This window comes from Argopecten irradians, chromosome 14 (genome assembly GCF_041381155.1).
Source record: "Argopecten irradians isolate NY chromosome 14, Ai_NY, whole genome shotgun sequence".
Taxonomy (NCBI): Eukaryota; Metazoa; Mollusca; class Bivalvia; order Pectinida; family Pectinidae; genus Argopecten; species Argopecten irradians.
This window is the reverse complement of record NC_091147.1, coordinates 21,956,782-22,100,960: the sequence shown is the minus strand read 5'-3', so window position 1 is coordinate 22,100,960 and position 144,179 is coordinate 21,956,782. Positions and strand designations below refer to the sequence as shown.

At 34.7% G+C, this 144,179-nt stretch overlaps 2 protein-coding genes across 5 annotated transcripts; one reads left to right on the top strand and one right to left on the bottom strand.

Moving 5' to 3' along the window:
* Positions 1-29,947: 29,947 nt before the first annotated feature.
* On the top strand, positions 29,948-106,285 carry LOC138307511 (protocadherin-15-like). 4 transcript variants are annotated; one of them, XM_069248299.1, is made up of 18 exons: positions 29,948-30,737; positions 49,721-49,790; positions 76,059-76,163; positions 91,261-91,329; positions 92,101-92,297; positions 94,861-94,950; positions 95,253-95,465; positions 96,126-96,257; positions 96,537-96,618; positions 97,243-97,334; positions 97,557-97,739; positions 98,106-98,164; positions 98,568-98,655; positions 99,057-99,179; positions 99,786-99,841; positions 101,468-101,755; positions 102,705-103,203; positions 103,546-106,285. In XM_069248299.1, exons 3-18 carry the CDS (start codon positions 76,097-76,099, stop codon positions 103,606-103,608), a joined length of 2,301 nt encoding a protein of 766 aa, XP_069104400.1. In that variant the 5' UTR covers positions 29,948-30,737; positions 49,721-49,790; positions 76,059-76,096; the 3' UTR covers positions 103,609-106,285. The 4 variants fall into 4 exon arrangements, with proteins under 4 accessions (XP_069104400.1, XP_069104402.1, XP_069104399.1 ...); XM_069248301.1 differs by lacking the exons at positions 29,948-30,737; positions 49,721-49,790 and adding an exon at positions 64,607-64,697; XM_069248298.1 differs by lacking the exons at positions 29,948-30,737; positions 49,721-49,790 and adding an exon at positions 75,459-75,679.
* Positions 106,286-111,701: 5,416 nt separating this feature from the next.
* LOC138307513 (cadherin-89D-like) lies at positions 111,702-142,329 on the bottom strand. Its single transcript, XM_069248302.1, is given in 19 exon segments — positions 111,702-112,384; positions 112,947-113,064; positions 113,385-113,880; positions 114,234-114,509; positions 114,991-115,046; positions 115,628-115,723; positions 115,725-115,757; positions 117,097-117,184; positions 117,389-117,447; positions 117,746-117,928; positions 118,049-118,140; positions 118,463-118,544; positions 119,203-119,334; positions 119,869-120,081; positions 120,376-120,465; positions 121,024-121,220; positions 121,768-121,836; positions 134,504-134,605; positions 142,236-142,329. Coding segments are annotated over 17 exon segments (2,289 nt in total). The 5' UTR covers positions 134,568-134,605; positions 142,236-142,329; the 3' UTR covers positions 111,702-112,384; positions 112,947-113,001.
* Between the last annotated feature and the right edge of the window lie 1,850 nt (positions 142,330-144,179).

Here is a 144,179-nt window from a genome sequence, read left to right as displayed (position 1 = left end):
GAAATTGTCGAAAAAAACCCTGAAAATATTGACTCGGTATGCAGTTAGTCTACGCTAAGCGCTTCCTCCACTTTATATATGCACCGAGAAGATAGGCGACTAAATTTGCATCCTATACCAATGGGCACTATACATGTATATCAATTTCGCCACACATTTGACGTCACACGTCGCACGCTTTCCAGTCATCGCTCATTTTTTGCTTTCTGCCGAACAGCATGGATACATTTTTGTAGATCCGGCCTTCGGCTGCCACTTGCCGAAAGGTAAATTGCGCTCAATTGTGCTGTATGTTTTAATATTTGTCTACTTTGTCCCGCATTACTGTTCGTATCCTATTATGTAATCGTGTTCGTTTTGTATGTCTTGATAAAAGGGCAAATCGCCTCGAAAATTTGACAGTTTTGTTTTGTCCACACGGTTGGAATCACTTCCTTGTCCCATATTTACCATTTGAAGTAATTCGCATCCAACAGACTTACGTTTGATTGGATCCCGTGTTATCTGGAAAATCCTGTTGATATTACTTCTTTGACCCCTGTATATATATATAAATATGATTAAATCGTGGTAAAGTAAGATTTGTTTTAGATCAAAGTAGAAATAAAAGAACTGTATGAACCTGTCATTTATTCCATGAAATAAATATTCAATATTAGGATGAAAAGCGATTAAGATGATGATGAAGATGATGGCGATGCTGATTATGATGTGAAACAAAATATAATATCATAAATCCGTAAGGGTCTTAAATTTATAATGACAAAACTCGTGGGGTTAATATCCTACAAAAATGGGTAGTTTTTATTTCCCATATCTGAGTCGATCATTAGCTTTGGTAGAACACCAATATGTTTTCCGGAAGCTTTGGATTCGTGGTGGCGGTATAAATGATGTAAGGGAGTAGCTAGATTAGACTGGTTTGGTTATCAGTAATGTGATAAGTTACAGTTAAACCTGCTAAAAATATCCGTGTCTCTTAATAAAAGGCACCTGTTTATAATGAACAGACTCATCAACCCTGGTACAACGTACTTCATAGTTAACCTATGTATAAAGGGCACCTGTCTATAAAGGATATTGTGCTATGTGCCTTTGTTGTCCTTAATAGACAGGCTTGGCAGTTTAATTTTTTTTTCGTTCCCCCTTCCATTTTTTTTTATTCAATAAACATATAAATAACATTATTTTCCTTTCACTGAAGGACTTGCACACAAATTTACATATTTAAATACATTATTCTAATCTTGAACGCAAACTGTCACCGCTTTCACATTAGTTACAGATATATTCATCGTTTACTCATCATTACCTCTCAATCATTCATATCCATTCAAAATAAATTGATATTTGTGATTGCAAATGTTTGGCAGTATTTTTATAATTCAAGTTATCTTACATTTTAACATTTCATGGAATCGTTGGGAATAGGTTGAATTCTCAGTCCTCATGTGACTTTAAAAAAACAAAATGTCTGTGGACATTTACAGAAGGATGAAGGTAAGGTTATTTGATCACATTGTTGTCGGTAACATTAAAACAACATTTACGTATTGAGAACCCCCTGAGGAATTAAAACATGCTGACATTTATGGCAGGCAAGTAACGTCTTGGCAAGGATGAAATGTGTGTACAATGACACCCCCGTGTACAATCGAAAAGAATAAATACGCTAATGAAAATACCACTCTCTGAATTTCATGAAAGTGTTTTTTGATGCATATTTATCTGTTTATATTAGCGTTACTGGTTTAGCTGTTTTGTTAATGTTGTGCAACGTCCTAGCAACAGCTAAGGACATAATTGGCTTTTAATGCATGCCTCGCGTTGTTTTCATTTGAGATTATTATGCATGCCTCGCGTTGTTTTCATTTGAGATTATTATAATTACCTATTAAAACATGTAAGGAAATAATTAACTTACATTATATATAATTATAATAATCAAAATACTGTAAGAGGTATCTTCATAATTCCAATTGTTCTGAAATCAGAACAATTTTTTTAAGTGTTCAAGCAAAATTAATGTAGTTTAATTTGCTCACTTTTGGAGAAAAATCGACTTTTTGTATCCCTATATCCCTGATGCAAATATTCACTGTTGCCATAAAGAAAGGTCTTTATCACTATGGTATTTATTCCCGTTGAAAACAAGCGTCATGACGCCCTTCGCGGATTAAGTTCATTTTACGAATTTAAAGTCAACAAAAGAAGGGGAACAATATCAAGAAACTATGCATTTTCAGCACTAATATCGACATTAGTCGGGCACAGAACTCGATACCGGATAATAAGAATTTCCTGTAATAGTTGCAGCAGGAAAATATTACGATGCCAGTAAATAAATGTTTAATTTCTTTCGTTTAATTCGATTTCTAAATTTGATGACTTGATCCCGAACATTCCAGTGACGTCACTTTTAGTAGGAGTGAATGGAACGGCAGTCAGTCCCGCCAAACAGTGACGTCGCAATCATCGGAATGATGGCGCTTACATATTTCCCACGGTAGTAAATGGAGTACACACTCATTCGGTTTAGTGAATGCATCTTTTCTTGATCATCAAAGAAGCATTTCGCTTTGAGCGAAATCGTGTAAATAACAGGCAATTTGCTTTCGTTTTGAATACCATCTTCTGTATGTATAATGAAAAAGTTTCAGGATAAACAGAATACTCGGTCACTATCTTGCAATACAAGTTTTATTTGGTGTCGACAGTGAAAACCGATATGACTCGGCAAAACCTCTTTATCTCATCGCACAAACGATAGCAGCATCGATATTAATCATAGCAAAATAAAAATGTTACATAAACCAGTAATTGGAATAATCATTTATTTCATCTAGACTAAATAATTTGCAAATCCCATACACCGCCTACAAGGAGACGTCCTTGGCCTATCGCTACCCAGGATGCTCTCGATCGTGGTCTTATATTATGTAACTTTTCAAGGGATATTAAATCTAGATATATCTGTTTTCGACAGTTAAATTTCTATGAACATGTGTAAAACAAGCAGTTTCAACTGCTATTCCGAGACCGTAAAATGCAATCTTGATCACCTCAGCCAAAACATAGAGTCACGAAAATTATGACAGAAAAGTTTACTAGTAAATTGATACGTACGTCATTTAAAATTATTAGAGACATTTTGATATGCACGTGTATAGCATGACGTTTCAAGTGGCTGCCCGTATTATCTTTTTTTTGTGAAAAATGAATTATATATTAACATATATGTTATAAAATTCGGTTAGCTTTTTATTACATATATGTTATGCACAATGTATGTGATATTTAAACGAAAACACAGATTTGAATATATATAACGTAAGTATCGGTTAGCTTGTAATAATAATAATAAAAAAAAATAAAAATAAAAAACAAGGTCACACGAGCAGTTTGTTGAATTTTGTTTAATCTCCCTGATACCAAAATCAACAGGAAAATAGGATCAAGGACATGGACAAGATGGTGACATTTCGTAGATTGCTGTAGTCGATATTATTGTCAGAGATAGATTTTCTTGTTTTCCCGCGGGAACCGCTCTTATCCAATTAAAGTATAATTCATCATACTCAGAAAGATGTCGATCGCCTCCATGACCCTTGTCAACAATTCTCGATACGTTAGACGTCAGTATTGATTTCACGACAATAGAATGGGTGACTTATTCATTTATGAACGTTCACCTCTAAAAGCTCTTCTTGATCGTGGTAAAAATTTATATATTATCTCATATAAGCCGTAGGACGAAGACTTATTCGTCTATCACCTGATGTTGTTGGATATGAACTCGGTAACTGTGGTATTCACATGTTTTGTAATATTTCAACTTCATTGAAACTACACACGTCGATATCAATTAAGATATGCAAATGTTTTTTGATACATTTTATCGCTGATAATCGTACAACACATGCTCAGTTTTCAAGGATTTCGCGAAATTAGGAAGGACAGTTTTAATTGGTTTGAATTATGATGTTGATTAACAGCTGAGATAATTTTAGTGCGGTCTCTCCTATATGTAATGTGTTGCGTGCGTGAATGTTTTCGTGTTTAGGAGGCTGGATCAATTTTAAAATTAAGAACGCCATTCGAAAGAGCTCATCAAAGTTTGGTTTATATTAAAAATATAAACAAGAAATCTTAGGTAAAACGGTTAAAAATGCAAATTAAAGAAATGAAAGGTAATGAAATCCGACAAATCAATCGAAATAGGAGAAAAAATACGTCAACTTTGCCGTGATATGACGTCATCTCATTGTTTTTCAATTGTGGCGTCACGGCTATGTAAGATAGATTTATCTTACCTAGCTGTTTTTCATGGGACAACTCTATCTTTAATTGCCAGCTATGTGAGAATATGGCGTGTCTCGGCCAGTGGACGGAACCAAGAGCATTCGTCGTGCTGTCAAATATAGACCAAAACATGAAGTAATGGAAGACAAAACGAAGAAGAAAGTCGATATGGAAAAGTATCCCAAATGTATTCTCGCTTACGATCATGCAATGGGGAAGTTGAAACAATTCGTATGAAATACCTGCATGTTTCACATCAGGATGAAATGTTTGATACCATATCGATAACTATCTTCATACGATATAATATGTATGTGTTTGTTTGGGAAAACAAGTTTACATTTGGTGGATAAAAACCGAAAATATACGACGTGACAATTGTCTACCAATCATCTCATATATTCGTAAAACTAACAGCTTTAAGTTCCATAGATAACGATAAATGCATTTTCTTAATTGTTCGGATAACGATTATTCTAAAATTAATTTATGTCAAGAAGCTAAAAGTCAACTTAATGTCTGAAATATCGATGTTTATTTCCAAGTGCAGAGAAGTGTGAACTCTTAACGCGCTCGCGTTAGAGAAAATACCGCAAATAAGCATGTCTTTTTAACAAGAACATTCACTTTTAAGTTTTAATGACATTGCACCGACCAGAGGGCTTGCCATTCCGTCCCAGAAACCCTTACCGTACAAATCTCGCATGTCCCGAGACCGTTTCACGTTGTTTTGCGCCGAATTTTTATTTCGTAACAGTCCACCGGGCGTGTTCACGCAAGACAAGTTTCGAAATAGAATCACCATAACTCATTTCTGCAGTGAATAAAACCGCACTGCATCGTTGGCGAAAACAAGGATGAGCTAATAACATCAAAATAAAGAAACAACAAGGAACGGCTGACAGGAGGAAACTATTGTTCTGTTTGAGTTCACCCCAAGGGAAAGTGCAGGGAAATTCATAGGATTTAATCGCAACGATTTAGACATGATAACAATTTTAGTGATACCAATAGGGTTATATCTTCAATATCAGCGGATTCCAAAACAGAAAGGGGAACATAACACAAGCGATAAAAAGACACAGTCAAAACAATTTACTTTAGAACACTTCGAAAATACCACGGAGAAGAGCATCCAGTGGTCTTTAAGAATAGCTGTGTCTATTCAAACGAAGACGCCAACCTTCAAATTTATATCAGGAATAGGAATGTCAGATTAGTAATTTAAAATGAATATGAGAAGGCAAGAATAGAACTGTTAGGCCTGATTATTTATGATAGTTATGAAATTTTTTTAGAGCCTTTAAACTTTACCATAATCTTTGTCTGAGGTCATTCTTCTGTTACACAGTGTACGGAGTAGCTTGGGCTTCGAATGAGACACTTTAATTAGCCGAGGTTAGGAAGTGGTCTCATACATATAGACTTCATACATATTGATTTCACTTCTATGCAACCATTTGATCAAATTACATATTTATCAATAGCAATCTCAAAAATATACATTGTAACACCTATCGCCAATTCTATCAGAGGGTTAATATTATATTGAATTGTGTATCCTCTACGAAATACACACTATTCCAGGGGTTTCTATAACTCATTATAGCCACCCTTTGAATATGTCACTAACGCTAAAGGAAAATCCGGTGAAAAAATTTGGTCAGAAACGCCCGCTGAGAATAACTCAGAATGACGGCCAACGTCAAAGTGCTATAATGTACAGTTATTCAATCGCTTTAATCTGCATCTGTCTTATTTGTTGTCGCACACAACGCACACAGAATCGCTAGTTTTGTTATGATAAATTCCAGGGATGGATAAAACGTCAGTGATAGTAACCCCTACAATACTGACTGAATACGACTAGTATTAGATTAGCCCCCTCCGAAAACAGCAGCTATCACATGCCATGCATTAGGTAAAATAGTCCAGTCATTAGTTACATTGGTATCCTAAGATTAATTGCGAGAAACCATGTAAAATGTGACCTTGAACATTTGTCTGATACAAATCCATAATGTGAGAATAAATACCGTGATTAAAGATTTCCCATATTTTTCCTCATCAAATAAATTTAGATTATGTTGAGTTAATCTGCAAATAATTTTACGCTCAACAACGCGTTCTAAGACCTTTGTTACAAAAATATCGCCTTCATGTCGCCAGCTCCGTAGGATTTACGGAGGCTGTAGGCTAGTAGTGTTCCTGCCTTAAACACAGCATGGTACAATGTAACGACCCTATCGCCAGACGAGTGTTCCAGCTTCCTTTTTAGACTCAAAACCAAACTTTGTTCAAAGTTCATGATATATTTCACAAAATTAAGTGTCATCGTGTCCTCACAATGGATAAGATTCGTTCAACACACAACCATATATACTTTTATACTAAATCATTTACCATCTTTAACATTAGTTTTTGTATATAATGATTGCCGTATATGTTTTGTACAAATATATTGTGATACCTATACATTTCAAGAGGATTCCGGCCAAAGTATAATGGCTGATGAGATTGTTTAGCTCCACCTAACCTATTACTATCTGTAGTGAGAGATATTTAGAATTACTCTGTGACAAAAGAGGAAAAATCAGATAAATTCATTGCAGTGTACGGCTCCATTTTCTTACTATTATTTATTTTCTGTTCGCTGCCTGGCCAATGCTACCCACTATTGATCATGGTATATATTGATATCTAAGTGCATCGTGTATTAATTTCAAAACCTCTTCGAATACTGTTAAGCAATTGTCTTTCGATGCTACTAAATTTCGCGATTGAAACTTTCAAACCTAATCGCTGTGACAGTATCTTCTAGGTATGCCGTGAAGCATGTTCCAATTAAAACGGATCTAACACAAAGGCCAAGGTAAAATCAGCAAATCGTTTATATTCAGGCGAACAGTACGACCTTTTGATACCATCTGATGACATCACATATCTTCATTAGGCATTATTGTATCACAGTTGTACATTTCACTTATTTTTTATATGTACAATGTGTGTACATGACGCAATAGAACCGGTCAATGGTATTTCACACGCAATTTTCTGTTTTTGGCTAAACTGCCAAAATACATCTACCAATGAGATGTCATTTGCAAAGTCCGAGACATAATACATAACATTCATTTATCATCAGAAACAACAAGAGTAGTATTTCTTACAACAATGTGTAGAGATACAATGTATAGTGATATATATCAATGCCGTAAAATCTCCGGAAACCACTTGATAGCTGATTTAGTGACAAGTCTACTCGCGAAGTCTTTTTTTCAAACAAGAACAGTGGAGCCATTATAAGCTATCTCAATCACAATATGAATAGCATCCTTCCAAATCCCCTCTAACTTCAGCTTTGTGTACGACATTAGCAGGCAGTTTTTTCCATTTCTACCAAACAGAGTAAAGCACAATGACATTAAAGGAAAGAAAAAGTAAACTTGTTTAGTATTTTTATTGAGAGGATATGTTCTAGCACTGCTGACTGTGTTTTCTATGAGACTGGGAACGATAAAATGGACTGTCGCGGATCGTGAGCGATCACTATTTTTGTTGACAAACCTGTAATATTAGGGAAAGTCTCCGGTTGAAGGCTGATCCCAAACATCTTGCTCTCTTGTGACTCTGACACTCCCCTTCCCGGAGTAAGACAGATGAGTCTGAAGAGGTCACATCGCCTACCCCGTCGACTGAACAGTTTGTGTGTTGTCCTCTGAACCCTCGTCCATCATAATGTCGCTAACTATGTGTTTTATACACATGAACTGATGACGACATCACTTTAAACTGACAGAAGTGCTAATTATGTCATACATGTGTGTGCACTCTCCTCTGTATGATAAGTTACTAGAGATTGTAAAATCGAGATGTAAAAAATGAGTGATCTTGAAGTCAGTATAACTTAAACGACATATATGTTTCTGTTGGTAAATAAATTTAGTTTTTATAACAACAATCATATCGTATTAGGAAAAACAGATAATTAATAAAAGATGATTTTAAAAAATCATGATTGATTTCATAAAAAGCAACAGCTTAATCATGAGGCCTAAAGTAGTGTGCTCCAGTTTGAATCGGTTTGACCTATGATAGATGTTTTGGTTGATATTATAATATACTTTCGAAAAAGACTAACATACTTGATGCCATTCCCGGATATCTTAACTGCACCACAGAAAAGATTTGTAAATGAGGTCCTGGTTTACGATGTTAAAGTCGTGAAAAGGAGAAGTCGACACCGCATTACTCTACACGTCTCTTATAGGTTTAAAAAAACTGTTTCATAAGACAATGTCGATGTAACATGAAATATGTATATAAACTGTCGTTATTTTCTTGGTTTGTGTGAAATCACGAATACAACAACAACACATTTTGTTTTTATATCATTGAAACTAATCCTCCATCTGCTAACCACGACAATTTCTATCCATGAATCCATATTAAACTCTAAACCATGAAAGAGTTCATTGATATTTAATGTCTTACAGTATATTAGTTTTTAGTCTTTGAGGGAGGTATTTAAACGTTGAAGTACTAATTTTCTGCATTTTAAGCTCTTTCAGTAGTAACGAGGAGAGATAAAATTCTTGTAGGAAAACGATACGTTGTAACTCTAAAGCAAGAAAGCGCAATGATTTCTAAAAGGAATGAAGAATTGGTCATTTTACCACGAATGTTTATCGAAAAGTCACCATTACAATAGTGCGCACCTCGAATGCTCAACCTAACAATAGTGCGCACCTCGAATGCTCAACCTAACAATAGTGCGCACCTCGAATGCTCAACCTAACAATAGTGCGCACCTCCATTGATAACCATTTCAATAGTGCGCCCCTGGAATGTTCACTATTACAATAGTGCGCCCCTCAAATGTTCTTTATTACAATAGTGCGCCCCTCCAATGATCCCCATTTCAATAGTGCGCCCCTCCAATGATCACCATTTCAATAGTGCGCCCCTCGAATATTCACCATTACAATGGTGCGCCAATCGAATGCTCAACCTAACAATAGTGCGCACCTCCATTGATAACCATTTCAATAGTGCGCCCCTGGAATGTTCACTATTACAATAGTGCGCCCCTCAAATGTTCATTATTACAATAGTGCGCCCCTCCAATGATCACCATTTCAATAGTGCGCCCCTCCAATGATCATCATTTCAATAGTGCACCCCTCGAATATTCACCATTACAATAGTGCGCCCATCGAATGTTCACTATTACAATAGTGCGCCCCTCAAATGTTCACCAGTACAATAGTGCGCCCCTCGAATGTTCACCAGTACAATAGTGCGCCCCTCGAAAGTTCACCATAACAATAGTGCGCCCATCGAATGCTCACTATTACAATAGTGCGCCCTCGAATGTTCACCATAACAATAGTGCGACCCTCGAATGTTCACCATTACAATAGTGCACCCCTCAAATGTTCACCAGTACAATAGTGCGCCCCTCGAATGTTCATAATACAATAGTGCGCCCCTCGAATATTCAACATAACAATAGTGTGCCAATCGAATGCTCACTATTACAATAGTTCGCACCTCGAATGCTCACTATTACAATAGTGCGCCCCTCGAAAGTTCAAACTTACAATAGTGCGCCCCTCGAATGTTCACCATAACAATAGTGCGCCCCTCGAATATTCACCATTACAATAGTGCGCCCCTCGAATGTTCACCATACAATAGTGCGCCCCTTGAATGTTCTCTATTACAATAGTACGCCCCTCGAATGCTCAACATTACAATAGTGCGCCCCTCGAATATTCAACATAACAATAGTGTGCCAATCGAATGCTCACTATTACAATAGTTCGCACCACGAATGCTCACTATTACAATAGTGCGCCTCTCGAAAGTTCAAACTTACAATAGTGCGCCCCTCGAATGTTCACAATAACAATAGTGCGCCCCTCGAATGTTCACCATAACAATAGTGCGCCCCTCGAATATTCACCATTACAATAGTGCGCCCCTCGAATGTTCACCATACAATAGTACGCCCCTTGAATGATTAACATAACAATAGTGCGCCCATTGAATGTTCACAATTACAATAGTACGCCCCTCGAATGCTCAACATTACAATAGTGCGCCCCTCGAATATTCAACATAACAATAGTGTGCCAATCGAATGCTCACTATTACAATAGTTCGCACCACGAATGCTCACTATTACAATAGTGCGCCTATCGAAAGTTCAAACTTACAATAGTGCGCCCCTCGAATGTTCACCATTACAATAGTGCGCCCCTCGAATATTCACCATTACAATAGTGCGCCCCTCGAATATTCACCATTACAATAGTGCGCCCCTCGAATATTCACCATTACAATAGTGCGCCCCTCGAATATTCACCATTACAATAGTGCGCCCCTCGAATGTTCACCATACAATAGTACGCCCCTTGAATGATTAACATAACAATAGTGCGCCCATTGAATGTTCACAATTACAATAGTACGCCCCTCGAATGCTCACTATTACAATAGTACGCCCCTCGAATGCTCAACATTACAATAGTGCGCCCCTCGAATATTCACCATTACAATAGTGCGCCCCTCGAATATTCACCATTACAATAGTGCGCCCCTCGAATATTCACCATTACAATAGTGCGCCCCTCGAATATTCACCATTACAATAGTGCGCCCCTCGAATATTCACCATTACAATAGTGCGCCCCTCGAATATTCACCATTACAGTAGTGCGCCCCTCGAATATTCACCATTACAATAGTGCGCCCCTCGAATATTCACCATACAATAGTGCGCCCCTTGAATGATTAACATAACAATAGTGCGCCCATTGAATGTTCACAATTACAATAGTACGCCCCTCGAATGCTCAACATTACAATAGTGCGCCCCTCGAATATTCAGCATTACAATAGTGCGCCCCTCGAATATTCACCATTACAATAGTGCGCCCCTCGAATGTTCACCATTACAATAGTGCGCCCCTCGAATATTCACCATTACAATAGTTACAATTTTTTTGCTTGGATATTTGTATGATACAGTGGTTGAGAACTGACAGTAGAATTTCACACACCAATCAGTCATTACAGTCGGGGAAAGATTTATCTTACGATTGTTTTGAATTAAAACACATAACGAAGAATCGGTTAAGGTTAAAGTCATAAATACATCGTAAATGTACTTAAGGGGTTATGCTGGTATGGAAACATATACCTTTATATATATATTATATAACATACCTAAAGAGTTCCGATCTCAGTCATACACAACTGTTGATGCCTTGTTGTATGAGGTATGAACACCACATAACGAAACAGTCAATCAGTCAGAACGTTTAGACATTAAACCCGTATACCATCATAATCTGTTTTATAGCCCAGCCCTGAGTGTAATAAAGAAAAAAGACATCAAATCCAAATGCCTCATATTCCTCTTTACAAAGAAAGTCAGAGCATTAACAAAAGCAGCTCTTTACTCAAAGTAGTAATAAAACGAAAAATCCATAAAAAACATTTCACAGTTATTATAAACTTATAATTGCCAGTAACACGATCTTGTGGAATCACAACGCAGACGTTTTTTTCATTAACCAAACAAACAATGGCTGGGAAATAATTTTATAAGACGGAAAGTTCCGAAACAATTGCTGAAATGAGAAAACCAGAAGATCACAACAAGCTGAAAGCAGGAAACTCGTGCTTGGAATGTGCCGAGGAAGCAAACTACATATACCATGGAAATATTCCAGACATAACAGTCCCAGGTTTTTTGGTCTTTGTGCACCATGTGCATTTTTATATTACGATACATTATCGATTTGCATATACTGTGTTATAGTTTTCCATCAGCATACGACACAAAACTTCAAAATCCATAGTGGAAATGACCATGCCAGAGCATATAATTCCCTATACGAAAACTCACATATTACACATGCTATAGCCATCCTCAGAATGGAATTTTTTTGGGACATTTCGATATTAAGTTTAAAATTAATAACATATTAAATTCTAACCACTAAATCATCGTCCATGAATGATCCTTTGACGTTGTCTAGATATAGATACCGATATAGCATAAAGATGATCTTACATGAGCGACTATGTATATGATATTTATTATACGAGGTCAATAATTTAATATGTTACCAGCCTTAAGGCAATTAGGTAAATTTTATATTACGAAGCCACGATGTAAGATTATATTTGTCACATAACTATTACTTTGATAAATATAGATACAGTTGCATGTGCGGTTGGTTGGTTCGGTTCTTATATTCAAGAGTTAGGTTACAACCTCTGCTTGATGTTTAACCTCTACTCCTTTCTAAACGCAGGCATGGAACCAGCTAATGCGGAGTTAGTTGCATATATAAAAAACTCTCTCGGTTGTCAAGCAAAATTCCTAAACTCCTTCACGAATCACAAGGAAAGCGTATATAATATCTATATCTATATTTGATACCAGTCAAACATGAGATGTAATTAACATATCCAAGCCTTGTAATGTTCCTGGAATCTCATCATAAAGGTAAGAATCCTACTTTCATTATAACAATACGATACAAACAAATGAATATCTACATGCTGTAACTTACTTTCGCTATTTATTGAGAATAACTTCCGTGGGTTTAAAAAAATCAATGTAAATTATCAGCTAAAGTAGTATTTATATTAATCAGTGGAGAAAAAACATACGCTAATTCATTAAGCTGGCGAAATTCCGAACAGAAAATCCCATGCGAAAGGAAGCTGGGTTATAGTTTGTACTATAGTATGATATATATCTGGTGTGGTGAATCTGCTTAAGAGTTTGTAAGAAGGAGTAGTTATACAATAATCACTGTATATATGGCACGCTTTCACGGTATTTACATATTGGCTGTTCGGTGGATTAGTGTTCCTGTAGGAACTTTGCAGGAGTACATCTACGACATGACACGAAACGACGCTCAGACAATGTTAAAACCTGTAAAGGAATTTTAATGTATCGCATGATATGTAGGTAATCTTTGCTGCACTATAACGTTAATCATTCATAAGGCGATGACTTAAAGAACAAAGGAAGAAATCCCGCGGGCATTACTGGTTACGCTTAGCATTATGCTTCTAAGATTTCTATATATGTGCATACCTGTATATGTATTGATTTCACGCAAAAGCACAATTTCTACATTGAATTACCAAAATACACAAAGCTTCCTATGTGCCTCTGGGTAAAGTAGTCCCGTAATGAGTTTCGCGCAATTTTCATCCAAAATCCTCTTGTGATCTTCTGAAGGGCATTTAACGATATACAGGATATATATGGATGTTATATTGATGATATTTATATTCACGAAGCTTTGAAATACTTAAAACACTGGAGTGTGAATGACAGATGATCAAAGGAAATACTATTATATATGTGTGTGGAGATTATATTATCTTTAAAAAGGATTTCGAAACACTCAAAATATGTGATTTAGAAAGAGTAATTTGCCAAATAGTATATCCATATTAGACCAAGCGATGTTGAATCAAGCAAAATATGCAAATGTAGCAAATATGATTATAAATCTGGAAAGAGAATGTTTGGGAGGAAACTGTAAACTGACCTTCATGTACGTGTTTGAAAAATCAAAATGAAAATTGTGTTTTTAAAAGGTCCACTACCTTTCCGAAACAGCTTTCATTTTTAATGAAATTTTTGAATGTTCGCCCACTTGGTAGATACATGTATAATTTTAAAATAGATCAGATATTAATATTCATCCTAATCACGGTACGTTAGTTGACTAGCACAGCGTCAGACGGCGAAACAGTGAAATGTATCTTCACTGTTATACCATAAATACGCAGTCTCGGATTTGTTTGGTGTTGTAACCTCATCTTAGGCCATTGATATATATGTTCTTATCCTACAATTATTTTTCTAAGAATTATATTCTGTTGGTTTCGGAAGAAAGTGGGTCTCAAACTGCGATATAATTATGATAAAATCCGATATATGATTATATCACATAGGAGCCTCAAAATTAATGACTGACGAAAACGTATTAATTTCATTGGTTTCAGCTTGTTTCATGGTTGTTGATAATTGATTGCAAAGCAATATACAAATAATAACTTTATCAAGATTGAACTCTAAAAGAAGCCTATTATCCCTCTATCCTGTTTTATAGGGATTCCCAATATGATAATTCTGGTGATGATAAATATTAGTGAGCGATTCTGGCGAAACCTACTTAACTATACATTCTCGTTGATTTGATGATATAATACAAATATGCCAGGGAAGGGAGCCACACAGCATTGCAAATACATATTGTTATACGTTTATTCAGCTTTTTCTGAGTATTGTTCACGTAACAAGTAAAATCCAAACGGAACCTTTTACCAAATAACCATACATTGCATTGTGGAAATGATGATGTTAGCCAATCGCAAATACTTACAATGTAGATTAGTACTCTTCTGGACTCGGTTGTTCAAAAGGTGATTTCCTTGATCACATGATTAGTCAAATACTCATTTCTGGTTGATGCAAATTCTGTGATAGACTCTTCTTTAAAATTTACAATTAGGTACAGAATGGAGTATTTAAGACATTTGAGAGAATTTGTCCAGTTAGCGGTAAAATGGATTTCATTTTTTCTTAATTTCAAAACTACTATTGAACTGTGATGAACCTTTGTCTTTCGATAAAGGTCAAGAATAATGCGTTACCATTAACGAGCTGAAAACATGCGAGTAATCTGCAAAATGAAAAGATATTCACAGTAAGTTGATTTTTAAAAAAATAGCTAGTGTTTTTATTTTTTTATAATACAATGCATGTCTGCCGTACTGCTTGTGATATGAAGACTCGAAATATTTCAAAGGATGTGGAAAGCCTGATTACAAGGACGATTGTACTACATGATCATGAACTCGCAACAGTACAAGAGGTAAGTTGGCGGACGCTATTTGTACTATAATAATACGGATACTTGCACAATTCAATGAAATATAAGTATTTCTGTTTTGAGTTTTGATGTTACGAAAAAAATCTATTAAAGATTTTCTACTGCCGACAGAGCAAAAATGATACTCATCAATTTAATAATAATCGTGTATATATATGTCTTATGGACACAAAAATATTATGAATTGATATTTTTGTCTTGAAGTAAAATTAGAAGCTCAAACTTTTCAATGGTGGTAATGGTGTAAAGTAAGTAACTTTTGGAACTGAAGAAAAATACTAATTCGTCAGCTCCTGTTTTTGATAGCGAAAAATTGCCATTTGTCAGCGGTGGAGCATCTTTAACTGAAGAAAAATACTAATTCGTCAGCTCCTGTTTTTGATAGCGAAAAACACCATTTGTCAGCGGTGGAGCATCTTTAATGTCTATCAATGTAGTCTACGTCATTGTCTCATGTGTTTGTCTCATGGTATGTAACACAAAATATACATTGTAGGAAAGGCTTTTATGTGAAAGCTGTAAGAAACCGTGTCCTATCCTTTTTATTTTTGTCAATAAAATCCTTTATCCACCACCCTTTGTTTGTTATGTGTTACTAATGGGTATCACTTGGTAGAACCTCATTAATGAATAGAATATGAAACATTTTATGGAGTACAATATAAACTCCCTAACTGTTACGACTTTATCTACTAAAACGAACCTAATTAATATATTAGAAGAAGGAGTATACGTCCGTTGGAATCTATATTTTTAACGTTTGAAGGAAAACGAAGCTTTGGATATGTATGAAACGTGATACTATGATACTTTGATTTATCGCGTACATTAGGATATTCTGTACAAAACTATGATGACTTTAAGTTTAAATCACATTTCGTGTTGTGGTGTGTGAATGTCAGTATGGTTTAAAAGGTGGGGGTATATCCGTAATGTGCCTCCTTGATATAGCGGAACTCTTGTATTTTTATAGTGCAATCTTACTGAAGGCACACTCCACCCTGTCACATTATACTGACAACAGGCAAACCAGTCGTTCCATTCTCTTTAGGCCGAGGCTAAGCAGGAGCAGAAACTACACTTTTATAGACTATGGTGTATGAATCCATTGCCTTATCGGCGTTCGTATTCCTTATAGAGACAGTGTTCTCGTCGTCTTTCACCGAGGTATGTCTTGGATAATGATAAGACATGTGACAGACTTAAAGGTTGCATGCAAGAAGGACATAAGCCTAAGATTCACTATGAAGATTGCAGAGATGCCTGGAAAAGTTTTGTCGGTAGAAAATGTCGATCAGAAAAATGGTATGTCGAAATCTCGTTATGGCTGTTGTGGAGTTGTTGGCAGCTGTGTTTTGACGCAAATCACTTTTTTACACGGAAAGAATACCTGACACAAAGCCAAAAGATAAGGATCGACTTCCAGTGAGATGTAACTGAAATATCAAGATGTACCTACATTTAAACTTTATTCGTGATAATCTTATTTACATTTGTTGTAAAAATGGTTTTCTTTTCATTGAGTCACGAAAAATTCGCAGAATGTAAGAAATGGGATAACATATGCTTATTGACCACCATGGCACCCATTGAGGTATCAAATTTAGGATAGAGTCCGGAGCAATCAATGAAAAAAACGTCTACGTATGACTTTGTATCAGAGACTGTGCCACAAAGAGTTTTTGAGTGTACTCGGGGCTATGTATCTAGTATCTTATTTTCTTTTTTAAAAATGATTCGTCGGCTGAAATTAGAAAGCAAGTGTTTGATTAGATGGTAAAGTAAGGCAAAAACACGGACGCGAATATTTTTCAAAATGACACAAAGTGGCAAAAATGTCTATATATCTAAAATGATAATACATTATTTTGTTGTTTGGTATTCGTCATTTTATTTCTAATCAACATTATTAAGAAACATGACAGAACTTAATTATAAGAAAAGGTTCTTTTTTTTTTTTTTTTTTTTTTTTTTTTTGCAGTAAGCTTGTCACTACGATTATGTTGGTGTATTGGCTATGTATAGGAGCAATGACATAACACGGCGTTAAGTCTTATTTTCTCGTTGAGTTTACAGTGACAGACAGATACATCTTACATATTATCATTCTATTGTTGACGACAATGCATACTGGTTTCGGGAATGGTGATTCAAAACACTGACAAATATCTGCTTTTTTCGAGGATTAATGATGTTCGTATTATGTTTAGATGCAAACGAGTATTAAAGCCATCCTTATTGTCTGTTTCACACGTTTTGGACACCAGTGGCAGTCTACTTCTAAAGACCGTAAATAGACTTTGTCTCCGGTGTCAATTTTGTTTACCTTTCAAATTAATATTGGCTTTATTCCGATGGGTTTCAAGCAGTTGTATAATCAACTGTAGATATCTAAATTTAAAACGGAAACAGGGTGCTATTAGTTCTATTGATATTTGAGGGTAGTTATAAGCGCGCAGCCCAATGTGCACGAAGAGCACGGAGTGCAAAGCACTTCTTAGGTTACACTAACACATACATGAGAATGTAAGATTTTTTTTTTCAAAATCCAATCCTATGTAGTGACAGCTTCAGTTTGCGGCGGCCGATTTTTAATGCATATGGGGAGGGGAGTCATGAGTAATTTCATGGATTTGATGCTTTGAACTAAGCTTATTATATAATCGAGCGAATCAAACTCTTATGATCTAACAAACGTAATCTTCATCTGGCAGAGCTCAGTGTTATCGCTCTTTATTTGCAAGCGTTCAGGTGATTTAGACCACCTTCCAATATAATCAGCTGACCAAAACGAAATATCATATCTGTTACGGAAATAAAATTTCTTCCTTCTCTGATGAGTATTTCCGTCTCAAAAGGGGACTTTTGGACAAGGATAGAGTGTGAATACATGAATAAAAAATTAACAGAAAATTCGGCTCCGTTATTTCCATAAATTGCACTTTAACATAACATAATTAATGGTTACTGAAATATTTGGCTGCGCCCTTTACAGCTTTGCTTTCAGTCATATTGATGACACAATCAATACATACCCACAAGGGCAAATAACTCTGTTAAATGCAAATAAGGAATATATTGTTTTCCATTTTACTCTGAAATATAAGATGTTTTATCCATTAAATATTGCATAAGATATTTTCTCTTCAAGTGCTTTGTTGAGGGATTACTTTAATAACGAATCAAGATCAATTATACAATTTAAGCACTTGTGTTTTATTTTTGTCTTTATCCACCGTAATCGTACAAGGGTACATACAAAAGTTCTTACACAATGCAATGAAGTATCAAGTCTAGTGTAAATGAATATTAGAAAAGGCCTTAATCCCCAAGCAATAGAGCAGGTTCGGAGCCTGACTATTTACAGACTTTTGTTAGGAGTCAAATTAGTCTTATATGTAATTTGACATAGGCTCAAATTACAGCCTTATGTAAAATTTTGTAACAGTAATTGCTACTCCTTCCGTCTTCAATGTCTTCCTCACGAAAACAATCCCATGCAAAGACCGCATTATCGTCAACTCGATAATAATAAGATATAAGGAAAATACACTTAACACTTAAACTTCGCTATTCGGGATTCGATTTTTGTCTATTTTTGTATAATTTACCAATATAGTTGCTTAAATAATATATACTACAACGGTACGCGTTGGGAAGGTTGGGTCAATATCATTGTGTGTGCCTTGCGAACGCACCTTCCAGCACACCCAATGAAAGTGACTGTTTTGCCTTCGGGAATTCTCGTACATTATCCATGTTTCCTAATGTTTTCCGTTCGATAATTCCTGATAAAAACAGAGACTAGTATATCATCTACACAATCCGGCGAATTCTTATCTTAGTAATTAACTGGATTTTTGTGCCGTCTCAGAAATTTGTCACCTCTGCCGATCTATCGCTGAATCTCGTGTGGACTAATGCCGAGAATTAGACATACACCGATGGTCCGATTTGGCGGGAAAGTGTACTTAACGATAGCTCGTATAGATTTTAATAGGATTTACAAAAAACAAAATATGGTCATTTCTGTACGGAAACATTGTCACTTATAATATGCAGATGGAATAGAACTTTTATGTTTTCCAGAAATATGTCTAAATATCCCCGAAAGCTAGAATTTCCTATGACAAAAATTAATAGGACTCGTGGGAGAGATATCCATTCATTGTAACTAAATGTTAAAATATCGTGGCATTTAAAATTTCCAAAGATAAGATTCATTTCGTAATGTTCACACCACACCATACATGTTTTGGGCCTACAGCATTGTGGCACGGCGTATCTTTTCTTCTTGACAGTCGGAAATCATTTACAAATGAATAATAATATTCGAAAGCCTAAAAAGGAGACTCATTAAAACACTAGATAAACCATATAAAACCGTATTTTAAGATTGAAATCCTATCTTTTTAGAAGTTGCTTCGTCGCATGGTGTACAATAAATCATCCATACTAAAGCTAATAACGCAAAGAACATCTCCAAAGCATTTAGTTTCACGAATAGTTTAAACTGTTTGTAATTGCAATCATACTGTACCTCAATGCTTGCCACTACAAACGTAGTGTTTTAATGTGCAAGGCTATTTATTTCTTTTCCTGGCGGTCGAAAATCATTAACAAATGAATGAAAATCTTATCAAATCTTTATAAATTACTATTGACTTGCATAATACGTAAATTAACCCTAGTCAAGAATCGTTCCTAGCCTTATCGGAATTCCAAATATATTCAATGTTCTGCATTTTTGATAATGTATTGCTGTCCGCTTGGAAAGAAGATATCCCAGTGTATGTCAGTAAAGCTTGCGTCGTCCATTCGCCCATAGTGCTTTATCAGAAAAAAACCTGAACGTTTAGAGGGTGACATTTGTATTCTTTTGTTTGTTTGTTTGATTAATTAACGTCCTATTAACAGCTATGGTCATGTAAGGACGGCCTCCCATGTATGCGTTGTGTAGCGTGTATGCTGTGTGAGGTGCGTGTTTTGGGAGCCTGCGGTATATTCATGTTGTGTCTTCTTGTATAGTGGAACTGTTGTCCTTTTTATAGTGCTATATCACTGAAGCATGCCGACGAAGACACCAAGAAACATACCCCACCCGGTCACATTATGCTGACAACGGCGAACCAGTCTGCTGAGCGTAAAGCAGGAGCAGAAACTACCACTTTTGTAGACTTTGGTGAGTCTCGGCCAGGGGACAGAACCCAGAGCCTTCCTCACAGGGGCGAAATATAAACTCCCTAACTGTTACGACTTTATCTACTAAAACGAACCTAATTAATATATTAGAAGAAGGAGTATACGTCCGTTGGAATCTATATTTTTAACGTTTGAAGGAAAACGAAGCTTTGGATATGTATGAAACGTGATACTATGATACTTTGATTTATCGCGTACATTAGGATATTCTGTACAAAACTATGATGACTTTAAGTTTAAATCACATTTCGTGTTGTGGTGTGTGAATGTCAGTATGGTTTAAAAGGTGGGGGTATATCCGTAATGTGCCTCCTTGATATAGCGGAACTCTTGTATTTTTATAGTGCAATCTTACTGAAGGCACACTCCACCCTGTCACATTATACTGACAACGGGCAAACCAGTCGTTCCATTCTCTTTATGATAAGCGCTAAGAATGAGCAGAAACTACCACTTTTATAAACTATTGTGTATGAATCCATTGCCTTATCGGCGTTCGTATTCCTTATAGAGACAGTGTTCTCGTCGTCTTTCACCGAGGTATGTCTTGGATAATGATAAGACATGTGACAGACTTAAAGGTTGCATGCAAGAAGGACATAAGCCTAAGATTCACTATGAAGATTGCAGAAATGCCTGGAAAAGTTTTGTCGGTAGAAAATGTCGATCAGAAAAATGGTATGTCGAAATCTCGTTATGGCTGTTGTGGAGTTGTTAGCAGATGTGTTTTTGACGCAAATCACTTTTTTACACGGAAAGAATACCTGACACAAAGCCAAAAGATAAGGATCGACTTCCAGTGAGATGTAACTGAAATATCAAGATGTACCTACATTTAAACTTTATTCGTGATAATCTTATTTACATTTGTTGTAAAAATGGTTTTCTTTTCATTGAGTCACGAAAAATTCGCAGAATGTAAGAAATGGGATAACATATGCTTATTGACCACCATGGCACCCATTGAGGTATCAAATTTAGGATAGAGTCCGGAGCAATCAATGAAAAAAACGTCTACGTATGACTTTGTATCAGAGACTGTGCCACAAAGAGTTTTGGAGTGTACTCTGGGCTATGTATCTAGTATCTTATTTTCTTTTTTTAAAAATGATTCGTCGGCTGAAATTAGAAAGCAAGTGTTTGATTAGATGATAAAGTAAGGCAAAAACACGGACGCGAATATTTTTCAAAAATGACACAAAGTGGCAAAAATGTCTATATATTTAAAATGATAATACATTATTTTGTTGTTTGGTATTCGTCATTTTATTTCTAATCAACATTATTAAGAAATATGACAGAACTTAATTATAAGAAAAGGTTCTTTTTTTTTTTTTTTTTTTTGCAGTAAGCTTGTCACTACAATTATGTTGGTGTATTGGCTATGTATAGGAGCAATGACATAACACGGCGTTAAGTCTTATTTTCTCGTTGAGTTTACAGTGACAGACAGATACATCTTACATATTATCATTCTATTGTTGACGACAATGCATACTGGTTTCGGGAATGGTGATTCAAAACACTGACGAAATATCTGCTTTTTTTCGAGGATTAATGATGTTCGTATTATGTTTAGATGCAAACGAGTATTAAAGCCATCCTTATTGTCTGTTTCACACGTTTTGGACACCAGTGGCAGTCTACTTCTAAAGACCGTAAATAGACTTTGTCTCCGGTGTCAATTTTGTTTACCTTTATAATTAATATTGGCTTTATTCCGATGGGTTTCAAGTGGTTGTATAATAAACTGTAGATATCTAAATTTAAAACGGAAACAGGGTGCTATTAGTTCTATTGATATTTGAGGGTAGTTATAAGCGCGCAGCCCAATGTGCACGAAGAGCACGGAGTGCAAAGCACTTCTTAAGTTACACTAACACATACATGAGAATGTAAGAATTTTTTTTTTTTCAAAATCCAATCCTATATAGTGACAGCTTCAGTTTGCGGCGGCCGATTTTTAATGCATATGGGGAGGGGAGTCATGAGTAATTTCATGGATTTGATGCTTTGAACTAAGCTTATTATATAATCGAGCGAATCAAACTCTTATGATCTAACAAACGTAATCTTCATCTGGCAGAGCTCAGTGTTATCGCTCTTTATTTGCAAGCGTTCAGGTGATTTAGACCACCTTCCAATATAATCAGCTGACCAAAACGAAATATCATATCTGTTACGGAAATAAAATTTCTTCATTCTCTGATGAGCATTTCCGTCTCAAAAGGGGGATTTTGGACAAGGATAGAGTGTGAATACATGAATAAAAAATTAACAGAAAATTCGGCTCCGTTATTTCCATAAATTGCACTTTAACATAACATAATTAATGGTTACTGAAATATTTGGCTGCGCCCTTTACAGCTTTGCTTTCAGTCATATTGATGTCACAATCAATACATACCCGCAAGGGCAAATAACTCTGTTAAATGCAAATAAGGAATATATTGTTTTCCATTTTACTCTGAAATATAAGATATTTTATTCATTAAATATTGCATAAGATATTTTCTCTTCAAGTGCTTTGTTGAGAGATTACTTCAATAACGAATCAAGATCAATTATACAATTTAAGCACTTGTGTTTTATTTTTGTCTTTATCCACCGTAATCGTACAAGGGTACATACAAAAGTTCTTACACAATGCAATGAAGTATCAAGTCTAGTGTAAATGAATATTAGAAAAGGCGTTAATCCCCAAGCAATAGAGCATGTTCGGAGCCTGACTATTTACAGACTTTTGTTAGGAGTCAAATTAGTCTTATATGTAATTTGACATATGCTCAAATTACAGCCTTATGTAAAATTTTGTAACAGTAATTGCTACTCCTTCCGTCTTCAATGTCTTCCTCACGAAAACAATCCCATGCAAAGACCGCATTATCGTCAACTCGATAATAATAAGATATAAGGAAAATACACTTAACACTTAAACTTCGCTATTCGGGATTCGATTTTTGTCTATTTTTGTATAATTTACCAATATAGTTGCTTAAATAATATATACTACAACGGTACGCGTTGGGAAGGTTGGGTCAATATCGTTGTGTGTGCCTTGCGAACGCACCTTCCAGCACACCCAATGGAAGTGACTGTTTTGCCTTCGGGAATTCTCGTACATTATCCATGTTTCCTAATGTTTTCCGTTCGATAATTCCTGATAAAAAACAGAGACGAGTATATTATCTACACAATCCGGCGAATTCTTATCTTAGTAATTAACTGGATTTTTGTGCCGTCTCAGAAATTTGTCACCTCTGCCGATCTATCGCTGAATCTCGTGTGGACTAATGCCGAGAATTAGACATACACCGATAGTCCGATTTGGCGGGAAAGTGTACTTAACGATAGCTCGTATAGATTTTAATAGGATTTACAAAAAACAAAATATGGTCATTTCTGTACGGAAACATTGTCACTTATAATATGCAGATGGAATAGAACTTTTATGTTTTCCAGAAATATGTCTAAATATCCCCGAAAGCTAGAATTTCCTATGACAAAAATTAATAGGACTCGTGGGAGAGATATCCATTCATTGTAACTAAATGTTAAAATATCGTGGCATTTAAAATTTCCAAAGATAAGATTCATTTCGTAATGTTCACACCACACCATACATGTTTTGGGCCTACAGCATTGTGGCACGGCGTATCTTTTCTTCTTGACAGTCGGAAATCATTTACAAATGAATAATAATATTCGAAAGCCTAAAAAGGAGACTCATTAAAACACTAGAGAAACCATATAAAAACCGTATTTTAAGATTGAAATCCTATCTTTTTAGAAGTTGCTTCGTCGCATGGTGTACAATAAATCATCCATACTAAAGCTAATAACGCAAAGAACATCTCCAAAGCATTTAGTTTCACGAATAGTTTAAACTGTTTGTAATTGTAATCATACTGTACCTCAATGCTTGCCACTACAAACGTAGTGTTTTAATGTGCAAGGCTATTTATTTCTTTTCCTGGCGGTCGAAAATCATTAACAAATGAATGAAAATCTTATCAAATCTTTATAAATTACTATTGACTTGCATAATACGTAAATTAACCCTAGTCAAGAATCGTTCCTAGCCTTATCGGAATTCCAAATATATTCAATGTTCTGCATTTTTGATAATGTATTGCTGTCCGCTTGGAAAGAAGATATCCCAGTGTATGTCAGTAAAGCTTGCGTCGTCCATTCGCCCATAGTGCTTTATCAGAAAAAAACCTGAACGTTTAGAGGGTGACATTTGTATTCTTTTGTTTGTTTGTTTGATTAATTAACGTCCTATTAACAGCTATGGTCATGTAAGGACGGCCTCCCATGTATGCGTTGTGTAGCGTGTATGCTGTGTGAGGTGCGTGTTTTGGGAGCCTGCGGTATATTCATGTTGTGTCTTCTTGTATAGTGGAACTGTTGTCCTTTTTATAGTGCTATATCACTGAAGCATGCCGACGAAGACACCAAGAAACATACCCCACCCGGTCACATTATGCTGACAACGGCGAACCAGTCTGCTGAGCGTAAAGCAGGAGCAGAAACTACCACTTTTGTAGACTTTGGTGAGTCTCGGCCAGGGGACAGAACCCAGAGCCTTCCTCACAGGGGCGAAAGCTCAACTCAATTTGTGTTCCATCTGCAATATCACCATTCCAATCCACTACTAGAAGATTTTTTACTTGCTACCTTTAAGGGGATCTGGTGGGTGAGTAAATATCACAACTAGTTCTTCACCACTGGGTTGCATTTTTTCAAACCCACATGGGCTGATTACCAAGTACTTGACGTGGAAAAAATGGCTCGATTACATCACCAAGACAACTCCTCGCCAAAACACAACTTAACGTTCAACGAGGCCTGATGTATATTTTCAATTAAAACTATTCTATGGACTAAAATATCATAATTGCTATTTGAAATGTAATATAACTAAAATCGTGATAAGGAACACCAGACAATTGAGATTGTGGGAAAGAGAATGTTTCTATTTAGATAAAATGCATGTGGCATTTTCAATAGTAATTGCATCGTATATAAAGACCTGGAGCTATTTTTGTGCGCTTAAAGAAATTTAAAAGGTGTAAATATCTACTGGGTGTACTTTAAGAAAGAAACTTAATTGATCTCCTAAATTCTATTCAAGACATAATTCTGCTGCTACAAGAGGATCTAATGTACATGTAATTAAATGTCTTTAGGAACCTCTATTAGAATGTTTGTTTTCAGGAATGCAATTTCAGTGATCATTTATATTCAGTAATACTCTTTTTTTAATTAATGGTGACGATAATTGTGCAAATGGTTTGCAGCAATAGTAGACACATACTACGGAGTAGACCATTCTTATCACACACGGCGACAACAATTGATTAAATGCGTTTCATGTTTTTGCAGAAAATGCTGTAGCATTCCTGTTATTTCTGCATGCATTTCTGGTTATGTATACTGTGAGAGGTAACCCAATTTGGTATATGGAGGGTTAGGGTATCACAAAAAGACATTAAAATAAGATAAGGAAGATAATTTCAATTACAAAAATATAAAAAACCCAGATGAAAATCGGCCCACTAGGGTATGGCTTGTCAATCAACACTGTTTGCATCTCTATTAACAAATGGTACATGTAGTACATTTATGTACTGTATGTAGTCACCAAGAAAAAGCAATTTCGGTGATTTGATTTTTATAATAGTTCATCAATTTGGCAAACGCTCATATTACCTATAGTACACAAAGGTTTACGAATGTCTACGAAATATATTCTTATGTCATAGATTTATGTGATGGTAATCACTATGTTTTATATCTGCATATAAATTATACAATATAAACGGCCACTCTTTGACGTCAATAGCTTTGATATTGTATATAGAAAGTTTCAATTAACATCTTAATTAATTTACAATACAAATCATCAGAACATTGGTTAATTACTTGATTGCATTGTGCGCTAGAGACATCAGCATCTACAATAGATATGTTTTATTTTTAATAAATATTCAAAACATTTTCATAAACAAAAAAAGACGCACTGATGTACGGTTGGCAGACGGATTCCTTTTTTGCACTCTATCTTATTTAATTTATATGACGTTTTGTTGACTGTGTACTGTCGACATCTAGACAGATTGGGACTATTTATAAACAAATATTTGATAAAGTGACAGCTGAACTGTTAACTAGCATTGACATGTGATCAAGACATCAAACTTCAACGGTTGGTATGTACTATCGATAAATCTATAGGAATTCCGACATTATCCCCGCAGGGTTGACACACAGTGATGTCTAGTTGTCGGGTAACGGGAGACCAAAGAAAACTCATTTTAGCCCAATCCATGCCATGTACAGTAACGTAAGGATACACATATATATCGTTAATATGTGATTGTTAACGTTTTGTTACATTTAAGATTTCAGCATTATCGAAATAAATTAACATAGTCAGAGATTACATGCATGCATTATACTTTTATATAATATGCTTTGACATTTTATATAAATATTATTAAATCTCACTCGTTAATTAACAACCATTTTGTAATTACATTTGACTATACTGTGATCGACAAATGACTTCTGCTAATCCTTTGATATTTAAGACATTCTATTTGATAAAAATGAAATTTGATTTTGTCTGTGATGTACGCGGAAAGGAAACAAATCGCTCATTGTAGCCAGTTCTACGTGTAAAGGTACTATACAACGAAAGGTATGTTCAACTTTCAATAAAAGACAAGTACATACATCACACATCTTTATGAAATATTCTTGACCATGGTAATGATATAACACCCACCTATTGAATGATCATAGAACGCGTTAAAAAGTTCTTTTCCTTCTTTTTAATGTTTATCATTTGGATATCATTTGTATTATGAGAAACACAAAGAGGCGACACCGGATACATGTTACATGTTGTGGCTATCATGATTTTATATGGATATAACGTGGAAATAAAGATAGCGTTCTGCGTTGTCTCTTGAAATAGTTCTACTCTGATGTAAGTAAATAAAAGGATGAGTGTCATAGAAATGTGAGTGTTATGCCCTGTAATATAAAAATATTATGACCCAGCTGAGAGGTCAACATTCCTTGTAGTACTATCGAGGCAAATAATTCTACTCAACAAATCCTAACAAATACCGCATGTACATGTATAAGGCAATGGGAACATCTACACTTAGTCATGATTAATGATATTACAATTATGTGGTGTACTATTTCCATCAAACACATGATCAACTAAATATTTTAAACATTCTCTAATATCAAAACCATCACTGAAAGAACTTAGTGCAGGAATCATAGGACTCACGAGCAAGAGTACCTGTTTGTTGTTGGGTCTTACTTGTTTATTATAGATATCAAAAATATAATTGAAATGAAAGGAAAACTACAAAACTCAATGCTAAAAAATCACTATTCAAGCAGATTTCGGTTAAATAAAGTCCGTGTCATTGTGACAGAATAACTAGACAAAATCACACTTTTTGTTTCCAAAATTATTTGTGACGAATCCTAACGCTAATTTGGATTTTTCTTTGTTAATAACCGATACTTCTGATCACTGTAAATATGTGCAAGGGTCCTATTAATCAGGAAATCGACGCATGATTGAATGCTAACTTTTACCAATGGGTTATTTCAATCCGTCATCAACAAAAATATGTGGTTTTCTCAGAATCTTACCATTTCATGCAATAAGGTTTTTTTTCAATAAAAACACCTTTTTATCAGCTTTTTTCACATTATACAAAGACAAATACAAAAGAAACATCGCTTTCATACTCATTTTCTCACTGATAGTATTCAGTTTATTCCAAATGCCTTGGTTTCAGTGACCAGTAGTAGTGTATCTACAATGCATTTGTATAAAATTTCTCTATGCAAATAGTATTTATAATTACATATTATTAATCTTTAGCCAGATTTGATAATCAACCCCAACTTAAGATTGAACACATTTAGTTTGCCATTGCACAGGAATGAAAACATATCAGAATCAAAACAATTCTTAATATCTTTCTTAACACTTTTAATATATAACATATTGCCTTTTACATGATGTATATATATATATATATAGTACTTACCGATCAACATTACAGTGTTTTGTGCTTGGTATTGTTTACCGCGCTTGCGAAATAGAATTTCACGTTGTGAAAAGTTGATGTACATTAATTTTTTAAATAGAAAATATTATACATGGCTCTACAACCTTTTTGTTGGTATATATTAGTTCAAATGCAATTGTTATAAAAGCCTGGAAACATTGTTGTAGGAAAAACTTGGAAATAGAAAGTAAACAAAATCATCATAGAGGTTCTCAGACCATAGTATAGCGTGTATGGAGGTTGAAAATCATAAACTCAGAAAAAAATCTTCATACATGTACAAACATTAGTTATCTTTGTCAACCATACCCTATAGAAATCTAATACCATTTTCAAACCAGTTCTGGTAGTACACAGTAGATTTTCATGCAATTAGTAAATAAAAGCATTTAGATACAGCTACAATTGGGTTTTTTCCAATGGATATATTTCACTAACAGCTACATTTATCATTCGGACATTTAATCATCAACAACTAAGGCATTATTTCCTGAAACGTCTTAATAAATGACTAGGGACATTTATAGTAATGGAAGGTGTTTGATCTTTGAATATCGTTTGTCAATGGCCATTCGTCCGTCGTGATGGAGCGCCCTAATACACGGCTGACAGTTGTGTGGCCTTTAACATGGATACACTAGTCATGTTTACAGAAAGTTTACATTTAACTGAGAAAATAAAAGTGTTGCGGGCAATAGTTTGTCAGTTTCGCATGACTGATTCTCGAGATTTTTAAAGCTCCGGGTTGATTGGTTGATTGGCTGCCGTTATTGTCGTCTGCTCTGTTCGGATGGTGGACATATGTAGAGCCAGTTCACACCCGGTCAACTGGTGTCACGCCCCCTGTGATGATCCCTGAATAGTCAACATACATAGAAGACTAATATAGTTAGCTCTATTGTCAACTCGACCTTCATTGGAGCACACATCCCAGAGTTTTAATGTGTAGTGCGTATAGCTACAGATCACGGAGGGATATTTGTTGTGATTTTAGATGAAAACCCATCAAACGGAATCATTTCAATTAGAATCTAACTGCAAGCAGCCCTGGAGTGTCACCGACGATACACTGTCTACGTTCGCCTATGATAACGTCTGCTGTTTCCTGAGTGCTGTGAGGGGCGCGCGGTCCGATACAGCATCCCAAGGCCGTCTTCATCTCTAACGCAGTATCACAGCGTATCATATCGGATACATTTAGCATTCACTGGACTTCCTAGGCTTATACTTGGATGTATAGATCCAGAACTGGTACAGGCTAATGCACACGTGTTTGACTGCCGACCCGCGATGGCCCTGTTAAACTGTCTTCATTAAACAAAGCAGCCCCAGGACTCATTAAAACCTACTCAGCGATAAGCTTATTAAGACTGTCGCGCGGCGCAAAAACGCGAGCCGCATTTTTACTAATCAAGGTGTTTAAAGAAGTATTCTTCGAATACGGCCAGGTTGAGGCCTATCGGCTGTAGAATTGGCAACACTCAGACTAAGTGATAAGCAGTGAATTAGGTCTAGTGCAAAGCGAGTTTCCCTGACGCCGAGAAGGGTCGATCGGACCAGCAATTCTGGTCGGACAAGTTTGTGTTTTGTGGTTCCAATCTCCAATCAGTTCATCACGATGTCCGCCAGTCAACCATCGTGTAGGTGAGAATTAAAAAAGCCTTCCGGGGGTAGAGTCTATCTACTACTGTCTCTGCTAGTGTTAACAGATCTTTACGCACAGAGCTGTCACTGCCCTGGCACAATTCTCTACTGTGACTGATCGTTAGAACATTGGGAACTATTAATTCCTGAACACGCTACACCCTCCTAACGTTACCATTCTATCTATGTATTAAATACAGCCAGTGTCACGTGGAACTATATAGGGACCAACATTTACGGACAAGGCCATTAATTCGCTGCTGTAGCTTATGACGGGTCTGTTAATAACATAATACAAACAATTTGATAGAGTTCAGCGTTTGATGGATTCTAATCTTTCCATTTGATGCCTGGTGTTCTGTGTGTAGTTAAAGGGTTGGAGGGCTGTGTCTTATCTTCGATAAAACATTTGGGATTTATTGCAATATTGAGTGTTTGACAGATTAACACAGCGCGCGGATACAGTGGCCTCTTTAATACGTGCTAAACAAGACAGTCCTATTTTCACCTGTATCAAAATCACGGCGCCAGAATTCAGGTAAGAATTTTTATTAACTCTGTTAAAGAGATATGTATTGCATTTTAGCCCCTTTCCCACGATGGTTGTGTTCGCTGTCTATATTCGGCCATGGCTGGATACCCATGGATGTAGTTTGTAACAACCTGTTTTCGTCTTGTGATCCAATTATCGCTATTCCATTGTGTTCAGTACCTGTTATAAAGACGGACACCCCAGGCTCCTGACCTGCCGTTAAGACCCCATGTACCTTCGTTTATACCTATAACAATACCTACCTGTATCACTAAGTCAGGGGATAGGCAAATCAATTGTTTTCTCCGTGTAACAATAAGAAAGGAATTCATACATTAAAGATATAGAAAAACGATAATTTTGCGTTGTATCGCATTGTATACTTCGGTTTGTAAACACTCCTTACCGAAATAAAAACCACGTGGTAAGCTGTCAATACTGATGTTCATACCCAAGTTCCATGGTTGAATGGTTTCGGGGTCGACAAGCTCCAGTATATGTGGGAGGATAGCATTAACGTGTACCTGTAATTAAATCGGCTACCCAACAGGTGAAACGGACCCAATTTAGTGAGAGGGCGTTTAGTTCGAGAAAATTACCACGTTTACCGAATATTTGAGGGCTTGCCATGGATACGCGAATACGCATCTGTCAGTTTTTATATTAAATTGTAGGTTTACAAGTCCAATTTTATATGTCAAGCACATTCTCGGATGGTGAATGTGAAACACTGTAAATTTCAACTTGGCTGTGTACGTGTTTCGACGATGTTTATGTAGTTTTATATGGCGCTGTATGAGTTCCTCAGGCCCCAGTGTGTCTGTGACAGGGATGCTATCAATGTTTGTATTGTAGTTAAATGTATTGTCATGTTTCGATAAACAATGGTAACGTAGATACTTCATTATACAATACATGTCTACGTATACGTACTCTCTATGTTTCGGTTATACCACTCGAGTATAAATATTTCTATGACGATTTATCAGTTTCTGTGTATCTGCGATACCAAATATATATTTAATTATTTTTCTATGACATTTTAACCGTTTTGATGGTTAAGACGTGTCTATGAGACTGTAGAACATTCCTGATATTGTAAGCGTTTTGATGATGGATGGAATGTTTCTATGATAATTTGAGCGTTGCTGTGATAGTTTAGACGTTTCTATGATACTGTAAACGTTTTGATGATGGTTTAGACGTTTCTGTGATATTGTAAGAGTTTCTATGATATTGTAAGCGTTTTGATGATGGTTTAGTCCTTTCTATGGTATTGTAAGAGTTTATATGATGGTGTAATGTTTCTATGATACTGTAAGGGTTTCTATATATATGATGGTTTAGTCGTTTCTATGGTATTGTAAGAGTTTCTATGATGGTTTAATGTTTCTATGATACTGTAAGCGTTAGATGATGGTTTATACGTTTCTATGATACTGTAAGCGTTTAGATGATGGTTTAGACGTTTCTATGATACTGTAAGCGTTTAGATGATGGTTTAGACGTTTCTATGATACTGTAAGCGTTTAGATGATGGTTCATACGTTTCTGTGATACTATAAGCGTTTAGATGATAGATTAGACGTTTCTATGATACTGTAAACGTTTAGATGATGGTTTAGACATTTCTATGATACTGTAAGCGTTTAGATGATGGTTTAGACGTTTCTATGATACTGTAAGCGTTTAGATGATGGTTTAGACGTTTCTATGATACTGTAAGCGTTTAGATGATGGTTTAGACGTTTCTATGATACTCTATGATACTGTAAGCGTTTAGATGATGGTTTAGACGTTTCTATGATACTGTAAGCGTTTAGATGATGGTTTAGACGTTTCTATGATACTGTAAGCGTTTAGATGATGGTTTAGACGTTTCTATGATACTGTAAGCGTTTAGATGATGGTTTAGACGTTTCTATGATACTGTAAGCGTTTAGATGATGGTTTAGACGTTTCTATGATACTGTAAGCGTTTAGATGATGGTTTAGACGATTCTATGATACTATAAACGTTTCTGTGATCCATGATGCCCAATATACACTATGATTATGTTTTATGATGATGTATAAATGTACGATGTTATAATAATATTGCGATGTAAAAACTTAAACATTTCTACACTCCCTATGCTATTTATGGTTGTCATGGTAATGGATGCTTCCTTAGGATTATATGCTGTACGTTTCTCTGATTATTTACACGATCCTACTGCTATATGATTCTGTTAAACTTCTCTGTTTGTACAGTAAACGTTTCTACTGCATACGTTTCAATTGTGCTATTAAAACATTTTCTATACTTACTAGACACGCGTTCATATAATATGCACATTTTTATAGCAATTTAAGTTCTTTGATGCCAAAAAGTAAATGCTTTTTAGCTGCTTTGTCTACGATTATACGTTACGGAATGCGTGTATACACTATACTGCTCATATTTGTAAGGTGTTGCCTACTTTTCAGACATCCAGATCTTGTTATGTCTCTGGTCTTGTTGTCCTTAAGGATGGTTGGTTAGCTTTACCTTTACATGTTACTGTTTACGATTCGTTTGTACAGCACGCATGCTTATTACACATGTTAAGATCTTTATTGCCCTGCTTACAACGTTATGATATCTATGATACTGTTGCATATATTTTGGTTAATTTCATGATAATGGTAATTGTCATTGATGGTATAAAAACTTCTTTATACCAGCACACTGAACGTTTCTGTTTATATGTTAATAGACTATTTAGGTAGATGCACAAAGTACTATGTATGCACATAAAAATGCACTTTCGCAATTTCTAACAATTTCGCGTGTGATTCAGAGCATGTGATATAACGACTTTTTAAAATACTTTCTTTCCAATATTTAAGCTATAAAAGCTTCGATAAGACTAAATAACCATTATTCCAAATGTTTAATGAGAATCAAGATATATAGATGAACTACCAACAAAGCAAAATGCAAATTACATGTATAAGACTGACGTACAGAGAAATCCAACTAAGGTTACTTGGCAACGTAAATAGCTTCCGTTTTTGGAAACCATCGGAATCCTTAAAATGCTTAATAGTACGCAATACCTGCTTGAGTGGCTCTAGTGAGAAAGCGGACTTAAAATTTATTTGTAAACATGTCCCAGTTTCCTCGAGAGAGTTTTGGGGGTTTCAGCTTTTTGGATGGACATATCATTAGCAGCAGTAAATCGATAGAGCGTTCAGTTGATCCTGTCTCGTGTCTGAACTTTTCTATGAAGTCTGCTCTGATACTGATGGGTAAGGGTTAACGTATGCCTGTGCAGACCGGATTGTGGCTGTCGTTTATAACAGGACTAAGTGGTAATATCACTGCAGCCTGACTGTGTCTCGGCCAGAGGAAGTATAAATCCTGCTGCGACAAAAGATTACGACATGATCACCCCATCATGTAATTTATGTTACATCCGAGAACCCGATACTGTCCTCCATCACATAATACATCATTGAGATGACGCTGGCTCTGTTCCTCCCGAAACTGGACCGAGTAAACGATGATACGTAATTATAGGAAACATTTTCATCTAGGATATATTAGATAGCGGTATCAAATATTTTGTCATTTGTTGTAGATGCTGGTATCAGAAACGTTACAATGACATTACCATTTGAGTAATAAATCTGTGTCTTCAAATTGAGTTTCAAAACGACATAACAAGGAAGTATGCGTTTGTATATTTGTTTATTTTTACGTCCTATTAACAGCCAGGGTCATGTAAGGACGTGCCAGGTTTGTTGGTGGAGGAAAGCCGGAGTACCCGGAGAAAAACCACCGACCAGCGGTCAGTACCTGGCAACTGCCCCACATGGGATTCGAACCCGTTCGTAGTATGCATGTTTATGTTGAGGTTTTGAAAGTATAAATCTTTCATTCATCCAAATATATATCCGATATTTTTTCCCGAACATGGTGTCTAGAGATTGAAATTGATTTTATCAATTAAAATCAGATAGCGGTAAATATTTTGGAACATCTTATCTCATTGTCTTTGTACGTTTCAGGCCATAAATACTTCGTCAAACAATCGTCCCAAGAATTTGAAAATACCTGTTAAATACGTTGTTACAGATGTAACGTTATTTGGACCTGTTAAATACGTTGTTACAGATGTAACGTTATTTGGCCATGCACTGTCTACTCCAAATATGTATTCTACCCAATTCATTTACAATTTCGTACAGTTCACTAATTTGTTAATCATAGATATGCAGTTGAAAAATGCACTTTGATATAACCAGCCAAAGTAGATTATTCCTGAAAAAGAATTGACAAACGATCTTTCCATTACAGCTACCATGAAGTTCGCTCGCTCCATTAGGCCAAATAAACTGATTACATAAGATTGCGCGTTAAAACGGTGAAATTGGGGCGAGTTGACATGGAGTCATTTTGAACCCATCAAAATTATCGTACTTGTTCGTCGCTAGGCTGCAAATGATATCTATTCCTAAGAACGTGTTTCATGTGAATACGTGTTGAGGATAGACAAATATACCTTGAGTTCGATATTTTGCTGAGTTGCAAGGTATCGTCCAAATAATTCTTCATTCAAGACAAGTCGGCCCTTTAGGATGTTTTGTGTCCACTGAATGCGTTTAGAAACTGTGATGTGCCAGAGTTCGGTGCACGACATTTGTTGTACGCAGTCACTCCAACAACACCATCAATTTCCTCAATTCTCACTACTTTTGAAAAAAGACTTAAACATGATTAATATAGAGGTTGTTTTGTCGGCACTCTAAATAACCGTGCTGCTCTCCCTACGGGATAAGCTGCCCAAGACGTACATTTGTATATATTTAACTTTTTTAAAGTACTATTTGTCATGATGTGCTTCTCCAGGGGTGCTAAGGTCAGTCGCACTTAGGCATGGTCTTATCAGAGGACAAATATTGTATATTTATATACAAATAGAAATTCCATTTATAGACATATAAATGGATTTTATTTAAAAAAAACAAGAATTCGGTGAAGCAACACACTGGCTTATGCTTATAAATGCCAGGTCGTTAGGTGTATTTCAGCACGTGCGCAGGTTCAGCTACACTCTACGCCAAACACTTCAAAGCCCGCTATTACGTATTAATTAGATGTCTGAATATTTAATGTGAACTTAAAGGATATCCCTGATTATCCAGAGTCAGCTTGTGGACGCAAGCCGAAGTTTCGTTTCGGTTGTATACAAAGTGGGATAATAAACACCAAATCAACCAAAAGAGAATTCAGTGTTTGCAAGTGCAATGTTACACCAATATATCCGTTGATCCAATAACAAGGCAATGACTAGTGTTATACATCTTATACAATGTATATCTATTGACAGACACAATCGAAATGTACTACCACATCGGTGTATTGTATACCGATGAACTATCAGCTTGTACATACACAAACATATATGGCATTTTCAATATTATGGCAAAAATGACTCGTATGTTTATAAGAGCGCATCTCTCTGCGCGGCCGAAGGCCGCGTAGAGCGAAGCTCTACTAACCATAACACGTGTGTGAGCATATAGATTCCAATACATTCCAGTACCCCTTGGACTTTGAAATCGTGTCCCGCGGGAAAAGTCTCGCGCCTCCATGTAGGCAGCCATGTTTTAATTCTCGTTATCAGCACGGCGAGATTTGAGATTTTCTGTACTAGACGAAACGTGTCATCGGGATACGCTTTAAAATTACTTTAACTTACATATATACAAGAACAACGCAACAAATGTATTGGCCAAATATAATAATAGGGTACTCTGTATGTTCTCAAGCGCACGGCACCGTCAGCAGTGACGTCACAAAACCTGACGCCAAAGATGACGGCACTGTTTCCCGCGTATTTTTGATAACATGTGTGGCATATTTCCAAGTTTTCTCCGCATCTGATGAAAAGTAAATTGAACTATTGCATTTGTATTATATCGAATTCTTTCCAACTATTGATATCCTGTGCATGTCAGTGAAATATATTTTATTGTTAATCTCGTAGAAAAATGTAAACAATATAAAGTTATGATGTTATATAATCCTGTATTTACATGACATGGAGCTGCGCTCTTCTGAGGCTTTGCCTTAAATTCATATTAAGAGCGCAGCTCTCTGCGCGGCCGAAGGCCGCGTAGAGCGAAGCTCTACTAACCATAACACGTGTGTGTGCATATAGATTCCAATACATTCCAGTACCCCTTGGACTTTGAAATTGTGTCCCGCGGGAAAAGTCTCGCGCCTCCATGTAGGCAGCCATCTTTTAATTCTCGTTATCAGCACGACGAGATTTGAAATTTATGTACTAGACTAAATGTTTTATCAGTATACGCTTTAAAATTACTGTAAGTAGTCTAAATTTACACATATACAAGAACAACGCAATAAATGTACTGGTCCAATATATACTGTGTATGTTTTCAAGCGCACAGCACCGTCAGCAGTGACGTCACAAAACCTGACGCCAAAGATGACGGCACAGATTCGCGCGTATTTTTGATAGCATGGCATGTTGCCAAGTTTTCTCTGCATCTGATAAAACAAGATTGAAGTATATTGAACTATTTCATTTGGATTATTTTTAATTCTTTCTAACTATTGATAGTATGTGCATGTCAGTGCAATATTTTATTGTTAATCTCGTAGAAAAATATAGACAATATAAAGTTATGTTATTATAATCTTTTACATGTAGCTGCGCTCTTCTGAGGCTTTGCCTTAAATTCATATTATGGTTAATAGAAAATTGCGACAAAACCTATCAATTTCTTGTAAACTCTGAAATGGATTACCATATAATTGGAAGAAGGGATATCGTTAGCAAACATTTCTCTCAACATTGTGACGACTTCATATGTTTGGCTTCATTTTTGAAAATAATGATATCATAACAAGCGTTGTTATAAAAGTATTATTAGATTAAAGTTTTGAAACATAGACAATACATTGATAGGCCAATGGAAGACGTCATTACGGGTAAAGGCGCATATTGTCTACTCAATCAGTTTATGTTATCAGAGTTACTTCCCTTCGTTTCACTCAGTCAGTGCTAATTATCAGAGTTACTTCCCTTTGTAACTGAAATAGATCAGAATGACGTACCTTAACGTAAGCCCACATTGTGTTTTAAGGTTGCCTACCGTTAAAACATTGTGAATATATAAATTCACTGCATGTTGAAGACAAATTTGCGAGATATTGAGAGAACTCGACAGTTTATTAAACATGACCGGCGTTGATCTCGTGTTTCGAGCTTCGTATGTTTAACTGTTACATTTTTATGTTATCGTTGTTTGACGGTCTTTTATCAAATAAAGCCTAGTGACTATGCTAATTAAAAAGGAATCGCAATGCCCGGAATGTCTAGTACTGGAAAGTGCTATGTCATGCCGTTACCAAGGCGATTGGTATAGGAGAATTTATTTGGCAGAGTTGATGAGGAGTTTAAAGAGAAATGCTGGAAGAGTTTTAATGCTGGTTTCATTAACTTACCACTCTCATCGTATCGTGGGCGCTCTGCCGCATCTTTGACCCATTAAACAAGCAGGAAATGACAATCTTGATACAGCTTAAAACATGGAGCTCATTTGCCTCAAAAACGTCGCCTTGACATGGAGCCGGAAATGGAACTCTTCTGCGCCCTCGATAAGTATTACTTTGGACTGTTGGCGAACATTTGAGGCAGAAATCAAAGGACAGTCGTAACACAGAGGAATTAATTAAAGCGGATAGAAAGATATTGCCTTTGAAGAAAGGTGGTCGTAAAATGTCTAGCTGTTATCAGGATTTTTACGTTTGAAACGGAATACATTGCTAACATCTCAAAGTAGGTTTGGCTTTCCTGGAGAAGAACGTAACACAGGATCACATTGTATCAATTTCTGTAGTGCCACTTGGTTAGTTGATGATTTAGTCACTTGTCTTTGTTCGGTGGGGGTTAATGTTCTGTGTATAGCTACTGTTTTAATAGGACATTCCTTTCTCTTAAGCGATTCATTGTTTTGTTCACCGACATTTCAAAGTGTAACTATTGCATTATACCGAATGTTCTTTAAAGATGTTCCACCACAGACGATTAAGTATTTTTCTACAGTTGCAAAAAGTTACTTACTTTACACCATTACCACCAATGAAAAGTTTGAGCCTCTAATTTTACTGATAAAAGATAAAAAATATAAAAAATTATTAATTGCATCCCGAAAAAAATCCCTAGCACTGTGTCCTTTATGGAATGAAGCACTGATTGAGCATGCACCTAAAGCAAAATATATTATTTTAGTTTTTTTTTGTGTTAATAAGACATATATACACACAATGAAACACCAATTATTGTTAAAATGATGAGTACCATTTATGCGCTGTCTGTGGTGGAGCATCTTTAAGGAATTATGCACTCAGAACTCTTACATTTAGTTGAGGCAAAACAAACTACTGGAAAAACACCATAAATATATGTATATATATATTGGGCTTCCTTAATGCACAAACGCAAAAAATAATTAGAGTAACTTAGAGTGTAAGATTCTGGCTTGGATTAATTTGACGTCCTATAAACAGTCAGAATCATTTACTACACGCACGTGCCATGTTTAGGATGTGGAGAAAGGTCGGAGTATCCGGGAAACACCCCCACCAATCTGCTGTCAGTCCCTAGCAACTGCACTACAGAGTATTCGAACTCGCGACCAGGGGTGAAGGAGATGTGTCTTGGCCTCCTCGTTTGTTAAGTGAAATTCATAAGTTAGTCACAATGTGATGAAAACACAACAAGAGCACAGAATACCATTTCAAAATGTTAAAAAAATTACAAACATTTTGAGAAGTTCAAGATGGGTTTTTAAATAGCTGGTATTTGTATACATGTACCCGAGGATGGACAAGATGCCGAAACTTTGTAAAAGAAGAGACATTTTTACTGTTTAAGGATGTATTCTTCTGAGGTTCTTTAATATCTTGTGTATACGGTCAAAACGACAAAATTCCCATTAAAATCCAATATTTTGTTAAGCAGGTATCTTTGAGTGACAATAGCTCAAAAACGAGCACATGGACATATGGTTTTCTTTTCCATTTTCTTTAATGGTATGAACTCCTATTTCAAAAAATCTAAACGAGAAAAAAAGTACAATACAAGAAAATTTTGACTTCTCAGAGGAGTATATCCTTAAAGTGAACAGTCGGGCAAGGATGGCTAAAGTCGGTAAAAATGGTGTGAATGTATCCAGTATAATTTCTTATGAAATAGAATAATAAAATCTCTCGTCAAAATCTGTCTGCGTATGAAGAAATTAATTTTATGTATAGGAATCCTAAAACGTCCTCCCGGCTGACTATGTCGGTGGTTATATTTCCTTGCAGCCTCGCTTTCAATGCTTCAACTTTTCTTTATTTCAATGGTCGGAACTGGGAAATGTAAGCAGAATTTGACCGTCGTATTAATATGTGAGAACTTTTGGAAGGCCAATGAACGCATTTAGACTGGTTTTCTTTGCCCGACTATTCACTTTAACTTAAAGATCTTTTTTCCTTGTGAAGGACGATTGTTTGTTTTCTGGCACAAAACCAAAGGAATGCCGATTTCTACCAGTACCTCATTAATAAATGTTATATAATATATTTAAAGCTTTTAAAGTATCTTTTTTACTTTTTTTTCGGTGTGTATTTGAAATATACAATGAACCTAATGCCCATTGCTTCCTTTTTACCATATAAACCAATTAACTCCATTTTTTCCTGGTTTTGTACTTTGCGTCGTATGTATGTACTTTAAGGCGGTATTTCTTACTTCATCAGTTTTTAGAATTAACCACTAGAGAGGATATCACATATGATGTTGTGTTACAAATACAAATAGATTCTCACCGATCCGAATAGACAAAAAATTGAGTTTAGCTTTTAGTGTCAAAACATTTCTAATAAAATATGTAAGGCACGGCCATGGATCTGGCTTTAGGGATTTGGATCCAGACCTTCGCCGGATGAGAAGAAAGATCTGCGAGTATTCTGAAGAACTCCATTTGTGACAGAGCGCTAATTAATTCCCACGAGATTTTGGAGGAGTATTTCGAAAACAAACCACTTAGCGATCAGTGGCACTTCTAGAAAGAGCCTATGTTGGTGCCTTACAGAATTGTTAAATTCTCACAAAATGTAAAGATAGTGCATGGGCGTTACAGCTTTACAGGTACTATAAGGGTATAAGGCAATTTTTCGTACTTACATTATGTAGAGACTAGTGCTGTCGGTGTAAAGGTTGTGGTTGTACAAGGCAAGAACATCTGAACAAAACATCATTGCAGTATTCGATTTGCCATGATCCTTCAGCTTAAAAAAAATCAAAAACGTCTAAGGTAATATTAACAGCATCTAATGACGGTCCTTGGAACCAAGTACGAAAACATCTATACGTGGTGCCATGTAGATTGGATATTTTATACGATATAGCAAAAATGAGATAATGCGACATCGTATGCGTTTTGGATCAATAATAAGTTTTCCCCTTTTGTGAAGCCCTATATGATCTCATCGTGGAATTATCTGAGTCGTAATTCTTTCACGTTGCAATTTATTGCGCTGTCAAAAATTTCATTTATGGATTTGCATGCCACTAATTATCGAGAAAACTAATTCAACGAAATTAAAGTGATAATTCCATGACCTAAAGATGGCTTGCTGTGACTGTTAACAGCTGATATATGACCTTGATGTCTCCTTCTAAGTTAAAGTTAGTGCAAACATGCCGAAACAACGATAACTTTTACGATGCTATTCTCATATCTTAATCATTTCCAAATTTGCGAAATTTTCATTGGGAAATGTATTGGTATATGCTTACAATGTCTGCAGCTTACAACAATTAGAGTTTAATGTGAGAGTTAATGGAATTAAATTTTTATGAGACATTTTCATTTTTTGGAATGGACACTTAGCATTTTGAAAATTTCACATATATTTGGAATGCTGTCTACACTGGAGAAATGTCGCGCAATCATACTTAATGTTGAGGATAGCAATAAAATATAGATTTACTGGGATTCAGCTTGTCGCTGGGTAATCTATTGTCTTATTTTTATTGTCATTTCATATCATAAAAGTACGTCTTCAAAGTCGAGCGTCATCTATCGTCGGGAGAAAGTATGTCTATATTAGGTAATAATCAAGGGATTGTTACAGCTCTAGGATATCCAGACAATTAGCGTTAGCCCACAAAGGGAGATAATAAAAAACCCAACCTAAATAAGTAAGCAGACACGTGTCTCTTAAACAATTAATATATACACAGAGTTGTCGTTCATGTCAATCAGTGTAAGAAACTTTTACTCTGCACAGAGACTGACCTTTGTCCTTACAACCTTCTCAAAAAAAAAAATAAAAAAATAAATAAATAAATTTTGTCATAGGTAGACGTCTAGGAGAGCCAACGGATTAAACCTCAGAGTTTCTAATTAATAGGTTACTTAAGTTTGTTAAACTTTTCTTTTATTTTATGAACAACTCCCAAACGCTTCCTCAAACAATAGACAATGGCAATTCGTCCAGCGGGTATATATATGGGGCGGCATGGATACCGGAACAGCCATGAATTATGTATGACATTAGTGTTATTACCAGGACCTTAGTAGAACCTGCCGATAGTTAGAAACTTCGGATTTCAATGTTATGTGTTCTAGCGGCAATAAACACCGATAATGGCTGATTTTATGGACATCCGCCTGTTGACACTAGTGGTAAACACACACTGCAATGCCTGGTGACCAATATACTGACCATTTCTATGGGAACCCACGGGCTCATTTATCACTGTGAGATTCCTTAGTAATGGCCAGTAAACATCCCAAAGTCGTTACTTTTTCAAATAATAAAAACCGGAACCAAGGTGAAGGTCTTTGGTTGGGAAGACGCGCGTCAGACAGATTAATATCTTAGCTTGTCTCGTTTTATGAACAATTGTCTTTCCCTTGGTTCTTTAGAGAATGATAACTGCTATCCTTTGCCCGTTTTTTTGGTCATTGATTTTGTCCGAGGCCTCATTGTCTGGAACCAGAAAAACAATCGAAATTGCTTTTTGTGTATTTAATTATAAACTTCAGTGATCGTAAGTCTGATGACAATGATGCTAACGTCGTTAGTTACTAAATAACCAACCTGAGATCCATGTCATAGATACCATTGGAGACACAACAGTTCAATTAATCATATCTGTATGTTATACATAGCGTACATATATTTACCTGCCTTTTAATGGTGTTTGGATAAGTAAGGTGAACTGTTATGATCCCTGCCGAGGTCATGTAAAGACAGCCTCCCGTGTATGCGGTGTGCAGCGTGTATGTAGTGTGCGGTGCCTGGTTTTGGAGACTGCGGTATATTTGTGTTGTGTCTTCTGGAATAGTGGAACTCTTGCCCTTGAGGTATGCTACAGAAGACGCCAAGAAACACATCCAATCCGGTCAAATTATATTGAGAGCGGGCGAACCAGTTGTCCCACTCCCTGTATGGTGAACGCTTATACTTTGGTGTGTCCTGCCAGGGGACAATCCACTGAGCCTTCCTCACAGAGGCAAGCGCTCAGCATAAAGCCAAAAGTGAGGCGATGTCAAGGGAGATGTTAGGAAGAACAAAGTTAATTAGGAAAAAGAAAATATCCTAAATTTACTCGCCAATTACGGTCATGCAATAGGGGCAGCTGGTAGAATTATAAAGCGCTACTTGCTGAATTGCTTCAGGGTTTCTGGAAATATGGCAGATACTTTGGTACAAGAACAACTATTTTTTCCGAATTTATTATTCCGTTATCCGGTAAACTTTCCGGAGTTTAGTTTGTACCTCCCTAGGAGATTATTTGCGATAAGAATTGACAATGACGTCATTGAGATATATGTAGATACAATAGTTCGTCTTTAATTATGTAGTGAGCTTTACTTTTTAAGCCAATTATTCCTGTAATGTCGGTAAAACTTTAATTACACTAGTATGTTAAAGCCTAGTAAATCCTAAGCGTTGTCGAGATAACACGCCGTTTCTATTGATGACGCTAATCGAATTCAAATTAACGTTTCTTTGATGTGGCGACTCTGTTGGAATCCACACCGGCCTATACCACAGCATGCGTTACATAATTTGCTGAACAAAGAAGTGATCGACCAGGCTAAAAGGATAAAAGAGGTTGGATATCAGCTGGAATACACAGCCCGGTGGTGTGGCGTACCTTTATTGACCATCATCCGATGGGGTTGAACACATTGGGTTAGTTATTAGTTTGCATGGGTGTTACCTTCTAATTGTCATTTCATTTTGTATGATCACTGGTCCGAATTCCCTTCTGATGCTTGTTGGTAGTTTTGTATTATAATAAACTGTACAGTAAATTAGCTAAGCTTGAAAAAAATAGTAAAAAGTAAACCAAGTATGGAATTGTGTTGAGAATATGATGGCTTTTGGAGCTGGAAGGTTTTTATTCGCAGGGCTTTTCAGTAAGGGAGAAATTATGCCTTGCCAAGACCGCCCCGTGCCTTATTATTTTATTAACGACCTATGCTATTTTTGTAAAACTGTACATAATTTAAGAAGGCTATGTAACTGTTAATTTTTCAGCATTATTATTACTTTGGTTCCAAAAATAAGACATTTTTACGAAGCGATAGTCTGGAGGCTTGAGCGTCTGACGTTAGCCTCCGGGCATTTAGAAGTACAGTTTGACCTAGTCTATGTATTTTGTTATGAAAGAAAATTCTGTAGATTAGTATATCTAGAGCATCTTTAAATCCAGACACATATTCTTAAGGAATACAACATAACACCATCCTTATAGTATCACTGTTGATGAAAGCGTAAGAACATACCATGAAATTGATCTATAGTGTATCAGAATTTAATAATAGAAGAAAAACTTTTTGAATTGTTGAAAAAAACCACATTCGCATATAAGGAACCAAATAACGATAGGACTAAAGCAATAACATCATTATGTGCCCTTCGATAGACCACGCAGGGTCTAGTTAGTAGTTGTTTGAAGCATATCTGTAGCAAATTAGATGACATGATCTTATTATAATTAGTTTGATCCAACATGGTTATCGCTTTATACAAAGAGAAATCTTTCTCCTTTGAGATTTGTCGTCGGGAGATAGTAACCTTAGTTCAGTATAGTTGGGTGCAAAGATGCCGAGCCATTATAAGTAAACATCTGTCGAGTCTGCCGATGCAGTCTGTTACCAAAGACACTTCCTGAAGGGTGGCGGACTAGTCGTTTGATATAGTCATATAAACCATGTGCGTGAATTGTTATTTTATGTATTGTCACTGACTTTCTACAATCAAAGCCGCTGATAAAATCAGACAAGAAATGAGTCACCGAATTTCCATTAAACTTGACAGATATTACATATTTAAGTTATTTTTATATCCTAATCTTATCCGAAATACGACTCTTTGTACAAATAGATGTCATCTGATCCATTCCTGGAGCAAATGCATGATTTATCTCACGCGATTGGTATTGGTTTCAATGTTTTAAATACAAATTGATTTGAAATTAAAACGCACCGTCAATCCATATCATAATGTTTGTATCCAAACCGCGTAAAGTTTTATTTGATAAAATAGACAATTCATTTATAAGATCTCTCAACTGTATCCAAATAAATACCACGGTGGAATGAAGTAAGTGCCTGGAGCAATATAATTGTGCACTTTGTGTGAGAAAGCCTTTTATCAGCCTTGTGTAACGCCAAAGAGATATACTGATAGTGGGTGATTGTTCGACTAGCCTGTGAATAGTATGTAATAGGAAATGTCAACAAGGATAACTCACAATACATCTTCGTATAGACCGTATCTCAGCGAACTGTAGACTCATACAGTACCGACAGTCCATCGTGTCGCAATACTTCTTTGTATATATAGACACTATCTCAATGTGCTCTAGACTCTTACAACACTGTCAGGCCATCGTGTCGTAATAAATTGAACTATCAACACAATGGAAGGAATTCTTGTTTCAGATATCAAGTGATAACTAGTACATAATGTCTTTAAAACGTTATATGTTTGTTAGTCTCTGAATAATATCTGGATGATATAGATTGATACCTTTTCAATAAGGTTAAATGGAGGTCATTTTCTACCCAAAACATTCATATGTATGTAAGAATTTCAACCTTCAAATAATTAAATGAACCAAATACTGTCTCCATACTTTAAACTCATTTTGATGTCTTTGAAGAAAATTGATATTTTTCAGCTTTTTGTTTTAGTTTCTTGTCGTTGCTTTTTATCTATCCTCGTAAATAATTCTATTTTCTTGCCTATAAATACCCTTACCATACTGAAATCCACTTATGTGTTAATCGAACATTCTACATGACAATAGAAACGGGCAGAGATGAGCTTAATGTTACCATATTTAATTAAGTACAATTAAATTCTTTCATTATGTGTACGCTGATACGAAACACAAATAGATGAGAGAGAATTTTGTCAATAACAAAGAATACAATTTACAATAGCTAAAAGATACGATCATGTCGAAATCGATAGACAACATTGGCAATAAAATAAAATATTTGCTTGATGTTTACTGACTTAAGTTAAAGTGATTTGTTGGTTTGAAACGCATCTAAATGACAAATAATTGTTTTAAGCTGTTAAATTTCTGGTTTCCTACGCGTTGTAGAATATATCAGATACGAGTCCATCACACTCCATCATTTAAATTAAAGATGTTCCACCGCATAAATGATATCCATCATTTTAACAATAATTGGTGTTTATTCATGTATATATATGTCTAATTAACACAAAAAAAATATATAAAATAATTTATTTTGCCTTTGGTGCATGCGCGATCAGTACTTCATTCCAAATAGGATATATTGCCACGGATTTTTTTGGGATGCAATTAATTTTTCTTTTATATTTTTAACTTGACGTTAAATTAGAAGCTCAAACGTTTCAATGGTGGTAATGGTATAAAGTAAGTAATTTTGCAACTGAAGAAAATACTAAATCGTCTGCTCCTGTTTTTGATGGTGAAAAAATACCATTTTTCAGCGGTTGAGCATCTTTAAGATTCAGAAATGTGAATTGTTAACATGCATTCCCTTATAAGAATACGGAGGTGAACTATCGATATACCAATAACCTTATTGACTGTGAAGACGTAAAGAACTACAAGCAAACAACCAAATGTTCTAACAGAATAAACAGAGAACGGGTGTCGACTGTAAGATGTAATGAAGATGAATCAGTCGATTACAGACAGTGTGATGTCTTCCCACATTACCTCCTACAAGTAGTTTCCGGTTTGGAGTGCTGACTTTGGAAATATTTTGTGACAAATGTAACCGACACAGTGGCTGACAACACGACAATGATTATGTCCACTAATCAGGTTAAAATTATCCAGACCTGTGCTCTGTTGTCTTGGTGACATATGGCCTTCCGCAGTATAGCAATTCAAGGCGCGGGTGACCTTGTCACCTTTCACCACTACGCTGCACAAACTCCGAACATCATGGTGCTGGACACCGACAGCGACGATATCTCACTATCACATATCTGATCACCATTGGGGATATTTCCAACACTAAAATAAAATAAAAATGAAGGGGAAAGTCTGTCTTCAGGCCTTTGGTGATAGCACCGCCGACAATTAGAGATTTTTACCAGAGGGGACAATCAATGGAGCTGATTCATTCTCGGTCATTTCGATATCAGTTTCAGAATCAGTCTAACGGCTGAAAGGTGGATCACTTTGAGCTATTTATAGCAAGGTCATCAATACTATGTTGTACAAATTACGACAAGGGAAATAAGATTTGGACTGAACTCTTGTTGACTTTCTTTCGACATGACTGAATATACGATCGACTGTTCTTTGACTATTCAGAACATTTATCATTAATTAACAAAAATAAATCCAAATGTATATAATTGAATTTTAACATGTGATTGATATCTAAATAACTGATATTAACCGGTACGTTAATGTATTGATTATACATTTTTTGATCAAATAAACAAACATTTTATTATATCATGTTAGAAATGATATGATACGTTTTTTTTTCATTGATTCTTTCCATGTTTCAAAATGTGAGCCATTTTAGCATTTAGCAATATATTTACCTATATGACTAAAGGCAAAACTATCATAATGGACACCACATTGGCATTAAAATATCTTACTTGGCAATACTTTACCGATTCAATGATTTTAGCAGTCAAGTTTATTAAAAAAATATTTCAGAACTTCAGTCATAAAAATATCTCGAATTTCTGTTATATATTATCTCTGCTACATGCTTATTGTACACAGAGATCTGCTAGATTTGTATCTTTAATCAGCTCATTAGAGAATAAAAAACATGGAGACAAAACCACAATATCACACATTAAGTTAAAAAGATGTGGTTGATTTCGTTAGTTTGTAGGTATGAATCATGTTCACATGTTTCAAGGGTTTATGGGTAGGTTTCGAGGCTATATTTCCACATGTTTATATCATTATTGTATACTTGTACAGATGACGTAACTCAATATTGTTTCATTGCCTTAACATTACTCATAACCATTACTCCTATTGCCCATAAAAGGAAAAAAATGACGTTGCCGTTTGTAACATAGCTTCTGATTGGCTGACACAATGATGTACATGTAATGATTAAAAAGAAATAGTAGTGAATAAATACATTTGAAATTAAAAATAATACTATTAACAAGAACAAACTATTAAAAAGATTATTCAAATATATTAACTATAGAATAATGAGTTTTAAGGATTGATTTGATTGTATTTTGTGTTTTGTGTTTTTACTCATCAATCTGTCTCACAATCATACGGCCATAATTTACCACCGTATCACTCAAACCCGTCTTATTATCGCCCTAATTCATTATTTGAAATACATGTTTGTATGCAGAAATCATATACATGTTTGTAAATATGCATCACTTTCTAATGAAATATTACAATACGTATCTGTACTAAAATATATATACCTAGGCTTCTTGACCTAGTGGGCAATGTCTCTATACAATGTCTACTGTTATCTCAATCTATGTATTGTGTTACAAAAGGGTAATACTGATATCTGGATATTTCCCAGCAATCAAAATCCCTAATTACTATGAAACACACACGGACTCTCAATCCAATAAGTGTAACGTGATAATTATCGATAATACTATAATCAAAACTCGGCGATAAAGTGTTATTGCTTTATCTAATTCACAGTACAATTTCTCCTGTAGGGTGGTAATCTCCATTTTCAATATCCGATACAAACAATGGCAGCATATCTCATCTGGTAAAACCATCTCAAATCTACGGATTTATTTCGTGTAGTAATATTAACGATTTCTGACAGCATTTCGTAAGGTTTTTGTTACGTAACCTTGGATACCAGTCGATAAACATGACAGTATATAATCTCGAATATCCCGAAGGTGTAACCAGACCTTGAGATGAGGGATATATCACATCGACAATTCGATATAAATGTCACAGATCACATAAGGCTAGATTGAAAACAAATGCTTTTTTTCGAAAAAAAACCCAAAAACCTTTTTACCACTACATGTCATTTCTACTACAAAACGCGGATGGTTACTACATGTATATTTAATGTTCAGATAAATTAACATTCGTCATCAAATTCTGTTCCTCCTCTAATTATTCTTTATGCCCGGTAATAGTACATCTGATCTTTGTCCTATTAATATAATATGGAATTTGGATGATCGGTTGGCATAACGGTTAAGTTATTTACATTTCACCTAACCGGCCGGGTTCGATCCGTTACATGTATAGCACAAACCTATCTAGACTATCAATAGATATCAATACAAGTTGTATAGCTTGATGGTTTCGTTATCGATGTATAAAAAAGATTATGATTCTAATTAAATGTCTAGAGCATTACTTCTTTTTAGCAAGCATTTAATATTATCTAGAATTTTCTCTTGATTTTTGCAGGGTAAAAGCAGGAGCAACACGATAAGCAAGGGATCAATGGACAGACAGTGATTAATACAGGATATCTCAGGTAAGTGTTCACAAAACTTCAATTGCATCTCATTAACACCTGAGGATGAAACTCAAATCTTAATACTTTCAAATGTGAAGGGAATTTTACTTTACAACTGTATGTATTCAATCAAATAGGTTCTTGAAATCTTAGTCGCAATAAATGACTGGAGCAGATAGGTATAGTAAAGTTGCTTAAATTTTATATGGACGCTATGCATGGAACTCGATTCATAGAAGTAAACTGGCATTAGAAGGCTTTGACATTGAATGTTTAACACCGAATTGATGTAAATTATCGATAATTTGAAATATATTGTCCATTGTTAACAAAAACCAATACGTTTATGAGTAAGATGACGTCACCATGTAGATGGCGCTTGGGACATAAACAAGACAGAGGAGCTACGTGGTGTGTGGGACGTATTTTATTTAGTACATCAGCACGCTGTCTAATATGTCAGAAAATGAATTCTATACAAGTGTTTCTGTAACTGTTCTGTTGCGCCAGGCCGTCACAGGATGTAGCCCAAGTCACGAAAGTAAATTGTGCATCTCTGCCGAGCCGCCTCCAGGATTAGGACAGGATGTTATTATGCAAAATAAATGTCTTCTGTGAAATTGTTCTTATCACGAACCCACAGCCATAAGTACTAGGAAATCCAGTAGTTTTAGACTTTATCCAATAAAATTGTCAAAATTCGTTCCAGAAAAATGCGCTGAAATGTAAATTGTTTTGCATAAACCTGTCGTCGGAAGCGTATCTCAGTCTCGATGGAAGCTGTTTGCTGTATATATATAGAACAGTTTTCAATTTATCTTTAACGAAAGGATATAATACAGCCGATATCCTCACATGATGTTTCTTAAAACACAGTTCACTTCTGAAAAATCATTACTTTTCCATACAATGAGTCTACGTTTTTTTATTATTTGCAATAATTCATAATATCTATTTCAATAAGTAAATGAGCACATATTTGATATTTCTTCAACCGAAGCCAAAATCAACAAACAAAAACAACGCAAGATAAAATACGAATATATTATCGCAGCGATAGTGACAAAATCACAATATAATTATAATCTATAACACACAGTCAACACAGTTATGTGTGTGCGTTGATTTAACGGTTATTGCGCAATATGTAATTAAAGTGTAGCGACCCTGTGTTTTGAAACAGTGTGCTTGATGATAATTGAGGAATCAGGAACGCGATCCATACGGACAATCGAATGTGTCACTCGTTTGGCAGCCATATCCGTCACCGGAGGTCAGTAGTTAGAGAAAATTGTAGGTCCGGAACCGTAGAATTATTTCCGGAGAAGTGGCTCTATACACCACTGTTCTTATGTGCTGTTTCATTGAATCACTGCAAGATATTTAGGATTATCAGATCATTTGAGATGACTCCATCGCCAATACATCTGATATTGATGAATAAGTAGAGAAGATAGAATCACTTCAATGTACAAAAATATATATTTGACCTCAAAATCGATCATATCTAGGAGATATATTGAATGAATTTATGGTGGAACTAAAAAGGTTAACCCATTGCAAAACTAGTTAAGCTATGTGAAATATGTCCTGTCAAATTACTAAATTAGTAATAGTTTAGTCCCTGAACCACTCATTCCAAACCATCAATAGGGAATGCATTATGTATATTGAAATCACTGAGACAGAGTATACTTAATATTATTCACACACCAATATATCTGACCCAAATACCAATATGATTGATATTTGAGATATTTGTGTTTATCGAAGCGTTAAGTTCATGTTTTCATCAAAATAACATAGGGACTTTCTGTTAACTCAAGCGTAGCTGCCTCGGGTTTAAATAGAAGGCAGGGGAGAAAATAACTTTCAATTACGTACGTTCGTGAGCCGAGAGCCTTTTACCGACAACTAAACACCCTTTACGCATTAGTAAAGGCTTATAAGTAAGCGACAGGGGTCTTCAGGTTGTTACATACAATTATTGACAGCAAATGGCCTTTTAATTTGACGGTTGTTCCTTATCGGTGTTAAACTGTGACATTAGCATAGAGAAAAAGTGTTGTTATACACTTATAATACAACCCCCATCACATTTATCTGGCTGGTAAATGCTCCGAAATATAGGTCTAATACATACCTGTGGGTTAGCGTGCGATTTCGATCACTTTGGTAGATGATATATAGACCATTATTACGGTTCTCTGACTCCTGTTAAAATGGATTGTGTCATGTACATTTATACCAGATATGTAAAGGCGCAGAAAGGAAACAAACATCTGTGTTTTTTTTACGTTGACAATATACGTTTCTCCTTGTCTTATCTTATCTTATGTTTCACATCCATATTGCTTCTCTAAGATTATAATAGTGTAAATGGTACGCTGAGCTTCAAATAATAATTTCAGAGTAAGTGTAACTGTTTTACATGAAGACGTTAAAGTCACAAGATATGATAAAGTAAGTTTAATTGTCTATCGAATACTCTGTTTCATTACTTTTGAAAGCAAACTGTGACAAAATGTTAGTAAAACATGGCTGTAGTAGAGAACGTATCTATATATAGACAAATACAAACAAAAATAACGAAAATACCAATTATTACTTTAACGAAGCAGTGTTGTTTTTACAAGGTAATGACAGATCTAAGTCAGCATAAAGGGACAGGCCAGAAATGTAAATGAATGTCTACTTCAGAATAGTTCATATCTCAAACGTGATTATACATGAGACATACACAACGTAAGAACTCATTTAGCAGTATTAAATAATTAACAAGCTAATTCCAAGACATCAATATATTTTAATTAATTTAAATCGACCGTGATATATTCAATTGGATCCGTAATGGTTTAAAATTCAGTAACAAGATTAGTGCATTCGCGAGACGATTTCACTTAGTTTGTAGCCATTTGTAAGCTATAACTGTTATTACTAACATTAAAATACAATTCATTCGGAGTGTTAAATAAAACTGTCTGAATTATCTTCAAGGTCTTTGTGTATATGAAGTATACTAAACCTGTATCAAATTATCGTACAGTGAAAGAAAAACATTAATTTCTTTTAAGAATTCTAATTACTGAATATTTATCTTAAAATTTCTTAAATCGACGTAATGTGTATATTGGATTTCACCAACCTACCAGTTTTACAAGCATTTAATAGATATTGATTCAGAATAAATTTCATCAAGCACTTGCTGATAAAAATAAGCTTTATTTGGATTTGAAATCATATTATCACCTTGCAAGTATGTTCGTAATATTAGTATTTGTTCAAAGGAATGCTTGAAATATGGTGCTTCTTTCACCGAATAAGACAATATGAACAAAGAAGAAGCATAAATGAATCGTATGCTCCTACAGGCGTCTTTTTATCTCTTAGTCGTGTTACACTAAACAACGCGATGGTATCATTATGGGCACTAATACCACTAACAAACAAAGGCGTTTGTCATTTTAGCATAAGCTCGGTGATTCCTAATGACATCTTTATGTCGAACTAAAGGGCTTCTCTGAGTGTGCATGGTCTTGCCCAAAGCTGTAATTGCAATGGTGATGATCTTTATCCTATGCCCCCTCCTAGACGTATTACAGTTGAGTAATTCCTGATGAGGATGATGAGGATTCTCATTTCACTCTGTTAAACGGATCCAACAGTTACAATTAACAACCCTAAAGAGGTTTTTACAGGATAGTCATGGCCGTGTTAGTCTAAATACCGCATCATTACCTCCAGTTCTCTGTATAATCACATCTGGTACTATACCATTAGATGCCAAGCTTTTAGATTGTGTTAAACGTAAAAGCAATAAACATCTAATAATAATCAGTTGTCATTTTCATCTCGAATTTTGGACCAGTGCCGAAAACAGGACCAAATTTTACGGTAATCTTTTGTTACCCTTGTTTATAAACGAGTTTTAATTACAATGGGAAAATTAACCGATGGTTCGATCTCTACATATCCAATTAAGCGAAACATATAGTCCTGCCGATCCAATTTGTTATAGTGGCTTCAGTCACGTGCGTACACGTGCGATGCTCCACCCCTCCTCCTCCTATAGCTAATCCCAAGTTAAGTCCATAGTGGACACAGCAGTATGCCTGTATGTATGATATAGGCCTGTTCACAGTGTCACATACCATTTGTAACGTTTTTTCTGTATTTGTAAGTTTAATCCTTCCACAAAATCAGATGAAAATGAATCAAAACGAGTGGTATGTTTATTCAAATATTGTACAAGGCAGATATTTCTTAAAGGACATCTCTTTTATCATTTTTTACATTTGTCAGATCCTATTGTAATGAAATGAAAATCTATAAATATTATTGTAATGAAATGAAAATCTATAAATATTTTTGTTTAAAATCTGCTTTTATTAGTTTTGACACTCCTCCCGTCCTAAGTGATATTGTGATACCTCGCTGTAATGGTTCAACCCGCTGACAGTTGTCTGGTATCTTGCATCCATCAACCCAGAAACGCTCATGTAATGGCAATGTTATTAATTCCGACTGAGGTTTTCATCTGTCTACTAACCTTGGAGTTGTCTCCCTTGATGATATATTTGTTTTAACCAGTTTAATCTGATTACATTAGCAATAACTGATTACTTTCTTTAACAATGCCAGGCCTAGCTGATGTTTATTGGAGCTAATGCAATTGGACTTACATAAACGCAATGCTGGGTATCTGTTTGCCGCTGTTAATAACAATAGCGGAACAACATGATTAAGGGTATCAAAGGTCAAGGTCATCTACAGTGTAACGTCTTATTAACAGCCAAACTACCTAAGAACTAGAAATGTTCTTTTCAACCTAGAAAAACCAGAGTTCCAGAGGAAAAAAAACACCGACAGATTATAATGTGACATCATCAGTGATGGTCTTACAAACACAAAGACGACATTTGCTTAGTGAACTTGTTGCGCTGTTTTCGCTAGGTCAGGTAACGAGTAATAACGCAAAGCATAATATCCTTATTTGAGTAAATTTTTACAAAATAGTGATAAACCAGGTTATTCAAGGATAGATAATTAGAAAGAATTTCAGGAAGAAAGTGACTCAAATACTAAAACATGTCGAATTGACAGTTCGAATATCCACTCAGATGCCATCTAGTTCATTGTTTTGTAAACATTAGGGCGGATTGCATTATGTAATTGTCATTGAAGGCTATGGTAGTATCCGGATGGATCTGCCAGGATAAAGATGTTAAAGATTCACAACAGAGGCATGTTAATGAATGTTGACGATGACTGACAAATAAACTGATGGTAGAGACCGATCGTATTTAGAAACTCTCTGTAGCATAGCTTTGTGAGACAATACATGGTATCTAAAATGCGACGCCTGTCATTGTTAAAGATTTGATCACAAATAAACATACTTGCTCTCCTTATTCGTCCGTACCTTCGTTCGTGACAGCTGCCAGTTGACTCAGTCCATCATACCCGAGGGAAGTCGTGTACGATTACTTAGATAAAACATATTGTTTGGTCAGGACTACGATATATGAATGGAATTACTATTTAGCGTTGTTAAGTGTATTTATACATGACAATGTATTAGTTTATTTAATGAACTGGGTAGTCATAGTTGAGTTTGAGAGGGAAGTGCATCAATCTATAGATACAAAGGCCGTCTTAACCAGTACATTTTTTCCTATTTTTTAAAAGTTTCATTCGTCAGAGATTCTAGATTCGTGCGACCGCTGTGTATATTCATATATAAGGAAATAGATGCGGGGTTTAAATCCAGCAGGTTTATAAGTGTTTAGTAAGCCCAAGCCACAGGACCACCATCTGAACAGTAACTAATCTAAAATGTCATCTTTACCCTAGCTAATGCTTAACTGCCTTTAAAGGTTGCATGGTTACGGTTTCAAATAGTGACTAAACTCAATTGTGCTTAGTAATGGAATCTCTGCACCTTCTTTGGGAAATAAAACGTATTTGTTTTATTGACGGATAAATCCATTGTCTGATTTAAAATGGTAAAAGTGCAGCTCAACCTGTGGGCCAACACGTGCACGTGCCACTTCCGGTCTCGCCCTCGCTTACGCGACGTGTTATGAGCAACAAGAATGCTTTAAAAGGGTCATGGGGGAATAAAACAATCGCAATATGCGGCATGGTTATTCAATAAATATTTCTTTATTTTTATTCAAATCTACTTTAGAACACATCAGATACACTCGCAAAGCCGTAAACCTGTCAGAATACATTGTCCTTAGATTAAATGTACTCTAAGAAAGTCTTAAAATTGAAGCGTTTGCTTTTAAAGATGCCTTTGTTGATTCTTTAGAGTTGATATTCTAGAGACGAAGCAATGTACTTTTAAACTGGTTTATTTAATGGTGAATCTTTAGTATCTTCAGAATTGAAGAAAAAAATATAAAAAAATAGAACCAAAAACAACAGGGGACTACTTCATCAAACTGAAGATTGATATATTCATTGTATGCATGGATAAAGCAAAAACAAAATGTAGGAACTAGATAAATAACATCTATTCGACCGAGTATATTTATAAACTATTGCCTGTTGTCAAACGATAAAAATCAAACATCCCTGTGGAAGTATTACTGGCCTGTCGCGGATATTGTACATATTGTAAGCTGACATTATGTTGGAATGACATTTATTGGTGGATTTCTCTGAATAAAAATGAAACTAGTGGATCTGACCTAGATTTATATCACGGAATGAATCAACGAATCAGCCAATGCATATCCTTACGGATCACCAGGTTCTCGGATATAAGACATGACCTATATGTGTTTTGTTTCCGTGTGTTTGTTTAATGATGTCATTATTGTATTAATGTTTAAGTTGATTTAGTTGTTTTGGTCTATATAAACTAGGATGCTTTGTTTTTCCTTTATGTATTCAGTTTTGATGTCAGTTTTTCATCCCAATTTGAAATCAAAATATTTTGTATTAAACATTTCCTGTGTAATCTAAATTAATTTGCTTCAAAACGCAATATCTTGTCACCGTCATTAAATTTATATTGTCTGTGATTCAGTTTAATAAAAAAATAATATGAGATGACATTGATATACTCAGGTTTATGAAAGAAGGGTATTTCAAAGCGCTATTGTAATACCGAAGTGTTAAAACATAACGCTATATAGACATGTTGTATTGAAAATGATGCTATTCTTTCTATCAAACCTTACTTACTTTAGAAAGGCAAAACACTTATGATAAGGTATACTAGATTTGGGCATGAACTAATGAAGTCATGAAGAGACTTCGGTAATGATGATCAGGGACTTGACGGGCTGTCAAAAATGGCCGCTAGGTGTCGCGTTCAAACACGAGTTAATTATGTTGACAAGTGGTTGTTAAAGCCACGATGTACTAAAACGTTCCAGGCGATGTTCACCCGATCAGATTTGGAGTGAAGACACCCAATCTTTAACGCATCTGATAACAATAATTGCCCCTAGCAATGCGCATACGCGATCATCGAAATATTCGACAAAGTCAAATATACATAGAATTATACAGTTTTATTAAAGTGTTTTTGTCTTATATACATAAAAATAAATTAAAAGCGTACCACATATAAAAAGGTCCTGGAATTTATTGTCAAACTGCCTATGCAGCAATTTTTCTGCAGACGGTTTGAAATTTTGTCATTAAAGTAATTGATTGATAACACTCTAAAGCATTTAAAGAAGCTATGGCAAAGATCTACTTTTGTGTAAGAATGATTGATGAACGCGGCATATGTAAGAGAGACAATACGATATATAAGCTCATGGAATTCAGAGAATCTCAATTGCGATGTCTTGCGAAAATATAAGTGTTAGTCATTTAAATGAATTTCTACAAAGAACCAGCTAAAATAGATTTAATTTTGACGGATCGTCATCCGATAAAGCGACAGATGTCTTTCTTCTTGGATAACGTTCCGTGTTAATTTCTTAGTTTTAAAATACAGTCTTGGTTCTTTATAGTTACTATTCTAGTGGGTTGACATGATTTTAAACCCTCCATTGACAAATCTACATCTGATATTACTATGTATTGTGTAAAATGTTTTGTAGAAAGGTTGGAACGTTCTTGTCAGGAAAAATCCGACAGTCAATGCACCAAATTATTCGATACAGTTTCCTTTATTTTAAGTGTATACATAATGTTACTTTAGTACGGAATCCCCAGCCACTGACAAACTTATGACTGACGAAATGATGTTTTGGGTGTCTTCGGTATAAACGTAGTTTGTCTCGTTGTGATAAGTAGATATATGATATTAAAAGTCTTCAACAAAATATACTCGTTATATCGTTAACATTAAGACAAAATACAAATTTTTCAACTTGAACATGCACTAATTTTACTGTAATTTGGCAATATTGTGTTTTCGCATCGCACATATACATGCTTAAAAAACGCAAAGTGTTTGCTTTTAACAATTCTTTCATTAATTTCGGAAAAAGTTACAAAAAACCTTGCAATGTACTTCAGGAACCGTTTAACATTTTAATTACTTTCTCTGCCTGATAAATATTCATCGTTGATTGACTCTGATTTCAAACTGAATGTGTTTCCCGTCGTGAGTTACAAGTTCTCCAGTTAAGTTTTTGCTAAGCTGTAAATCAGGTGGTACAAAAACTGTCCTACACAGATCGTGAATACACATGTGTTATGTTGGATTTGTCTTTGAATGATTTGTTTAAATTGTTGATAATGATTTGTTTCACTTCGGAAGTTGAGCAATGCATAGCGGCATTAAAAGCAATGCATGAGTGTATTTCCCCCACCGAGAAAGGTATTCGATTTCAAATTAGTCATGTGAACCCAAACATTTCACGTTGATGCATTCAATATTTGACTAATTGAACTTTAAACGTCTGCTATATGTATAAGTACTTATGCAAGTGAGAAGTCAACCATAACAGTTATCAGATATGTTTCTGTCGTAGGTATTAACTGATATCAGCAATATAAGTCGTACAACGATCCCGGTAAAACAGCAGTAAACATTTCCTGTTTGAATCATGCCTTTCGACGGACGATTTCGTGGAAGGAATAAAATTATTTTTGTCTGCGCGTCATTGATATTTTATACCGATAAAATTAAATCCACCACATTGGACGTTCTTGTTAAAGTCTGGAAAATTAAAAGAATATAGTTACAAAGCACCATTTTGTATTTAACGCCATATATCACTATTCAAGGACGCGTTATGTAGCTGCCGAGGCCGCCACTAAGGCAAATCATCGAACTTCTACAACTCTCGCGACTGTAGGCTGGATAATTACTAATTAGACCATTACAACGCGATCAAAACTCTAAAACATTGAACCTTAAGTAATATGTCTTAATGATACCATCAGCTTTTCATTAGGGGACTGCAAGTCTTCGCGAACAACTAAAAAATAAAAGAGTGTTATAATGGGTAGCAAAAAATATTCATTTATATCAATGGCAGTAAGCTTTAAGCAGTCCTGCATTAAATGACTGGAAGTAACAAAAATCGGCAACTTTGTATTTTTTGTAGCGAAATGGAATAAACATGTTAATTAATCGATCTCACGATCAGGTACCAACAGGTATGTCATGCCACGTGAACATGACTTTTACGACTGTAATAAAAACGTGTTGTTATTCACACCATCGCCTGCAGAGCAGCACTATGGAGGAGGGGTCAACAGGTCAGGTACTGAGGTCATAGTATAGGTCATAGTTTCTGTTTTCGATTCCATAAAAAAATATGTTTTACCTTAAAGGAAGTTAAGTATTGCTTTAACATAAACTGAGTTTCAATCCAGTATATTTCAAGGTATAGACGTATTCAAATTCACGAAACACTTTTTTCTGTCGTAAGTCTGTAGGAGATTGAAATAAAGGTCACTGTGTCACTCATGCAGTCATATCAATTTATTTCTTACCTCTTTTTTTATCTAATAAAACTCAAAAATAACGTTTTGAAAATATATGATAGGAGCTGTGTAGGAGAAATCTGATTATAAAAGCAGTTTGGAAATATATCCGATTGGAATATTGGCGATGGTCTTAAGTCGAGTGAGATTCAATTTAAAGTACCCACAAGAGGGAGATGCAGGCCGCGATAAACGTGACAGCTTCAGATTTAATCTCCGAGTCCTGCACCTTTACATACAATGTGTTACACGAACGATCTCCTATACAGTCTAAACGCATAGCTGACGTTGATGAATCACACGTGACCTCGGTTGTCGCAATTTGTCTGCAGAGGTCGTCACCTGTCGAAGCGTCAAGGTCACGGGAACGCTTGCATGTGATTGAATAGTATAATACAATCCTTTCCTCTGATTCTCCATCAGATGACTTGGACAATGAATGTACAGATTCCTAACTCCCAGTCGGATGGGTCAGAATCATTGCTCAGGACAACAACCAGATTGAGACTAGTTTCGATTTCAGGGTTTTAATTAAAGTTCATCTCCAAGATAAAATGATCGTCTATCATGAATTGTGATCTGTAGCGAATGCTCCCGACCTTTGTCTCCAATAATACATTGGTCACGTGTATTTGACTGGTCATTTCAATGGCTTTGGGTGCTCACTGGACTCGGTTTCCAAGCCTAAGGACATACACTTAATCTAATCAAACACACAATAGAGGAACCGGAAACATTCGTTACTATGTCTTTTGTTAAAACGTTGCGTTCAAATTCCTTTGATGCTATCTAAAATCGAAACTTTAGTAGCGAACACAATAATATATGTTACAAGTCATCCAGGGCGCCGTTCCGGGCACAATTTGACATGTATCCATACAGCCCCGCGATACTTGTAATTATATGTTTTGTAATAGATGTACTTAGGGAACCTACAGGAACCAAACTCTAGATAACGCCGCTTCAGAAAACCATCTTGATTTGACCATAAAAAGCACTGTATCCGGTTTGATGGATACATCCCCGTTTAAGTTATCGGATTAAATATTATCGACGATCGACTATTTGAAGTGATTTATAAGATTATTTGACTTTGATTAAAAGAGAACAAACAACAGTAGCAAAATAAATATTAGACGAAGGGAACTTCATATTTGGAAGTGATAACATTAGAATATTCAGCCGATGTTATGTGCGTTTCGTTCGAAAGTTTTAGGCTATAACACCGAAATTCCTGGTTCGATTCTAGTGAAAGCAAATAAACAGAATACGAAATCGTTGTATCTTGTTGAATCACATACATAAATCACAAAACTTAATATGCGTAAATGACGGGAACTCAATAAGGATTATTTTATGTGCAAATAAGCATAGCGTTAAGTCGCAAAACTTATAAGTACATAACACCGAAATTCCTGGTTCGAATCATAACATGCAATTACCAGAAAATAAAATAATGCCAACAAGCTTATTATCATATGCGAAAAGGTTAGCGTATTTCGCTGCGAAGACGTTTTAATTACAAGAACAATACACAATATAGTTTATAAACTGTAGGACATGGAGTAATATCGCAGTGAAAAAGTCGGTAGGTTTGAAAACGTCAAATTGAATCATCGCAAAAATTAGTTTGTTTACAGTTATACAAAACGATGAATGAATGAATGGATAAGTAAGTCAATAAATAAATATGAATAAATAAATATTTTGAATTTCTGTACATATTAGCCTTCTAGTCCTACCCGCTTTTCCGCCATTGCAGACAGCTGTGAAATGTATGGTGACTGGTGTTTCATGTAAACGTTGATATGACCAGGACCTAACGGAGATATATGTTCCCATCGATCATATTGTATCGATCTTACAGTAATCGATATTATCCTGGACGGATCAGATCTGGAAAGGTTTGTGATTCTGAGAATTCCTTTCTCGGACTAGATATCGGGCACGTTATATATGGTAATAGACTGACCTTTGACACGCGGAGGAAGAAATATCAGTTGAGATTTATTAGGCGTTTATTCCCAAATTGCATTTTCTTTTGGCATAAAAAAACTTTATCAAAGTAGCCATCCGCTCATTGTCCATACATCATGTTAGAACGACGTGCTGACATGCACTGACGTATTTGGTTGTAGAAAGTGTACTTATTGACACGTGGGATTTTTGATGCAGGAACAAACTAACGACTTCCGAAATGATATCTATCATTAATCTTTTTTTCTTTCCTACTAATTTCACCTCATTAAACTGTCTGTAGTGAACCGATATAATACATCCAGTTCAGATGATCAATTTCGATGATCCGAATTAGGTTTTTATTTTTACTCTTTTCTTTTTAGATAAAAGCGTAACCCGAAGCGAAACATTGCTATACGTTTTCCTCAGTGTTATAACTGCTAGCATAGTTCTTGCGTTATATAGATTTTTAATATGCTGTATGTTCCATGAATAATTGCCTTTAGCTATATTTTACTTACAATCATTTTATATTGTTTGGCTTCCCCCTTTTGAAAGTTATGATAAAAGCGAATAGCCGACTAATGTATCTAATGGTTAGTTTGCCATTAACATACATTTGTACGACATATCATAGGTACTCGTTGTCAGATATATAAAAAAAATAATAAAATATGTCAAAATTCTTTTCCTCTGGTGTTGCAAGCCAAGTTGTGATATTGTTCATCTATATGATTTCTGCGTGCTATTGTCTACTGATAGTTTCCTAGAAACACCCCCACCCCTAAAACAGCTTTCTCCCTTTCAGACATACCGGTAGTAATGTAATTAAGAATTAACACTAAATCTTACACCCGAACATATTAGCACACTTGGGGCGTTCGCCCATTGTTATGCATTCCATATGTATTTCCTGATTTCCTAATCAATTTCCGGGGAATGTGAAGATTGTCAACCAAACTTATAGTCCTTTCATTCATAAATTTATGTAGGCTGTATCGCATCTTATATTTTGTGTCAGTTTTTTTATTGGTCGAGTCTTCTTGTGATTGATGACCGGAAGTGTTGTATTAGACTTATTCTAGTAACCAGGGTGACCTTTCTGTAGAAGACAAAGACATGCTGGCTATCAAAGCCCATTTAAGTAGACCAGCGGGACCTTCCAGTTGAAAACAGAGGCATACTCCCTTACAAACAACGAAGGGGTCTCTTAACGGCTGTGTACTAGTCATTCAAGCAGATGTATAGTTAGTTTTTATATATATATTTTGCATTAAGGTTTTATTTTTTTTAACATTTATAATCAAATTGAAAGAATGATGGTCAAATATATCTTATCACATACAGCTGCTCTTTTTACGATGAACTCATTTTAGGTTATTTGGGTCATATTTGTTGATATACTAGAGGGGTTGTTAGTCTTAAACTTCCTTATTTCATGTGTTGATGTTAAAATAACTAAAAAACATCGACAGGATGCCACGACTTATTCAGTATTGCACTAAAGACACACAAGGTATAAATCACATGAGGATATAACAATGCAGTATATTGCTGTTTTGTTCCTATGTGCATTTGTGCAGATTGTAAGGCCAAGCATGTTGATAACAGTGGGCGAGGGCGGTTATCAGGGTAATAACACTTTCTTTCTCAGATTTTCCGTAATAGAAACATCATAAATTCCATAAAGCATGTAAGACTGCACACAACTTCAGTTTATAAATGATAACAGATCGTTTGAAGTGGTGTTACGGAGACAAACAAAATTTGATAGTATATGGAACCTAACTTGTATCCTTTCTAATAGCATATAAATGGATGTTCCAGAAAACAGTGGCTATCTTTCGGAAATAGACATTTCCTGCTACACGACTTCGGTGTTATCCGCAGTTTGACTGATTTGAACCATCGTGCTGGTTGAGAAATGGTGACGGACGGATTTCCGGGATTCCTTTGTCTTCATTTCTTACAGTACGTAGTATCTATAAATCTATTGGGATTTCTAGTCATGTTTATGTTACCTACACGTGTAATTGTCACACGGTCTGCGAGGAAGACAGACATCAGAACAAAACAAACGAAACCCACGAAAAAGGTGAAAACAACAACAACAAAAAAGATAAGAACAAAATAACAATAAATGAATAAATAAGATAACAAGTGAAAAAGAATGTCAAAAAATAAATAGATGAATAAAATGGCAAGCATGAATCTTTTAATTGATAGTAATTGCATGTAATGAACTTAACTAATATCAAGTAATTATCAGGTCTTTATACCAAATTATGGGTTCTCATTGGTGCTTCAATACTTAAACCTTGGACTTTTTTGTTATACCTAAATACTTAAATATAATCGATGTGAACACATGAAATAACTGGCATTTTCGATAAAACACAATATGTATTATATATGATGTGAACAATATTTGAGTTCCAAGAATCTCTAAAATGTGTTTGTAAGTAAGTTTTTGTAAACCTACAGAACAAATACAAAAATTATATTGATTATAACCGCTTTAAATGAAACTGAATTCGGTCATAGACTAATGAAAAAAATTCGAAATTTTTCTCTCAATACCAGAAGATATTTATTAGAGTGCAAAATTCCATATCTCACGTGAAACTATTAACGGAGATATAAATGCATGGACAGCCAGTGATTTACATAACAAAGCTAGCGAACGTGTTTTGTTTCTCGATCACATATAACCTGTTTAAATCAATTCGTATAAGGATACACCTGTGAAAGTTTTACCTGTATCCCACACTGTATGGATACCCTAACATCTATATATCAGGCAATGTTTATTATTTACATCTTATTTACATGTCAACGCCAGGTCAGGGTTACCGGTTGACCCCATATTTACTTTCGTTTTGAAAATAATCTTTAGGTTTAAGATGGATTACAAATGGTATACAAATTATAACAACTGTTTGGGGGATCTTTGTGTCTTTGGTTTTTGTAACGTTACTTCTGATTGGCTGAAACAACGATGTAAAGAATTCGCAGATAAAAAGGATTTCAACGAATCTGGAATTTTGAAGATATTATGTACGTATATAGTAGATAGATTTATAAGGAATGATTTATTTTTCTTTATTATGAAGATACAACACAAGTGTACTCTCGTCATATTTGAAGTTAAAAAAATATTAATCCATAGTAAAACAAAATAATATTTTGCTTAAAATAGTTAATAGTGAGGTAAGGTGTACAATATGGTACGAACACATGTAGTTAGTATGTACAAATAAGGTCAATCTAAGTCTGCTTTGCGTATTGAATGGTTCGATGTTCTCATTATCATTAGACCATCGAACCATTTCTCATTTCCGAAATTAAAACTTTCATATCTTAATATCTATACTCTTCTCGCGGGACAGATTAACAAGATACTACCACAATGGATACTGTCTGAAGTACGAAACTAACAATAAATGATACACAAACTCTGCAAACTACCAATCAGCACGCATGGCAATAGCGATTGACATGCGCACACACGAATTCAGCGTTTCCATAGAGACCAATAAATCATACATCGCACGTGCTACCTGGACAGCTAATTAACCCCATATATTGTTGCTTAAAGATGAATCTGTAATTAGACTATCGACAATTGTTAGTGATATAGCAATGTTAGTTCTCATGGGGAAGTGGTCTCTCGAATTACGAGCGATTAAAGACGGGTGGTTTTATTTAATTATATCTAATGGCTGAAAGGCGAGAGGTCCACACTCGGGGTGACAGAAACCATAACCATTTCAATTATCGATCAGCAATTGCTCAATTGATTGACATGTAACATGCACGGACACCCATAGGAATGCCGTTCGGTTAAACAAATAGCTGTGGTGGGCGACGTAAGTATCTAATTAATGCAAATGAACATATGCATTTAATCGTATAATTGCTCATCCATTTTTATTATTTGTTCTGTCAAATGATTGCATTTCGATGTACTTGTAATTTAATTCCATGCGCACGCGATGCTATCTCCTCGAGCATATCAGCGGGTATTGTTTTCCGTGCAAGATAACTAGATTGTATTTATTATCATTCTTCCTAGTTTATTATGTGCCTTAATCACTTCGTCTTTATTTCACACTCTGTAGTCGAATTGAGGTAATTTACTATTTGTAATGATAGTTGAGAATAAGTGCATCATAATGTGCATGCATGTATCTTGAACAAAATCATTTGTATTTATGGCAATCAAGTTCAATGCATGTTGCTGAAATATATAACGTGGATTAGTGGAGCATTATTTCGTCAAAATGAGAAACAATTAAAACTAGCAATATACGGAACTTATGCACACGCACTTGGTAACATATAATTGGTGCAAGTCTTTACAGAAATTATTTGCTATCAAATTACAATACTTATAACTGCAATTTCCCGTGTTTAGCTAGCGACTTCCAGGAAAATTGGCACCCATATGCTGCGTAATAAGTTCTCTCCAAACCAGATTTTTGCACATTTAAATCATAATAACAACGCACGAACAAATGTAAGAGAAGAATCGTATATACACAAAAGTTTGCTTACTTGACGTGTTTTATGTAACAGTAAACGAAACCTTTGCATTGGTCTTTTCCGCCGGATATGTTAAAGATCAAAGAAACTTTTATTATTTTTATTATCCTTTGATTGATGCTTGACTTGTAAACCGTGATTTTAGCAACAATTTTCCTTCTTTTCAGTCTAAATGCTTTTGTTGTCGTGTTCCATATTCTTATGATCTTAAAAATGAAAATATTGAAAAGTTTATGCATGCAGGTATATGGCTTATCAAATTTACGAAATGGGTCGAAATGTAACATAAATAGGTTATCATATGCAGTATGAGCACAATATGACTGATCGTCCCAGTCGTATGTAAGTGATACTCTATTAAGAACAAATACAAAAAAAAAAAAAAACTAATTAATACTAATATAACACAAATGGAGTCTAAGTAAAAAACATTAGTTCAATCGAGATTTAAAAAACAACCCACGCACCAATAAAGAGACTGTTCATAGAAGACAGTTAACTCTGAATACAGTGTGATATTGTATTCTAACACCAGATTTGTATTGGGATAATCGTCATGAACGTGCCATGATGTCCCAGCTCGATTTCGAATATGAATGATTGCAGATTATATAAAAAAACATTCTTACAGGTATAAAAGAAACAGAAAAAAAGATAATTCAAATACATGAAAATATCAATAATAAATAAAAAAAACTTCCCAAAATCATAGTATCCATGAATGTCTTTATGTACATATCACTTGTTGAATTTCTCATGGATATAAAATAGGAGACTAGCCATGTCTAATTTGATGTAATAGTACACGGACCAACCAAATTATTCGTCTCATTCACAACTTTTAAATACAGTCTCAGATATAAAATACTGTTTTCCGTGTTAGATTGCTCGGTTTGGTTAAGAGATGATATAGAGCATCCAACGACAGTTACAAAGTTCAATTGCTTCCAATATTCCATAGTTATCAAATGCGTCTTAACATTCACTAAACCAAATAAAAATTCGACATTAATACTCATAGAGGTATCTCAAATGGTTGTTTTTATTGAATTAATCTTCGATATGGTACTAATTGAACGATGCCATCGGCCTTATTAACCGAGAAAATTTCCAAAGTAAAGCATCATTTACTGTCATATGTAATATTGAATTAGTTAAATATTTGTTGCTATTGAATGCCGCATGATGTTCAATATGCGGTATATAATCATTAGCATAGATTGCCACTTGCCGTGTCAGCATGTTTCTTAGAGGGAGCATTCCCTACTTTCGCCTTTGCTTCGGTTGCTCCAGACAACAAAGATAACGTGTTTTGATACCGCAGCGGAACTCTGCATTGTTTACCCCTCCGCAGCTAACCGAAGAATATTCTCATTTGCAACATTTTACAATTATCGATAATTCTATTAAATGCCTTAGTGTCCATTGAATTTAATGCTGTAGACGCTACAGGACATCACTGAAATTTTCCTGATGCCCTTCAGCAGATAGTAAGCAGAGATCAATGACTAGCCGAACGCATTAGATGTCGTATGATTCGACGCCTTGGTGTTTTGACTTTTGAAAAGCAATATTCGTAAAGCCTCTGCGGTATATGTCAAATCAAAATCTCGCAGTTATATCTCCTGCAATCAAGTTGGCATATGCAATCTGAAAGTTCGCTACTGATGGGATCGGTGCACCTGCTGTACCTGGAGCTAATTCGTGAACAAACTTTTGAGGAAGCAGACGACACTATGCCGTTGGATTAACACTGTGGATAACGTTGTGCTTAATTATCAATTGATGAGATACATGGATATCGGACGTCTTGAAAGGTAAATCGTTGGTGATACTGTAAACCTTGATTTATTAACATACGTGTATTTTCGCGATTTGACCGTGTTAACATTTCGTGATGGTTCTTTTACACCTGCAAGTTTCAAAATGTCATCATTATATTCGTTTGGGAAGTTTTCTCGATAGAAGACATTCGCTTAATTGGCGTAAATACGTACACAGTTGCTATCTGTACATACATGTATTGATCATGTTTTTGGAATTTACATCAATTGGTTATTTGTTATGTTATCCATCTTTGTTGCTATGTGCTACTTTTCTTACAGATATGATCGGTGTCATATCGTACAGAAACGATTGGTGCCATAGAGTGCCATATGTTTCTGTCCCTGGGAGCATTTGTAAAGCTATTGCAAAGTTCAATTACATCGTAAGATACGTGCATGCATTTATAGATAAACAATGTGGTAAACATACATTTCAAATTTTGCATTAACATCAGGTACCTATGAATCACAATTAGTATTTCCATTTACATGTATTTACATGTAATTACGCATACGCGTACCTACATGACTTACATATGAGTAGTCTTTGTGTCTACAGTCTGTTTCATAAAACAAAGCAATACGGTTAATCTTTCTTATAGTATAAAATGAAGGCAACTCAAAGGATTGATGTTGTTTTCCGTTCGTGATAGTTGGTGATCTTTTAACCAGAACAGTGATGAAAGTGGAAGTGACAGGGATACATCTGCCATATTTCTGTCTCACAATCATTTTTCTATTGTCTACAAGCCGTCACCGATGTGAATCAATCTACATCAAAAGCACCAGAAACATCACTCAGTCTTGAAAGTACATCCATCTATCAACGATCATGTATCAAAAGTTACATATCAAACGGGATGATATACAAATGCGCTGTTTGTTCTCTTCACCAGCGTTAAAGTACAAATATGTCATTTGACTTTACATTGTATCAATTGAATCGTACTCTTAATCACACATATATGGCATATCTAAGACAATATCTACTTCCACGGTCTCCTTTCGTTCAATAGTCGCTTTCTATTGTATTTCCTCTCTTAACAATGTCATTCATTGACGCCGAATACGATTACGAACTTAATGAAATAAACCAGTTGCAATTTATTAAGTGTTTCATTAAGGCAAATCTTTAATTAATAACATTCCATGGAGATGCCCTGGACTTGATAACAAACTGTTGCGACAACCTTATTAAATCAAAATCATCTAAAGGTGTTGATTAATAATGTAAAATTTATTAGATAATTCAGTTTTAATCTCATTACGAAAAGTAATATCTTGAAGAGAATGTGTTGGGACTAATTATGAAGAAATTAACATCACTTGAAGTAGAAAGAATCAAATTTTATTATATCACACAAGCATAAGGAGTGACGTGTGGTTAATGTCTCATAAGTCATACAATGCACATCCTCATGTAGATCTGTACGTACCAAAATGGTACCATCGATCGCCAATAACATATGAGTGACATCATCCGAAAATTCTCCCAGACGTATATCTTCCCGCTCTAAATGAAGTTTGTTACCGGGAGTAATTGCCTGCGGTTTTTTCTAAACTCGATTGGAAATGTCACTTCGCCGATGTTATTAACTACCACAGTATGAAAAATTAAGTTTTAATCGGCCATTCTAGGTATTTTAGCGCTGTCTTTAATACGATTTTGAATGTCCCTTTCTCTCATCCTCCCTATCCTGAAGATATAATTACAACCCGTTTGAACTTCCCCTTTTCCGTTGACATGCTAATGGCCGCTAAGCTGTTTTATCGCAGAACTCGCATAAAAACGGCTCCTAATTCACTTAGTCTCTCAGTGTTGGGCCTTTACGACGTTGGTGAATAATTAAGTAATGTTCGATCCTCGTCTGCTTCGAAATCCAGGCCCGTCTTGGATATAAAACGATACTTTCATCGGATGTCGCTACATAGGGAGTGTATAAGTCTTTCATCCTCTTCCACGTATCAGCCACCGTTCCAAAGTAGTTGCTGTGTCTAATATAATTAAACTACCTCCCGTCTAAAAGTTTGGAGTTTAAGACCAACATGTAACAATTCCTAGTAATTGTATGTCGATACTTAACTCGTCTTAAATTCTTGCTTCAGGAACAAACGACATCTCCTGAAGTGGTCAAGTTGGTGTGCTTTATTTACACTTCATTTTGTCGTTCGTCATTTTAACATTTGGGGTCATGTAAGTAGGTTACAAGTTTAGGTGGAGGAGAGTCGTACCCAAAGGATTATTACTGACCCATGGTCAGTATCTAACGCAATTGACCATGGCGGTCCTTCATCCACCTTGAATAGTGATGGCCTGGTTGGTATATAAAGTCTGTTTAGTCAGTTTATGGGTTCGGTGCATTCTCTATAAACACAAACTTATTGAATCAGATGTAAACATTTACCCACGTATTTTCGTTGCAACATTCATTGTTGTGCTTCCGTCATAGTATTTGCATACTATGCAATAATATGTGAAAAAAAACTATTACTGCACGTACCCCGGCCCTTTTAAGGAAACTCGCTGCTATACGGGAATGCCGATATTCTGTAATGCTTATTTTGTTTCCAGAATACGTAATCCGTCGTCTGTAACTACTTCAATGACATAATGCTTTAATGCTCTTTACCAGACACTTCCTTGTACTATGCAGAATAATAATGTGCTTCAAAACAAAACTCATGAATATGAATTTTTTAAGTCTTACCTAGAGTTTGCTGTTTGTTAAAAATTCCAATATCCGTATCTGTCATGATTAAGAATAATTAAAAAAAAATCCTGCTGCAAATCATGCTGTGACAGGACTAAATCAAATCAAGATAAGCAATAATGATTCGGAAAATTTTGATAAAATCAAATAAATATTGAACATCGCGAGGTGGGTCCCATTGTAACGTCTTTGCCTAGAACTACCGTAACTACATAACGTCTTTCCGAACTCTTCCGAGTACGGGTCATAAACTGTCCGACTTCCGTTCGGCAATAATCGTAACTTCTATGGAGACCAGTTTAAATTTAAGGCATGTTTACAATAATCGACTTTCAACAACTGCTGTACCAAAGTTATTAAAAAATCAATATAAATATTCTTTGATATAACTTAATTTTTACTACATCTACAAATACAAACAATATGGGGGTCGAATCTAACTTGACTTCTTGTAGATAGTTACGTTTAGTGTGACTTTAAAAGATTCGTTTGTAGTTTTCATAAATATTTCTATTTTTTTCATATGAAAACTTTGTCAAATAAAGCAAGTAGTTAATGTTTTAAAAACTCAAACAGTAAGTAAATTTTGATTATTATAAAGATGCTTCACCGGTGAAACATGGTATTTTTTTTATCAAAAACAGGAGCAGGCAATTTAGTATTTTTTTTCGGTTACAAAATTTGCTTACTTTACACAATTACAACATAATTAATTGCATCCTGAAAAAAATCCGTGGTACTATGTCCTATATTGAATGAACTACTGATTGCGCATGCACCAAAAGCAAAACAAATTATTTTATATCACTTTTTGTAACAATAAGGCATATATATATTAAATTGAACACAACTTATAGTTCAAATGATGACCATCGTTTACGCTCTGTCGGCGATGTAGCATCTTTAAGTCATCAACATCTTCTATACAATAGAATCATATCACCTGTTGTGACTAACTGGTACCGTCTACAAGCCAGTGACTTTAACTCCACGCGAACTCAACATTTCCTTCAGCAATGAAAAAGTTTAATTTTCTTCATGATAAGTAGCTGCTTATGAAAAACCTGAAAGGTAAAGTGTGAACTTGTTCAGTATTGTAAACGGAAATACGTCATATATTAACTTAATGAACTTGTAAAACGGCTTTTCAATCACGTCAGATACACTTAAGGTTGCCTTTCTGCTCACAATATACCAAAATCTAACTAAATTGTTTCTGAAACGTAACTAACAATTTCCATTCCGTAGTTTTATGCCATCAGAAAGCTCCCTATTTGGCAAAAATTGCCTTAAAAGCTACCAGGGATAAATCACTGAATTTAGAAAGGTTTTTCGTGTTCCTGATACTATCGTGTGTTGTAACGTAAGACTGCTCTGTTAATGTTTTCCTTTTTTGTCAAAGGAAACAAACGTCGGGACAAATAGCCAGCACCAGGCGCTGTGGGCTAATTGCGTACGGCGCGCTCGATGACCTAAATCTGAACATTGGCTGTGCGTACGTAGTTGTTGCTAATCATTTATTTCAGACAGATGATTGGATCGATCGAAGAATTTAGCAATTAATAAGAATATGGTAAATCTTTAATTACAAGTCGATTAAATAAACATGATGTCTGGAACTTAATAATCTTTTGACAATCACCATCAAAGAAGGCGACGTATCCAGTGCCAAGTTATAAGTTATCGGGACGTCAGACTAATCACTTAGGGATCTAATCGCGGCTAGGGTAGAAAAAACAAAAACTAACATGTCGGGCGAAAAATTGTCGACACAACCTTGACGCGAGCCATGTGGTATGCGGGAAATATTGCTGATATCTTTCAAGCACGTCTTCTTGTTTCGGTTCATTATCTGCAGAACTAGATTTGATGGTGTTTCAATTGATAATTCTTGAAGAATGATATGAATTATATACGGCAAGGCACACGAAAAATATGCAATTTAACGCACCAACAATGATTCGATTTTGACTCGCCCCAAATTATTCTTATCTTTTAGTTAAAGATTAAATTGTTATTGACTTTATTGAAATATATCAACGATAGTTGACAGTTTACAATCAATTTCAGAGAAGTTAAAGGCAAACAATCGTTCAGATTTTTTTTAATTTTATTTTTTTATTTTCCATGTTCACTTTTAAGATAGATTGAAGAAAAAAGATGTCTTATTTGATATGTGGACATTTGGAAAATGAAAACAAATAATTATATGGACATATATATCCTGCCTTTTATTACGTGAATGAGTACAGGATATATCAGTCTTTGTTTCGATACATATAAAATGTCTAGTATTACACATTTGTTGATGATGCCAATATACACGTACCCAGCTTAACAGAGCATCACATCATCGACTGTGTATTGTTATCTATTATTGCATATATTTACTTCGAGTAAATTATAACGAGGGTTTGATATGCCCCAAAGGGCCATACAGAGTGCTCAGCGCTAGCCACGGAAGTCTGTCTGTGGACACCAGAAGGTCCAAGCTGCAAGGATAATGGAGACATTTACTGGTCTGCCGACTATAGTCACACTTTCTTTGTGGACATCTATTCTTGTTTTCGGTCGGTAATTGTCAGACGTTTTTGATTCCAGACGGCTTTGTTACCACACTTCCCAATTTGAGTATGGTCTTGTACACAAGCCGGCCGTTGTACTTTACCAATATATCATAGTTGACATACTTATCGAGAGGCTCTGACCAGAGCTCTAATGCATGGGTGTGGATTTAGATTTATCAGCAAATAGCTCACAAAATAATTTTAGTTATATTTTAACATGAATCAGCGGAAGGACAATTGAAACACGCGTTTTTTTTATCCAAAGCCTGCTATTTTTCTATTATATTTCTTGTGTCATACATTTTCATTATGAAATGCACGTCTTGTTAAATGGTTTAACCTTGTTGCATTTCTAACGCACCTAAGGACGTAATGTTATACTGTTCAGCTTGGCATCATTTAACACAGGTTCTTAGTCTCACCACTACATTTGACTGAGATTGTGAAAAGGAGTGAGGATAATAATATGTACTTTAAACATAATCTTGATGATGATTTGCAGACGTAAGTCATCAGGTGCATAATACCATATATGACTAAAAAAATGGTATGGCTCATATATGGTATTAACAGAACGTCACAGTGTAAGTGTTATATTCAGAGACAGGACAGCAGTGTCCAGCTGCAGTTGAAATACACAGTTGTATTCATGGAAAATTATTCAAACTAAGTTCAATCTATTCCTGTTCTGCGCCACATGTTGGTCATTCCTGGCTGTTAATCGTCTGAGGAAGCACGTCCAGGGATTGTGTTAAAGCTGTTTATTGACCAATTTAGGGTAAAGTACACGCTCGTAGATAGAAATAACGAAATCTAGAGATGCTTATATAAATGACAGGCTGCAGACATTATAGAGAAACATGACTTGATCCGAAAGGATATTCCGACATTTGTGTCTAATCAATATGGCTACATTTGTCTGGTCTGCCTCACCTGTGTGTCTGCTGGGCGTCGTTAAGCCTTGATAGACAAATTGTTTAATGGCGATCGAAATGTTTTACTACCGGTTCACGCCTGATGATGACGGAGGTAGTCTTTGATAAACAACCAATATACTTCTCTAGATGGACCATGTTATCGGTCTGTACTGTTTGGTTGGCTGTTGCACGTGGTTGTCTGCACCCTTTAATGTTATCGTGGTCCTATTACGTCGTCTAATATTAAACAAAGACCCGTATATGGTGTAATAATATGTAACTGTCAGATGCCCAAAAACTGATTTTACAAATACACTGTACACTATGTGCATAAATCTATGACACCAGCTAAAAATGATGTCTGTCTAATGTTATCCCCTCTTTTGCATAATGCAAAGTTATCTCCCTTGCGGAAAAGTTTTAATTGTGACGTCATTAATTTGTGAGCGAAAACTACGCCGTATTCTTTGAAGATATAATGTTACACTCACACAAACATGACGTCGCAATCAATATCTACTCGCAAAGGTAGATAAGTCTGAAATAGGTAATGATGGAAATGTCTTCCTGTGACTTAAATAATTGTCTCCACCGAGTGACTTTCTTGGATTCACAGGAACGTTAGAATGGGTATGTCACTTTTCTACAAAATCTTATTATGCGAAACGATTCGTCAACAATAATAGTATTAAACACTGTTTTATTTTATTGATATCTGAAGTTTAAGATGTACAAGGAATAGAATGGTATAGGTTTGATGTAATTATTAGATGTCTTTGTAGAAAGGTTTCAGTATGATAGAACTTTAAAAAGGGCAAGATTTCCACTATTACAAGGAGACACAACACGAATATACCGCAGCATCCCAAAATATACAGACATTCACACTTTAACATATTGCACACATGGGAGGTCGTCCTTAAATTACATTGGCTGTTTATACGATGTTAAACTCTATAAACCAAATTCCTATTGATTACAGTATGTTTTTTTAAATATACAAAATATTGTTTTTCGATAGTGAATCATCTAAAATACGTATTTCGAATTTAGTACGTGACCAACTCGGGAACTTTTATCACCTAGCTTACCGCCCAGAAGTTTGGAACTATAATGTATAACTGAAAGCAGTTGTGTGTCTGTAAATGTAATGTTTGATTTTTTGTTGATGAATATATGCAAAGTCATCTATTGGCCATGTCAACGTACGTACATCACCCTGTCCGTTTTACCAATGAAGACCGCGAGAGAGCACTGGGTCTTTAATGTCAGAGAATATGTACGTGAATAGTTCCTTCTTCACTGAACGCTGGGCCGCTTTTGATGGTGCAACATTTAAATGTCTTTGACATTTTTGTTTAAAAGCTGCACTGAAGTACAGTTTTTTATCAGGCGAGTTTTACCTTGAATCACAGACAATCACAATGCATTTCAGTGGTGGCTGATTGTGACTCACTGATCAATCTATTCGCGGTAAGAAAGAAGAAAAAAATCTTTTATTTTTTATTATTATCATTTCACTGTGAATCTTTCGTGAGAAAGTCATCCGCTACTTCTGTTTTCGAGATCAAATAGATGTACGGGCAGTTATCAATGATATAAGTATTCATTAAATAGCTTTCGACAAACGCTGCTTACCAGCACAGCCTACATACCACCACACAATGCTCCATCGGGACAGGATATATTATTTGAACTACGAGGGGTGGTAAACTGTTGAATATCATTTATATGTAAATATCATTCATAGTGCGTACATAGCGTGCCGAACTATAGGAATTTAAAGTCTCACGTTTCAACAACCGGCTGTGAACGGTATGAGTTAATACCTGTGTTTATTTCTCTCACACAGGTATAACACAGGTAACAGACACACGTGGACTACATAAAATGGACAGTTTCGTGGTCATTCTGGGACTTTTTGCATTATTTCTCCGGCCAGTGACAACAAATACAGGTAAGTGAGACATACAACATCTACATATCTTACTTGCTTACATGTTACGCCTGAGCGGAGGCCATTTTGAAGTAAATCTGGTCGCTCTGTCCGTTTTGTGATATTGTCACACAGAGATAGAAAACATATTATGTGTCACACACTTTGTATATTTGTGTGTGTTAAGTAAGGAAAGGGGCACGAGGGAGGGGGAGTACGATGCTAGCTTAAATAACTAGTGACAGAAAACGATGTGGATTGAATTATCTATCATGTTATGCGTATTTTATACTTTCTCGGACCCTATACTTAAAACTTACTTAACAAACACGGACTGTCACATGTAATGTTAATTCTTTTATTACGTAGCCTCAATTTAAATGTCTTGTCGTTTTCACATAAAACTAATTATACAAAAATATAGAAGAATGATTATCGATAGCATGGTGCTCATCATTCAGTCATTCACTACCGTCTGCAGCTATTTCTTACCCATCAAAATAGAAGTTGTGTAAGTTATACACAACAGTTACCCATATAAGTTACCCACAACAGTTACCTACAACTAAATGTTGTGTACATCCAAAAACATTTCTGTTTCTAAAATGTTACCTTTAGAGGTTATTGCATATGATCATATTGATTTACTCTATTCGTTCATTAATGCGATTTATTTGAATTCGAGTGAATGTTAAATACATGTACCCTTGAGGAGTAAAAGATAGATACAGTCCCTGTCTAAATGACTTCCTGTTCTTCACAAGTTGTGATAAACATTGTTAAATGTATAAAAGTCACAACTTCTTAAAATTAATGTTAAGTTTACGTACCAGGAAGTCAGTGAGGATTTAACTGTTGATTTTCACTATCAGTCCCCGCAGTTATAGAACATTGATTTCGATCACATTGCTATATTGGCAGATTGCAGTTCTTTCATTTGTCCCAAGCATACCCTTAAATATCTTATGTTCCTTATCATACAACGCAGCTACAAACTATTGCTGCTATCGGTACTGTAGATAATGGTCCTATACACATTCCTTAGCTTAGCAATAGTGGAACATTCAACCATTACTACGGAACGATTCTTAATTTAAACTTACACGGTTTCGATTGCATTTTCTGTGTTCTTTCTCCTTATTACAGAGATAGCTCCCTTGCGTGTAGCTATCGACTGTTACGTCATTATTTTGTGAGCGCAATTCACGTCGTTTTCTCCAAAACGTATGACGTAACGCTCGCATAAACATGACGTCACAATCAATACCTACCCGCATGTGCAGATAACTTTGTAATGTGCAAATTCGGAATAGTTAAATTGTCGTCAAACGTTTAGCACTTGAGTTTGATAGTAGCGTTGAGCCCTGTTCCAGCCTCTATATATACCATTCCGGTTAATGAATTACTTTTCTGAACCAGCTTGTTAAGCAACCTTACGTATATATGTCATATCTGCTTGTTATACCGATAATTTATTCTTGACCTTGAAAAATTCTTAGTCAGAATGCTGTTTTCTACTTATCCATATATCGTGTATAGCTTCACTCAAGGACAAAACTAGTCTAGTACACTTAAATATTTAAAAGGCGTATTTTTGCTCGGAATTTGATTAAAATGAATATCCTTGAAAGTAAAATTAAGTTCTGTGTTTTAGGCTCCTAGGGAAAATTCTATACTACCATTATTGGTAAGAAAAAGTGGCTTTATCAAAATGCTGTTGTGAGAGAGAGCCCGATCGATCACTTGAATTCACCATATAAGCATTGTTGTACGGCGTACCATTGATGAGGAGACTTCCTAGCGGGGTTTTACGAGCTTAGAATAATGCATCATTACAGCAAACATTTCCACATCTAACCAGAAGTATTCGATATATACGAGTGTAATCATGTTATACACGAGCCGTTAATACAGATATATATATATAGTGGGGATAACTCCTTAAATATCTTGCATTCACTGACCTAATATAGTAAGACTCTTTCATGTGTGGATAGGAAGGATAGTATCATAGGAATATTCTGTCTCAAAGTCACAAAATATAGTAATGCCCGATGCTTGCCTGTATATAATTGCCAGTTGGTAGTGGATTTGAGGACATATCTGTTAGATTTCCAGTCTTGATTTATGGACACAAAGAATATCCCAATGTCACTATAACCTACTTCTTCGTTCAATCAACCTAGTTTGGTAAAGACTGAGTTTCACTGGAATGACAGTGGTCTAGGAATACAACTTTGTGTGATGCCATGATAAGTGGTAGAATTAATATAGGAGTTACAGAGTTTATAGAGAAATGAACATATAGTTTTTGTCATATTAGAGTATATCCCCCATTTAATCTAGTGATAGTTTGAATGCCTATATATCATGTCTTTTATGTACTTGAGCATGACTTAGTTTAAGAAAACGTGGAGATTGTCAGTGAGGTCTTTGGCAGTTACTTTGTTGTCATTGCTGGTAAAAGAAGACAACGTGTGTCAAATGTCATATAATTAACTTCTTTTGTTGAATTTACATCTCCTCATGGAGTGGAGACTTATTTACATGTGTAGGATGACATAAGTTTAACTGTTAGAAACACGGTCATCGTTTGTCGTAAAATTAGCTAATGATCTTGTTTACATTCTCACGAGGAGTGAAATCTAATGTATAAGATGACATGAGTATGGTATAAGGGCATCATCTGACATGATATAAGCTTCTTTTGTTGTTATTTCCATTTTAGTAAGGAGTGACGACTAATTATGTATATAGGATGACATGGTTATGGTACACGAGCAAATCCAATCTGATATGTGTCGAGGTTTAATGAACGACATGGATGAACCCACATTATATAAAGCTGTGCCCCACTCTAGTGTTGTTTATAGTAATCCACTACACCGTATCATTATCACTCTTACATACGCATTAAACCCAGCTTATTTAACAGATAAATACCAAATGTAAATATGTTTGACTGAACTTCACCGTCTCACAGCGTATCAGGGGCATTTTTAAAGGGACAAGCCTGTCAGTAAGTACACGTTAGAGAATATCCGGTCATGCGTGACGTTAATATACAGCTTGACACTTCATCAATGGTGGAAATTTTTCTACCTACAAATGTACAGTAACAGAAGAAACGTGCAGTCGCAAACTCTCGTGTATCGAAAAGAGCTAATCCACATCCATACGCTCCACATTCATATCATGTACATTGCAAGATTAGATAAACTGGTACATCATCCTGTATTGAAATATTGTCTAGTACATTACAACATACTTTCATACAACAGAACTAAGCAAACTAAAAACAGAACTAAAAAAAAGATGCAAGTTATTAAAAGTTATGATTTTAATGCAGATTTCATTCTTTTGCCAAACCCATTATTACTCCAAGCCTGTCTTATATTTGTACCGTTTTATATCGACAGAAAATTAATAAACAAATGAAACACTTTAGCTTGTTATTTACAATGGAAAGGGGGTGTCAAGGATGCGTTAAAGACTACATACGATGTAGCTCCGGTGCTACCCGGGCACCTCAAAACTTCAATCGAAATACATATCACGGGTTCAAAGTTCATGGTTACTGGATGCTTTAAAAGAATTTTAGACAGACTCATCATTATTTGCCGCACAGATCAGTAATCTACAGTGAATCAGCTGACATTTCGGAGATATTCGAACGGGGTCGATCCCTGTCTGCTATGATAAATGTCTGGTGATTGTCGTCCGATAACGCTCAGGCTCAGTTACATAGATATTAAATGATCGCTTATCTCCCCTTGGTTACATTTATACATCTCTGTGTCACGAGGGGGCAGCTTGGTTGACCGTTTTTCTTTTATATTTATGTTTTTCACAGTCTCAGTTTGGTTTCAGTATCTTATAATTCTACTTCTTGATGCTTGCATGCACTTTTTTAATTTTTCTTTTCATTCTATTTTGTTTAATAGTTGATATATTTTGTAACATTAACTTATAATACTAATTCAAATTGAACATATACACGAAAAAAGGGCAAGAATGATTTTCTTGATATTTTCACTTATGTTAAGGGCAGGTTTGATATCAAAATTGTTATTTTTCGTAGTACACTGATTTTAACTTCGTTTCCTTGAATTCCAAACTGATTATATAACTCAATGCACAACAGACATGTGTGATTACATCAGATTGGCAAGGTTCGATTTCATCCTCAAATTAATTAGACAATCGTAGATAACCGGAAATGACATCACGATTACAAATCGTCTCCTTGTTTCCATGGCAGTGTTTATTATTCTGTCTCGTGTAGCACGCTAACATCTGACACAACAGACGGATCGGATCTCTCCCGATAAAGGTCTGCAGCCCCGGTCCGGTATCTAACAGGGACACAGACATGGTTACACGGATTTCTATCGATTTCTCTGTTTTGTTGTTATTTGTAGCACCATAAATAAATACTAGTCAAATCAGAATTGTTTGTTTTCTCCTTGCAAGTTTCTAACAGCATAACATGTCCGTCTAAGTGATTTATGTCGACATTTCTCACACCGATACCAACCCCGGGGGTCGACTTAAGTTTCACTTATCAAACTAATATTGATTTCTTTTCTCGCACAATTAGATGAAAAAGTCCCTGTCGCTCCTCATTTTTCAAAAACTCCAAAACATGTCTGGGCTCCATGTACAGATGACAGATGTGTGTTGGGTAAATGTCGAAAGAGCAGGACCGCAGACTTTGTTACACTACTAATAGATAAATAGATTAAATCTAAAACATCTCACGATACAGGTTTTCCTGTGAATATTCATGTGGAAAGAAAACCTTGCTATATCGTTGCTATAATGTCCAAATGCACAGGTTCTAAATAGAGACGTAGAAGAAGTAGTAGTATGTGCCATCTTTTACAGCGTTACACATGGACTTCTGCTTAAGCTGTGTTGACTAACCACCCCGTATGTTGGTTCTAAACAGAAATATGCAAGAATCAAATTATACTTGGTCACTAAGTATATTGGTAGCTAATGTTACAGCAACAGTGATATGAACAAAGAGCAGTTTTACCGCATTGTGTTGTACCAAGTGAGTTCGAACTTTTATAGTGCAACACATTAAAGCTGCTTGCACTATCCATCCCTTTTACGACCTTGTTGAAATCCCCTCTTCTTGGCTTTGCTGTATTCCCTCTTTCCATCCCTGCTGTATGTTCTTTAAGCATTTTAAAGTCTGGTTTGTGAAATATTTTGAAAAATAATTATCATATGACCATGGCTATTGCAAGGACGTTTGAAAAACATCAACCTGAGTTCGCTATCTTTCGGCGACATTCCCCTCTAGACGGCGCCGGAATGATCAAGTTACGAAGCTTACTCATTAACTCCCTACCGTATATGGCCTTTTACGAACCACATAAAAATTAAAACTTCCATTTGGTACTAAAAGACGTATACTTTACCCATTGGGACATAATATTGAAGTAATAACTTTCCTAAAACTGCTGCTTACACACGTAATTATATCTACGTACATGCATCCCCAAACCTGACATCATGTCTCCAACTAACATTCGCAAATGGGTATTAAACGGAGGACGCAGAAATTAGTAAACTGTTTTCAACAATTTATCTTATTTTTGATTATTGCTGTTAAACTTTGATTTGCCTAATCACTATTTCAACAACTGGGCCCATTTATAAGATATTGGTTTTAATATTTCCCACCAATAAATTAAAGATTGAGTCACTGGAAAGTACAACAAATAACTGCTTTAAACCTTTGATCATCCCCACTTTTCTCCATATGTCAAGTCAGTGTAGGAAGACATCCTAGATATGCCACTGGTAACTGACATGTTATATCATAACTTCTTCACTACCATACGCTTCTTACCAATAAGTCTTGATGAGAGGATAATGAAATATTACGAGAAAAGGCTGCCTTTCTTTTACGGATTGACTGATAAAACCTTTAAGTTCAACTTTTATGTCAACACATTTTAGAGCTCTTTAATCCTATAAAAGAGTCCTTACCTAACCGCACTCCCATCTCTTGAACTAGAGTGTATTTTTCGCAACGATGGCGATAAAGCTCTGTGGTTGTTTATGGAGTTTTAATAGTATTGTTGTTGTCGGAAAATTTGTCATTCTATTACGAAAAAAACTACAAAAAATTCAAGAAATGAACACATACAAAACCGCCCCATGTCTGATCCGGATTCCTCTCTATCTCAGCTTATTAATATATGGAATTTTCCTTGTTCAGGCCGAATAGACTGGTCCCTGATACATCCGGTGTTAACAAGTTAGAAGCTATTGTTTTCTCATCTAATATTTTGTAGATAATGCGATGACACGCAAGAGACGTATATCTTTTTCGTTTTGTTCCTTTGAAGTATTAACATATTTTAAAGTAGATTAAAATACACATTTATATGAATGATGAGAAAATATGGTCGGTAGGTACATTGTCTTAGGTACCTACATGATTCGTGCCTCGCCTTGACAGTACGTATACACTGTACCAATAACCATTTAAGTCCCTAATTACCACAACCTAAATTTGATTGACAGGCACGTGACCCTCCAATGGTTTAGTGTTTATCAGATTACTACAGTTCAACAATGACGAGATATGTTAATTACAGTCAACATAATTAGGAAAGGAGGTGTTGAATCTATATATAGCTTTATTTGTAAAACGGTGGGAAATTGGATATCTTTTGAGATAATTTGTTTTTAAAAGTTATGTTCTCCCTGGTCATTAGTTTGGGCAGTGATACGTATCACTTTATGGAAATATACTATCGTCAAGGAAAACGACTGCCTTTATCAGACAAGATGGGATTTGTGTTTATGTTTGTATGACTGTAACATTATTTAAATAAAACGACAAAGTATCTCAAAATGGCTATACCTTTTGGGATGTAATACTGTAAATACTGTCTTGATTATAATAGCTGGTAGATATATTTTTTTTTCGTGTCTGTTGGTTAATTCTGACACTATCAGATTTAATAAATGATTTCATTCGATTTTTTTTTATATAATTTTGATGGCAAAGTGCTAGAGCAGACTTAACAGTATTTTGATGTTGAATGTAAATGCGAATGGTACATGTATTACTATGTTTATGTGCCGTAAATTCCTTAACAAAAGTTTAAAACTGTTGTTTAAAAATTTGGACTCAGTTCAGCAAATAAGGTTATCAAAGGACACGGAAAACAAGTAAAGCGGATTTGTATGAACTCAAAATTTTATGATAAATGAATCGTATTCTTCGGCGATATTACAAACATACCTAACTACAATGACAACCCTTGTATTATATACAATTACTGATAAAATTTTGCCGGGTATTTTATTGCTGCATTTGTGATAAGTAGGGTACTTACAAGGTTGTTTGGATTGAACTCGTAAATAGCTTGCTCAAGTGGTTTGTTGACAGTCATGAGGACCCTCTCGCACAATCACGTGACCTGGATTGCTGCAATTTACGAATATAACGCCTGCGCGGAGAAGCATTTATTGGCACTGGAACGGGTCCCTGCCATTCACTTGAGGTTCATGGCACACCTTTTTGTTTACCCGCCATCTATTGGCATGAGTGTGTTTCCGAATTCCATTAGTCCAAGTCCTGGTACATCTGCAGTATAACACAGCGGATCATATTGATATTGTTTTACGTTGACCACTGGACACTAATGACACAAATATGTTTGCATACCTTTTCATCTGTATTTTCTGAAGTTGAAAGCACACAAGATACATTAATGTCGTATTGTATTTGTTACTTGTTTCACTCCGAGATGTATTTTTGCCTCGCATGGATGTCATTTGTGTACCATTACGTATTTTACTAATTTTGTTATAAAGTTATAGGCATATTTGTGCGAAATCACAAGCAGTAGAAGTTCAAAACATTAAAATGTAAGAAAACGTTAAACATTGAAAATTAAAAAAGCAGTTCGCGTTAGTAAGCGTCTTTGATTTTATTTCCAGTAATTACATAAAGCTGCCACATAAATTCATTTATCAAAATCGCAAAAATTAATAGAACTAAATATGTTGACGTATTTGCAAATTGTTCTCGTATCAGGGCCCGAAATTATTGCTCTATAAAGGAATCACATTTCGAAATTAGATTTGTTACTGACCATTTTAACAAAGAAATTTGTTGCTTGTATTGGTAGATCGACATATGTATTTTACTGTATAAATATTAATTATAATTTTGATATGTAGTACATGTACTTTTATAGGGCCATAGTGCATACAATTTATAATGCATTACGTTTTGAATCCCGTCTGTCGGCATTTCCATTGTCTTGAATTATATAGAAAAGAGTGTTCCTATCCTTCTATTTTCTCTAAGAATAAATCTTTACTCAAGATGGTAAATATGTGTACTAAGACGTACATGTAAAATTATGACAATTGTTCTTCCGGTAGGCTCACACTATGTTATTGACACTGAATAGACAAGCCGCTACCAATCAATACACCTTTACTGGTGAATAGATATAACCAAGAAGTAAACAGCTATTCACTGTCTGACCTTTGTATTCTTGAGTATGGACTCTTTGAGTTCCCACCAGATTTTAGCAAAAAGGAGCAATCTGATAGCAATGTATTACCTGTGCAGGTGCAAGTTATCAACTTCAGTTTGAAAAACAAAATCACTGACATTTCTTCGTTATTTTGTTCAAGGTTTTTTGTTACCTGTTTATCTTCTGCGATTATCAAATTAGCTGAATAGAATAAACATTATAACTTATATTCTAACTAAATCATTCACGTATTTCTAGCAAATTGTAAACTGTTTGGATTTTATTTGCAAGCCATACACCTATAAAATGACAAAACTAGCTATAAATATGTTTATAAAAAGTCGACCTGTCAACCTTTATGTAGACGAACCCTATCCACATTGAAATATTTTAAAAGCCATAGCTTGATGCTTTGTAGAGCACCACTCATAGCATGAAGATGATGGTGTCATTTTAATACAAAGTCCTAGTTCCATCAGCAATCCTGAAGAGAATATTTACAAAAGTGAAGGAAAGTTCCGCGGTGGCCGGGTGGTTGAGTTGTCTCGACATATTACCACAAGCCCTCCACCTCTGTGTTTGAATCCCGTATGGGCAAGTTACCAGGTACTAGCCGCTGGTCGGTGTTTTTCTCCGGTTACTCTGGCTTAGATAGAGTAAAAAAATGGGCACGCCCTTACATGACCATGGCTGTTCATAGGACATTATATGAATCAAACCCAAACCCTTAATATGTTTTTGTTAATTTTATATTGGCTTTCTATGTGAAGTTTAGTTTAATTCTAAGTTTAGGACATTCTTAACGTTAAGAACTGTTTATGAAAGTGTGACAAGCAATGTTTATACATACATATCATCATGCACAATTCATTGTTTTGCATGGTTTGATGTGATAATTACATGTATAACTTTTACGCGTTAAATTGTTATGTGCAGACATACAAATGATAAATCAACAACAATATTATTCTTTTGAAATTTAAAAAGTCGATTGTTATTGATGTTTCCCCATGATATAAACCTGACATCAGCTTTCAACATTGTAGAAATAAACTTAGTAAATGGTCATTTTACATTTTAGCTATGTGAGCACTGCTTCACGTACGTAGCATGTCAAACTTGCCAAACAGATATCTAACTTACTAACTGATTGAACTCGGATAAGTTGCATTCAAATATCAAAATATGAATTTATTATGTGAATAAATATGTATTTGCTTGAAGTTATACTTTGCATAGTGTCTTCCATCCACACATTAGCATTTAAACAGAATTGTCTATACGTGTGTACGTACGTGTAATCGCCGCGCTACAAGTTATGGCTACGTGTGGCAGATACGAGGCAACATAAAATGATGACGTCATACACGCTTAATTCAGGGGATTCCCCGTCTACACGTACACGTATACGTAAGGTTGCTTAACTTCTCTATTGTAACTAACCTTCCCCCCAGTCTCTATCTTATACATTGTATAAACTAAGGACTGTTGTAATAATTAACAAGGGCGATATCGCATTGCGTGATAAAAGGATCATAGCAGAACACGTAATGTTATTGTTTTATAGGAACGGGTATTTCATAGGTTATATGATGTGTTATTCGCTAATGTCAACTTCACGTCTAATTGATTTATCATCTAGTTTATTTTCGTATTTTTTTCTGTTATTGTTGTTATTAAAGCATCAGTCTTACTCAAACCCAAAAGAAATGCAAAATATTTGCTTCCTGGCTTTCCTCTTTTGAAGGATATTTCTGACACTTCGATAAATGTATTTTCTCGTTAAACAAATAAATATTGTTCATTCCTTCCATTAAAAAATCCACATAAAATTTGCACTTTCGTGCGTCATAAATAGTAACTAAATAAAATAATGAAGATAACAAAAGTTCACCTTGAAAGAACTCTATCATTTCTATTCTGTTTTTGCATATTACAAAGTTGCCTCCTTTGCGGATAGATATCCATTGTGACGAAAATGTTTTGGGAGTAAATTTCACGTCGTTTTACCTGAAAAGTATGTGTTTTACTCGCAAACACATGACGTCACAATTAATACCTTACCACAACGGCATGATAACTCTGTAATATGCAAATACAGAATCACTGACGGTTGTTCAAACATATGGCGATGAGGTTAGGTTAAGGGGTTTACCGTACCTTCACGAATATCTTCGGTTGTAGGTACGAGTATGGCAATGAATACTGATGGGTAATTTATACAGAATTGTATCCTAATGTTTGGGACACCCTGAAGCTGTCCGGACCACCTGTGATTCGTTAATAATGATGTTAGGGTCGAACGTTAGGTATTTGTTCGTTTAAGAAACATTCAGTAATTTTAGGGGAACTCTGTAACTGTTCTGGCCATTTTATTGTTGATTAAAGTATCTCTTTATTTATTCCATTGATACGATTGAACTGGTGTGTCCTGTTAGGACCATTCAGTAATGTAAGGGGAATTATTGAGCTATTCATACGGGAACATTTCATGCTATTTCGTCTGTGCATTACCGTTCAGTAATGTAAGGGGTTATTTAAAATACATGCACTACGTCCGTGTAAGTATTAAAAGTGATGATATGGCTACTTCGTCTTTCTAGGACAAAAAAATATTTTTAAAAAACCCCCTGTTTTCATCTTCAGACACTTGACAATGAAGGATTTCATTTTGTGATAATTTTCATTATTTTGTTTTGACACAATACTAGACTTTAATACCTTAATTTTGAATATATGATTGTTCATGTGTAAAATATACATCTCAGCTCTGATAGATTTTGATAATTAGCATCAGCCAAAACTAAAAGCTGCATATTCATTATAAATGTTCTCGCTCAAAATGTACACCATGTACTGCTTATAATGGAAAGTTTGCAATTTTTTTTCTTTCCAAAATATTACTTCGATAGGAAGTGCATCTTCCAAATAATTTCTAAAATAGAAATTGTTTCTTCCAAATTATTTCTAAAATAGAAATTGTTTCTTCCAAATTATTTCTAAAATGGAAAATTGTTTCTTCCAAAATATTTCCATGATAAAAACTGTGTCTTCTAAAATATTTCTAGGATAGAGATTGTTTCTTCCAAAAATATTTCATCGATACAAATGCGCCATATACGAATTAAAAACTGATATAAAATTCTTTATACTAAAGGAACTAAAACACCATACACTCAACATACCGCAATGTCCTGTTTTATTAGTTTGAATGACGTGCTCATGTCAGCTATTGTTTAGAAAAAACCAGCTTGTATTACCAATAGTATAATGTCAATCTTTCTCCAAACTTCCCTTGTTACCAATGAATCGTTTAGCTTCCATGTTTGATAAGTTTTAGATGTTGATTAAAGCAGACGTTAAGGTGATGAAAAGCGTACTTAAACACAAACTCATTGGTTCTGTTTCCCAAGTGTACTCTAAACCGGTAGGTCAAATTGTTTAAACGTTTCCTGAATCCCAGGTGTAACCTAAACCAGTAGGTCAGATTGTTTAGGGTTCGTCGCCATCTTTTTTTATCTCCACGGAGCTGGATTGCAAAGAAAGTAAAGCAAATAAACATTTCTGTGATATCGTTTTTATATTAAGCTAATTTTCCACCGATGCATTAATCCAATAAAACACCAGAGGGATCACTAATCCCCAACAATAGAAACACAAGTTATGGCATAGTAGATCAGCTGAACCTCACCGCAAAATCCCGTAGTAGAATACGGTATATCGACGTAGTTGATGTAGATTACCACTAGATGTATCATACCAATGATTGTTTATACTCTGAATTAGTCTGGAGTGTTGATTTTAATCTGCTGTCATGGTTATTAATTACATTAATTTAGGTGATCTGATATTTTTTATGTTAGTCATTATCATAATTTGGCGGAATCGGATTTTCATTTACCGCGTACATGTACATGGATGTAATTCATTCCATTCACTTGAATAGGGATAACATAGTATTATAGTACGAAACAGAAAAAAAACTGTTTTATTATGGACAATTTATTTCATGGAAGGACAACACTATTTTAGCATAACTCTGAAATTATTATCCAATAATGATTTAATGAGTTAAACGTATTTTTGTAAAGTTTTTTTTTTAGAATTAATAAAGTCGGAGAAACTCACAAGAAGACTCAATAAGATATATCACACACCAACACACATACAGACGCACGTACCAAAAACAAATACATCACAACTTCTGGGTACATTCTTAAATTGAGCTTAGTTGCTGGGCCTAAATTCATGAATATGTCTTAACTGTAGGTAATTCCTTAACTAAAATTTCCCCATAGAAAAGCATTACAAAAGCTAGTAAGTTAAGGAGTCCTTAAAATATGTAATGCTTTCCTATGGAGAATTTTACGCTAAGATATTCCTTAAATTTAAGAAATATTCATGAAACTGGGCCCTGGTAGGAAGGAAATAAAACAAAAATCAAAATTAACATAATTACATGGTATTATAAATGATGAATATTTTTTTTATATATTCATCCCGTTATGACAGTTTATAACTGTATATCAAAAACCATAATACCAACCCAAGAAACTTCCGTGAAACAGAATCATGCGTATAGCTTTAATCAGGAAATCAAAGATTAAACCGGAAGTATCACCACTGTGTCCGATTATCGCACCTCAAACCATTGCGTGCGCATGCAAGAAACCTGAGGAATGTGATGTCGGTTTGCTGCATCCAGCGGTGAATGAGACGGGGTTTGATGTCAGGTTTTAACACACGCTATACATAGTCTAGAACACTAATGAAGCCATCTATACAGCTCTGGCAAAAGCTATTACCTCAAAGATTACAAGATTTAGAGCAGGAATTATTGTCATGCTGAAATTAATTTCGTGAAGCACAATGGAGAGGGATTCCTCAGCACACTTGTCATGAAGCTTGTCACACCTTTTTACAATGACTACCGCGTCTGTTACAGCAACTCTAATGAATTCCAAAACATGAAACCCTGAAAAAAACCTGAAACGTATTACATCAGAAATTACTACAGCATGTCATAATTGAAGCTAGTTTCCGACATAGATGATAGAAACACATGATCAGCGACACCCGCGCAAAGCTACTAGAACAAGGAGAAAGCGTAATTTTGAACCCCCATAAATGTATTCGCTGTCACTCTCGTATTCAATTCACTTACTTAATTACATTTGAGAGCGGATCATTCTTCATGTAGATGTAATATGTTTCAATGACCTTTAGAAAGAAGTGGTGACCTTGAGGTTAAGGTTATATATATCATCACTATTCATGTCACTCTATATTTTCTCTTTTGAAAGATTTTTACACTGGTACAAATACAAAGGGTTCGGGCACACCTCAGGTCATTTGATGTGTTTTGTATCAAAACGTATCATGACTTGAAGGGCAATGTTTGTTTACAATTAAAACATTTCTCATCTGTTTTATATTGACAACCATATATTACCGTATTATTCATCCACAACCTTGTCATTTTTTCATCTATGTGCAAAATGATATGTGATATTCTTTACTTTTTTTCATTCAGCTTGTTTTCTGTATCGTTCCCTGTCCTTCTGTTATAACATTTAAATGCATGTTTACAGAGATTTCGCTTATCCTTTTCAACAAAAAATCAGTAAAGTATCCCCGTTAAACTGTCATCAATATTCATAAAACCGTTTTATTAAAAGCAGTTGCTGTGTTTATTTATGAAGGAAGCATTAAGTATATCAACTATTGTTATATCTTATACAGCATACAGATATACTTTGTGATTCAAAAACGTTAATGTGAAGATGTAAACTTTATAATTAGGTTGACATGTCATAATAGAGCTTGAGAAGAACTAAATAGAGTTAGGCATGGTTCGCCGTTAAAAACAAACGATGTCATGATGCCATGGTTTGCTTTATTGTTTAAAACGGCTTCACAGCGACAATATGGTAATTAATTCTATGTACAAAATGCATTCGACGGGATGAATTTTAAAACCTGAAAACCAATAAAATTAAAGTATTTACAATATTGATCGCTATACCATTTGCTGTACAATGTCAGTGAACTTCGCTAACAAGGTCGATGACTTCGAATCACCTGACAAATGAACATTATCAGAAAAAAAACCATAAGTCTGCCAATCTTTTTATGGTTGATCGTGAACCTGCTATTTACGTTACCTCTAGTGACTGCTATAGTCGTGATCTGTGTACGATTGTTTTTATTTTACTCTAATTGTACTTTACGCCTGATGGCGATGGGGGTCCCCTGTTTTCCTGTAGCGTGCCTGTAGCGATACGTCACCCAGTACACTTATATAAGATGTAAGCTGATTTCCGACTACTCTCGCTAATTTTGTTACCATTTATAAATGTATATCAGGTTGCTTATCATTACCCAACTCATTGTCTCTGTTTTCTACAATGTTATAACTATACATCCCTACTTACTATATTTGTTTCAACTTCGTGGGGATAAATCTGTACATTTAATAAATGTTACAATAAAATGCATCGTTTATTTTGTCATATATGCGAAGTTTGGACTAAAAAACGATCAATTTTTCGTTTTTGTCGATAAGATTTAATATTACTTTTTCTTTTTTATTATAGATCCCTGCTCCATCTCGTCGACAGGCTATGAAAGTTTTATTACAGATGTACCGGAGGATACTCCCGTAGGTGAGGAACGATAGACACAATATCAGTATAAGTTATTCTGGTGTTAATGCAGAAACGAACCATTTATACTCGCTATGTAGTATTCGGCATGCGTTAAAGGACGGTTAAAATTGTGTTCCTGTTCAGTTGCGAAAAAAACAAATATTGAAAATATTAAGTAAATACCAAACATCGTGATGCTTCTTCTCATGTGTATTGCCAAGACAACAGAAGTCTATCGCCGACAAATCATAACCAATATTTATATCATTTAACATATTTTGACGTACATTTTTGTAATAGTTTAATAACAAAAATACATATAATGCATTTTTTTTTTTTCTTCTGTTGCTGCGCATTCGGCTTCTCGTTCGATCTATACACAGTTCCATGAAATTGTTTCCAATATGTATAAAATGTTTCAAAGACTTTTAGTCCGAAGTAAAATAAGAATCCCAAACGTCTCAATGATGGTAATACTGTAATATAAGTATCATTCATTACTGAAGACAACAATTAATACATCGGTTCCGGTTTTTAACTAATACAAAAATAGGGAATTATCTTCCGGTTTTTAACTAATACAAAAATAGGGAATTATCTTCAGCTTCTTCAGCATATTCATAGTTTCAGAACATATGCATTGGCATTTGACCTAAAAAGGAGATATACTATTGAACCTTCTTGTCGTTTTGTGATAATAATAAATCATTATAAAACCTGTTCCCGTTTAGGTATTTAGGTTTGAAATTGTTGGTATATACATTTATAATTTCTTTTTTAACGACATAGGTTCTGTACTGGGCATACTGGACGTCTTAGGTGGGCCTGATACGGTTAATCTATCTCAGAAATCCAACAATTACCTCCACTTAGACCAAGTGAGTCGGAATATCACCCTACAGGTGGCGCTCGATACGGATCAAGGGACCGGAACTCTCATCCTCCAAGTTGACTGTCGCATCCTCAATGAAATAGACCTGCCCCCGGTAAGTCTGATATACCATTTATTTCCGTCACACAATTTTACTAGTCCGGAAATATTGCAATGTTCCGGAATATATATTATATCCTCAAATTACAATTTATTACATCACTTTCATATAAAACAAAGTACAAGAAATCTGACACAGACGTTTGACATTTCGGCTCGACACAACTATTGGCTAAGTGGCGATATATCATATTTATGTAAATATTTGATGTCCTCCTCTATCAAACGGAGTCATAATCATGTTGATACAAAAGACCAACCACTAATATTAGCACTGGCTTCTGATGCTGTTAACGAAAGCCTAATGGACAGTTATCACTTGGACTTCATTCGTATGGAAGTTTTTCCGGCTTGTTTTGTAATATATGGGGTAAAGGATATCGTAAAACAAATTTCGTATACCATACAAATTAGCTTTGTATGTCTGTTGTTGTAACAGACTTAAACCACGATTTAATTTGAGCGGACTACACGCTGGAGTCCAAAGTCATTAGGTATATAAAATGAAACTACCGATTCATGAAACATTTAAAATGTAACGTAATAATTGGTCTATATAGACATTCATTATCGTAACAAATAATTGTATTTTGACTGACAAAATGCCAACCGTTTATGTTGTTCTGCCGTTGTTTTGTTTTGCGTTTGATGACCCTTAAGTATTACATATATTATAACATGTCCAAATGCTTGTTTTGGAAATATGATATTTCCATGGATTGCATAATCTTTGAGAATTTCTATTCAAACATACCGGTGATATCAAAATAGGATAATCAACGATCGTTTTCAAGTGAGGGATTTCCTTTTTTCTAAACTCGGTCGTACTGTAAATATAGGTATCCCCAAAACTGTGACGTTCTGTTTCACTAAAACTTAAAAAAAAGAACTCAAGGCCTCTCCATTTTGTAATTTTATTGGCAGATATTTATTTCTATCGTAGCCAGGTAATAATGTGTCTGCTTCTGCTACACATTTGAAATAACACAATAGCAGTGCCATCCGATGCGGTATGAATCCTACCTCCGCCGTCTCCATATACGAAGTTAAGGATCATCGTGAATTCATGAAAAAAAGAATATCATAACTCAAAAACGAATGCATCTGTAATCAAGAAACTAGACATAGCGATTGCGTGTTGACAACAGCTCCATCACGTTGAAGCAGCCATGGTGCTGAAAAACCATGAACACACTCTTATAAATTACACTGCGCTTCAGACACTTTTATTTCAGCAGCCTTCGCTATTACTATCCGACTGCTTCAAACATTTCCAATACTTCCCGGCTCGTCATTATTTTCTGGCTATTTCCATTGACGTTTATTCTGCCAATAACGAGAATAGTATCTGACCAGACATACTTGCTTCTCTATTGCGGTATCTACGTGATGTGTTATGCTGGGCTTTATACTTGCATACACAATTCTGATTGCATGTCTTTATATGATAAAGGACATACTCAAAGCACTGGTAGTCAATGGAATAATTTTTTTAAATCTACATGTATAGTTGAACTTGCCCCTTGAGACCTTGAGACAAAATGGTTTTCAATTCGTGTGTAAACGGTATTGTTGACACGATAATTGCAAAGCATATAGACCTATATAGTCCCAGCTTACCTAGATGTTGGCGTTTCGCTCGGATTGTATCCTATTTCTGAACGCTCATGCAGAACCAGTCTCATTATTTTTAGTTAGAATTACACTGGGTGAAGTCTCACTGTAGGATATTCCATTTGTTCTGTAGGTTCCAGTGCATGCATATAATATATTCTTTGTACGTTAACAAATCCTCACGATCTAAGTACCTTGCCCACATCCCTTTCGATGATCATAGAATTGATACGATGGATCTACTCCATCTTCGCTAGGCAATTGTTACAATCTAAAGAGAATTCTCTGAGAATTTTGATATCCTTCGTTCGGAAGATTACTAATGCTAGCAATCAGTTCAAACATCACATGGATCTGCAAATGATTTTTTTTAATATCGCTTCAATGCAATTCATTTAGTTTCCTACAACGGTATTCTGCACTTGGTTAAACGGGCAGAACTTTGTTTTGGCTGTTTTCTTCATTGAGTAAAGTATCGCGATAATGAAGACTCACTATCACAAGGAGACAAATAAATCAGACCAGGAATATTCAATTTTACAAAGGTCACAAAGAAGGATTATATCTGTTACAGCAATCTATAACAATAATGATAATAATAATATTTTTATAGTTATAAAACAAAAACTAAACAACAAAAAAACAAATAAAAACTAATAATAACGAAAGCAAAAGGATGACATAAACAAAGCAAACAAAAAAGTTGTCATGCTGTAAAAGATATGAGTTATTGTTATTATTCAGTCTTTGCATATTACAGAGTTAGCTCCCTTGCGGGTAGGTATCGATTGTTACGTCATTATTTTGTGAGCGCAATTCACGTCATTTTCTTCGAAAAATATGACGTTACGCTCGCAAAAACATGACGTCACAATCAATACCTACCCGCAAGTGCAGATAACTCTGTAATATGCAAATCTGGAATACGTGATTCTATGTTACAGATACCTCTTGTGGTTCGTGTGATATTGGAGGATGTTAATGATAATCCGCCTATATTCTCCAGTTCTAATTACATCGCCAACATAACGGAGGTAAGGTGACCTTGAGACTTTATGTAAGTGGAGTAAATCTGTGTGAGTTCTCAACAAAATTAGCATTCTCGAAATGCAATGGAACATTTGATTATCAATTATTGTGGCTACATCAGCATAATAGAAACTCATAGCCTTGATTCATCGTTACTTCCTCAATGTACATTTATTCTGCGTAATATATCTGAAATATAGTATGTCAAGTAATATCTTAAGTAACTAGTGAAATGGAACAATAAAAAGATATATTGCATATTCAAATAAATTATCCATGTTGATAATTCCGATTTCCGTTTCCCCAGGACACCGCCATAGGTACCACATTATTTAGCGATGCCGTAGCTACGGATGCTGATCAAAGGGGAGGGGGAAATGACCAGATATCCTACAGAATTGTGCCAGGTCCTTATTCCGATTATTTCGACATCGAGTACCCGCTCTATCCAGATATAAAACTCAAAAAACTTTTCGACTATGAGACGTTGAACTCTTTATCAGTGGTGATTGAAGCACGGGTGAGTACCAATTTCTTTCAATATCTCATTGTTTTGTTATCATCATGTTAATATGTTAAATCATTCTTCAGTTATTTTTATACTGTAACGGATGTAACGGATGTCATTGAAAAACACAATTGATCGATTGATTGTCAATCGAACTGTACGGTTACTACACATGACTTTTGCATTATGGATTGGTATGCTGTAACATTTGCTACGACATTCAATATGTGCACGTGCGTTTGCGAGTACTAGACGTTCTTAATTACATATTAATATATCAGCACAAAATTATTTCCTAAATATTGTTTTATAAATTCGCTTGAACCGAAAACTGTTCAACCTTCAAATACATATGGAAACCGCAATTTTGTGGTTCAGTGTTTAATTTACAATATGCATCTGTTTTGGAATTGGTCCCAAGGTTAAACTGTATCCTGAGGGCGTGATTAATTGATTCCTTGCTTTATTTCTTATATTTCAATAATGATTTAACATTTCCCATTTGAGTTTGCGAATGATATGGAATACAAATTAGAGCAAAAACACATTTTATCAAATCTCAAGAATCGTGTATATAAGTCTGCGATCACATTTAAAGCTACAAACAATGGTTGATATATATACCCCATCGTAACATATCTTGATTTTTATTGTATGTATTTACTCCAACAGGACAACCCCACCCGTGGAGATATTTTGAGCAGCAGCGCAACTCTAACTATTAATGTCATAGACGTAGATGACCTCAACCCCAGTTTTACTTTCGATTACTATACCGGAAATGTGCACGTAAACGCGACCAGGGTATGTACGATTTCTATATATGTTTTAGGATAATATCTTACTTTCGCACAAACACATTACAGCTCAAAAATAGGTCAGCACATAAATGAAATCGCGCATTCATATAAAACAATTTGCCCAAAAATATTGCCTCGTGCGAAAAGCTCTTTAATTATATCTAAACTTCTTTTGTTAGCATTCTACAACATGAATATTTTTACAGGTCATTATTTGTACCATTATTTATGTTATATAAAACTATTTCCTTTAATCAGTTTTTTTTTTAATTTTACAATCCAGGGTACCGTTGTAAATATCTATCCTCCTATCAAGGCCCAGGATGAGGACCAGCTCAATACACCTGTCATATACTACCTGCTCGGTACGTCATGATTGTGTCAATATATTGCAATAAGAACAGATTATTTAAGGATTAACTTGAATAGATTTTTTATGTTATGGAGATATAACACAAAAATCTGAGTGTACTCTAAATAAACCGCGAAGCGGTTTATGATGAGAGTACACTCAGATTTTTGTGTTATATCTCCATAACATAAAAAATCTATTCAAATTAATCCTTATAATTCAATTTACTAAAGATAATCTCTTCAACATTTAAAATTCATTTTGGGACTCTTTTGTCTATGAAATTATTACGCCGTCATCTCAGCCAATCAGAAGCGACGTTACAAACGGCGACGCCATTTTTTTCCTTTATGGGCTGATAAAGTAAATTTTTAAGCCAATGGAAATGCTCGTAACAAGCAACATTGAATTATTAGAGGATATAATTATCATATTTAACTTCAAAACCATTCTCGATCCAAGTTGGACATCGCTCTTTCATTTCAGATTTGTAATTTGAACCAAGGTTGTTTCAAAGTCTTACTCATAATATGTTGATATGTATTCCTTTTGATTTACATACTCTAAAGGGTACCAAACGTATTGTTGTTTTTTTTCGTTTCTGAATTATATGAATTTTTTTTATATTCATTCACAGATCCAAAAAACCGGTTCATTATAAATGAAATCACGGGACAGATTACTGTGGAATCACAGCTCTCGGAGATGACTTATTCAGCTGTTCTAAAGGTATTTGTTTAGCTATGTGTGGTTTCTTACAAAATAATGGATCTTGCGACTTATCTTGCTATATTGTCTTTATAGTCCATGTTGCATTATCCCCAAATGCTGACATATATAGATATGCATAATATAAACAATACTTTTATTAAAGCTACACATGTAGGAAAAAACACCCTTTTCATACCATATTTTACGTAAAGGGAGATAACTCTCGTTTCTCTTAAACAGGCGGTGCAGCGAGATAACCCCTTGCGGTACGGCACGGCCTTAGTTCAGATCGTAGTGTCGGGTTACAATACTAGTGACACAGATGGACCGTCCTTTCAGCAAAGTTTATACGAAACTACCATCTCTGAGAGCCAGCCTCCCGGAACTACAGTCATGACTGTCCCGGTGAATGGGGGGAATTCGGTAAGAACTTTTTTTTTCTGAACAACAAGATGTACATATAGCAAGCAAATTGAAATGTACTGTATTTTATTGTGAAATGGGTATTTAATCTGGTTATTAAAATAATATTAGCTACTTTCTTACTTTTGGTTAAAACCAATTAAATGACATTGATCTGTATGAGCACTAATAGATAATTTCAATGTTTTCATGTGGCGAAATTTTTTCTTAAAGATCCACATCAAAACAAACTAAAGAAAACAGTTCAAATGAGAAGCAAGTGTTGAAGTTGTGATCACAAATACCATCATGAAGAACAACACATATGATATATCAAATGTAAAATAATTTGAATAAGAATCGTGATCATCTGTATGTTTGTTTCAGGTAACTACACTAAGTTACACTATTATGGAGAGTATACTGGAGTTCGCCGTAGATCAAAGGTGATTACACGTGTTTGTGTACATTACATATGACACAAGAAATACATCGCAAAATACATTGAGTATGCATCCAACGTAACACAAATTAGGAAATAACTATCAAGAATCGGAGCAGTCCAGGAAAATGTTGTCGTTTGTGGAATTCACAATGAAAAAACACCTTACTATAGTGGGGACAACAGATTGCCATAAAATTCTTTCAACCAGTATGCATGCCGTATAGTTACTACCATACTTATTACATGCAGTTATTGAGCATCAAGTTTTTATCTTAATATTCGTCTCTACCGATGTTTACCGTAGCGAAAACTCCTGATGAACAGGGGGCTGTATTTAATTGTCATATGTTTGTCAAACTGTAACTGAAAATTTCATAGAAATGTTATCGACATATTTTTTTCAGGGGAAACATATTTCTAGTAAAACCACTAGATTATGACGGCCCCGATAAGGAATATCGGTTTACTCTTCAGGTGTCTGATGGTATTAATGTAAGTATCGATGTAATGTAAAGCAAATTGAATAATAGAATAATTTCGTAAAGGTGTGATTGGTGTTGTTGTGTAATTCATTGTAAAAAAGTTTGAATATAATTGGAATTACAAAACAAGTCTACGTAGGTGGCTTTTGGCAAAAAAAATCAATGTAATGCAAATAACTTCATACAGAAGATGGCCTTCTCAAACCAAGAATACACGTTGTGAAATATTCAAAGACATGAGTGGTGTTTACTTATACTCCGCCACTAAACTAATGTGTTGGGTTTACTTTATACTTTTTTAACTTTGTTTTTGAGAAACGAATTCTTGGTTGGGGTATGGTATTACTGAAATATTCACGCTATTTATATCTATTGACACTTTGTGTATAAATTATATATTTTTATGTCTAGGTGGCGTCTACGTCCATTCATATTAGAGTTGAGAACGTCAATGACAACACACCAGAACTGAAAAATGATGAATATTCGATACAAACGGAGCGAGTCCAGGGAGCGATTATAACATTTATAGAGGTATGAATCAAAATATAAACATGATTCATTGACATCTTATAACACTACAAATTGAATTCATCCGCAATCCGTGTTACTATAACTGTCGTTATGGGATAGCAAAACGGAAGACTCTTTGTGTGACAACAGATGATATTTGTAGTTTGACCATTTAATTAGGCTTTCTTCCATTGATATACGTTCATTGTTTCCATGAAATAATTCAGGGATGTATAAAATGGCAGTGATAGTAGTCCTTAGAGTATCGCAGGTGTCCTCAATCGCGACCAAACTTTCATTTGAATAGATGCAAATATGATATAATGATAAGTAATATATACGACACAAAAATAATGAAATATGCAAAAACTAAATCTTATTGACCTATGCAAAAATATTCACCTGTATGTTTTATATGGTATACAATTAAGTTAGCGGGAACATTTGTATACACACTGGTGTGGTCACTAGCCAGTGTAGACTATAGATATTAATTTCCTCCTTATTAGCATATGTTAATGTATCAAGCTATGTTTACACAAAGTCTTTAATGTAAGTTAAAGGTCATGCATATCGAATTTGGTCATTTAATGTCTTACAACTATCGTGCTTTTCTCTTTACTTTAGGGGTCAGACAGGGATGCCAACACACGGTTGCAATACCAACTGAAAACTTTCACTTCGTAAGTATTGTTGTTTTTGTTTTGTTTATACTAATATGCTATTGTCACTATTTCTTCAGAATTACCGGAATATTACTATTGACACTGCAACATGTGCATAATACGTGGCGAAGATTAAAAACTACCTCAAGCCACCGAAGAGAAATCGAAAGAAGTAGTATAAAGCGGAATATTCTGCTATCAATATAATATAATATTCTGCTATGGGACAAATGGTTTTAAGATCAGGGATGCCCGAAACATAAAGGAAAATGTTTACACTTTCAATGCGGTAAAGTATTTCATATGAACAGTCGTATTTTCGTGTTGTATTTTTGGTTCATATCATTATTTGTATATTGGTGTTGGTATATCATTATTTTGAGTTTCTTTTTCTGAGACGTTGATTTCGTCATGGGTTTACTTGAGGCCGGAAAAGTGGAACATTCTCTTAAAGTGTTTGTTTGTGTTACAATTAACCTATGTGGCTATATTATTCAAAACTATCAAAGAACAAAAAGTATATATTATAATATAACGATCGTGCAAGGTTTGGTTAGTTTATATGCAGACGCTTGAGATTCGTTAAATTATTTACTTATTGATGTGTAAAAACCTTCAGTAATGGTATATGAAGTAACATATGTTACTGTAAACGTAAAAAAATTAAGGTGATCTTATTTTAGTAACTTTCACACCAGTACTGTTGCTCTAAAATATTTTAGATATAATTGTTTTTCCGTATATTGTTATATACCGATTATGGTAATTAATTAATGCTCTAACCGGTTCAAGATGTTTTTATTTGCGTTAATACAATTATAAAAACTTACATGACATTTTGATGTTATTCAACATTGTGGACTGTGAAAACAACTCGCATTAAGTGGTCTCATTACAGACCACGCGCCTTTGTTTATAACCCAGAGAACACTCACCTGCCGACCTACGTAGCGTTCCCCTTGATTCACTTCATTTATGAGCCACATTACCTATCGCATGTATTAAAGGCACAAAGTAAAATGACCGTGTCCCTGAATAACGTTTATTTGCATATAATGGAGCTTGATAGAAACTTAGTCTTGATCATTAATGCTGCAAACTATCGTAGCTGTCAGGTAAATGTGTATTGTTTAATTAATTGATAGATAAAGTCATTTTATGAAGCAACGCACTCACACAAGTTTATGATGTGTTAAGACATTCCAGATAGTTTAACTCAAACTTAGAGCTAAATATGTTGTAATGACCAGTCATAAATTAGATTATCTGAAACCAAAACATAAACTTCATTTTTAATGTTCCTTGTACACGTAGTTTAAATGGGGTATGAAATATTTACCCGTCGTTTTTCTAACAGGTAGCATTCGATATGGTATTTCAAAGTTTAAAACAGCGTAGCATTTCTTACAATAGGTGTTTAGTTGAGGGTCGTCGACGCCACGTGTGCTCCGGCAGAATGTAAATGCAATGAGGCTACATTTATCGTAACAATATTTGAATCAGCGTATGTGAAGGTATATTTATAGTTAACACGATTGTAGAGTGTGTATATTACTGCTGACTCAACTATCATACATTGATTACTCATTCCAAATTTACATAAATTAAAACTTTATTGTGACGAAAGCCTTTATATATCTACAGTTTGTTCACTATAAATTCTGAGGGGGACATCAGCATTACGGCGTCACCTGAAGAGCTATTAGACCGCAGGTACCTCTTAGTGGTCAATGTCTCTGACGACGGTATCCCGCCTCGCTCAACGGTTGCCTTGGTAACCGTGAATTTCCCGCCTCTTGATGGTGTTGGTGTGGTTGACAATCAAAACGAAATGACTGACAGAGGAAATGACCTGCTGGCTATTATAATGGGCGCTGTGGCGGCCGTCCTCTTTGTAATTATCGTCATCCTCATCGTATATATTATCCGGAGGTAAGTTTGATCTCATACAGTAAATTAAGTATGAAAAATAAGCTCTTGTAATTCGCCCCATGGTTGCGGAAGGCTGGATATATATTGTAACATAAAGTAGTCAAGCGACAGTTTCCTCAATATTACGTAACAACGTTGATTGGCATAAATCACTTGATACAGATGTTGCTATGTTACACTAGCAAAATGTATTTGTGAAATTCTGATACTTCCTTTTAGTATCGTGCCAGTGAAACCAGGTGAAACAATTAGAGTTAATCTCTGTCTGTCCGTGTGTCTTTATCTGTGTCCGAGTGCTGATTGCCAAACGATAACAATAACCGAAGGATATCGTTGAAACGCCATACAATGATTGTGGATATGATAATAGAACATGATATTTAAGCATGTGACAGAGATTACTGTAACTATAAATAAGAAAATGGTTACCATCAATGGTTTGTGTGTTATTGATATTATATTAGTAGGTTTAATAAGATATATCTCATAAAAACTACAGACATGCATTTGTTACAAGGGTTAAAGGGTAGTTAAAGCAGTGTCAAAGTCTAGGTCATTTTTGATATTTATAGAAAATATACGTATTGATTGATCATAAACATATATTATAGTTTGAATGCTAATCATATTTAGAATTATTTGGTTTTTTATGATTGTCAATGAAGGTCAGGGTCACATTTGCTATCTAAGGGGGATCTGGAATAAATTGGAGTTTTATCATTGTAAAATAGAAGTTAAGGTCATGATAAGACTCTGGAGATCAACAGGGGTCAGAATGCCTGCCATTCATATAGGTATTTCATTTATAAATTATTAACTAATGTGTTCAACAGTAGGAATTAAAACATCAAATCAATGTACAAAAGTAATGTTTCGTGCTACGTTTAGCTAAAACAGTTCGCCCTAAGGTGGTTTGCTTATGTAGACACATTTTTATTTTCAAATACAGAAGAGTATCGTACACTGACGAGCAGTTGACAAAGGCAAGATTACAGGACGGCCTTGACCCCAAAGGATTGACCTACAAGGCAGGTGACCCCTCCCCTGATCCAGTTGAATTGGATATGAAATTCGACGGCGACCTTGAAGAAACGTCCGATATTGATGGTGCAACAACAATTCAAAATAATCCATTAGTCGACGATAGAATGAATTATGGATTTTCAAATAATTCCAATGATGGCAGTGGTGAAATTCAACTGGATACTGCCGTGATTCCGTATGGAAATTCATTCCACAATTATGAAGATCGCCACACATTCCAGAACGGGATGCTGAAGACATTCCACGTGCCGGAGGGCAGCAGTAGTGGCGAGAGCAGTAACAGTGATAGTACTGGTGATAGCAACAGAGGACTAATGAAAATCAGGCCACACAAGTCTTCTTCATCTCAATCACGAGGCAAGAAACTTTCATGGGGTGACAGCAACGACCGAGGAAGCTCGGAGGTAGGTCATGCAAAACAGTAGTTTTAGCAAAGAACTGGCAATATTAATATGATAAAAGCTATCACCTGCTATTTGGTACCTAATTGTTCGTTTTTAATTTTGTTTGCCTATTCGTAATCATATATAGGTTTTGTAAAATGTTGGTCTACATATCGAAGTGATGCACCGTTGGATGTTGAATTCTCTTCTCGTATGTTGCATCTAATTTTATTTTGCTGCAACCAGTTAGCTGGTCAGATATTCGAAAGCTACTATACATTTTCTATTGGTGCATCAACTGTTGAGTATGTCATTGAACCAAATCCCCACAAATTTTATATTTCCATTTTTCTGTGATTATAGGAAACTCTTCCAAAGGAAATGAGGAAATCTAAAGATAAACCAGAAATTACAGTGTATTTCTGATATAAATACAGAAAGACGTGTTGGTGCTGTTTATTTGTGCAATATAAATCTGTCCATTGTTTCCTGCATATTGTTTGAGTCTGAGGATGGAACTCCGGGGAAATATCCGCCCATTAATGTATGTGCTCTACCAGAACTCGGACTGGTCTTGTGATAAAGCACACGCTTAAAAATATGTGTACAGTGAAATCCTTCGAAGGATCGCATATCCACGAATGATAACCTATTTTATGTGAAACGAACTATGCTTAACTAAATCTTGTGAAAACTTATTTCATGATAGAGCACTTACGGTGTTCTACAAGACTTTGATTTATTGGGATATCTCCTATAAAATATCTATATACAGCGGATGAGCTGCGTTGGACTGACTGCTGATTACATGAAGTATTTTCGTATCAATTAATTTTCTACAGAGCGCACGACGTTGAATTAGCAAGTCAGGTACTGGTATTAATACTCCGAATGTTAGTGATTAGCAAAGCAAATTATCGTGAATGTTTAGTTTGACATGATATATCACCTTGCTATTGGTACCGGGATTTTGAATCATCAAGTGTATGTGATTTGAAAGCAATCAAGACATTGATTTAACAGAAGCAAGTACAGCAAGATGACTGAATTATCTTTCGGGGAGTATCGTACATCGAACCTTGTTTTGTAGAGAAGGTCATATCATAATCATATTATTGCGGTGTCCATGTGTTCAGGTAAACAGATGTATAAACTTTGAAAGTTATGTACATGAATGTCAACTATGCCCTGCGTTTAGGCTCGGTCGACGTCAAATAATTATTCATTTTGTTTTGGTGAGCTAAGCGAAATTTGATTCTGATTTAGATTTCACCAGACGCATTAACATTCATTTCGTACGAAAATAACTATCTAATGCGGCTGTTTTGGCTATAGAATTGCTTTGATGAAGTGATAATAGTGACTGAATTAGTTACTGCACCTTCTTCAGCGCCAGTAATTCTGCATGTCTAGTATGGGAGTCATTGTGGAAGAAAGCAAAGATTACCTGTAGTAGCTTAGTACTGTTGGCCTACGAATGTAACGAACTAAACGAATGCCAAATTATTCATCATTTGATGTTCTGTGCGTATTGGGACGCTGGGTGCTGGTGATTGATTAACTGGCGTATACCCAAACATTTCCTTAGATGTTTGCCACTGTGTGTGTAAACGCACGATGTAGAGCTTACTATGCAAATGCAGCAACCTGATAATCATCTAATAGTCCTTGTACCATTGTAGAGTAGTCCTCACGGAAACTGCTGGTATTCGCATCCATATTCATACTGCATCACTTCCATTTCTGCCCGACCAAGATATCATCTTGTATATAGTATTGACTGAAACTATTGGTTTTGGGTTAAGAATATAGTTTATTTAATAGTACTGTAAACTACATATACTCTGTGGTAATATATATAATACAGTCCTATTGAAGCTATCAATATCCAACTAACAGGTATAATTATATAAGACTCTTTCATATGTGGATATGAAGGGTGGGGTTATTCTACCTGAAGGCCAGAAAATGTAGTAAAACCCAAGGCTTGTCGAGGGTTTTGCAACATTTTGTGATCCCGAGGGTAGAATATCCCTATCCTTTATATCAACTTATGAAAGAGTATTTTTCTTTCATACCTTGATGTTTTATTGCAATTTTACTACTATAATATCCCGCCATTTTGAAATACATTCGAAGAAATTCACGGCTTAAAGGCAATAAGTTACGTGATATTTTCAGCAAAAAATCCGTTGTTTGCATCTTTTATAGTAAAACCAGACAAGTTTGTGAAAATAGAAATTATGTTGACGCCTTGACGTCACGGGGCTTTATTGCATGGGTAGCCATGCAATAAAGCCTCAGGCGGCATGAGTGTATTACCCTAGACCAGCCAGTATTACATCCGTAGGTATTAAAGAATATCCAGTAATATTAAACAATCGCATCTAACATTTCGGGGAGAATATGGTAAGTTACTTTTTACAATATAATTTGAAATAATATATATTTATCATAGAAAGGCAAAAACAGTTATCGAATGCTTTGAAACACAAACGACATCAATCAATATCCGCACACGATGGTCTGAGTGGGAACGTCGTAATACTTAATCATATCAAATGCCTATAAAGTTATCGCTGTATCAATATGTCATCCAACTCGAAAAAAAAGACTTAGCTTTTATTTGACAGATACAATACGATTGCCAACAAAATCTTGACTAGTACTGATGCTTAGTACTTCTATTGTTTTATTTTAATTTCTCAAAATTATAACTACAAACGTAATGCCCTATTTCAAAATAATTATGAAGAGTAAGTTTTAATTTTCAATTAGTAAGTTTAAAGAAATTCAAGATGGAGGGAAATTAAAAATACTTGCGCCTACGCTAGTTATGCATCCATCAACATATGTTTACGACCATATTTTGACATAACGAAGTTTTTAATTTTCTGCGCCCTTAGGTATCAGTTTCTCAACCAAGTAAAGGAGAAATTTATGGACTGACAACATATCTCTGCTTAGTACCTTTCATGTACAAAGATTTTGACAAGTCTATCTGAACTCAATCTTGCTAACGCCTTAGCTTTGAGTATATGCATTGATTTAATATCGTGCGTAGGTTGTGATATTATCGTTATAAGTAGGTATTAGATAGAAAGACAATTCAGTCACAACAACGAATATTCTTCATGTTCATATCCTTACGATAATTGAGCATATTAAAAGTTTATTAATGCAATATGAAAATTAATTGTTTGCCAAACTTACGCAAGATAGTTTGTTTCTCGTAATTACTGTTGCGTGCATCGTACAAAACATTTCTGGTTGTTAATCAAGTATTATCTTTTTAAGTTATACCATCGTGTTTAATTCAGGGACCATGCAAATTTATTCAAAAGTTATTTGTATGAGAATTAAAAATTATGGCATATTTAACAACGCTATGATTATTGTCATATTTTTCATATCTTTTTAAATTCACATTATATCTGTCATATTAAATATGATTTAGTATCTAAGCGATATCAGTCGCATTGATCAGCAAAATGGAGGATTCTTATTCTTAATTGAGCGTTTTTTAATGCAATTTGGAAATTCCATATCATTGCATATTATAAAAGTTCATTCACTGCCAAAATAACGCTACAATTAAAATGCCGCTAAACACGCACGTTAGCAGTACGTAGCGTCTGTTATCTTACATGGTGTTGGATAATAATGCATCGTGTAAAATGAATGTAATATGTGATAAAGAATCGTAGTTAGATAGATTTACACAGTTTGTACAAGAATGGTTAGATGATACTATCGCCTATCATTACGTTTAACAATCTGATTTCATATCATTGTCACTTGGTTAAAACATCATTGTATTGTTACAGTTTAACACTTTAAATGACATGAGTTCCTCTTTACCAACTTGTTTTAGCGTGCAATTGAATTTCGCTTAATTTGCGACTGATAATGGTTTGAACAAATATGCAGTAGAATCATAGTACTCTAAATCGCTTCGAAAAAGTAGTTAGGTAAGAAAACTCGAAATTCGATCGCCGCGAAAACAAGCTGGTTTACACTATGTTTACCCAGTCTACGTGTATATCATTGCCATTTGTATGTTATTATCGTCATCATCGCTGTCATTCCACATCATCGAAACATTCCGTATGCGAATATATAGAATGATATTACAGATCAATTTTAGATTTTATATGAATATTTCTTTTTAATAAACAGATCTAAAACAAAAATGCCATGGAATTTGTTGTGTATATGTATTCGAATAAAATGAGTTAAAATCACTGAAACGCATGACTAAATAATAACTGATTAACCGGTTCAACAAAAATCAACTTATAGCAAACTGGACATGTTTTACATAGTCAGAGAAGAAGGAGACTTCTGATTTCAGGAGGATTCCTTGGTCACCGAGGCAGACGTCAATGGGTGAATATTGGAAACAGTCTTCTTATATACGTGTATCATTCCGTTCAAAAATAGAAATCCACCTCTGAGTGTATTACAAATGTAAAAAAGACACAGAAAATATCGAACACTTAAATAACGTTAATACAAGCATACCATATATGTCTGTAATGCTATGGTTTAAAAGGTTAATTAATAGAGGCTACTGGAATCATATCTCAGAAATATGAAATTTAATGTCTTAAAAGTATGGAATCCGATGTAAAAGTTGAACTAACGATAGATACACTGATCATGTCATGATATTTTATTGATTTCATACATAATTCAATCAACTCTTCCCGTTAAAATATCACACAGATTTCCAAATAGAATTCGTCGCGTTTGACAATTTAATGAATTAAATATCTTTAGATATTCGAAAAACGAAGCGTTTGACGCTTTAATATATTAAATGACATTGTACATTAAAAAACAAAGCGTCTGACGCTTTGATATCTTCGACGGTACTGCTTTAAAGAGAGCTATTTCAAAAAGAACTATATGACCATAGTTTTGTTCTATTGTTGTGTATTCGCGGCATGGAGAGTTTAAAACTACACAGTTTTTATATGAAAATCTTTGACAAGAGAATTTTGGCGTCATATCGTCCACCGTTCTCCTTCTGTGGGCGTTTGACTTTGCTATTCAGCCAAGGTTATTGTATTCAATAAAACGTAACAACTCCAACGCATCACCAGTAGTTATATATTGGATATCATAAAACAAATGTCAGGGGAACTGTCGCCCGCATAATTCGTAGGTGATCATAGAATATCATATTTAAACTTAGAAACCCATTAAGTTTTAACAAATTTATTTGGCTAAAGACAAAAAAATTCTCAATAAGTCAAAATCCGCTGTCTCAAAAAGTTCGAGTTCGTAAATATATATTTTCAGGTTAATGTATGTTATGAACCCATTATGTATTAATAACAAAAACATGTATCCAAATACTTTAAACATTTCTTTTAACGTTACAGATGACGACCTAAGCGAAAGTATTATTTTATTGTATATTCGATAATTTTCTTGTGCTGAAGTTAGCTTCATTTACTTTGTTACAAAGACAGGGACCTTTCATCCTAAGGTTATTTATCACATAACTGGCACGTCCAGCCATGTCATACGGCCATTTCATAAATATCGCCAGACACATGTCTAATAACACTATTACATATGAATTACGTCACATATTAATTTGATAAAATCTGTATGACGTCGCATGGTTGTTTCAGTGGAAGGAAACGTTACATCCGAGCCGGATTTGTACTGTGTTATATAGAGACGAAATTTAAAGTTTTACTTAATATATTTCTATTAATAAAAGTTATGTGATAAAAAGAATCTAAAACTTGTGACTATGTGATATGAAATTTATCGAACTCGTTAAAAAACTGATATTCCACGAGCCTGCATATCCAATGATTGAACTCGTTTGATAAATTTCATATCACACAGTCCCTCATGTAAGATCCTCTATATATAAATGTGGTACTAAAGTTGTTTTTTGTGTTTTTTGTGGTATACATTCCAAGTTTGTCAATGGGTACAGTGATAGCGTAGCCATTACAAATAAACGATGTTCAGTTTTACAAAAAGGAATATGTATGATTTGTACTCGTTTTGGCCCAAATTCCGTCAAATATACAAGGTTATTTATTAGTGATTAAATTGTTAAATTTAAAATATAAAGTACATTTCTGATATTATTAGTATAATGGCTTTATTTAGCAATAAACTGTTACTAGATTGGACATACAGTTGATATGAAGCCCAATTCAAAAGAAATATTTGTACATGTATATCAAAAGATATACGTGCGCTAACGGCGCCATTCTATTTATCTTTTTTCCGGATAGGCTTCATGTCAACTTTGTGTCCAATCTGGTACCAGTTTATTTACTTTTATTTCCATTACGATCATTCAATTTCAAAACTACACACGTAAGTCTTTTGCATTGGCCGCTTGCGCCAATGTTGACGTCACCAAGTTCAATAAACGGAACAGCAATAACATCAGCTTCTAAATACAGTTCAGCACGAAACGGTTTGAAAAAAGCGAACAAATAGATACTAGGTGATATTATTTTTCAATACATATCATTTTGTCAACACAATAATATATATTGGATTTCAAAAACCACTTTTTTTAAATTATTTGACCGTTATGTATAGACGTAAGTATACCTGGTTTGCATTGTCAGTGACTCGACGGAAACGTTAAATATTCTTACCCTTGACCAGATTTGAGTTCATAGGTGATATTTGAGTTCATTGTCTGATATTGTCCATCGGGTTTAACATAGAACAAACGGAAAACTGCAAGTAGAATGGAAATATATAGATACATGTACATTCATATGTATAAATATTAAATCTGTTAAAGATTGCAATCTTTTGGGTACTTGCTTTATATACATTTCGGATGGCAACGAAAACAAACACTGCAAAATTAGCATTAATAAAACCATGATCTCTTAATTTCAAACAAATGATTGATTGGATAGCAAACGGATTCTAAACAATACATTGTTCCTTTGCTGATGATATTTTTTTGTGTCTTCATAAGCATATATTTACATATGCCCCCTATATAGTCATTGGGAGGGGAGTTGCGTTCAAATTAACGTAATCGCAATGACGTATGAATACAAAAGCAGTGCAGGTTCGGACTGCTTCTACTTCACGCTTCGATAAGATTTTACGTCATAATTTAACGGATTTCAAATTAACAATAAAGATTTTTTTTATTAGATTAGTATTGTAACGATAATTAGATTAGTATTGTAACGATAATAAACAAAAAATGATTCGCTGGTCGGGGCTACAACCGGAGGGCTTTCATCGGGATAGGTTCGGGGAATTCCATAGTTACTTCAGTAGTACATGTGTGTACGGTCACTAATCTCACCTAAATATACAGAACATCTTATTGTCGGTGAACAATTCTTGGAGTGTCTAAGCGAACAATAGGTTAACAGATCATATACAGGTTTCCAGAAGAAAAAAAACATTACAGGAAGCCTATCCGAAACAATATCATCAGCTTTACCCCCGTCTTTGCATTCAAAATAGGCCTACACACACTCAAACACTTGTTTATCCTCGTACAACAAAATAAAAGTCATGACTATAAAGAATTTAGTCTATATCGCGTTCGCAGACCGATACATACATGACAAACATTCAGCAGCTCACGGTCATACCATCAATAGGCTATATCACAGTAACTTTCCTCGGTTAAAAATCAAATATGGCGGTTCGCTCCACTTCAGACCGCATCACTACCCTGACAACGATACAGTACCGGTAGTCATTCCGACTCGGTTATCTCAATTTTCATTCGAAATGGACATTATTAATATATTATCTAATTGAAAAAAAATATTTTAAAAATAATTGAAAGGTGTTATTGTTATATTTCAAACCAAACTGCATTTGCAGCTATAACATTCAACAATCGGAACTATATCGATCCTCGGTCATCGTGACTACCGTAGTTACCCAACTAAGCAATCATCACCGTTGTAAATTTGACGTAAAGTAGACTTATTTATGTAAATATAAAGATAGAACAGTGTTTTGATTGCGTTAAAGGTGGTATGAACGCAATGGGATACAGACATATTCTACATGTACATGTAGCGCTAACGCGCTACATTGAATATGTCTGTATCCCATTGCGTTCATACCACCTTTAACGCAATCAATACACCGTTCAATCTCTATATATTAGTTCGTAAAGTGTGCTTTCTATCGTCATCGTTTCCTTGATGCTTCTTATTTATTGAATGGTTATATTTATGTATCTAAATAATATCGTCTTCATTGTGTGAGAACGCGATATAGGTTTTACATTTACATTATTTGAAATAAATTGAAAAGTATAACTAAGCTTCCTCGTTCTGATCCATTGCCGTCACATTCATTTTTTTATTTGTGAGCTTGTGTGTACTTTGATGGAATCGTAAATATCGTTAGGCATGCAAGGATGTTATGTCTATACCACACATCTAAATAAGTATTTGATTATATAAAATTATGCTAATACATAATCATGAGGACGGCACAAATAAGACAAAAACAGGAATTTTGTATTCATAATTTATTATTTGAAAATGCTGCCTTTGAAGTTCTAACTAAATGCATAATTAAGCATTTTAAATTGCCAAGCATCAATACAACAGGTTACAAGTAAAACAATGCGCCTCCAATGAAGCAAGTTAAGTTACACCACCACTGCAAATGTAACAAATAACAGTGATCGCTATCGAACAATACACGGATCAGTTAAATTCCATTGTCACCAGATGGATGTGTGTAGCTTTAATCAATCATATAGTTTACAGAAAACGAGTTGTTTGCATGTCAGCAGGTAAGCAAGATATAAGTTCTCGGTCAGAATCCAAAGTTAAAGACCATTGAAGAGTACATGGCTGTAGCTATTGTTGTGTCACTCGGTATATATCAATTATAATGTATCAGGTAAATCACAATTCCAATCACAATCTAGAATATATATCCATCCCCAGAAAGGTTATATAAAGTAGAAAGTTGATAGATTTGCACTTTCGGAGTATATTTAGCACTTATATATATAACTGTTACACCAGTCACTGTAATCTATCATGTGCTTCTCTGTCAGGTGTATATCGATACTGGAGTATGAGAACACCTAGGTTCCCTGATAACAAATAACACAATTGCAAACGACGAAATGCTCAATCTCAATTTTCAGGATATCAAATCATCTGGGGGTGGAAGAACTGCCGCTTTACACCGAAAGCGCTACCTAGAAAAGATTAAGAAAAAAATAATTTTGATATCAAAACTACATGTAGTTCCTGTTTGTTGTGTTTTATGAAATTATTATTTTTAAGATAAATTATATTGTTAGAACAATCATTACTTCTATTATAGTGACTTTTCCAGCATTATTATTAAAGCTAAATTGTATATGAAGTTAAAATGGGTTAATTATTTTGGATAACTTATTTTAAACAGGTTTGTTCCATTTCATTAAGTTTATCTTAAAAGAACTTTTCTGCATTTCTGTAAACATGTAAAAGAGCATATTAAGATAATTTTCAAAAGCATAATTTAAAGGGATTTGCAAAACCTCGTAAACTGATTAGATACATTACACACACAACATACACAGGTAGTAAGGTCCAAGCATTCGCCTTCTATTTGAGCAAGTCTAGGACAGTTATATATTTCTTCGTTTACCATAATGTATATAAAATTGAAAATGTTCAGTTCACCTTGTAGTTATAAAATGTTCAAAGAATATAAATATCAACTTGTAAAGATTTAATTGTTCAACGACTTTACGAAATAATGTGCTTACTTACTATTTTTTAATTTCAATTTGCTTTATCCCCCGTTTTATTTTTTTTTCTTTAAACATCAAAAATAAACTGCAATCTTCGGTTTTCTTAAAGACTTCCTCATGTCTTGTGGCAGGTTTTCCTGTTGAAAATATATACATAAACGAATACCACATTACAAAGGTTCATACAATTGTTGATACTTAAAAATTATCTAAAGTAACAAATTTTGATATCACAATTTAAAAATTGGTATCAAGCACAAAATGAAGAACTAAATAAATAGTATATATCATTTCAAATCAGAAAAGATTAGCTATCTAAGATTCAAAATTGAAAATTGACATTGAAATTCTAAGGGGGGGGGGGATTGGTATAATTACGTCAGGTCGGAAAAATCACTTTCAGAGTCAATTAAGAACTTTGACATTAAAGATTTGAGACAAAAATAAATTTGGATACCTCCCAGTGGTAAGAATTACTTCTGTCAATACCTCCCCACGAGAGGTTGTTAGTCCTACAGTTGGTGGTGGAATGAGATGGTCGGACTTTCATCAGGCCCCTGTGACTGTCCCCTGTACTGTCGCTACTCTCGCCACTGCTGCTCCCGTCAGGGACATGGAACGTTTTTAGTACATCATTCTGATAGGCGCGTCGTTCCTCGTAGTTATTGAAGGAATTTCCATACGGAATAACTGTTGTGTTTATTCGAAGATCATCATTTCCTTCTTTGGAAATGTTTGTGAAGCCGTAATGCAGCTTGTCTTCCGATAATGGATTTTCTCGAATATTCGTTGGGATGTCTTTATTTGGTATCTTCTTGATATCACCATTTGGTTTTATTTCATTATTATCCAAATCTGAAGGCGGTTTCCCAGACTTGTATGTCAGTCCCTTTGGGTCTTTTTCGTTTTGCTGTCTGACTTTAGTTAGCTTTTTATTCGTGTACGCCATTTTCCTGTCAGTAAAACAAATCTTACATGAGATTATCCCAAGTCATTTCAGTAAAACAAATCTTACATGAGATTATCCCAAGTCATTACGCAGATCAGAATAAATATACGGATTACACATATATTGGTTATCAATAAGGAGATAAATATCTAAGATACTAATTAATTGTCTTTTTACGGTAATGACACCTTTCAAAACATCACGAGGAAGTACTAAGTTTTCCATCAAATCTTCAAGACAACAGCAGATGGTGACTGAGTTATATACATGGTGTATATATATATATATATATATTTGTGATACTGTGCAACTGCGCTTAAATACATCAAGTCATTACACAGTATGGTTTGCACTCACCATCGGATAATGTGGACGAGGAGGATGACGACGATGATTAACAAAACTGCTGACACGGCACCAAAAATAACAGCCAAAAGGTCGGTCCCTCCAATCGCTAACAAGCCCTGTGACGCAAGCATGTGACGTGCAAATTTGACTGTTACCAAGGCAATTGTTGATCTCTTTGGGACACCGTCATCATCGACATTCACTACTAATAGATAACTATCTTTTCCAAGCTCACTTGGCGCGGCAGTGATGGTGATATCCCCCACCGAGTTGATGGCAAATAATCTAAAGTAAAATAAAAAAATGGCAGCATGTTTTGAACAATATAATCAATTTAGATATAAATAGCACATGTTGTTTTTAGGTGGAGCTACGGAACACACTGGCAAGATAAAAGTAGGAAAAGGAACCGGCCATTTACTCACAATGTATTACTGCTTCCCGAACAATTGTGGGGACAAAATGTAGTTTTGTTTATTTATTTGGTTGCAACTACAAAGCCTTTATTTCACTGTAAATTGTCAAAATACTTGTAAAAATATCATATATATACATTAGGAACAAAAACTCGCTGAGATAATATTCGAACAATCATGTGCAATGTATATTGACAAATATTGTTTGTTGAGGTGGGGCTCATTGCTCATAAAATGGACATATGTTTTAATAATTGCAACTCTCCTGTAATGAAATTGATGTTGTTGTTTTTTTTCAATTTTTTTTTTTTTTTTTTAATTTCTATATATAATTATAAAACAACACTCACGATGTATGTGTCCTCAGCCGATAATGAAGGCGGGTGTTCGGGTCGTTGTCCTGGCCCTAGAGTTATAAAACGTACCATACTAACAAATCTTTTAGCATGTTAAAATGTTATAGATATACTAGAGCCGCGTATCTACGCGGGTCAAAATCTTCGCGATTTCTTCCGAAAACTAGACAATAGACATTTAACGTTTGTAAAAATTTAAGATCTTGCACTGTGGAATTATATGATCCAATAATTTTCTAAATGTTTAGTGTTTCAAAACTTTGCAATTAAAGCAATGCTCCACGAAATCGCGAAAAAAATGTCCGGGAAAAACCCCGCTATATGGTGTATAAAACTACACAAAATAACTGATTCTGATTCGCTATTGGCTATGTCATAGATTGATTCATTTTAAGAATGCAAACAACCATATACTAAGTCAATGCGACATTATTTGGAACAGCTGTAAACCAACATATGTGCGTGTGCAATTAAGTTTCACATATTTTTAAAACGAAAAATACAAACAACTACATTCTAAAGATAAAATGGTCAAGATCACAACATAAAATCGATGTAAAATTAAGGAGACACTGAAAAATAATATAAGACGTCTGTACTTAAATGGAATTTTCGCATGCATCCAACATACCTCTATAGTCGTTACAAAACCGCCCTGTGTCCGCTTGGCAACTACCGTGAATTCCGAGTCCTGAAGCTGTGGGTTGTTGTCGTTGACGTTTGACGTTTGCTATCCGGATATGTATGGGTGTGGTCGCCATCTAACAATTAATGATATTGGAAGTAATTACATTGTTATAAAAATTACTATTAGTTATAAATAAGTATTTACACTTTTATACATCTGTGTAAACAATCCTTACCATGGTGCTTTTATCAATTGTTGAAATCAAATCCAAAACAGATATAAGTATACAGAACACATTGGTGTCCTGTTCTAAGTAAAAGTCATTCATGAAAATCATCACATACTGGACATTTTGGAAAATTGACTAGTCTTCAAACGATTAATTACATATTTATCGGTCTTATTGTCACGCACTCGACCTTTAGTTGACCTTTGGAGTATGTAAAACGGTTGCGAATTGCCGGTTGGCCGAAAGGTGTTAAATTCAAAATGATAGTTGTTCTCGGCTTTTTGACCCAAGCATATGAAGATGAAACTGTTGTCATTATAATGTACCTGAAAGCGAGGTTTGTTTTCTGGTACTGTGTAAATCATGGTTCTTGTTTGTTTTTACTTTCATAGGAAACTATACAAGACATTATATTGATTCAACAGTCACGTTATAAGGTTATATATCGTCATGGAAGTAGACACAAAACAACATTCAATTACAATTTCATTTGTGGTAATCACAAGATAGGCATAGATAGCGTAATTATTTTTGTTTTAAATTCGAATATACTAGAATTAAAATCCATGTATATCCTACAACTGTATAAAACTGCAGCTATATCATTATTTGCTGTATAATTCAATTTCTGTTTTCTTTTTTGTGCATGATTTTAATCGGCACCACCGCAAATGAGACTCTTACACTCCCTATGTTGGTAATAATGTGCGAGCATTGATTTTTTTATCTTGAATTTAATTAACTGTATATACTGTTTTGGTAAATGTAGAAAGTAACATAACTTTCAAAACACAAAAGAATGGGCGATATACATGTTTTAAAATCAATATATAATTTCTGACATAATATATACTTTATAGCTATTGCCAATCATGCGGAAAATTTAGTTGCAATGTTATTGTACATGGAAAAAATATATTATTTATATTATAGTAATCAATTTCATATCTTTTCAAATATCTATGATTATACGCCAAAGGTGCGCCCATAGTTAGTGTTTATTCTCATGTTGAACCATTCTTAGAAAAAACCCTTTTTAATACACAATTAACTCGGTTTTTCTCCAGATTTTAAACGAAAACGGTAAAATATTGCTTCCAGCGGAATAACACAGGTCTTTAGTACCTATTTGTGACATTAACGCGTTTTTGTTAATTCATTCTGGATTTTAAATACATTAAGATGCATGAATGAGTGAGATAAATATTCTTTAGTTTGTATTAAAGATGTCTGGATCACTTACATGCTTGCCATCCGTTACTTCTAGAGTAAATCTATATTCCTTGTCTGAGCCATCATAGTCCAAAGTCCGAGTCAGAAAGATGTTTCCTCTATAACATAAGGTCAAAACAAATGTATGTATAAATCGATCATTCTCTAAGGATTACTTTTAAAAAATGTTTGCAAAATGAAGACCTCTTTATGACTCTCACGCCCGCGGGCTTACATATAAACTGAGTGTGCAATGTCATTCCCTAGATGTGATGCAATCAACATATAGAAACAAATGTCGACACCAATTCGTCAGTTCTTACCTTTGGTCTACTGCGAATTCAGCTATATTTTCCATTATGTTGAAGCTTAATGCGCCAGCCTGATAACAAAGAAATTTACACGTAATACAAAATTTTAAAACAAGAGTATAAATAAAATATTTTTATGATATTTACGATAAATTTATTTTGATACATCAAAATAATATTTCAGTGTGCATATTACTTTAAGTCTTTCTAGCCTCTGGTTAGTAAATAAAGTCGTTACTGGGTATTTGAAATGTTATTGATGCATGATTCGGACGGGCCGATTAGAAACAGACCAGATCATTTTCCTAGTTAAACAAGTCCCAACATTTCTCCTTTATAATGAAGGAATCGACAGGCGTTGTCACTTACAGGGTTTCGTACAGTGACTGGTACCGTCAAAACTGTTGTTCCTGGTGGCTGACTTTCCGCAATCGTTGTCTCGTACAAGTTCTGGCGAAATGATGGTCCATTTGGCAACGTTATGTTAAGGCCCGCCACGCTGATTTGGATAAGTGCAATACCATATCTCAAGGGGTTATCGACTTGAGTTGCCTATGTGAAAACAAATAGGCCAATTTAAGACATCTTAACCGCTTTCATTACCAAAATGAGTATAGACACCGAATATGGTGCTTTTCAAGAGAGGTTGAGTATTTTAATCACAATAAGTACCTTTAGAAGTGCCGAATATGTCTTAGCAGCTAGCTTAGAGTCCACAGTTATCGCGCCTGTTGTCTCATTCATCAAAAAGCGAGAGCTTGGATCTGGAAATGAAGTTTGACAACAGGTGTTATGATAGGAATTCTGTTTTCGGGAATCTACCGACCGAATAGATGGTACATTGTTCCATGTTCTTGAAGATTATGCTGCCATTCTCTACGCATGTCTTTTTTTGTTTGTTTGCTTGTTTGTTTGTTTGTTTTTATCAATTTATTTATAGTTGTATTTTTGAAGAGGAGGGTTCTTTGTTCAGCTCTGTTTCAAGCTGTCAACTATGTCTTTTAAACCAATTATTTAACATCCAGCCCTTAATCGAACAGTGTCATGATATATATATTGTTACATTCCTTAGACATGAACACCCACCGTACATCTGGTATATGACTGTTGTATTAAGCTGGTCCTGATCTTCAGCTCTGATCGGAGGTTTGACATTCACTAAGGTGCCCTGGGAAATCAATAGAACATCTTAGATTGTCTTCATGTGTCTAGGCCATTCACATATGATTTATTAGAATAAGGTGTCATCAAACTGAAGTTGGAAAGCCAAGGCATGGCATTCTAGTCCAAGTAAAATCCAGTAAAATGACAAAGAATAAACCAAAAATAGTATATACCATATAAGGAGTCTCTGCCATTATATATTGGTTTTTGGAAGGATAGACTTACAAAAGAAGATATTGAAGCAGTTCATGATATATTTATCTAATGATCTTTTATGATATATCCCCTTATATCTATATATAAATTGTAGTCCTGAACAAATATGAATTTGTGCAAATCTACGACGGAACTTACTGAATTATACAAATATATTATTATCGTAATAATTAATTCAAAACTATCATTTTTAAGGAAATATCTTACCATTGTGAATTTGTGAGAATTATACCTGAAATAATTTAAACTAACGGCTTCCTTTACATTGACAATGGTATTCATATTGACTAATGCAATTTGATATAGTTAATTGAAAAATGACACAGGTGAACTTTGGTACGTACAACGAGTCTAAGACTATAACATTGTATCATCTGATTCATGCCATGTCATGTTCAATCCATAGTGTTGAAAACAAGTGAATATCAGTCCTGGGATATACTTACTCTTGTGGCATTAATGTTCACCTTCCCGTTGTAATATTCTGTTGTAAAGGTTGGAATTAAATCATCCGTGTCGATAACGTTGATAGTCAGTGTAGCACTACTACTCATACTCAAACCACGGATAGGGTTATCCTGTGAAACAAATGAAGCATTATATTGTAATGTCATTTTTTATGTTGAATTTTAGTTAAATTGAATTTGTTCATTGACAAATTTATTCTCGTTTCAGTCAAAATGATTTCGATAACATGTTTGAAGATTTCAACTAACAATGTATTCTTCCTAGTATCTAAAAAAACACATGTAAGCGGCCATTACTGATTGTTATGAAAATCTGTATTGAAAGCCTCACATGCAGTTGAGTTATTGTGATGAATGGTAACATTTTAATTATGTACCATTAAATGACCATAGACTGCTGTCTAAAGTTCTTTAAATTTATTAATGGTATTTAACGCATTAATGGTGGATTGCCAAGACTAGTATTTACAAATTATAAAAAACGAAAAAAGCTTTTTAACTCGACAAGTTTTATACTTATCAACACAATCTGCAGTATTCCAAAAGAGGTTCATTAACATGTATATGTAAATATATTTGAAGAAAGTGGAGAAGAAAATTAAAATAATAAATTTCATATATTTGCTTCATAAACGAGATTCATACCTTTGCTTCTATAACAACGGTAATCATGTTTAAAGTTTCAAAATCCAGCGGCTTCCTGATCTTGATATCGGGATATAAAGGATACTCGATGTCGAAATAATCGGAGTAGGGACCTGGGATAATTCGATAGGATATTTGATCATTCCCCCCTCCTTTCTGGTCAGCATCAGTAGCAACAGCACCTCCGAAAATGATTTTATCCAGCTTAGTGTCCTGTATATAAAAATATCTGTATTACATTAACAGTACATATTTAGGCGTTTATCCTGTTAAGGCGGTTTTTCGCGCCTAGACTTTATTGCGCTAAAATATAGAGTCGCACTAACAGTACCTCCTTCTACTAGAAATTGCTGCAAATGAGCGAATTAACCGCTACGAAAAGATTTTCTAAATCAGTTTTGGTCAATGATTCGATTGAATATAAGTATGTTTACATTATTTCAGAAGTGTTTATGATTTTCCGAAATGTTTTTATACTCCAAAACACATATCACGGTAAAGAATTACCTCAGTGACATTGACGACATAGTTTGAGTGAGAGAAGAGAGGGGGATTATCGTTAATGTCCTCCAGAATAACCCTCACCATTAACGGGATCTATAATGAAAACAGAGATAATCATAAAGTTACAATTAGACATTCTTCATATAACATTTATTATCATTATTCCGTTGAACAGAAGTACCGCAACAACAAACGCATTGTGGTTAAAGTATCCAGCGTTCTATCTTACGCCCACTTTATATAAATCAGCTCAATTTGTTAGTATGGTCAAATATTCCACGCTTTGGTTGCACATTTAAAATCATTTTATATCAATAGTGAAGCTAAATTGTGATTGATCAGTACATCGTTTCATGCAACTTAAGTAAAATCGCAACAATCAAAAGCTGTTTTTTTTAATTATTTATTTATTTTTTTTTCAAAAAATATGTTTATTCATAATAATAATATATCAAAATATCTATAACAATGTCCTATCACAGAGATAAATTCAAACTTTTAATCGCCATTCACTCATTTGTACTAGGCCTCTGTAAATAAAGTATCGATCGTATATTGTGCTTGTACATAAATGTACCAATTGCATTGTGTAACCCCAAACAAGGGAGTTAATTCATATAACCTGAAGTACACAAAAGGGTCCAGCCGTACCGAAGGTAAGTCGACTTCCTTTACGACACTACACTCGATTTTCAGTATGATGGTGCTCGTGCCCTGGTCCGTATCAAGGGCCATCTGGAGGGTGATGTTACGGCTGGCCGGATCCAGATGGAGAAAAGCATTTGGTTGTTGTGTTAGTTTGACCATGTCCGGTCCTCCAGATACTTTCAGTTTACCCAGAACGGTACCTATTAACAAGTGAAATAAATCATTTTTTTTCAATCTCCGTTCTATAAGGATGCTGACAACTATTTGTTCATATTTTAGCATCGTTTTAATATTGTCTGTCGGACTACAATGTTGATGGTATAAATATTGTGTTGAATTAACGTCCGTGTCAAACACTTCCTCATTGTATCTGTTTTCAATATTACGTGATGTTCAATTGACACTACGTTTGAATGTGGAAAGGTATGTGATTTCAAAGAATAATATATATGTGCTTGCTATTTGATTGATTTCATTAAATTAATGTCGTATAAACAGATACAGATACAGTAATGTAGGAATGCAATTGTATGCAATGTGTTGAACGTATGAATGCCTCATCAGATGGACGAGCGCTCAAGTGAGAAGTTAGGAATAAGAACAGAATAAGAAAGGAAAGAAAGCATAAGATCCTGAATTGCAATGGGAACGTAGCTGTAATTTTGACATCCTACCTGCAGGGCATAAAAATAAAGTGGACAAAAACTCTAAAATGACATATATACATTTGGTTCTTAATCTACATACCTACAGGTGTATCCTCGGGAACATCTGTGATAAAACTTTCGTACCCTGTCCGTGGGATGGAACACGGATCTGTGAAACAAACCAAGTTACACTTTTTGATTACAAAGTACATGATTACTGCAAACCAATTTATTTTCACAGCTTTTTTATGCCCGGCGACATTTGCACGACTATTTCATTTCGAGATTTACAGGTAAACAAGTAAAACCCTCAACTGTAATTGTAGTTAGGTTTTCTTTTTGCGGAAATTTATTTTGACACGAAATTAAACATGGGAAATACTTATATTTTTTTGTTTTAATTGTTTTATCATTTATAATTATTATTTGTTTTGTGCACTGATCGCGCGGAAGTTGAATCACTGAATGAAGCCACAACATTAATCTGTATATCTTGACCAATTTCCATGTTGTAGCAGAAAACTTGAAAAGAATGAAGGAGGAATATCTTATTACTGATTTTGTTTTTGCCCCAACATTTTGATTTAATAATAACTAACTAACTAATGTTCCCGTAGGTTGACAATGTGGTTTACACGTACGTAGATAATATTTTGCTCCTGAACTAGGTTTTTAGTCAATCGATGTAAAGGCCATGAACCGAAGTGCACTCGTCTCTAAAACTAGCGTCGTTATTTGAGGCAAACTCATATTGTCATATATGTCTAACAACACCGGTGCCCCTTTCCTTATACTAAACGTTTCATATCACCAACACGGGACAACCAAGAAGTTTTTTTCCTTGTACATGGATGTGACATACATGAATGAGTTGAGAGCGTGTACTGTTAGCGAGATTACTGTATGTTCGATATGGGTCTTCTTGAGAAAACCCAAAGCATTGTGCTACTTAACAAATGTCCATATACCAAGCTGGAAAACCAATGGATAACAGTGTGGCTAACAACAGGCATATTTGTTGAATCAACGTAATAACCAAGTCTCTGTTTATACCACAGGACAGAGTCAAGATTCTGAGAATTCACCTCCCAGAAGTTAACTGTTAATTCCAAAATTGAGCCTGTGACAACTTAATCCCTGATATGTATGCTCCAGCGACCAATTCACTGTAATGATATATACAATGCATTAGTGTCATACTATTCTATAATGTGCAGTGCAGTAAAAGAATACGTTTTCATGATAAAAGTGCAAAACGGCCTGTTTAGAATAGACAAAATGTAATACAATTACAAGAATATTCAACTAAAGCATTAAATATTTATATTTCTGACAATTCAACTGAAAAATACATATTAAAGTTCATACCTATGTAAATACAGATTAATGTGAGATCGCGTACTACCATTACAAAATATTTACATTCCCGACAAAGACAATTAAGCGAGTTGACTAGTTTTTATATATTAAATTACTTTCTGGAAATTCAACTGTCTATTTTTGTCGTAATTTGAACCAACGTACATATGGAAGAAATGTAATGACCTTCTTTTCATTTCAATTTCAATTAAATATTGTATTTGAAAAACATGCTTGAGGTAATATGGTATGTAAAATCACGATTGTTTAAATAAAATATAGACCGACCTCTATAAGTTTCTATAACCTCAAAGACTCATTAATCAAAAAGCCATTGACAGCCTACATATCTTTAAACTGTTATTAACAATTTTATGACATTTATGTTTCATTAACCGATTACAATACCAATAAAATTGTTTGAAAGCTAGAACAGGTTTAGGATATTTTTTTATTTCCAATTTATAGTTATATATTGACAACAACTGTTAATGCTTTTATTATTATTTGGCGTTAGTCCCCTTGAGTATTCATAAAGAAAACAGCTGAATAACCACTAAGAAGAGTGCACTATCCCTCTAGCTTGAACTTCTCCCTTATATCTTATATACAAAATGTAATTAAGTGTGTCAGTCATTGTATCATGCAGAATTATGTATTTATATACTTGAATACTTCAGTAATATAACTGAAGTCTCCCATATAATTCATATGGTGTTGTGTGATAGAATAGTTACGTTTTCATCAGGGAACTACCATTTTTAATATAGTGTTGCCAATTGTCAAAGGGTAACGGATCAATGTAATATTATACAGATTTGTCAGTTATATCAGGCTGTCTTTAATCAAGTGTCTAATGTCTAATGGCTTGCAGAGTGCTGAACAGCAGTTCACGGGGATAGCTATAATACTACTGAGATTATGTCATGTATTTTTATATTGGAGAATACTTCAAAAGGGGGGTAGTTACTTGTGACAAACATGCTAGAATTCGAGTTGGCTACATGTATGTATTTTCCCACAATAACCATAGACATATAATTCTGCATCAATATTGATGGCGTAATGTATTAAAGATTCAGCGGTCACGTTTTCAGTGAAATATTTTACAGGTACGATTTATTTCAGCGGTTTCGCGACGACAATATAAGACTCCATTTATGCATGTTTCTTATAGATATAAGATATCCATCTAGCGATAATTATCAATGCAATAGTCATTTAAAACTAAGGTATGTAGTTACAAAATAGCAAGTGGCGAAATTTAAACTTTGTTTGGAGATAATATGATACTAAATGCGCCTTCCAGATTGGGAGTTTTCAATGCTAAATCAGCGTTTAGTGATCAGTTTTGGTCACAAAATACCAATCGACGCTTCCCCAATGCATCTAATAATGTTAAACGTCCATAAAAAGAGGCAGAGGTCCCTCAGCGTCTGTAATCACGAGATCATTGCGCCATTTAACACCATATACTGATAAAACATGCGGTAACTCATCATCTAAAATATTGCTCAGTTTGCAGTTCTGAGGTGTTAAAGAATTAGTTGTCGTTTGCTGTTAAAGCACTGTCATTTCTAATGTTTGTTTAAGGAAAAAAACATGTTGTGTAATATGATGCACAAAATTAAATGCATTTAATATGGTTTGGTTGTGTATTGTTTCCATGAGATATTCTAATTCTATCATATTGTTGTTTATTATGATTAAGCACACATCCATTCATACAAATATCCCTAAACTCTGTTGGGATGCCAGTAACATTCGGATGACACCAGCACGTTTATCACGCATTCATCTCGTGAGCACGCGATTATCTGCGTAGCGATGAAAGGATACAGGGGCGATATTCCGGATAAAGTGCAGAATTTAATCTCCAGATTAACAGTAATACCTCGTTTACCGTAACAAACTGACAGGTTTCGCGACAGGCTGTTTGCGTGTCGTCGACACCATGCTATGGTTCTGGCGAGGGGGAAGTTGTTTATACACGCACAATTCTGTAATCAAATTATAACTTTTATTTCAAGTGCAAAATGGACATGTGGAAATTTTCACATTTTTTGTTTGATTTGCAAAAGGCATCAACCATTAAACGACACAAAATGATAACATGACACAATCAATGAGAACAACGATAAAGACAAGGAAAGAATCTATATGACACAACGAGAAACAAAGAATGAGGTTCATACTATGTGCAAAGTGCTAACATGATAACGTGATTCAAATGTTACCAAACATCATTAACAACATAACGATACAACAAATGCGATGCATGTTATCCTATGTTACTAAATCGTTATATAATGTTAGTAGTACGTTTAAAGTTAAGTCGCCAATTTATTTCACGTTCAACATTAAGTAGCTAAATGTAAGCACGGTTTAGGGAAATATTGTTCTATTTTCGTTATGCATTTGCGATGGAACTGAAGATATCTTAATTGCGATAGGCGATTCATAGGTCAATTGTGAGACAAAAAGAGTAACAATACGAAGATCGATATGTTTGTTATGTAAAAATAATTCAATTTTGCTTGTTACGAGCATTTTCGTTGGCTTAAAAATTTACTTTATCAGCCCATAAAGGAAAAAATGGCGTCGCCGTTTGTAATGTTGCTTCTGATTGGCTGAGATGACGGCGTAATGATTTCATAGACAAAAGAGTCCCAAAATGAATTTTGAATATTGAAGAGATTGTATTTAGTAAATTGAATTATAAGGATTAATTTGAATAGGTTTGTTATTCTATGGAGATATAACACAAAAATATGAGTATACTCTCATCATAAACCGCTTCGCGTTTTATTTAGAGTACACTCAGATTTTTGTGTTATATCTCAATAACATAAAAAATCTATTCAAGTAAATCCTTAAATAGAATATCATTAGATTTGAAAATTAGCATTATTGTCGGTACTATATATCAATGTTCTTTTGCACCTTCTAAAATTGGCAATTTAGATACACCTTAAATTTGATTATAATTGATCGCGGGGATAGACTTCACTTTGATCTCAAAATTAACAAAAAGAGATCACACGCTTCAATGGTTTACATAGTGATGTACTCACATTGTAATGTAGGATCAATATTAATATTGCAAGATCAGAGAGGTACAACTGGTCCTCATGATGCTTTAAATATTTCGTAACGAGGTCAATAGTATCAAACATATAAAACAAAAATTAATTCAATAATGTGATACATGTACTTGTTATTTTCTTTACTTTTTGTCCGGATTAATTTAAGATTTGTTTAGTAATATTGAAAAACGAATACCTGTCCAATTTGACATTGCTCCTTTTTACTACTGGCCTAATAAATATTAGCCTGAGTCAAGCTTTATACAATATCAAGATAGTGTAAAAACACGTGTCCCACGATAGTTATGGCATTGCAATATTGAATAGAAGAGCTGATCAAGCGTTTGATGACTAGATTTTATTCACAATAAAATCGATTTTTGGCACGCTGGATGGGCTATTACTATCATAGTAATGTTATTTCGTTATTGTTAATTATGGAAGTAATGTTGATTAAACATCGCAGTGCATCGGCACCACAAACCATAAAAATGTGATTACATTATACCTGTATCAGACTGTCTATGAGAAAAACGAGACACATGACGAATATAAGTGTAATAATGTCCGCCGACCTCAATGATTCGAAAGCATGTATCGGGGAAATTCAGGATTGTTTTCTTTATGTAATATCATTAACAAACCTGTTCAAAGAAGTATACTATCTGTATAATTGATAAAGCTTGCTGACACATTTTTATATATAAACGCATGTATTGTACACAATTGTATTTCTAATTTTCGTTCAAAATGTGGTTGCTGAAGAACTTTGCCAACAGTCTTGGTGGCACTGAGTTTCCATGACATGTACTAGTATACGATTTTTCTCTATTCCTCGCAGAAAGAAAACACATGAAAAAAGGAGACATTTCACAAATGTTAATTGATTCTCTGTCATGAGAGACTATAACTGTAATTTCATCTTTTCTCTACTTTCTAGCCGACATTGTTTTCTTCATACCATTCTGCTATTACTATTTAGTGGAGCGTTAGGTCTCATGTGGATAGCAAGGTTTTCTTTCTGGTCGAGACATATGAAGTTATTAGTGTTAGTTTTATGTTTCTTTGCGTTGAGTATATACGACTGTTCCGTGCTTTCTATAGCCATTGGAACTTTTTGATAAATGCCGAAGATCGCGTGCCCTATTTCTATAGCAATGATATGGGCATGAACTCGTTTTACTAAAAAGGGGCACATTATCCGCGTACATACGTCATATACAGGGGAGGTCGGCTTTAAACAACCTTGGATCAAAAAAGATCAACTAGCGAACTACATGAAACAAACCGCAAATTGTCGTCTCCCATTTCTCACAAGCACCGCCACAGACAAGTCTCACATGGTAGTTGTCCTTAAACGACAATTTGACTTACGGGATGGCGTCACATGGAAGCTAGATATATGGTCAGTACGGAACATCCCATGATTCAAAGCATGACCTCCTACTGCGAGGTTGGGCGTTTGAATACAGTAACTGTATTTCAATTTAGATGTGTTTTATCAATTATAACGAAACAATAATACATATTATGCACAAAAAACTTATTGCATTTTCATTTGACGTATGGAAGTGTAATTAGATTAATTTATGTCTTTTTTGAAAAGTGACAAAACAGTTTATTGATAATAGAAGGTATACATGTATTAACAGTAAGTAAGTGCGAGTCAGTATTCACAAATAAATTAGCGGAACCATTTATCTTAACAAGTTCGGCCAATTTGAGAATCCATTGGGGACTATGTGTAATTCTATCGTCATCTAACCGCGACATTCATTACCATGACGGTCGGGTCGCGTACGCCTTCATATCAAAGCTTAATGTTTATCAATATACACCAATGAGTATTACGGAGGACTTTAAAGGTTAAATGTTAGTAGGTCAGAACTATTCCTTAGCTAAATCATAGTAAATAGAACACCGGTGATGGAAAAGTCAATAACATTAAGACCAGGCATATCATCAAAAGTTATCCTGCAGACAAGAAAAACAGTGCACTCAGTGCGAAAGAACGTAGAGGCATATCCTAAGGGCGAACGTTTTAAAGTATATTATTGTGTTATTCTTTTACTATAATGTGTTAAATATTACACCCGCAAGTAATGAAATGTGCCTTCTCGAAGCAAATCACACCTCTGATGGAACGTATTCCTTAACTTTGGTAAATAAATGAACTGCGTGCTCCACATGAAAAGTTTCACGAGGTCAAAGTAATACAATAGCCAGCATTGTTCATTAGGTTCAGGCAAAATTGATCATTGAAATAGCAGATGCATCGAAGTGTCTACTCAAAAGACTTTCCAACAGTTCACATGAGTTAATATTTCATAAATTGGTAACCGTCCAAGTCAGTTAGAATTTAATTAAAACCGAAAACATGTATTCGACATATCTACATGAAAAAATTATTACCTTAAGCATTGATTGACATGTTTATGGCACAAGCTGTGCCATAAACCACCTTAAATTTACGATGAAATGTATGTGAATACAATAAAAAGAAATTACGGTCAAGGATTTGTATATATTTCAAAATTTAAAATAACAAATTAGCAACGAACATAGATACAGTGATAGTGATAGGACAGATACAATTTTGATATAAAATTAAGGCTCGAACTTGGTATTGATTGCCGTCAACAAATATCATGGAAGTAAACAAGCAAGTAAAACTGCGTGTGTATGCTATCAACCAGTAGTATTGGTTTTCATAAACTGATAATTTGTAATCACTAAAACAAGATTTCGATAGCAAATTTAATTTCAATCGGTTCATTAAGTTCACTATTCACCGATAATCTTTATATAACATATTTTTTTTATCTTTAACTCACTACTATCAATATTTCACCCGTTTTTCTGTGAACGTTCGGTATAAATTCAGTGGTGTTTGACACCAGACAAACGCCAATGACATCATCATGACAGGGATGGAATAAATGGTCTTCATTACTAAACAGGCTCGCAGACTCGATATGACAGAAGTGACACTATCAGATATCAACATGGGCTTATCAAGTGTCGCTTCACGTCAATAAACATCAACATTGCAGGTACAATGTGGTTTTTCTGTTAGATGATAAATTGTATTGAATCTCCTATCGTGACAAGTTGCATGCTGTGTTGTTATAACAGAATAGATTACCGAGGAGCAGATTACCGATATGGCTGTCAGAAGATGTTGATTGACGAGATTTTCGATTCAACATAATAAACTTTATAGAAAACATATCGTTTTCTACTGTGATTTGGATCATACGTTTTGATTGTTCTTAAAATGACTGTGCAGATGCAATCAATCTATCCCTTGTTTACTTAGATCATCAATTTGCCCTTCATTGTCATATCATCAACATTCTACTAAAAAAATCCTTTACAACTCACCAATGTCGCAAATTAATTCTGATTCAGTAGGCTTTAATTATTTTGATTTTGTTATTATTCAAAAAGAAAATTAATTAAAAAAATAAAGATATCCAGTTCAAACTCATAAAAGACGTGGTAGATGGTCTTTCTAGTAAAGTGTTAATTTATATACAGGTCAGATAGCTTGATAATTTAGCTACCTTAAGAAAATGATCTCATTCAGCAAGGTTTGTTGTATTCTGATCTATTTCGATAAAACTAATCCAAATTACATTAGACAACAAAATAGGATATTGTGATCTTTAAATAAAACCACTTCATTAGATAAGCCTTACTTAACTGTATACATTCTTGAAAATGAATGGTTGCGCAAGATTGATTTGCTACCACAAGCCGTGTTTGTCTTTATAAAGACAAATGTAAATCTAAAATATTGTTAACAATATCACATTGTGTAATTTAAAAAATACAACCTAAGGGCGCGGAGTTCTAGGGTTTCGAAGACGGATTCGTGCTATTGAAAGTAAGAGAAGCTCCTTAGTAATACAGAGTTTTGATATTACCATATGCAATTTCGTACAAAAATGCTTTTAGTTATGGCATATAATGACAAAAGAAGCTTTGAATATCACTCAGAATTATATTCTCTCAACATTAACGTTAAATTATTTTCTTTTTTTTCTATGTTTGACCTGAAGCGTTTCCATCCTTGATATGACATACCAGGATACTTGTGGTGATTAGATAAGAGCTATTACTGGTATCTTGGCAATCAATCTAATTTTACAAACACACTTTTCAATTTAATGAGATATTGTAGATTCCACCATTAATGATTTTCTATGACTGTTGTATGTTTTGATAAAGATCTTGTCAATCAACCTAATTTTACAAACACATTTTTATAATAAATTACATAGATTTATTAATATCATTGCAATTAGACCATATGCTTAATACCACAGAAATTTCTTAAATATTCATGTTTATGTTAGGGGGGATACGTTCTGGTAGATTACCATGGTGATATGTGTAAAATTTTACATGTGTAAAATTTATAAAAAAAAAAAAAAACCCTAAAAAGACACTTAGGATTTAAACAAACGCTACATGTATTAAAAATAATTGTTGCGCATTGATTCATATTTACACATTTTGTATATCAACATTAATTTGACTATATCTAATGAATATTACAATAATGTACAATTGTTTCCCATTATCTTCATATTATACATTTTTCAAAATGGTGATTTATTGTTACATAACGGGTATCAGTGAGTGAACTCAATTACACTGAAATTATATGTCATGCTTACTACCCTATTCCAATTATCGTAAACGTATTTTCCGATTTGGGCATATTTTGAACAGGTTTATTATCCTACCACATCTATCAACATTTTATGGTTCTGTCAACCCGATGTTATCGCTGATTCCATTGTGTTCGTTTATACCATTTAAACATCAAGTCTGTGTTTCATTACAGGATCCTATGTTACTCAACCACAAGCCAATAAATGGGAGAACATTACTTAAATACACTGAAAGTTAGTTCATTATTCAGAAGGTGCGAAACAAAAGTAAATATTTCAACAGGGATGAAAATAAAGGAAATAAAGTAATACGTAATTTAACATCCACTTTCAAATGTATCACGGGAAATAAAAATCTTCATTTTATGATTTCGCGAAGGAAGTTCAACAACCTGCCAAGTAATGAGGAATCGTAAACACACCTGTATCTATCCCTCTGTGCTGATCTCCGTGAGAAGCAAACACTCAAACAGTTCATCTGGTTCCGTACTGCTAACGACATTGCATAGTTAATATGCAATAATTTAATCTGATCCCACCCTGTAGACTTCTTACGCATTTATTATGTAACGAACGAAGAACATTTTTTCAAAGTTCATTATACCGACAATTGGCAAGCTAGTCGACCTCCTCCCATTATGCTGAACACTAAGCTGTTGTAGAAACTAAGCTTTGTAGACTTTGCTTTGCCTCATGCAAGGGACATTGCTACAGAAATGAAGACGCTTTGAAGAGGAAAGTTAAAATATGTGAGGAGAAAAAAATAAAACTTACGTAGGTTTTTCGTGCACATGCTGTGCATAGCAACGATAATTTTCAATGTCGTCTTTGAAATAAATATATCAATACTTCTTTGCAAAAAACGGTTGCTAGTTGTTGACCGCAATATTTCCCGGTCAATTACATAGAAAGTAAGGTGTACCTCAGGATTAAGATACAACTCAATTTCTATTTTTGCGGAGATGTTGTTTTTGTGATTGGACGGAACATTGCTAATATCGCCAAAATTTGATATGTGAAACATTGAGAAATGGTAAAACCTGAAATCCATATCGGTGGTTTTTAAAATGCAAATTATTTTGCTTGTGTTATTAACCGTAGAGATATGGATATGCATGTATCTGTCAGACGAATTATTGAATACACACTATGAACTAGGAAAGATTGGTCACGACCGAACACAAATACGAAAATAATCCGATCATATAGTGAAGAAAAGCTAATATACGTATATATGACAGTAGAGATATGACTTTTAATGTCACAGACTGATGCGATAAAACAATTATTTGATTAAGAGGTCGGCGACGCACAATTGTGAAAATGAAATAATAAAAGCTGTACAGAGCGGAGTGGGCCCACCCATGATGATCATTTATTACGTTTGAGATTCACAATGTTATCAGATAAATATGGTAATAATATATGTCTGCCTGATAAACAATATGATATTTATCAACACCATATATCACAGCCAAATATTGTTCATATACGAAATGAACACCGACCATATGAAGAACCTTCTTCATAACGCTAATTATGATAGATACATGTATCGTCGCTCTCACAACCGAGAAAGAATCGTTTGCTTCCCCCGTAACAACTTCTCAATGTTAATATTTCCGCTATATTGGTCTATTATGGTTCCAATAGTTTGTCTAATAGTACAAGTTTTGTAAATTCTTTGCATCACAAATATTTTCTTTTTCGAAGATATAGGACACCTTAATCAATATAACAGGGCGAGGGTAGTGTGCCGAATGAGCAAATGTAAATACAGAGTCAGGCGCATTATGTCTGCCGCAATTTTGTTATAGTACAATTTATATCATGTTAATATTGGCGTTTCTTTCTTACTGCTTTCCTTTCTTATTCAAACGATTGATGTTTTCTGATGTATTCATAACGAGAGTAAAAACTTAAAAAATATGAAATCTGTGAAAGCTATGTTTTTCGCGTTTTATTGATGAGATGGCAAAGACTACATTTCCAGAGGTTTTTTGTAACGGACGCTATCAAGTGGTGTATCTGCGTGGTACCTATGTGAGTTGAATATCGACAATATTCGGAAGCTGTTAAGCACCAGCCTGTTTCCCTATATAGAAAAAGATAAAAAGAAAATGGAAAGCAATAAAAAAAAGTTTACAGACATGAATACTTATGGGAAAGCTAATATGCTTGGAATTATCTTCGACCGGTGAGGTTGTGTTGAAAATTACATAATATAGATATTTGAGGAAAAGATCAATCGAGGCAAACATTAAATCACCTTAAATGGGTCTATCTAACCTTGCTATTTGAGGAAAAGATCAATCGAAGCAAACATTAAATCACCTTAAATGGGTCTATCTAACCTTGCTTCACGTCAAACTTATTTGCAAAATAAAAATGATATAGGTTATACATATTCGTCAGAGACATTAGGCAACGGTAAGTCTGTGATGACGTTGTTCATACAAATTACCACTAACTCATTACCATGATGGCGAGTTCAAATATCTATGCAGTTGAGGGTGATTACCGTAGGTCGGTGATTTTCCTTTGAAAACTCCGGTTTCTCTCCACCCCACTATTCTAGGACGTCCTCACACTTATACATAAGTATACTCCCACACTCACCAGAGACGATATTTTCCTACCGAAACACTAAGATGTTCTATTTACATATTAAATCTAATATTAAATAGTGAATATAGTTTTTTATATATTTATCATTTAAGCATTTGATTTAAAATTTTACACTTAATTTCATTGGTTAGAATACATGTATTGAGATAAGATAAGATACACGGTATATTGTATAAGCGGCACAGTCATTGGCCAAACTCAACTACTGGCTAAGATATCTTTGTGCCAGAATTGAATTTGTTTTATTTCAAAATTTGTAAAGGTACGGAAAATATGCTTAATTAGTACCTCATTGAGTTATTCAAATTAAATTACAAGCATTTTTTCTAATTATATTTTTTATTTATGAAGTTCAATAGACAAAAAGACTCACATTCTTTTTATAGACGCTTCGCCTTTCGTCTATGAAGAAAGTCCTGCTGTTTTTGCCTTTTACTTCATAAATCCAAACAATGTTGAGAACAATGTTTTAATGATAGTAAAAGCAGAAAATAGATATGTTGAACCACTATATAATAAATCAAGGCACTATCATATTTCACAGAAATGTGAAAAAACACAAATAAAACAATGCTTACAGAGAGGTACGAATAGGTCGCATCGTGGGGCAATGGAGCATAGAATATTACATAACGCGTTTAGTTCTTGGCTGATGGAAATGAACACCGTTGATCTATTTGTATCACACAACATACCAATTTTACCCAAAACGAAGTGATGGATCGCAACTTGTCTAGTTACATATTGACTCACCTTTGCTTTGTTGATATACCTCACAATGAACTCTTAATTTGCGCTAATCATATAATGACATCGATCCAAACGGCTTGTCTTTTTTATCGATATAATCAGGTTGTTGTGGAACACCTACCTGTTGTTTCTTATCGATAAATATTTATCACTTCTAAACACAATTAATCAGGTTGTTGTGGAACACCTACATGTTATTTCTTATTGATAAATATTTATCACCTCTAAACACAATTAATCAGGTTGTTGTGGAACACCTACCTGTTGTTTCTTATTGATAAATATTTATCACTTCTAAACACAATTAATCAGGTTGTTGTGGAACACATACCTGTTGTGGTCGTAGACTCGACCATGGAGGCTATAAGTCCAAGGACAACTACACGTATCTCCATTTTGTATAGTTTGTTTACGTCTGTTAATGGTGTTTTGCCTGCAAAGAAAACAATTATTATAGTTGTAAGTATGAATATACGTTGTGAACAAAGTATAGAGAAATTTACATTTGTTATAATGCAAACAACAAAACAACTGAATGCAAATGATATGGTGAACCGAAAGGTTTTATGGTGAACCGAAAGGTTGACATTCAAATATATTACTAAAACTGTATTACAACAACTACAGTTACCAATCACTATCATTTTGTAATATGCATTGTACAATAAAAACTATTCTAAATGGTAGCTAATCACCCAAAGCACGTCAATCTCGTGAATAGCAATCTGGAAAGACTATCATTCAAATGTCCATAGTCACTTTACTAGATTTATTTAGTGGTGTTATTAATATTTATGATTCATACTTGATAATTTAATTAATTAAAAGTAAATAAAGCAGTTATCCCCAAGCCATTAAACAGTCAACACTATATCCATGAAATCTGTTCACTACGCACAACTGAAATGTTACAAGCTTATAAAAATATCATATTTTACTTAAATGGCATAATTAATAACATGTAGAGGATACCTATGCTGGTCATCGCGTTATCGACTTCTTCAGCATTTAATACAAAATACATACATGTATGTATTCCCGATGTTAATCTTTAAACCATGTATATTGCATATTTGTCATATGCATATTAAAGATTTACTTTTAATTACGACACATCATATTGATTCAAAAGCGCTTGTTTGTACCTATAACTAAGGAATGCCCCTGATAAAGGTTACATTGACCAATATTATTGAAATACCTGGTCTCCAATGATTGGTAATTGTTAGTACAACATAGTGTGAGGCAGCAATTCAGACACCATTCGCATATGACAATAATGAATGTTTTCTTGCCACGTTGTATAGTTTTTATTTAAAATATGCGTTACACTCATGAAACACTGTAGAAAAGAAAGTAATTGAATTTCTGTCGAATTTGGTTTTGTTGTTGTATTCATAAATGAATTATGTATGAGGCATATAGTGATCAATAAACTTCCAGAAAATGTCACGAACAGACGAAAAGTAGTGTAAGCGATAGAGTATAACCGACAAGAGGAACACATAGAGTGCCGCTGTTTTTCAAGTTAAATGTTTATTTTGAACATACCGATTGAACACTCTGCATTCACTATCACTGCCTATACCTGAAGGATAAAACACGGTTTATTTTGAGATATTTCTTGATTTAGTCTAATTGAAATTTAATGCGTGTTATGATTGGTTGATTGAGCAAACCTGAAAGTCTGAAGAAAGACCGCCGAACAATGATATAATTATCGATATATTTACTGTTGTCTGCGCCACGAAGCCCGCAATCTCACACAATGGCGATGGTCTGGTGATGAAATTTCATATGAATATATCGCTAACTCATACTTATTTTTAATTCGTCAATTCATATCAAAGTAAAAGCCGTTGCTGACGAGTGAATAACTGAAACCCCTGACACTAAATAATTGGATAATCGTGATTCATTTGAATTAGCATAATGTTACATCCTCAATACGAACTTACTGGAATGCTGCTGACACAAATTTATGAAATAATTCTTATATCATTTACATAACACGGGTTCACGATTACAGAAATACACACAAATATGTTTACAACGCGGAATTGACTATTTCGGTTTTTTAAATAATTGCATCGACTGTTTGATGTCATTGAACATCAACCTGAATAACGACCAAATCCTAATCCTATTGCTATTGTAGAAATCGTACATTAGATACGTTTCGTACAATATATATATCGTCCGCCGTCATAACTCAATCGCGATTGACATTAGTTTTGAACGATACACCGGGTGATCTCAATGACATTGACAACTCATGGAATACTTTCTTCTATATCTGGATTGTTTTAATGAATCTTTCTCCCCAGTGTTGATTTTTATTCAACAATGAAAAAGAACATTTATCCTCAAGGTCAAATAGCCGACCTTTACGGATGCCGTAATATCATAAACGTATGATGAACGCGGGTTCGAGGCAGTTACCATAGACAGTTATGAGTTAGACGCGGGCTCGAGGTCATTTTGTCCCCGACGTATAACCGCAATATTGAGGTATCCATGATGTTTTGTGTTATGTGTATACCAATGCGGGATGTCATATCATAACTTTCTATTTCACATTTGTTATGTATATCTATTTTACCGAAGCGATCTAATCATTCCTCACAATTTATCAGGTTACTTCTGACAATATGATGTACTATTGAAGACCGATTAATCTATTGGACTTCTTCCCAGTAACAGCTTCATTAGGGCTTACAAAAAGGACCTTGAAAGTCGATCATAGATTATAGCATGAATAACTATACGCTATTTGGAGCAAAAGTAATGGCGACATGGTAAAAACAGTATTCAAGTGTTGCACATATTTTCATAGAACGAATATACTTACCCGGCCTACGTATACTATACCTTTCGGCCGGGTACGGAATGGTGCCTATGTGTCCTAGTGGATCACTGCCTCCGAAAATCACTCGGGCATACTTTTCTATACTTTTTTGTAGGTTTCAAATTATTTCATGCGTATATATGCATTTATATATCATTTTTGTCCAAAACAAACATCACAAATTTTCTTAATAGCTATCGTATCGCTCACGAATGCACAGTGTGTAGACTTAATTTCCGAAAAGACCTTCAAATGTTTATATTTACATTCTGAGTGTTTCGTCACTATATGAATCAATAAACTGTCGAAAACAAACATTTGCCTATGAAAACACTTCAAATACACTATGAATACAACGATTCTCGCGCATCGATCAGCTGATTTCAAACATCACGTCAGTTTCATATCAATGAAATTAGTCCTCCACAATATTTTAATGTATAATCTTTTTTTGTTTCCTGATATAGAATCAACTAAGAATTACTATAATAAGTCAATTAAATCTTATTTTAACTATTTATATTTCTTGTTTATCGTTTGTCATTTTCACAAAAAAGGTCGACCGGAAGGCGGAAGCTTGAAAACACGACGTTGTGGAACGATTTCGTCATCCAGCTGTTTCGTTAATCTCGTTTCTCGTTCTAAATGGGTGTCATAATTTTAAATATGATATTATAACCTTTCAATATTTTTATTTCATAAAATATTCTAATGTAAATATATGGGTTGAATGTATTTTTTTTCTATTTTTCATTGCGGCTATGAATAGCAGAAGTTATCTACATGTCTTCCGAGGAGCGCTAATGCGAATGAGGTTCATATACGTTTAAGTACTCATGTTTTAAATGATGTATGTGTGTATGTATAACATTAACTGCTGATAACACAAAACATTTTTGTATAAAGCAACTTATACATATCTTCATCTTTTGTGTACATCGAATTAGAGAGTTGCTGAAATGTTAAATATTTGCAATAGTTATTTCCCTCACAATGGGTCTGCTTCACGTACAACATGATTCCTGATAACCTTTGTGCGGGAACATTGTTTCTATTGGTAATAAAATGACTTTAAATCACGTTATCGTGGGATAACGTCATTTTAGCGGGAGAATTACAAAGTGCAACTTTCAATCACCACTGGAGATACTATAGTCCCGCACAAACGTTATCGGGTATTATGTGGTACATGAATTTGTCCCATTGAGCTGCTGTATAAAGTTAATTTGGTTTGGAAGGAAATAAATTGAATTGCAAACCATTTTACCCCTTGTGTCCACTTGACTGCATCTTACATACCTCCGACTGATGATTAAGAAGCGGAGAGTTATCGACGGAATGATGCGCACCATCTGTCCAAATTCGTGCAGAATTGCAATCGTGCTGTCAGCGAAATCTTAATATGGTTTGTTTTAAGTATAGGTTAATAGTGTATTAGATGCTGCATATCAAAGACAGGTACTGTCTGCTACATGCGAGAATCGACAGTAACAAACAATGTCCGCCATTAAACGATTAGTCCATCAAAGCTTAACGGCACCCGGTGGAGATACAGGTGAAATAGACCAGAGAAATGTAGCCCTATTGATCCTAACTCCCATGCCCGGATTTGGCCTCAGATCCTGTATTTTACTATTGACAATCTAGACGCAACACGCATACGTATGTATCCTGTCAATACACACACCCTTTGACATATTAGAATTTTGTACTTTTATCATTGTGATTTATCATTAGTGCTCTGTCTTGGTGCAAAGGAAAGGCTCAGCAGGAGAACGTTTGACTAACTGCTAAAAGCAATGTAATCTTGAATCAGCAATCCATCGTCTGATTTTTTCGTCAGGTATTTCTAGTTTACAGTATCCGTTTATTTCCTTCAGCGGAAACATCCATGGACCTATAGCATAACATGCTTTATGTCTTTAAGTGTAGATTCGCATGATACACAAAACAAAGTCTATAATTTCATAAGTTGTCGAAAAATATAATATTTTACTAACGATATGTAGACATTATTCAATAATGTTGCTTCTATACTAATTTAATTTGTCAGTTATTCTTGCAAACGATAAAAATGAAATTATAATTGTTATAATGGTGAATGAAAAACACTTTGTCTACCGGGTGTCTGTGTAACGTTTAGGTGCACCAGATGAATATCCAACTCCGTTATAGTTTCATTGGTTCATTGTCCACAATAATCTCTGTGATCGATACTCTTCAGCAACAACCTAAATATCACTGATATCGATGATGTCATTAATGACGTCAAAATGGTTGATTATGAAATTATAACCGTAAACCTTTTTTTATTCTAACATGTGGTTTCCATAATATCTTATTCCGCACTATTATAATTTTTGATATGGAAATTAAAATAAAATAAAGTCAGGATATACTTTCTAAAACACCATGTACAGCATGAATTACGAAATGATATATAACATTATCAAAGATATGTACGCGTTTAGATCAGTATAGCATCATAAAAATTATTGCTACTAAACTACAAAATGTAGTTCCATAACTTTGTTACAATGTTACAACGCGATGGGCTAAGGGAAACCTTGTGTCAGGGGAAAACCTATGTGATCGGACAGTTGACCCTTGCCCTTGACGTCCGTACCAGGAATCGAACTCCGACCGTCTAAGTGAGATGCTTATCCACTACACCATCCGATCACCCAAACGTTTAATAATTTATATCTTCATGCATTATATGTCAAATCGGGACGTTAATCGATATATAATGTGTATAAGTTGTGTAATATAACACATTATTTTCATTATAATCTGACTTTTTTTAGTTCACGTAAAATGCGTTTTATTCGGCGTGATGAAAACAACAAAATTCTGGCAATGAGATATTTTTCAAAACAAAACGGATTCGTACACATCTAATTAGTGTTCATAAGAAGTATTGATTGAATAGAAGGCACCGTGTGCCTTTATAAGATGTTTACAGCTGATAAGGGCTGATAAGTCCTATTAGCACTGACTTCTCCACTCATCAGCACACCACTGGTATCTGATGCGTGAGTTATAGGAAAGACAAGATCACTTTCGATTTAAGACGATTTCACAAATTAACCTAGCCTCGCCAGTGGGATTAACAGAACACATCTGCGACCTACTTATCAGTGGAATTCCTCCAGGTACTGCTCTGTTCGATCGCTACAATGTGAGATGTTTTGTTGTTTTTTCCTGGATAAGATCCACATCGATTAATTCGGTTAGAGTGTGCCCTGAAACTTCTGCATTTTGATATGCTCTTCAACTTTTTACAACAACAAATAATAACTTTCATTTTCAAGCATTGTTTTTGCTTCAGAACTTTATATAATAATATAATTTACATAACGTTTGAAGTCTACGACATACGGTTGAATAAGACTTAAGTATTACAAGAATACTTTATGATAAATTTTAAACTACTCACCTAACCTTACCTCCGCGTCTCTATTTTCCCTTTCTCACCTACTATCATATTTAATTTAGAGATTCGATTTGTTCGTATCGAAAAAGAAAACACTCTTAGCGTATATAAGGTAGAATTACTTTTTGTGATATCGTACTGATCTAAAACGCATTAATTGAACTATCATATACACACAATTGTACACAAAAGGATGAGTTTACATCTATCGGGAATAAGACGCAATCGCAAACAGTGAGATGGGTATGTTTAATGCTGAATGGTTCGATCGAATGTTAATTAATTATTCACCATCGCCATAAAGACTGCATTAAGAAACTAACTGAATTACTGGCCGGAGTTTTATGTGAACATCGCGGTAAAACAACTTAGCAGCCATTAGCATGTCAGCTCCGAACAGGAAGTACAAAACGAATCATAATTACGTCTCCTAGATAACGATTGCGGAGAGAAAGTTTCCGGAAAACCTGACAATTTTTATCTCCCGTTTATGATTTTCATAATATACTTACAAAGACTAGAGGCCGATCGAAAGTTCATTGTTCATATGTGTGGCGTTGATTAGGCTTCCGAGCTGGCAGGTCCTAATTATTTTACAGACAGAGCTACTACAACTTTATAGCCATAATCACGATAAAACTATCAAGGTCACAGATAGGTCACGCACATGACGTCATGTCTCTTTTGGCTTGTACATTTATATCAATGCATGCATTTGCAAGCGTTTATGATATCATGAAGAGCACTTTCTATCACATATTTTATCTTAATGATTTTGAAACTTTAATCATTTGATATCGATAGAACTTCTTGATTCATAAATATGCGCACTTAAACATATTTCTGTGTTGATAAACATTTCAACTAATGTTTACTTCCAATCAATAACCCATCAATACACTAAAACAGAGCCCTGCTTTATAACATGTGTTACCCCTCCTTAATTGAAGGAAATGCGAAGTTTTGACAAATAACACGGTATGTATATATATATAGTTAAATTGATGTATAATGATTGAGTCGCTAATTTCCGTTCACTTGTTTCGACTAATTAGAAAATAACAAAGATAATTTAGTCACAAATCATACCATAATAATAAAAAAAGGATGGGAATCTAATTGACAAGCAGGATATCTGATGCATGGTGAATTTAGGTACCATATATTTATTTTATACAATGATATTGGAAACACCCTTTCCTGGTTTTAAACCTTGTTTGAGAAGGAGTATTGCTAACATCTGACTTCTTAACAAAAAACCTGAAAACACCAATAGAGAACGACATTTTTCGGTATTTCAATAATTAAAAAAAAATCTTTATAATCCAATATGAACCATTAATTACAAAATTTATCAAACTTAAACAGTAGTTTTGCACGTTGAATTGAATCTATGTGACATTTACATGACATGATATATATAGAATTAACTTACCTTGGATGAAAATTTTTCTGTTCCCTCACTGAACTCTTTCAGTGTAGGCGAAAATTCCAAATGTCAACATAAAGTTAATGTCCAATGTTATGATCCCTCCGATACTCGCCTCTGTTTACACCTACAGTTCACGTCCGTCCGAACATGCATACACTACATGTACATCGTATATATCATCAACAGGTATTTTAACTAAGACGTATATGACTTACCTACAAGTCCCAGTCACAATGTCGGAGCTGCACCTACTAAAAACGTACGAAATACGATTGCGAAAGTTTCGATAGGCCTCGCACAGTGTCTTCACAGTATTAGAGGTCTCCTACCAGAATACCGTTACATACCAGAGACAGTGTTTCAGATTCGGGCAGACATTGATTTCGGTTGGTGGCTTAGCAGTGGATATACGGGACTACTCGTGAACCAGGCTTGTTGTCCTACAGCAGGTGGTAACGCGCCTTTAACCGATGGACAGCCAAGTGGTTAATAGAATTATCAATAACTGTGAAATATCACCAGTCGGACTACAGAAAGCTATAAGGCATCAATTTGTTACCTCAACTCTGTATCACTGGAATGAAACCACGATGAATTTGCCGTGTAAAACACACATATATTCACTAAAACACTATTACATTTATACAATCGACGAAGCTTGAGTAATATCAAAGTAAAATTCACGAAACGTCCTGGAGGCTTACAGATGTGATTAATTCCAGGAATGGTTGTAAAAGGATATTTAGACTTGATTGGGTTTTTTCAATGAATGTATAAGTCTAATATCAACGGCATTCCATTAATTTAATCAAAGCACAATCTTATGCATTGGGGTTTTGATTTTACGAACGCAATCCTTTCGTAGAAGGGGAATGGTTTTTGGATAAAACAAACAATACAAAAAATCCTTTTTAGTGTGATCATTATATCGCATCACAAAACAAATGTTCAAATTAAGCTTGATAACGAATAATGCTTTCAACTTTTAATGACTTTGAAAAGTTGTGATGTTAGGTTTCATTTCTATCCCTTTATTAGAAAAAAGTGACACTTGATCTTTATCAGAGATCTATGGGACTACATGTCACGAAAAATTCTTCATTTGCATCTTGAGCAATCTACTAAATAGTGTTGGTGAAAATGAATGCAATACATGTGCATCATGGGAGATGACACGGGGGAAAGGTAAAGGTCATTCATGGGTGTGGCAAGTATGTCAGGGTATGAACATGCGCACTTGACAGAAAGGTACAAATTAGATATAAAAGCACTCATCAAACATAACTACCAAAATTCTTGAAATCAACATGAAACACTGACAGCGATACTATGGTTAGAATCAATACAGAAAAAACGTAGCAATAAATAATACCGTTCCTTTAATCCAATTGATAAGCGACACAGTTTGTATGTGATCATATATGAAAATAACAATACATATTTTTATTACTTTCATTTCTTACTTTTGTTTAATGTCTGCCATTGTAGACCTTTTGATATTCATACTTTAAAGTGTTTTCTCGATGGATTTTCAATATTAAATTAAAAATCTAATTAAATGAAAATTAATCAATATATATATGACCCGTTTACATAGGCAATATTTCTTGACGGGAATTTCACGTGAAAAAAAAATCACTTGAATTTATTCTAAACCGGGGCAAAAAGTTAATTTCACGTGAGCAATTTCACATGAAATCCGCGTGAAGAACCTTTGTTTGTGTACCGCTACAGTCGTATACAGACGAATTCTCTACGTGCGAAACGATGGACAATATAATGTTTCTGGAGTGGATACATAACGTCCAAACAAAACGAAAGTATATATGCTCTTATTGGGTAATTATTACATACGTAGTTTTTCATTTTGTAACTTCTGTTTTCAAAAGTTCCACAAGGTTATAATTGATCACTTTTAATGTTTCCGATTTTGGCTCTTTTTGATTCCGTACATACAACCCCCTGGCATTCCCTCAAAATTGCAATTCTTTAAAAAACACTGAAAAACAAGGCGAAAAAAGATTAAGATAAGATAAGTTTCCATATTACTAGAACACACTTTGTAACAATAGGTAGTCTACGTAAGGTAAGATACTATTCTTATAAATTGTTTCATACCCCGTATTGATTATATATTGAGAGTCCGTTATAGAGTATTTCTAGTCTCCCTTATACCCCGAGGAATGTAACTCTCAGTGACAGCTTGACCCAACTTTTGCATTTTCCTCGGTTTCTTTATGATTCATGTACATTTGCGCCGCCTGGTGGGAGCCTCCAGCTTACGTAATCAC

Coding starts and splice junctions, on each gene's coding strand:
- LOC138307511 (XM_069248299.1), top strand. CDS start 76,097: ATGGACAGTTTCGTGGTCATTCTGGGACTTTTTGCATTATTTCTCCGG. Junction 97,335..97,556: donor CTTATTCAGCTGTTCTAAAG/GTATTTGTTTAG, acceptor TCTCTTAAACAG/GCGGTGCAGCGAGATAACCC. Junction 99,180..99,785: donor CGATTATAACATTTATAGAG/GTATGAATCAAA, acceptor TCTTTACTTTAG/GGGTCAGACAGGGATGCCAA.